The sequence below is a fragment of the Hypomesus transpacificus genome, chromosome 23 (genome assembly GCF_021917145.1).
Source record: "Hypomesus transpacificus isolate Combined female chromosome 23, fHypTra1, whole genome shotgun sequence".
Lineage (NCBI taxonomy): Eukaryota > Metazoa > Chordata > Actinopteri > Osmeriformes > Osmeridae > Hypomesus > Hypomesus transpacificus.
In genome coordinates this window covers 16,489,151-16,612,098 of record NC_061082.1, presented here as the reverse complement: position 1 = coordinate 16,612,098, position 122,948 = coordinate 16,489,151, and the positions used below count along the sequence as shown (strand labels likewise).

The 122,948-nt window shown below is 47.2% G+C and overlaps 8 protein-coding genes, 39 non-coding genes and 2 pseudogenes across 50 annotated transcripts; 21 read left to right on the top strand and 28 right to left on the bottom strand.

Annotated features, from left to right (window-relative positions):
* The first annotated feature begins 351 nt into the window (after positions 1-351).
* LOC124486157 lies at positions 352-515 on the top strand. The gene has a single exon (XR_006958271.1). It is a non-coding gene; the product is annotated as a U1 spliceosomal RNA (small nuclear RNA).
* A 129-nt stretch (positions 516-644) lies between these two features.
* LOC124486124 lies at positions 645-763 on the bottom strand. The gene has a single exon (XR_006958242.1). It is a non-coding gene; the product is annotated as a 5S ribosomal RNA (ribosomal RNA).
* Positions 764-1,207: 444 nt separating this feature from the next.
* Positions 1,208-1,371, top strand: LOC124486156. Its single transcript, XR_006958270.1, has one exon. It is a non-coding gene; the product is annotated as a U1 spliceosomal RNA (small nuclear RNA).
* A 129-nt stretch (positions 1,372-1,500) lies between these two features.
* LOC124486123 lies at positions 1,501-1,619 on the bottom strand. The gene has a single exon (XR_006958241.1). It is a non-coding gene; the product is annotated as a 5S ribosomal RNA (ribosomal RNA).
* Positions 1,620-2,060: 441 nt separating this feature from the next.
* Positions 2,061-2,224, top strand: LOC124486154. Its single transcript, XR_006958268.1, has one exon. It is a non-coding gene; the product is annotated as a U1 spliceosomal RNA (small nuclear RNA).
* Positions 2,225-2,353: 129 nt separating this feature from the next.
* Positions 2,354-2,472, bottom strand: LOC124486117. Its single transcript, XR_006958236.1, has one exon. It is a non-coding gene; the product is annotated as a 5S ribosomal RNA (ribosomal RNA).
* A 452-nt stretch (positions 2,473-2,924) lies between these two features.
* On the top strand, positions 2,925-3,088 carry LOC124486153. Its single transcript, XR_006958267.1, has one exon. It is a non-coding gene; the product is annotated as a U1 spliceosomal RNA (small nuclear RNA).
* Positions 3,089-3,217: 129 nt separating this feature from the next.
* LOC124486106 lies at positions 3,218-3,336 on the bottom strand. The gene has a single exon (XR_006958225.1). It is a non-coding gene; the product is annotated as a 5S ribosomal RNA (ribosomal RNA).
* A 443-nt stretch (positions 3,337-3,779) lies between these two features.
* On the top strand, positions 3,780-3,943 carry LOC124486152. The gene has a single exon (XR_006958266.1). It is a non-coding gene; the product is annotated as a U1 spliceosomal RNA (small nuclear RNA).
* Positions 3,944-4,072: 129 nt separating this feature from the next.
* Positions 4,073-4,191, bottom strand: LOC124486094. The gene has a single exon (XR_006958213.1). It is a non-coding gene; the product is annotated as a 5S ribosomal RNA (ribosomal RNA).
* A 448-nt stretch (positions 4,192-4,639) lies between these two features.
* LOC124486150 lies at positions 4,640-4,803 on the top strand. The gene has a single exon (XR_006958265.1). It is a non-coding gene; the product is annotated as a U1 spliceosomal RNA (small nuclear RNA).
* Positions 4,804-4,932: 129 nt separating this feature from the next.
* Positions 4,933-5,051, bottom strand: LOC124486083. Its single transcript, XR_006958201.1, has one exon. It is a non-coding gene; the product is annotated as a 5S ribosomal RNA (ribosomal RNA).
* A 441-nt stretch (positions 5,052-5,492) lies between these two features.
* LOC124486149 lies at positions 5,493-5,656 on the top strand. Its single transcript, XR_006958264.1, has one exon. It is a non-coding gene; the product is annotated as a U1 spliceosomal RNA (small nuclear RNA).
* Positions 5,657-5,785: 129 nt separating this feature from the next.
* LOC124486072 lies at positions 5,786-5,904 on the bottom strand. Its single transcript, XR_006958190.1, has one exon. It is a non-coding gene; the product is annotated as a 5S ribosomal RNA (ribosomal RNA).
* Positions 5,905-6,356: 452 nt separating this feature from the next.
* On the top strand, positions 6,357-6,520 carry LOC124486148. Its single transcript, XR_006958263.1, has one exon. It is a non-coding gene; the product is annotated as a U1 spliceosomal RNA (small nuclear RNA).
* A 129-nt stretch (positions 6,521-6,649) lies between these two features.
* Positions 6,650-6,768, bottom strand: LOC124486060. Its single transcript, XR_006958179.1, has one exon. It is a non-coding gene; the product is annotated as a 5S ribosomal RNA (ribosomal RNA).
* A 444-nt stretch (positions 6,769-7,212) lies between these two features.
* On the top strand, positions 7,213-7,376 carry LOC124486147. Its single transcript, XR_006958262.1, has one exon. It is a non-coding gene; the product is annotated as a U1 spliceosomal RNA (small nuclear RNA).
* Positions 7,377-7,505: 129 nt separating this feature from the next.
* Positions 7,506-7,624, bottom strand: LOC124486049. Its single transcript, XR_006958168.1, has one exon. It is a non-coding gene; the product is annotated as a 5S ribosomal RNA (ribosomal RNA).
* Positions 7,625-8,078: 454 nt separating this feature from the next.
* LOC124486146 lies at positions 8,079-8,242 on the top strand. Its single transcript, XR_006958261.1, has one exon. It is a non-coding gene; the product is annotated as a U1 spliceosomal RNA (small nuclear RNA).
* A 129-nt stretch (positions 8,243-8,371) lies between these two features.
* On the bottom strand, positions 8,372-8,490 carry LOC124486038. The gene has a single exon (XR_006958157.1). It is a non-coding gene; the product is annotated as a 5S ribosomal RNA (ribosomal RNA).
* Positions 8,491-8,934: 444 nt separating this feature from the next.
* On the top strand, positions 8,935-9,098 carry LOC124486145. The gene has a single exon (XR_006958260.1). It is a non-coding gene; the product is annotated as a U1 spliceosomal RNA (small nuclear RNA).
* A 129-nt stretch (positions 9,099-9,227) lies between these two features.
* Positions 9,228-9,346, bottom strand: LOC124486026. Its single transcript, XR_006958146.1, has one exon. It is a non-coding gene; the product is annotated as a 5S ribosomal RNA (ribosomal RNA).
* Positions 9,347-9,794: 448 nt separating this feature from the next.
* On the top strand, positions 9,795-9,958 carry LOC124486144. Its single transcript, XR_006958259.1, has one exon. It is a non-coding gene; the product is annotated as a U1 spliceosomal RNA (small nuclear RNA).
* Positions 9,959-10,087: 129 nt separating this feature from the next.
* LOC124486015 lies at positions 10,088-10,206 on the bottom strand. The gene has a single exon (XR_006958135.1). It is a non-coding gene; the product is annotated as a 5S ribosomal RNA (ribosomal RNA).
* Positions 10,207-10,658: 452 nt separating this feature from the next.
* On the top strand, positions 10,659-10,822 carry LOC124486142. The gene has a single exon (XR_006958257.1). It is a non-coding gene; the product is annotated as a U1 spliceosomal RNA (small nuclear RNA).
* A 129-nt stretch (positions 10,823-10,951) lies between these two features.
* LOC124486004 lies at positions 10,952-11,070 on the bottom strand. The gene has a single exon (XR_006958124.1). It is a non-coding gene; the product is annotated as a 5S ribosomal RNA (ribosomal RNA).
* A 435-nt stretch (positions 11,071-11,505) lies between these two features.
* LOC124486141 lies at positions 11,506-11,669 on the top strand. The gene has a single exon (XR_006958256.1). It is a non-coding gene; the product is annotated as a U1 spliceosomal RNA (small nuclear RNA).
* Positions 11,670-11,798: 129 nt separating this feature from the next.
* LOC124485993 lies at positions 11,799-11,917 on the bottom strand. Its single transcript, XR_006958113.1, has one exon. It is a non-coding gene; the product is annotated as a 5S ribosomal RNA (ribosomal RNA).
* A 446-nt stretch (positions 11,918-12,363) lies between these two features.
* Positions 12,364-12,527, top strand: LOC124486140. The gene has a single exon (XR_006958255.1). It is a non-coding gene; the product is annotated as a U1 spliceosomal RNA (small nuclear RNA).
* Positions 12,528-12,656: 129 nt separating this feature from the next.
* On the bottom strand, positions 12,657-12,775 carry LOC124486155. Its single transcript, XR_006958269.1, has one exon. It is a non-coding gene; the product is annotated as a 5S ribosomal RNA (ribosomal RNA).
* A 444-nt stretch (positions 12,776-13,219) lies between these two features.
* On the top strand, positions 13,220-13,383 carry LOC124486139. The gene has a single exon (XR_006958254.1). It is a non-coding gene; the product is annotated as a U1 spliceosomal RNA (small nuclear RNA).
* A 129-nt stretch (positions 13,384-13,512) lies between these two features.
* Positions 13,513-13,631, bottom strand: LOC124486143. The gene has a single exon (XR_006958258.1). It is a non-coding gene; the product is annotated as a 5S ribosomal RNA (ribosomal RNA).
* Positions 13,632-14,074: 443 nt separating this feature from the next.
* On the top strand, positions 14,075-14,238 carry LOC124486138. Its single transcript, XR_006958253.1, has one exon. It is a non-coding gene; the product is annotated as a U1 spliceosomal RNA (small nuclear RNA).
* A 129-nt stretch (positions 14,239-14,367) lies between these two features.
* LOC124486131 lies at positions 14,368-14,486 on the bottom strand. Its single transcript, XR_006958249.1, has one exon. It is a non-coding gene; the product is annotated as a 5S ribosomal RNA (ribosomal RNA).
* A 452-nt stretch (positions 14,487-14,938) lies between these two features.
* On the top strand, positions 14,939-15,102 carry LOC124486137. Its single transcript, XR_006958252.1, has one exon. It is a non-coding gene; the product is annotated as a U1 spliceosomal RNA (small nuclear RNA).
* Positions 15,103-15,231: 129 nt separating this feature from the next.
* On the bottom strand, positions 15,232-15,350 carry LOC124486100. The gene has a single exon (XR_006958219.1). It is a non-coding gene; the product is annotated as a 5S ribosomal RNA (ribosomal RNA).
* Positions 15,351-15,791: 441 nt separating this feature from the next.
* LOC124486136 lies at positions 15,792-15,955 on the top strand. The gene has a single exon (XR_006958251.1). It is a non-coding gene; the product is annotated as a U1 spliceosomal RNA (small nuclear RNA).
* Positions 15,956-16,084: 129 nt separating this feature from the next.
* Positions 16,085-16,203, bottom strand: LOC124485987. The gene has a single exon (XR_006958108.1). It is a non-coding gene; the product is annotated as a 5S ribosomal RNA (ribosomal RNA).
* A 450-nt stretch (positions 16,204-16,653) lies between these two features.
* LOC124486134 lies at positions 16,654-16,817 on the top strand. Its single transcript, XR_006958250.1, has one exon. It is a non-coding gene; the product is annotated as a U1 spliceosomal RNA (small nuclear RNA).
* A 3,457-nt stretch (positions 16,818-20,274) lies between these two features.
* LOC124485992 lies at positions 20,275-20,407 on the top strand (annotated as a pseudogene).
* A 129-nt stretch (positions 20,408-20,536) lies between these two features.
* LOC124486132 lies at positions 20,537-20,645 on the bottom strand (annotated as a pseudogene).
* Positions 20,646-23,591: 2,946 nt separating this feature from the next.
* Positions 23,592-28,267, bottom strand: atp6ap2 (ATPase H+ transporting accessory protein 2). The gene is made up of 9 exons (XM_047047676.1): positions 28,153-28,267; positions 27,156-27,286; positions 26,925-27,053; positions 26,436-26,531; positions 26,165-26,302; positions 26,022-26,075; positions 25,058-25,207; positions 24,744-24,863; positions 23,592-24,622 (listed from the first exon to the last, which is right to left on the bottom strand). The coding sequence occupies exons 1-9, from the start codon at positions 28,226-28,228 to the stop codon at positions 24,428-24,430; spliced, it is 1,089 nt and encodes a 362-aa protein (XP_046903632.1). The 5' UTR covers positions 28,229-28,267; the 3' UTR covers positions 23,592-24,427.
* A 1,246-nt stretch (positions 28,268-29,513) lies between these two features.
* LOC124485032 (BCL-6 corepressor-like) lies at positions 29,514-56,394 on the bottom strand. Its single transcript, XM_047046282.1, is given in 16 exon segments — positions 29,514-30,299; positions 30,377-30,521; positions 30,658-30,735; positions 31,814-31,959; positions 32,071-32,237; positions 36,563-36,823; positions 38,259-38,611; positions 39,637-39,909; positions 40,480-40,659; positions 40,661-40,804; positions 41,710-41,869; positions 42,824-42,880; positions 44,200-47,325; positions 48,500-48,574; positions 48,962-49,051; positions 55,657-56,394. Coding segments are annotated over 14 exon segments (5,640 nt in total). The 5' UTR covers positions 48,503-48,574; positions 48,962-49,051; positions 55,657-56,394; the 3' UTR covers positions 29,514-29,752.
* A 5,396-nt stretch (positions 56,395-61,790) lies between these two features.
* On the bottom strand, positions 61,791-93,051 carry si:dkey-100n23.5 (cyclic AMP receptor-like protein A). 2 transcript variants are annotated; one of them, XM_047046796.1, is made up of 13 exons: positions 92,872-93,051; positions 90,900-90,952; positions 90,720-90,774; positions 89,818-89,874; positions 89,657-89,717; positions 88,211-88,298; positions 85,340-85,429; positions 84,859-84,897; positions 81,108-81,186; positions 79,042-79,089; positions 76,402-76,484; positions 64,647-64,794; positions 61,791-63,116 (listed from the first exon to the last, which is right to left on the bottom strand). In XM_047046796.1, exons 1-13 carry the CDS (start codon positions 93,031-93,033, stop codon positions 62,946-62,948), a joined length of 1,134 nt encoding a protein of 377 aa, XP_046902752.1. In that variant the 5' UTR covers positions 93,034-93,051; the 3' UTR covers positions 61,791-62,945. The 2 variants fall into 2 exon arrangements, with proteins under 2 accessions (XP_046902752.1, XP_046902753.1); XM_047046797.1 differs by lacking the exon at positions 90,900-90,952 and having other exon boundaries at positions 92,872-93,049.
* A 4,057-nt stretch (positions 93,052-97,108) lies between these two features.
* Positions 97,109-98,719, bottom strand: mid1ip1b (MID1 interacting protein 1b). Its single transcript, XM_047047766.1, has one exon. The coding sequence runs from the start codon at positions 98,422-98,424 to the stop codon at positions 97,984-97,986; it is 441 nt and encodes a 146-aa protein (XP_046903722.1). The 5' UTR covers positions 98,425-98,719; the 3' UTR covers positions 97,109-97,983.
* A 5,575-nt stretch (positions 98,720-104,294) lies between these two features.
* On the bottom strand, positions 104,295-112,537 carry LOC124485924 (tetraspanin-7-like). Its single transcript, XM_047047822.1, has 8 exons — positions 112,395-112,537; positions 108,749-108,937; positions 108,507-108,581; positions 108,311-108,406; positions 107,859-108,014; positions 107,664-107,747; positions 107,422-107,503; positions 104,295-107,089 (listed from the first exon to the last, which is right to left on the bottom strand). The coding sequence occupies exons 1-7, from the start codon at positions 112,458-112,460 to the stop codon at positions 107,435-107,437; spliced, it is 735 nt and encodes a 244-aa protein (XP_046903778.1). The 5' UTR covers positions 112,461-112,537; the 3' UTR covers positions 104,295-107,089; positions 107,422-107,434.
* Positions 112,538-112,624: 87 nt separating this feature from the next.
* On the bottom strand, positions 112,625-114,912 carry zgc:101559 (Ras-related protein Rab-33B-like). Its single transcript, XM_047047863.1, has 2 exons — positions 114,622-114,912; positions 112,625-114,037 (listed from the first exon to the last, which is right to left on the bottom strand). Exons 1-2 carry the CDS (start codon positions 114,877-114,879, stop codon positions 113,591-113,593), a joined length of 705 nt encoding a protein of 234 aa, XP_046903819.1. The 5' UTR covers positions 114,880-114,912; the 3' UTR covers positions 112,625-113,590.
* A 119-nt stretch (positions 114,913-115,031) lies between these two features.
* On the bottom strand, positions 115,032-118,569 carry kbtbd7 (kelch repeat and BTB (POZ) domain containing 7). Its single transcript, XM_047047861.1, has one exon. The coding sequence runs from the start codon at positions 118,144-118,146 to the stop codon at positions 116,281-116,283; it is 1,866 nt and encodes a 621-aa protein (XP_046903817.1). The 5' UTR covers positions 118,147-118,569; the 3' UTR covers positions 115,032-116,280.
* Positions 118,570-119,659: 1,090 nt separating this feature from the next.
* wu:fc50b12 (uncharacterized protein LOC103911624 homolog) lies at positions 119,660-122,275 on the bottom strand. 3 transcript variants are annotated; one of them, XM_047047864.1, is made up of 4 exons: positions 122,146-122,275; positions 121,904-121,961; positions 121,518-121,681; positions 119,660-120,467 (listed from the first exon to the last, which is right to left on the bottom strand). In XM_047047864.1, the coding sequence occupies exons 2-4, from the start codon at positions 121,922-121,924 to the stop codon at positions 120,233-120,235; spliced, it is 420 nt and encodes a 139-aa protein (XP_046903820.1). In that variant the 5' UTR covers positions 121,925-121,961; positions 122,146-122,275; the 3' UTR covers positions 119,660-120,232. The 3 variants fall into 3 exon arrangements, with proteins under 3 accessions (XP_046903820.1, XP_046903821.1, XP_046903822.1); XM_047047865.1 differs by having other exon boundaries at positions 122,169-122,275; XM_047047866.1 differs by having other exon boundaries at positions 122,116-122,158.
* Between the last annotated feature and the right edge of the window lie 673 nt (positions 122,276-122,948).

Sequence of the window (122,948 nt, the reverse complement as noted above, 5' to 3'; positions counted from 1 at the left end):
GACTTCATTCTTAGTGTTGTTATCGTCTCTCTCTCTCTCTCTCTCTCTCTCTCTCTCTCTCTCGTGATCATTGAACGTATATGTGCTGCTTTCTCTTGGTGTCATTGGACTATTCTAATATCAGAGGTGGACTTTCAAGGGGCAGGGCAGAGGAGAGGAGGGGTGACCCACGGGGGTGGATGGGGGGATGGGGGGGATGGGGGGGATGGGGGGATGGGTGTGAGTGGGAGGTGGGGCTTGCTCCCTTCAGCCCGCCCCTTCCATTGGCAGCTTTTTCAGCCTGTCTGCGTACCGCGGGTGCCTGCGGCAGCCTTGGCACGAGGGTCAGAGGACCCGTCTCCCTTCCAACTCATACTTACCTGGCAGGGGAGACACCTTGATCACGAAGGAGGTTCACCCAGGGCGAGGCTCGGCCATTGCACTTCGGCTGTGCTGACCTTTGCGAATTCCCCAAATGCGGGAATCTCGACTGCATAATTTCTGGTAGTGGGGGACTGCGTACGCGCTCTCCCCCGAACATGTTTGTGAAAAATAATAATCTGGCAAACTTGAGACCGGTCAAGCCAAGCGGTTGAGGAGCGGTGTGGCACGAGATGGGGAAACAGTACCCCCTGCTGGTGAGAGAAGAGAAAAAAAAGAAAAAAAGCTTACAGCACCTGGTATTCCCAGGCGGTCTCCCATCCAAGTACTAACCAGGCCCGACCCTGCTTAGCTTCCGAGATCGGACGAGATCGGGCGTGTTCAGGGTGGTATGGCCGTAAGCGAAGGAAGGAGTGGGTCATAGGCTACTTATACATGACAGCGCTCTGCCCAGTAGCTCAGTTTGCCTTGGGATTCCTCCTTAGTTTTTTGTGGTCAGTTTGACTTCATTCTTAGTGTTGTTATCGTCTCTCTCTCTCTCTCTCTCTCTCTCTCTCTCTCTCTCTCGTGATCATTGAACGTATATGTGCTGCTTTCTCTTGGTGTCATTGGACTATTCTAATATCAGAGGTGGACTTTCAAGGGGCAGGGCAGAGGAGAGGAGGGGTGACCCACGGGGGTGGATGGGGGGATGGGGGGGATGGGGGGGATGGGTGTGAGTGGGAGGTGGGGCTTGCTCCCTTCAGCCCGCCCCTTCCATTGGCAGCTTTTTCAGCCTGTCTGCGTACCGCGGGTGCCTGCGGCAGCCTTGGCACGAGGGTCAGAGGACCCGTCTCCCTTCCAACTCATACTTACCTGGCAGGGGAGACACCTTGATCACGAAGGAGGTTCACCCAGGGCGAGGCTCGGCCATTGCACTTCGGCTGTGCTGACCTTTGCGAATTCCCCAAATGCGGGAATCTCGACTGCATAATTTCTGGTAGTGGGGGACTGCGTACGCGCTCTCCCCCGAACATGTTTGTGAAAAATAATAATCTGGCAAACTTGAGACCGGTCAAGCCAAGCGGTTGAGGAGCGGTGTGGCACGAGATGGGGAAACAGTACCCCCTGCTGGTGAGAGAAGAGAAAAAAAAGAAAAAAAGCTTACAGCACCTGGTATTCCCAGGCGGTCTCCCATCCAAGTACTAACCAGGCCCGACCCTGCTTAGCTTCCGAGATCGGACGAGATCGGGCGTGTTCAGGGTGGTATGGCCGTAAGCGAAGGAAGGAGTGGGTCATAGGCTACTTATACATGACAGCGCTCTGCCCAGTAGCTCAGTTTGCCTTGGGATTCCTCCTTAGTTTTTTGTGGTCAGTTTGACTTCATTCTTAGTGTTGTTATCGTCTCTCTCTCTCTCTCTCTCTCTCTCTCTCTCTCTCTCGTGATCATTGAACGTATATGTGCTGCTTTCTCTTGGTGTCATTGGACTATTCTAATATCAGAGGTGGACTTTCAAGGGGCAGGGCAGAGGAGAGGAGGGGTGACCCACGGGGGTGGATGGGGGGATGGGGGGGATGGGGGGATGGGTGTGAGTGGGAGGTGGGGCTTGCTCCCTTCAGCCCGCCCCTTCCATTGGCAGCTTTTTCAGCCTGTCTGCGTACCGCGGGTGCCTGCGGCAGCCTTGGCACGAGGGTCAGAGGACCCGTCTCCCTTCCAACTCATACTTACCTGGCAGGGGAGACACCTTGATCACGAAGGAGGTTCACCCAGGGCGAGGCTCGGCCATTGCACTTCGGCTGTGCTGACCTTTGCGAATTCCCCAAATGCGGGAATCTCGACTGCATAATTTCTGGTAGTGGGGGACTGCGTACGCGCTCTCCCCCGAACATGTTTGTGAAAAATAATAATCTGGCAAACTTGAGACCGGTCAAGCCAAGCGGTTGAGGAGCGGTGTGGCACGAGATGGGGAAACAGTACCCCCTGCTGGTGAGAGAAGAGAAAAAAAAGAAAAAAAGCTTACAGCACCTGGTATTCCCAGGCGGTCTCCCATCCAAGTACTAACCAGGCCCGACCCTGCTTAGCTTCCGAGATCGGACGAGATCGGGCGTGTTCAGGGTGGTATGGCCGTAAGCGAAGGAAGGAGTGGGTCATAGGCTACTTATACATGACAGCGCTCTGCCCAGTAGCTCAGTTTGCCTTGGGATTCCTCCTTAGTTTTTTGTGGTCAGTTTGACTTCATTCTTAGTGTTGTTATCGTCTCTCTCTCTCTCTCTCTCTCTCTCTCTCTCTCTCTCTCGTGATCATTGAACGTATATGTGCTGCTTTCTCTTGGTGTCATTGGACTATTCTAATATCAGAGGTGGACTTTCAAGGGGCAGGGCAGAGGAGAGGAGGGGTGACCCACGGGGGTGGATGGGGGGATGGGGGGGATGGGGGGGATGGGGGGATGGGTGTGAGTGGGAGGTGGGGCTTGCTCCCTTCAGCCCGCCCCTTCCATTGGCAGCTTTTTCAGCCTGTCTGCGTACCGCGGGTGCCTGCGGCAGCCTTGGCACGAGGGTCAGAGGACCCGTCTCCCTTCCAACTCATACTTACCTGGCAGGGGAGACACCTTGATCACGAAGGAGGTTCACCCAGGGCGAGGCTCGGCCATTGCACTTCGGCTGTGCTGACCTTTGCGAATTCCCCAAATGCGGGAATCTCGACTGCATAATTTCTGGTAGTGGGGGACTGCGTACGCGCTCTCCCCCGAACATGTTTGTGAAAAATAATAATCTGGCAAACTTGAGACCGGTCAAGCCAAGCGGTTGAGGAGCGGTGTGGCACGAGATGGGGAAACAGTACCCCCTGCTGGTGAGAGAAGAGAAAAAAAAGAAAAAAAGCTTACAGCACCTGGTATTCCCAGGCGGTCTCCCATCCAAGTACTAACCAGGCCCGACCCTGCTTAGCTTCCGAGATCGGACGAGATCGGGCGTGTTCAGGGTGGTATGGCCGTAAGCGAAGGAAGGAGTGGGTCATAGGCTACTTATACATGACAGCGCTCTGCCCAGTAGCTCAGTTTGCCTTGGGATTCCTCCTTAGTTTTTTGTGGTCAGTTTGACTTCATTCTTAGTGTTGTTATCGTCTCTCTCTCTCTCTCTCTCTCTCTCTCTCTCTCTCTCTCGTGATCATTGAACGTATATGTGCTGCTTTCTCTTGGTGTCATTGGACTATTCTAATATCAGAGGTGGACTTTCAAGGGGCAGGGCAGAGGAGAGGAGGGGTGACCCACGGGGGTGGATGGGGGGATGGGGGGGATGGGGGGATGGGTGTGAGTGGGAGGTGGGGCTTGCTCCCTTCAGCCCGCCCCTTCCATTGGCAGCTTTTTCAGCCTGTCTGCGTACCGCGGGTGCCTGCGGCAGCCTTGGCACGAGGGTCAGAGGACCCGTCTCCCTTCCAACTCATACTTACCTGGCAGGGGAGACACCTTGATCACGAAGGAGGTTCACCCAGGGCGAGGCTCGGCCATTGCACTTCGGCTGTGCTGACCTTTGCGAATTCCCCAAATGCGGGAATCTCGACTGCATAATTTCTGGTAGTGGGGGACTGCGTACGCGCTCTCCCCCGAACATGTTTGTGAAAAATAATAATCTGGCAAACTTGAGACCGGTCAAGCCAAGCGGTTGAGGAGCGGTGTGGCACGAGATGGGGAAACAGTACCCCCTGCTGGTGAGAGAAGAGAAAAAAAAGAAAAAAAGCTTACAGCACCTGGTATTCCCAGGCGGTCTCCCATCCAAGTACTAACCAGGCCCGACCCTGCTTAGCTTCCGAGATCGGACGAGATCGGGCGTGTTCAGGGTGGTATGGCCGTAAGCGAAGGAAGGAGTGGGTCATAGGCTACTTATACATGACAGCGCTCTGCCCAGTAGCTCAGTTTGCCTTGGGATTCCTCCTTAGTTTTTTGTGGTCAGTTTGACTTCATTCTTAGTGTTGTTATCGTCTCTCTCTCTCTCTCTCTCTCTCTCTCTCTCTCTCTCTCGTGATCATTGAACGTATATGTGCTGCTTTCTCTTGGTGTCATTGGACTATTCTAATATCAGAGGTGGACTTTCAAGGGGCAGGGCAGAGGAGAGGAGGGGTGACCCACGGGGGTGGATGGGGGGATGGGGGGGATGGGGGGGATGGGGGGATGTGAGTGGGAGGTGGGGCTTGCTCCCTTCAGCCCGCCCCTTCCATTGGCAGCTTTTTCAGCCTGTCTGCGTACCGCGGGTGCCTGCGGCAGCCTTGGCACGAGGGTCAGAGGACCCGTCTCCCTTCCAACTCATACTTACCTGGCAGGGGAGACACCTTGATCACGAAGGAGGTTCACCCAGGGCGAGGCTCGGCCATTGCACTTCGGCTGTGCTGACCTTTGCGAATTCCCCAAATGCGGGAATCTCGACTGCATAATTTCTGGTAGTGGGGGACTGCGTACGCGCTCTCCCCCGAACATGTTTGTGAAAAATAATAATCTGGCAAACTTGAGACCGGTCAAGCCAAGCGGTTGAGGAGCGGTGTGGCACGAGATGGGGAAACAGTACCCCCTGCTGGTGAGAGAAGAGAAAAAAAAGAAAAAAAGCTTACAGCACCTGGTATTCCCAGGCGGTCTCCCATCCAAGTACTAACCAGGCCCGACCCTGCTTAGCTTCCGAGATCGGACGAGATCGGGCGTGTTCAGGGTGGTATGGCCGTAAGCGAAGGAAGGAGTGGGTCATAGGCTACTTATACATGACAGCGCTCTGCCCAGTAGCTCAGTTTGCCTTGGGATTCCTCCTTAGTTTTTTGTGGTCAGTTTGACTTCATTCTTAGTGTTGTTATCGTCTCTCTCTCTCTCTCTCTCTCTCTCTCTCTCTCTCTCGTGATCATTGAACGTATATGTGCTGCTTTCTCTTGGTGTCATTGGACTATTCTAATATCAGAGGTGGACTTTCAAGGGGCAGGGCAGAGGAGAGGAGGGGTGACCCACGGGGGTGGATGGGGGGATGGGGGGGATGGGGGGATGGGTGTGAGTGGGAGGTGGGGCTTGCTCCCTTCAGCCCGCCCCTTCCATTGGCAGCTTTTTCAGCCTGTCTGCGTACCGCGGGTGCCTGCGGCAGCCTTGGCACGAGGGTCAGAGGACCCGTCTCCCTTCCAACTCATACTTACCTGGCAGGGGAGACACCTTGATCACGAAGGAGGTTCACCCAGGGCGAGGCTCGGCCATTGCACTTCGGCTGTGCTGACCTTTGCGAATTCCCCAAATGCGGGAATCTCGACTGCATAATTTCTGGTAGTGGGGGACTGCGTACGCGCTCTCCCCCGAACATGTTTGTGAAAAATAATAATCTGGCAAACTTGAGACCGGTCAAGCCAAGCGGTTGAGGAGCGGTGTGGCACGAGATGGGGAAACAGTACCCCCTGCTGGTGAGAGAAGAGAAAAAAAAGAAAAAAAGCTTACAGCACCTGGTATTCCCAGGCGGTCTCCCATCCAAGTACTAACCAGGCCCGACCCTGCTTAGCTTCCGAGATCGGACGAGATCGGGCGTGTTCAGGGTGGTATGGCCGTAAGCGAAGGAAGGAGTGGGTCATAGGCTACTTATACATGACAGCGCTCTGCCCAGTAGCTCAGTTTGCCTTGGGATTCCTCCTTAGTTTTTTGTGGTCAGTTTGACTTCATTCTTAGTGTTGTTATCGTCTCTCTCTCTCTCTCTCTCTCTCTCTCTCTCTCTCTCTCGTGATCATTGAACGTATATGTGCTGCTTTCTCTTGGTGTCATTGGACTATTCTAATATCAGAGGTGGACTTTCAAGGGGCAGGGCAGAGGAGAGGAGGGGTGACCCACGGGGGTGGATGGGGGGATGGGGGGGATGGGGGGGATGGGGGGATGGGTGTGAGTGGGAGGTGGGGCTTGCTCCCTTCAGCCCGCCCCTTCCATTGGCAGCTTTTTCAGCCTGTCTGCGTACCGCGGGTGCCTGCGGCAGCCTTGGCACGAGGGTCAGAGGACCCGTCTCCCTTCCAACTCATACTTACCTGGCAGGGGAGACACCTTGATCACGAAGGAGGTTCACCCAGGGCGAGGCTCGGCCATTGCACTTCGGCTGTGCTGACCTTTGCGAATTCCCCAAATGCGGGAATCTCGACTGCATAATTTCTGGTAGTGGGGGACTGCGTACGCGCTCTCCCCCGAACATGTTTGTGAAAAATAATAATCTGGCAAACTTGAGACCGGTCAAGCCAAGCGGTTGAGGAGCGGTGTGGCACGAGATGGGGAAACAGTACCCCCTGCTGGTGAGAGAAGAGAAAAAAAAGAAAAAAAGCTTACAGCACCTGGTATTCCCAGGCGGTCTCCCATCCAAGTACTAACCAGGCCCGACCCTGCTTAGCTTCCGAGATCGGACGAGATCGGGCGTGTTCAGGGTGGTATGGCCGTAAGCGAAGGAAGGAGTGGGTCATAGGCTACTTATACATGACAGCGCTCTGCCCAGTAGCTCAGTTTGCCTTGGGATTCCTCCTTAGTTTTTTGTGGTCAGTTTGACTTCATTCTTAGTGTTGTTATCGTCTCTCTCTCTCTCTCTCTCTCTCTCTCTCTCTCTCTCTCGTGATCATTGAACGTATATGTGCTGCTTTCTCTTGGTGTCATTGGACTATTCTAATATCAGAGGTGGACTTTCAAGGGGCAGGGCAGAGGAGAGGAGGGGTGACCCACGGGGGTGGATGGGGGGATGGGGGGGATGGGGGGGATGGGTGTGAGTGGGAGGTGGGGCTTGCTCCCTTCAGCCCGCCCCTTCCATTGGCAGCTTTTTCAGCCTGTCTGCGTACCGCGGGTGCCTGCGGCAGCCTTGGCACGAGGGTCAGAGGACCCGTCTCCCTTCCAACTCATACTTACCTGGCAGGGGAGACACCTTGATCACGAAGGAGGTTCACCCAGGGCGAGGCTCGGCCATTGCACTTCGGCTGTGCTGACCTTTGCGAATTCCCCAAATGCGGGAATCTCGACTGCATAATTTCTGGTAGTGGGGGACTGCGTACGCGCTCTCCCCCGAACATGTTTGTGAAAAATAATAATCTGGCAAACTTGAGACCGGTCAAGCCAAGCGGTTGAGGAGCGGTGTGGCACGAGATGGGGAAACAGTACCCCCTGCTGGTGAGAGAAGAGAAAAAAAAGAAAAAAAGCTTACAGCACCTGGTATTCCCAGGCGGTCTCCCATCCAAGTACTAACCAGGCCCGACCCTGCTTAGCTTCCGAGATCGGACGAGATCGGGCGTGTTCAGGGTGGTATGGCCGTAAGCGAAGGAAGGAGTGGGTCATAGGCTACTTATACATGACAGCGCTCTGCCCAGTAGCTCAGTTTGCCTTGGGATTCCTCCTTAGTTTTTTGTGGTCAGTTTGACTTCATTCTTAGTGTTGTTATCGTCTCTCTCTCTCTCTCTCTCTCTCTCTCTCTCTCTCTCTCTCGTGATCATTGAACGTATATGTGCTGCTTTCTCTTGGTGTCATTGGACTATTCTAATATCAGAGGTGGACTTTCAAGGGGCAGGGCAGAGGAGAGGAGGGGTGACCCACGGGGGTGGATGGGGGGATGGGGGGGATGGGGGGGATGGGGGGATGGGTGTGAGTGGGAGGTGGGGCTTGCTCCCTTCAGCCCGCCCCTTCCATTGGCAGCTTTTTCAGCCTGTCTGCGTACCGCGGGTGCCTGCGGCAGCCTTGGCACGAGGGTCAGAGGACCCGTCTCCCTTCCAACTCATACTTACCTGGCAGGGGAGACACCTTGATCACGAAGGAGGTTCACCCAGGGCGAGGCTCGGCCATTGCACTTCGGCTGTGCTGACCTTTGCGAATTCCCCAAATGCGGGAATCTCGACTGCATAATTTCTGGTAGTGGGGGACTGCGTACGCGCTCTCCCCCGAACATGTTTGTGAAAAATAATAATCTGGCAAACTTGAGACCGGTCAAGCCAAGCGGTTGAGGAGCGGTGTGGCACGAGATGGGGAAACAGTACCCCCTGCTGGTGAGAGAAGAGAAAAAAAAGAAAAAAAGCTTACAGCACCTGGTATTCCCAGGCGGTCTCCCATCCAAGTACTAACCAGGCCCGACCCTGCTTAGCTTCCGAGATCGGACGAGATCGGGCGTGTTCAGGGTGGTATGGCCGTAAGCGAAGGAAGGAGTGGGTCATAGGCTACTTATACATGACAGCGCTCTGCCCAGTAGCTCAGTTTGCCTTGGGATTCCTCCTTAGTTTTTTGTGGTCAGTTTGACTTCATTCTTAGTGTTGTTATCGTCTCTCTCTCTCTCTCTCTCTCTCTCTCTCTCTCTCTCTCGTGATCATTGAACGTATATGTGCTGCTTTCTCTTGGTGTCATTGGACTATTCTAATATCAGAGGTGGACTTTCAAGGGGCAGGGCAGAGGAGAGGAGGGGTGACCCACGGGGGTGGATGGGGGGATGGGGGGGATGGGGGGGATGGGTGTGAGTGGGAGGTGGGGCTTGCTCCCTTCAGCCCGCCCCTTCCATTGGCAGCTTTTTCAGCCTGTCTGCGTACCGCGGGTGCCTGCGGCAGCCTTGGCACGAGGGTCAGAGGACCCGTCTCCCTTCCAACTCATACTTACCTGGCAGGGGAGACACCTTGATCACGAAGGAGGTTCACCCAGGGCGAGGCTCGGCCATTGCACTTCGGCTGTGCTGACCTTTGCGAATTCCCCAAATGCGGGAATCTCGACTGCATAATTTCTGGTAGTGGGGGACTGCGTACGCGCTCTCCCCCGAACATGTTTGTGAAAAATAATAATCTGGCAAACTTGAGACCGGTCAAGCCAAGCGGTTGAGGAGCGGTGTGGCACGAGATGGGGAAACAGTACCCCCTGCTGGTGAGAGAAGAGAAAAAAAAGAAAAAAAGCTTACAGCACCTGGTATTCCCAGGCGGTCTCCCATCCAAGTACTAACCAGGCCCGACCCTGCTTAGCTTCCGAGATCGGACGAGATCGGGCGTGTTCAGGGTGGTATGGCCGTAAGCGAAGGAAGGAGTGGGTCATAGGCTACTTATACATGACAGCGCTCTGCCCAGTAGCTCAGTTTGCCTTGGGATTCCTCCTTAGTTTTTTGTGGTCAGTTTGACTTCATTCTTAGTGTTGTTATCGTCTCTCTCTCTCTCTCTCTCTCTCTCTCTCTCTCTCTCGTGATCATTGAACGTATATGTGCTGCTTTCTCTTGGTGTCATTGGACTATTCTAATATCAGAGGTGGACTTTCAAGGGGCAGGGCAGAGGAGAGGAGGGGTGACCCACGGGGGTGGATGGGGGGATGGGGGGGATGGGGGGGATGGGGGGATGTGTGAGTGGGAGGTGGGGCTTGCTCCCTTCAGCCCGCCCCTTCCATTGGCAGCTTTTTCAGCCTGTCTGCGTACCGCGGGTGCCTGCGGCAGCCTTGGCACGAGGGTCAGAGGACCCGTCTCCCTTCCAACTCATACTTACCTGGCAGGGGAGACACCTTGATCACGAAGGAGGTTCACCCAGGGCGAGGCTCGGCCATTGCACTTCGGCTGTGCTGACCTTTGCGAATTCCCCAAATGCGGGAATCTCGACTGCATAATTTCTGGTAGTGGGGGACTGCGTACGCGCTCTCCCCCGAACATGTTTGTGAAAAATAATAATCTGGCAAACTTGAGACCGGTCAAGCCAAGCGGTTGAGGAGCGGTGTGGCACGAGATGGGGAAACAGTACCCCCTGCTGGTGAGAGAAGAGAAAAAAAAGAAAAAAAGCTTACAGCACCTGGTATTCCCAGGCGGTCTCCCATCCAAGTACTAACCAGGCCCGACCCTGCTTAGCTTCCGAGATCGGACGAGATCGGGCGTGTTCAGGGTGGTATGGCCGTAAGCGAAGGAAGGAGTGGGTCATAGGCTACTTATACATGACAGCGCTCTGCCCAGTAGCTCAGTTTGCCTTGGGATTCCTCCTTAGTTTTTTGTGGTCAGTTTGACTTCATTCTTAGTGTTGTTATCGTCTCTCTCTCTCTCTCTCTCTCTCTCTCTCTCTCTCTCTCGTGATCATTGAACGTATATGTGCTGCTTTCTCTTGGTGTCATTGGACTATTCTAATATCAGAGGTGGACTTTCAAGGGGCAGGGCAGAGGAGAGGAGGGGTGACCCACGGGGGTGGATGGGGGGATGGGGGGGATGGGGGGGATGGGGGGATGGGTGTGAGTGGGAGGTGGGGCTTGCTCCCTTCAGCCCGCCCCTTCCATTGGCAGCTTTTTCAGCCTGTCTGCGTACCGCGGGTGCCTGCGGCAGCCTTGGCACGAGGGTCAGAGGACCCGTCTCCCTTCCAACTCATACTTACCTGGCAGGGGAGACACCTTGATCACGAAGGAGGTTCACCCAGGGCGAGGCTCGGCCATTGCACTTCGGCTGTGCTGACCTTTGCGAATTCCCCAAATGCGGGAATCTCGACTGCATAATTTCTGGTAGTGGGGGACTGCGTACGCGCTCTCCCCCGAACATGTTTGTGAAAAATAATAATCTGGCAAACTTGAGACCGGTCAAGCCAAGCGGTTGAGGAGCGGTGTGGCACGAGATGGGGAAACAGTACCCCCTGCTGGTGAGAGAAGAGAAAAAAAAGAAAAAAAGCTTACAGCACCTGGTATTCCCAGGCGGTCTCCCATCCAAGTACTAACCAGGCCCGACCCTGCTTAGCTTCCGAGATCGGACGAGATCGGGCGTGTTCAGGGTGGTATGGCCGTAAGCGAAGGAAGGAGTGGGTCATAGGCTACTTATACATGACAGCGCTCTGCCCAGTAGCTCAGTTTGCCTTGGGATTCCTCCTTAGTTTTTTGTGGTCAGTTTGACTTCATTCTTAGTGTTGTTATCGTCTCTCTCTCTCTCTCTCTCTCTCTCTCTCTCGTGATCATTGAACGTATATGTGCTGCTTTCTCTTGGTGTCATTGGACTATTCTAATATCAGAGGTGGACTTTCAAGGGGCAGGGCAGAGGAGAGGAGGGGTGACCCACGGGGGTGGATGGGGGGATGGGGGGGATGGGGGGATGGGTGTGAGTGGGAGGTGGGGCTTGCTCCCTTCAGCCCGCCCCTTCCATTGGCAGCTTTTTCAGCCTGTCTGCGTACCGCGGGTGCCTGCGGCAGCCTTGGCACGAGGGTCAGAGGACCCGTCTCCCTTCCAACTCATACTTACCTGGCAGGGGAGACACCTTGATCACGAAGGAGGTTCACCCAGGGCGAGGCTCGGCCATTGCACTTCGGCTGTGCTGACCTTTGCGAATTCCCCAAATGCGGGAATCTCGACTGCATAATTTCTGGTAGTGGGGGACTGCGTACGCGCTCTCCCCCGAACATGTTTGTGAAAAATAATAATCTGGCAAACTTGAGACCGGTCAAGCCAAGCGGTTGAGGAGCGGTGTGGCACGAGATGGGGAAACAGTACCCCCTGCTGGTGAGAGAAGAGAAAAAAAAGAAAAAAAGCTTACAGCACCTGGTATTCCCAGGCGGTCTCCCATCCAAGTACTAACCAGGCCCGACCCTGCTTAGCTTCCGAGATCGGACGAGATCGGGCGTGTTCAGGGTGGTATGGCCGTAAGCGAAGGAAGGAGTGGGTCATAGGCTACTTATACATGACAGCGCTCTGCCCAGTAGCTCAGTTTGCCTTGGGATTCCTCCTTAGTTTTTTGTGGTCAGTTTGACTTCATTCTTAGTGTTGTTATCGTCTCTCTCTCTCTCTCTCTCTCTCTCTCTCTCTCGTGATCATTGAACGTATATGTGCTGCTTTCTCTTGGTGTCATTGGACTATTCTAATATCAGAGGTGGACTTTCAAGGGGCAGGGCAGAGGAGAGGAGGGGTGACCCACGGGGGTGGATGGGGGGATGGGGGGGATGGGGGGGATGGGGGGATGGGTGTGAGTGGGAGGTGGGGCTTGCTCCCTTCAGCCCGCCCCTTCCATTGGCAGCTTTTTCAGCCTGTCTGCGTACCGCGGGTGCCTGCGGCAGCCTTGGCACGAGGGTCAGAGGACCCGTCTCCCTTCCAACTCATACTTACCTGGCAGGGGAGACACCTTGATCACGAAGGAGGTTCACCCAGGGCGAGGCTCGGCCATTGCACTTCGGCTGTGCTGACCTTTGCGAATTCCCCAAATGCGGGAATCTCGACTGCATAATTTCTGGTAGTGGGGGACTGCGTACGCGCTCTCCCCCGAACATGTTTGTGAAAAATAATAATCTGGCAAACTTGAGACCGGTCAAGCCAAGCGGTTGAGGAGCGGTGTGGCACGAGATGGGGAAACAGTACCCCCTGCTGGTGAGAGAAGAGAAAAAAAAGAAAAAAAGCTTACAGCACCTGGTATTCCCAGGCGGTCTCCCATCCAAGTACTAACCAGGCCCGACCCTGCTTAGCTTCCGAGATCGGACGAGATCGGGCGTGTTCAGGGTGGTATGGCCGTAAGCGAAGGAAGGAGTGGGTCATAGGCTACTTATACATGACAGCGCTCTGCCCAGTAGCTCAGTTTGCCTTGGGATTCCTCCTTAGTTTTTTGTGGTCAGTTTGACTTCATTCTTAGTGTTGTTATCGTCTCTCTCTCTCTCTCTCTCTCTCTCTCTCTCTCTCTCTCGTGATCATTGAACGTATATGTGCTGCTTTCTCTTGGTGTCATTGGACTATTCTAATATCAGAGGTGGACTTTCAAGGGGCAGGGCAGAGGAGAGGAGGGGTGACCCACGGGGGTGGATGGGGGGATGGGGGGGATGGGGGGGATGGGTGTGAGTGGGAGGTGGGGCTTGCTCCCTTCAGCCCGCCCCTTCCATTGGCAGCTTTTTCAGCCTGTCTGCGTACCGCGGGTGCCTGCGGCAGCCTTGGCACGAGGGTCAGAGGACCCGTCTCCCTTCCAACTCATACTTACCTGGCAGGGGAGACACCTTGATCACGAAGGAGGTTCACCCAGGGCGAGGCTCGGCCATTGCACTTCGGCTGTGCTGACCTTTGCGAATTCCCCAAATGCGGGAATCTCGACTGCATAATTTCTGGTAGTGGGGGACTGCGTACGCGCTCTCCCCCGAACATGTTTGTGAAAAATAATAATCTGGCAAACTTGAGACCGGTCAAGCCAAGCGGTTGAGGAGCGGTGTGGCACGAGATGGGGAAACAGTACCCCCTGCTGGTGAGAGAAGAGAAAAAAAAGAAAAAAAGCTTACAGCACCTGGTATTCCCAGGCGGTCTCCCATCCAAGTACTAACCAGGCCCGACCCTGCTTAGCTTCCGAGATCGGACGAGATCGGGCGTGTTCAGGGTGGTATGGCCGTAAGCGAAGGAAGGAGTGGGTCATAGGCTACTTATACATGACAGCGCTCTGCCCAGTAGCTCAGTTTGCCTTGGGATTCCTCCTTAGTTTTTTGTGGTCAGTTTGACTTCATTCTTAGTGTTGTTATCGTCTCTCTCTCTCTCTCTCTCTCTCTCTCTCTCTCTCTCTCGTGATCATTGAACGTATATGTGCTGCTTTCTCTTGGTGTCATTGGACTATTCTAATATCAGAGGTGGACTTTCAAGGGGCAGGGCAGAGGAGAGGAGGGGTGACCCACGGGGGTGGATGGGGGGATGGGGGGGATGGGGGGATGGGTGTGAGTGGGAGGTGGGGCTTGCTCCCTTCAGCCCGCCCCTTCCATTGGCAGCTTTTTCAGCCTGTCTGCGTACCGCGGGTGCCTGCGGCAGCCTTGGCACGAGGGTCAGAGGACCCGTCTCCCTTCCAACTCATACTTACCTGGCAGGGGAGACACCTTGATCACGAAGGAGGTTCACCCAGGGCGAGGCTCGGCCATTGCACTTCGGCTGTGCTGACCTTTGCGAATTCCCCAAATGCGGGAATCTCGACTGCATAATTTCTGGTAGTGGGGGACTGCGTACGCGCTCTCCCCCGAACATGTTTGTGAAAAATAATAATCTGGCAAACTTGAGACCGGTCAAGCCAAGCGGTTGAGGAGCGGTGTGGCACGAGATGGGGAAACAGTACCCCCTGCTGGTGAGAGAAGAGAAAAAAAAGAAAAAAAGCTTACAGCACCTGGTATTCCCAGGCGGTCTCCCATCCAAGTACTAACCAGGCCCGACCCTGCTTAGCTTCCGAGATCGGACGAGATCGGGCGTGTTCAGGGTGGTATGGCCGTAAGCGAAGGAAGGAGTGGGTCATAGGCTACTTATACATGACAGCGCTCTGCCCAGTAGCTCAGTTTGCCTTGGGATTCCTCCTTAGTTTTTTGTGGTCAGTTTGACTTCATTCTTAGTGTTGTTATCGTCTCTCTCTCTCTCTCTCTCTCTCTCTCTCTCTCTCTCTCGTGATCATTGAACGTATATGTGCTGCTTTCTCTTGGTGTCATTGGACTATTCTAATATCAGAGGTGGACTTTCAAGGGGCAGGGCAGAGGAGAGGAGGGGTGACCCACGGGGGTGGATGGGGGGATGGGGGGGATGGGGGGGATGGGGGGATGGGTGTGAGTGGGAGGTGGGGCTTGCTCCCTTCAGCCCGCCCCTTCCATTGGCAGCTTTTTCAGCCTGTCTGCGTACCGCGGGTGCCTGCGGCAGCCTTGGCACGAGGGTCAGAGGACCCGTCTCCCTTCCAACTCATACTTACCTGGCAGGGGAGACACCTTGATCACGAAGGAGGTTCACCCAGGGCGAGGCTCGGCCATTGCACTTCGGCTGTGCTGACCTTTGCGAATTCCCCAAATGCGGGAATCTCGACTGCATAATTTCTGGTAGTGGGGGACTGCGTACGCGCTCTCCCCCGAACATGTTTGTGAAAAATAATAATCTGGCAAATTTGAGACCGGTCAAGCCAAGCGGTTGAGGAGCGGTGTGGCACGAGATGGGGAAACAGTACCCCCTGCTGGTGAGAGAAGAGAAAAAAAAGAAAAAAAGCTTACAGCACCTGGTATTCCCAGGCGGTCTCCCATCCAAGTACTAACCAGGCCCGACCCTGCTTAGCTTCCGAGATCGGACGAGATCGGGCGTGTTCAGGGTGGTATGGCCGTAAGCGAAGGAAGGAGTGGGTCATAGGCTACTTATACATGACAGCGCTCTGCCCAGTAGCTCAGTTTGCCTTGGGATTCCTCCTTAGTTTTTTGTGGTCAGTTTGACTTCATTCTTAGTGTTGTTATCGTCTCTCTCTCTCTCTCTCTCTCTCTCTCTCTCTCTCTCGTGATCATTGAACGTATATGTGCTGCTTTCTCTTGGTGTCATTGGACTATTCTAATATCAGAGGTGGACTTTCAAGGGGCAGGGCAGAGGAGAGGAGGGGTGACCCACGGGGGTGGATGGGGGGATGGGGGGGATGGGGGGATGGGTGTGAGTGGGAGGTGGGGCTTGCTCCCTTCAGCCCGCCCCTTCCATTGGCAGCTTTTTCAGCCTGTCTGCGTACCGCGGGTGCCTGCGGCAGCCTTGGCACGAGGGTCAGAGGACCCGTCTCCCTTCCAACTCATACTTACCTGGCAGGGGAGACACCTTGATCACGAAGGAGGTTCACCCAGGGCGAGGCTCGGCCATTGCACTTCGGCTGTGCTGACCTTTGCGAATTCCCCAAATGCGGGAATCTCGACTGCATAATTTCTGGTAGTGGGGGACTGCGTACGCGCTCTCCCCCGAACATGTTTGTGAAAAATAATAATCTGGCAAATTTGAGACCGGTCAAGCCAAGCGGTTGAGGAGCGGTGTGGCACGAGATGGGGAAACAGTACCCCCTGCTGGTGAGAGAAGAGAAAAAAAAGAAAAAAAGCTTACAGCACCTGGTATTCCCAGGCGGTCTCCCATCCAAGTACTAACCAGGCCCGACCCTGCTTAGCTTCCGAGATCGGACGAGATCGGGCGTGTTCAGGGTGGTATGGCCGTAAGCGAAGGAAGGAGTGGGTCATAGGCTACTTATACATGACAGCGCTCTGCCCAGTAGCTCAGTTTGCCTTGGGATTCCTCCTTAGTTTTTTGTGGTCAGTTTGACTTCATTCTTAGTGTTGTTATCGTCTCTCTCTCTCTCTCTCTCTCTCTCTCTCTCTCTCTCGTGATCATTGAACGTATATGTGCTGCTTTCTCTTGGTGTCATTGGACTATTCTAATATCAGAGGTGGACTTTCAAGGGGCAGGGCAGAGGAGAGGAGGGGTGACCCACGGGGGTGGATGGGGGGATGGGGGGGATGGGGGGGATGGGGGGATGGGTGTGAGTGGGAGGTGGGGCTTGCTCCCTTCAGCCCGCCCCTTCCATTGGCAGCTTTTTCAGCCTGTCTGCGTACCGCGGGTGCCTGCGGCAGCCTTGGCACGAGGGTCAGAGGACCCGTCTCCCTTCCAACTCATACTTACCTGGCAGGGGAGACACCTTGATCACGAAGGAGGTTCACCCAGGGCGAGGCTCGGCCATTGCACTTCGGCTGTGCTGACCTTTGCGAATTCCCCAAATGCGGGAATCTCGACTGCATAATTTCTGGTAGTGGGGGACTGCGTACGCGCTCTCCCCCGAACATGTTTGTGAAAAATAATAATCTGGCAAACTTGAGACCGGTCAAGCCAAGCGGTTGAGGAGCGGGAGGTTCACCCAGGGCGATCCCCGATAGAGTGGTGGGAAATGGTAAAGTCCCGGGTCAAGGGGTTCTTCGGGGGGGTGGGGAGGAGGAAGGCTCGGGAACAGAGGACCCGCTTCCACCATCACAACGGGGCCCTGCAACGCCTGAGCCTCCTCCAACTCAGAGGATTCGATGTGACCCGGGAGCTGTCAGAGACCAAGGAACACCTGGCCACACTCTATCGGGAAGAACAGGAGAGGAAGACTTTCAGGGATGAACTCCAGGGCCTGGAGGAGGAGGAGAAATGTACCAAACACTTTTTCCGCAGGGCACGGTCTAAACAACAAGGCATCCTGTCCCTCTACAACACCAGCGGCCAGACCGTCACGGACAGCGACGACATCAGGAGGGTGACCGAGGAGTTCTACGGCCGGCTGTTTGACACCAAGCCGGCGGACGGGACGCTGGCGGAAACCTTCCTCGACGGTCTGGACCAAATCAAAGAGGGGGGCGAGGGCGAGGGCGAGGAACCAGAGCTGAGTCTGGAGGAGCTCACCCGGGCCGTGCACGCCATGAACACCCAGAAGGCCCCAGGACCGGACGGGATCCCGGCAGAATTCTATCAGGCCTTCTGGGAACTCATCAAGGACGATCTGGCTCAGGTCCTCCGAGCGGTCTACAGGGAAAGGAGGCTAGGAGAATCGATGCGACAGAGTACAGTAACACTAATACCCAAGAAGGGGGACCTCAAGGACCTCCGGAATTGGCGCCCCATCAACCTCCTCTGCTCCGATTATAAAATACTCACGAAGGCCCTCATGTGGCGCTTCCAAAAACACCTCCCCGCAATCATCAACCCGGATCAGACCTGCGGCGTCCCCGGAAGGTCCATTAATGACAACCTGCTCCTGGTGAGAGACCTCATCCTTCACTCCCAGGAGCGGAGGTCCCCCTTCGCGCTCCTCTGCCTCGACCAAGAGAAGGCCTTCGACCGGGTAAGCCATGGCTTCCTGCAGGAGGTGCTAGGGAGGATGAACTTCCCAAAACACCTCATCCACTGGACCAGGCTCTGCTATAACAACATCACGAGCAGAGTCCTGGTCAATTCACAGCTGACAGACCCCTTTCCCATCCGGTCTGGGGTCAGACAAGGATGCCCCCTAGCACCCCTGCTGTATGTCATTTACCTGGAGCCTTTCCTCCGTAAAATAAGAGCGACTCAGAACATCCAGGGTTATCACCTCCCGGGGGCCCAGGGAGAGAGGCTCCAGGTGGTGGCGTACATGGACGACATCACCATCGTCGGCACAGATAGTCGTTCCATCGCCGCGGCAACGAAGGTGGTGGACGACTACTGTGCAGCCACCGGCGCTCTGGTCAATCGAGGTAAGAGCGAACTGTACCTGTCGCAATACTGGAAAGAAGACATAGCCACCTCTTTCCCTGTAAAGACAGACAACATCAAGCTGCTCGGAGTCACCTACCAAAACAACGGGAAAGGGACCCTGACCTGGGCCAACACCATCAAACATGCCAAGCAAAAGATCGCCCAATGGAGTGCACGGTCCCTCACAATAACGGGTAAGATCTTGATCCTGAAGGCAATAATCCTCCCCATTCTCCTCTACGTCGGGAGGGTGTTTCCCCCGGACAGGGTGACGAGCAAAACCATCGAGCGCCTGATGTTCACCTTTGTCTGGGGGAGCACCATGGAGCGCTTGAAAAGGACCATCATGTTCAGCGCAGAGGAGAAGGGGGGGAAGGGGGTCCCAGACATCCTCAACATCATCAGGGCACAGGGCCTTTCCCAACTGGTCACAAACATCCATAAACCGGACAGGAAGGCAGGAACCTTTGAGAGGTACTTCGCCACACCCACACTCAGAGCACTCCGTTTCACCAACACTGCCATTAACCACACTGCGCCCTACTGCTGGGACCCCCCACAAGTATACAGGGAGTGGAAGAACTTTGCCTTCAGGACGGGTCTGCCCACAGCCGGCCTGGCCTCCTGGAAATACAAGGACATCATGGCACACATCAGAGGGAAGGACACCATCACACCACCCAAGGCCAGGCCGGCCCTGGACATCCAACAGGTCTGGAAAAACATCAACCATAAATGCATCAACAATAAACAAAAGGATCTGAATTGGTCAACTGCTCACGGCTGTCTCCCCACCAGAGAATTCATGTATAGACGGCGCATGGCCCGTACCGAGCTCTGCCCCCACGGTTGCACTGACACTGAAAACATTTACCACCTGTTCGTCAAGTGCACCGTGGCCAGGCGGGTCTGGGCCCTGTTTGTTCCCTCTGTCTCCCTCTACAGGAACAACACCTTGCCTCGCTTGACGGCGGACGACATCCTGTTCGGTCCTCCGGGGGGTTGTACGACCCCCCGCCTACAACATCAGTGGAGGATCGTCAGCACCGTCAAGCAGGTGATATGGGAGACAAGAAACAGCAGGGTCTATCATCAACAGGATCAACCCTTCATCGTCCAGAGGAGGAGAATCACGCTCCTCCTCAGGGACTACGCCATTCTGGACTTCAAAAATAATCCGGACACCGCCAGAGACACATGGGGGGTTGAGAGGTGGAAGGACGTATCCATCTAGCTCCTCCCCCCCATGCCATCATACCATCTCTGCACTCCATGCTCCGTCCCCGAACGCCGACGGCGTTTCCACCCAACACCCTCATCGCCCCTACCACCCTCAACACCACTGCCCTGGCAGCCACCACTCCACTCACTACACCACTTCACCCGTTCCGGCACCAAGCCCGAAGACCCGGGGACATCAACATCTGTCCCCAGTACGAGGGTCCGGAGAGGAGAAACCCACCAGGCCACAAGGGTTCCAGTTTGCCAAACACCATCCCAGCAGCAGCACCCTCCACTTGACCCCCCCCCCCCAAAGGACCAGTTATCACCCCTTCCCGGCACACCAGCTGCAGCACCAGGAACCCCTCTCCCTGGGCCCCCGAAAAGGACAATACACCCCCCCGACACATGAGACCCCCCCCCCCCCCACTCATCAAGACGTCTGGCCCCTCCAACCCCCCCCCCCCACCCACACACCCCACCCCACTTACCGGAACTCTCATCTCAGACACACATCTTTTGCAAGGCACTTGGACTCGGCCCGACCTACAGCACCCCCAACCATCCCTGGAGGAGGGGATACCCCCTCGAATGGCTCCTCCCGAGGTTTCTTCTTCATTTTCTCAAAGAGTTTTTTTGTGAGGAGTTTTTCCTCGCTTTCCTGGAGGGTTTTAGGTTGGCGCAGGGAGGGCCCACACTGTTGATTTTGTGTGTTTCGTTTTGAGGTAAGGGGTGATTGTGAATGACATATTGTCACTGGGTGAAATGTGGTGGAAGTTTTTACCAATACTGTAAATAACTGTTTTTAATTTTGGTAAAACCAATAAAAGCTTAAAGGTTCACCCAGGGCGAGGCTCGGCCATTGCGAATTCCCCAAATGCGGGAATCTCGACTGCATAATTTCTGGTAGTGGGGGACTGCGTACGCGCTCTCCCCCGAACATGTTTGTGAAAAATAATAATCTGGCAAACTTGAGACCGGTCAAGCCAAGCGGTTGAGGAGCGGTGTGGCACGAGATGGGGAAACAGTACCCCCTGCTGGTGAGAGAAGAGAAAAAAAAGAAAAAAAGCTTACAGCACCTGGTATTCCCAGGCGGTCTCCCATCCAAGTACTAACCAGGCCCGACCCTGCTTAGCTTCCGAGATCGGGCGTGTTCAGGGTGGTATGGCCGTAAGCGAAGGAAGGAGTGGGTCATAGGCTACTTATACATGACAGCGCTCTGCCCAGTAGCTCAGTTTGCCTTGGGATTCCTCCTTAGTTTTTTGTGGTCAGTTTGACTTCATTCTTAGTGTTGTTATCGTCTCTCTCTCTCTCTCTCTCTCTCTCTCTCTCTCTCTCTCTCTCTCTCTCTCTCTCTCTCTCTCTCGTGATCATTGAACGTATATGTGCTGCTTTCTCTTGGTGTCATTGGACTATTCTAATATCAGAGGTGGACTTTCAAGGGGCAGGGCAGAGGAGAGGAGGGGTGACCCACGGGGGTGGATGGGGGGATGGGGGGGATGGGGGGGATGGGTGTGAGTGGGAGGTGGGGCTTGCTCCCTTCAGCCCGCCCCTTCCATTGGCAGCCTTTTCAGCCTGTCTGCGTACCGCGGGTGCCTGCGGCAGCCTTGGCACGAGGGTCAGAGGACCCGTCTCCCTTCCAACTCATACTTACCTGGCAGGGGAGACACCTTGATCACGAAGGAGGTTGTTATCGTCTCTCTCTCTCTCTCTCTCTCGTGATCATTGAACGTATATGTGCTGCTTTCTCTTGGTGTCATTGGACTATTCTAATATCAGAGGTGGACTTTCAAGGGGCAGGGCCACCACCCCCGGTCCCGGGTGCACCCTTACCTCAGTTTTTTACCTCAGACGCCACCGGCCGACAGGGCTCCGCGCAAATTATTTTTTTTTTCACCCTAACCCTTTCTGGACCAACCTCACACCCAAAAACCCAAGCCCTAACCTATCCCCCCGCCCAAAACCTCTCCCACTCTTTCACTCCCTCCCTCCCTAGTGTTTCCCTTTGACACGCTTAGAAAGAGTGCACCGTTCCTGGAGGGCGCTGCAATACCGGGGTGATGCGCGGAGCGGACGGAGCGAGCCCATGTTCCGACTCCCTGTTTCAAAAATCCGTTTTTTTCTGCGGTAGAGGGGTCCCAGGTGGGGCAGTGGGTGTGGAGAGTGTTGTCTGGTGAGGCCGGTTGGGAACCGGTACTTGGGGGTGAAGGGCGCAGCTTGTGGGGCGTTGACCAACTGAAACCCTGTGAAGGTGATCAGGGAGAGGATGGAGAGGGGAGGAGGGGTGTACGTAGGGGTGGTGGGGGTGTGTGTGTATAGGTGTGGTGCAGGGCTGGCCCAAGCCTTTATGGGCCTTAAGCAGAGTTGATTTAGAGTTGTCCCCCCTGTGACGCAGATATTATTGATTATTTTTAATGCTTGATTATTCGCACACTATTAATCTAATACACTAATTAGCAATGTTATTAGTTGTGTTGCTTACATCATAATATTGATTTCACCCTTATACAGTTTTTAATTTTAGCAGAAGCAAACCCACAAGATTGGTCATGTGATGATTTGAACTTGTATTCAAAGTCTTACAGTACTAAGTGGTGTACTTAATGTGGTGTACTGAAAAGTAGCTAAATAAACTAGACAATGCATCTATTGTACACAAGTTAACCACTTTAATAGCTTATGGTTTAAACTAGCAATGTCGAATATTATATCAATGACCCCCAAAAGGATAGGGTCTATGCAAGATACTCTAGGCTAGCCTTGTTAGCGAGCTTACCTGTCAACTAGCCAGCTTATGTTAGCTCACAACGTAGCCTAGTTAGCAAACCTAGTACCTTACAGCAAAGTTCAATGGCAATCGAAATTTATTTTTAAATATATTTACCTAGTATGCATTCGCCTAGGTAAATCCACCTAGCTGAATGGATACTAGCTAAATAAATGCAAATTTTAAAGTAGGGGATCTAGCTATTGTAAAAATTTTAAGCTTCAGTAGCTAGTCTAAGTGTTACACTAAAATGATAGCTAGCTAGCTCTAGCTAACGTTGAAGGCTTGATTAATGCATCTATCTCTAAACTGTAAATGTTTAAGGTTAAAAACTGTAATGAATCATGCAAACATACCTTGATCTTGCTGTTTTGTCTCTTCTTCTGTTTTCTTTTCTCTGCACCAGAGGAATATGTCCTTTTTTGTGACATTGCTTTTAACCGTGTCAGATTGCGATTGCCGACTGATCTTTTCCGTTCTCGAACAATCGTCAACGTTGTTGCTGTACTATGAGTGCTGACAAAGGCAGGCCCCCAAGATAATATTTTAAACCAGTAGTAGTAGGCTATTATCTTCCTTGCCAGCCGGTCAATATAATATTGAGTTTATTGCAAATTTGTATAATTACCATGAACGTAATATAATTTTAAAATTAAGCTGCATCTTAATGTGCTCTTGGGGACAAACAGCCGTTAAGTTCGCTTATGCCTTGGGCCGGCCCTGGTGTGGTGTACTTTCTGTGAGGTAAGGTGGGTTTCTCCTCTCCGGAAGGTTACTTAATGGCGCTGTTCCTTGCTCCATTGATTTACAACTCTGTTCACATGCTCTGATGGCCACAGAACTCTATCCTCTACAGGTTCTCATTAGGCCTACTATATGTGATTTTCAGAATTTTTATCTAGTCAATTAGATTAAAATTGTTGTACATTCCCTCTTGGATATTACTTGAATATGAAGAGATATCAGATATTGATATTTATTGCCCAAACTCCGTGTCGCTGTTACATTGGCTGAGCTGCACATTTGGCCAGTTATCAGCTGTATTCTTTAGCCTATTTGGAAGGCTATTGAATGTTCGAATCCTTTGTGAACATACGAATATTTTCTGCACTTTTGAAAATCAGGTTTAGAATATACAAACCTATATTCCACGTTCATATTCAGTTTTACACTTGCAAATCTTTTTGACCCTCATACACAATAAAACTCTCAAAGCGGTTATAGGGGGTGCATAAACAGACACAAGGTGAAGAATAACTTAAATTGTATTTTATTGCACATTTAATTGTGAAATTAACATTAATCTCTCCTTATGATACCCAAAAACCATGAATTTCCAGTTCAACACAATGGGATTTCACGTCAACAGTTTTTTAATCCATGCTAGCACACAGGGGATAAAATTACACCTTCATCACAATACAGATAAAGCCAGTTTAATTTAAGATATTCTTATTTTATATCCATCTTAATATGTACACACCTACATTTCACCTAACTTACAACAGTTTCATATTGCAAAACAAACTACACACAAGTTATGTCGGTCAGGGCATCACAATAATAATCTGATTCAACCAAATGTTGGAACCACCAGAGAAAGTAAGGGAATTACGACCATTAAGGAAGGGACAACCTAAATGGATACATGTGAAAAGTGAGGGTTTGAAAGCTTCACAGTATCAATTTACAGTTGAACTGTCAAAGTTGAACTGTTATAGTTAGTACAGCTAACCAATACATGAAGATCAGCAGGCTACTTCAGCAGGCTACTTCCACAACTCTTAACTACCGGTCAAATTTTATTTGTAAATGTATGTGATAGATTATGTTTTAGTGGCCAAAAATAGCCATTACTTAACACTTTGATAAGACATTCATAACAAGCCAATATCTATTGTCTTTAGGCCCCAATGTAGATCTGAATGGATGTAAAATCCCATTTGGTACAATGTAGAATTGACCAATGAGCATTAGTGAAACAACATCCACAACATCAGGCAGGTCCCACAATATTTAAGTTTTCCAATAAAATCTTGACAGATGTATACAGAGACCAGGGGTTGGTTTGGTATTGGCCCAAGATACAGTATTTCTTCACACAATGTAGTTTCAGACAAACAAAAAATGAACACACTGACTAAAAGACTAAACATGGGAGAGTTTGGGAATGTAAACAAAAGGGTGGATCTCAGTCCATCCGGATCTTCTGATTGGTCATCCTGTAGATGATGCTGTCATAGCCGGGGTCCATGTTCCAGAGGTTGTAGGCGATGGCAATGACGGCAAGGGCCAGGATGATCATCAGCCACAGAATTATGTTAAAGATGACTGCATACTGAAAATTATACTTGTAAGCCAGATTATAGGGGCTGCCTGGATTGCTCTGCAGGGGCCACAGATGGGAGAAAGAAAAAAGAAATTAATACATGGAGACATGAATGTATATTGTAAAAGCAAGAACAGCAAAGTGTATGGTCCTGTCCGTTTTATAAAATGAGACTCACAATTTGTTTGGACTCAAGGATTGAACGTGACTTTCTGGTCAATGGTGCCTCAAAGTTCTTCACCGTGACTACCTGCACCACAGCATTGTTGCCATAGAGACCATACAGGTCCTCACCGAACTACAAAAGTAAAGATTCAGAGAGGAAGAGAGAAATGTCAGAGACAACTAAATAAATAAGTACAACTAAATTACTTCTGTGTAGGAAACAGTGCCATTTTCATAATATTATGACAAGGAAGAGACAGAACGGAGATGGGACAGTAGAGAACGAAGTATGCTCCTCTTCAAATAAACATGCTCCAGCCATCAGACCTTCTGCAAGACAGCAGTGAGGATGGCCGTGGCGTCCCGGTATTGGTTGGAGTCTTGTCCGTAGCGGCGTCCCAGCTCTTCCAGGCCAGAGAGCTCCAGCGAGTAGAGGTCAGGGGAGTGATCTTTGGCTAGGTGGCGGTGCCTCTGAAGCTAGGGAACAGAACAGAGGGGACTACATTTCTGAACACAGCCAGCAAGCGTGAAACCTTGGTGCATTCCCAAAAGCATGTCCTCAGAGCATCGCTTAAGACCGCACACCACTTGAACACAAAATAATGCTGAAGTAACCAAGATCATCTTTCCAATTGTAATCACTTATATTCAATCTTGAATCAAATCCAGCTCTAAATCAACCTTTTGATTCAGATGGAGAAAAATCCAGTCTCATTGAATGCTTGTAAAGTGTTTCCTCTCTGTTTATTTTGGTGTGGCGGCCCGCCATGGAACACAAACCGAGAAACCGAAAAACAAATAGTTTTAACAAATCGAGGCGACAAAGCGTTTGCTGACCTGTCGAAGAGTAAACACTTGGTTTCTTATATACTACAGCAATACGTGGGAAGATCACAAATCAAACACGGCGAATCTGGAGCAGACGCCATGTTGTCAGCTGCACTTGCACTGGTGACGTCACTACATCTCCAAGGCAACATATCAAACAACTCTGGAGTTTCAAAAACGTTTTTTTACCTCTGCGAACTTTTAAGGAGGTATACAAACGGATTTGTTAACTTTTGAGAACGTGTCTGGACCAATAAGAACAGCGTATTGGTCTAATTATAATACTAGTATATAAGAAACACAATGGTTTTATCTGTGTGGTTAAATTGCATGCACCTTTCTCAAAAAACTTTCCATACACATTTAACACATAATAAAAAGAGGACACTTGTGAGATAGTTGTGAGAATAAATCGTTGTAAGGTCCTACTTCGGAGACAGATTGAGGGAGGAGACAGTCTTACCAGAGCTGTGATGTCATGCAGAACCTGGACCTCCGACAAGAAGAGAAGATCAGCCTGAGAGGGAGAGAGAGCCAAGGGTTCAGACAAGCTCAGGTGAAGCAATTTCACGATAATACTCCTCCCTGACAGTGGTGTATCTTGACCTCTGCATTGCGGCTGAGTGAGTTGAGGGGCAGGGAGGTAACTACAGAGCCGTCCTGAGATAGACGTGCTCTCATCTGCTGGAGGGTGACAGGAAGGTCCTCAAACACGGCATTGGCCTTGCCCAGCATGTACAACCTCTGCAGGGGAGGAGAAAGACACATCTGCTTGGTACTGTACAAGGCCATTGTGGGCCTTAACATTCATATCCACATTCAATAAAAGAGATCCAACTCGATTCTCTATATAGAACTTAGTCCAGGAATACAGTACCTCATCGCTGGGAGCCAGCTGAAGTACAACAGGAGTGTCCTCAGAAAACAGAGAGTGGACCGTCTCAGCCACGCTGTCTAGCGTAAAGGGTACAGGCTGGATGAAGATATTGGAAACAGAACATAGAAGTTTATACAGTGACAAGTCTGAGTCATTACTGCAGTCCAGAGTTTTTGACTCCAGAGTCAGTGACATCGTAGAGTCAAAGACAATAAAACGGAACATTGAAATAATGTGGCTAAATGATTAGCATGGCAGTTACAGTTTGAACATGGCTCAGCTGCCAATGTCAGCCATAGGAGAGTCACATACAGTGATAACAAACACCCCACTAGCATTGTGTTTCAGAGCTTAAAATTTGAGTTTAGCCTTTGAACATGTTCTCAATTAAATTAGTTTGAAAGATTCTAGAAAGCTCAAAAATAAAAAAAAAAGGCCCTGGACTTTACTGTCAAGACGTGGCATGCCATATTACTTCGAGAGACATACATTCTCCAAGGGGTAAGAGGCCACACTCTGGGGCAGGTTTAGGCTGTCAACTCCACGCACAACCACCAGCATGTTGGCCCTGGGACGTTGGAACAATGGACCAGCCCGCAGACCTGGCCAAGAAAGATCCTACACACACATAAATTATAACTTTAGATGATGGGGTATTTGAGGGGCAGGGGCAGTGTAGATTAAACACATTTCCACCATTTTAATTTATATTTTCCAAACCTCCTGAATGGAAAAGCCCATGGTGAGAGCCACCAGGTCTGGGATCTTCTCTCCTGAGATCATCCAATCTCCCTTTTGAAAAGACACATACTCTGGTGCCTGCAGTACGGTCAGTCTGTCTCCACTGACTCCTATGTAAAAAAACAACAACAACATAAAAACATCTATAGGCCGATTCCTTATTGGAAGTTAAAGACACCAACGACAAACAGTATCATTCACTATGCATAGTCCAAGATGCCTGAAGGTTTCCATTTAGTTGGTTAAGCCTTACTCACCTTCACACCGTTTCTGACAAAGCTTATGCTTTGTTGGTTTGGAAAGACTGGACTGACAATGAGACCAAGACAGATGGCATATTTTAACTGTTTAGTGTGACTACGTAATTATTTTGACGAGGTATTGGCCTAGTGAATTGAACTAATAAAAAATGTAAAATAAACTAAGAACTCTATTACAATGAACGGATCCCGTGCCTCTCGAAGAGGAACTGAGGTGAGGAAGTAACATTGTCACATGATGAGCCACTCTGGAATGCTAGCAGGCCACTACATTTTACAATCAGCAAGGAAGGCCTGGCGTTCTTATTAATAACATAAAAGTTCATCTAGTTATGGAAGCCAATCAATAATGTATGAAGACGCTGACATTCATTACGTCTTGTCTTCTCCTCGTTTAGCTGGCTACTGTAGTTACAGTACACTGTAGTTACAGTAGCTAGCAACGACAAACTCTTCATGAAAAATATAGGCAAAATACACAAATAAATTGCTTGCCGCTTAGTGCAACTGATTATTGACTGATGATAGTAAATATCATGTTTTTCATATGTCGAATCGCATTAAATTTTGCTCATTGGTGGCAAGCTGGCCTATTCCATGGCTACTGACTGTTAAGTATGGCGCATTCATTTGGCGAGTGGAGACAAGCTTGGATACCGTACACATTGTGACTACTAGCGAAAATCTCTAATACACAGAAGTATATCTTGTCTTACCTGACGTTACGGCTGACAAGAACACAAACACTAGGACAAACAGGGAGTCCATCCTTCGGTGATTTTCCAGCGACATCTTTCTCCTTGCTAGAGAGCTTATGAGTGATCAGCTGACTCGGTGGATGTCATGGGGACATTACGGCAATGCATTGTGGGTAAAAAAGTGGTAAATAAAATGTTGTACAAAAATACACATTGTGATTGACTACACTGAATTAAGATAAATGCAAATTATACAAAGTAAAAAAGACACATTTTGAACATGTTATTTCAAGAAATGTGGCCTGCTGTACCCTACACATCCATAGGAGGACGATATATGACCATAAAACGACCATCAAGAAGCTCCATCGTGGTAATACTGCAGGGATGATGTGGTTTTCAAATACATCTTCAAAAGTAGAAAACTTAGCATGTCGCATGTAAGGTCAGGTGGGGAGCCATCGCTGAGGCAAACCTGCATCAAACCCAACTGCCACTGACCTTTGTTATCAGGTTCACTAGAGTTGCCTAGTTGTTTTTAGTTCAATGCTGAAGAGACCAAAACAAACCTTAGTAGCAGGGGCATGCTGGTTTGATGCCTCAGATCCTTACTGACTTAGCAGTTTCAGACCACTATCGTTGTGTAATTAGTCTGTCCATACATTTTCTGACAGCTAATAATACCAAATACTAGAAGCTGAGAAAATGGTGATCGGTCAGACAGATCATCAGGTTCTTCAATCTGGGTCCCATAAAATGGACGTGTGCAGTATGAGGGAATGTGCTGGTTTTATATTAAAGGTTTCCATAATATGTATGGGAAAACGACTCAGATTAAAGCCGAAAGCACTTAAACGCCTTGACGGGATACAATGAAATTAGAGTAGGCCTACAGAACAAAAGTAATACAAAATATATGTAACCTCACTGCCACAGAAGCGTTTTCTTAGTACAGACACAGACAACAGTATTTATTCAGCAGTTTTTATTTATTTATTTAAAAGCAACTTTTGTAAAATATAAATACAAATGAAGAGATATTTCATTACAAAGGGAGAACAAAAAAGACAGCCCAAAATGTATTTCACTCTCACCCTGTTATGTACAAGCAGTATGCAAGTTGCAAGTTGTTTTTCATTCATATTGTAATATTAAACAATTATGTCTTTATTAAATTAGAGGCTAAATTAAAAGCTGCATTTGAACACAGGTACAAAATAGCACCTGAGGGTCAAATCGAGCACAAAGTTTAGGTCAAAAAAACAACAAAGAAATCGTTGTATGCATCACAAACACACGTGTGTGGCACACACAAAATTGTGAGCAAAGAGATAATTCAAAAGAGAATGTTTCTTGTTAGATCTCTATATTTATACTTATATTAATACACATTTATAAAAAAATAAGACCATCTTTAAGTTACAAGAAATTTCTCACAGAACCCATTCTCTTCTCCAGCCAGCCAGCCAGCCAGCCAGCAAAGATGACCGGTCCAACTTGGGGCAGGGCTACCAGTCAACCACAGTTCAGAGTTGAGTTTTAGGTACTTGGGGATCAGCCCCAAGGGGATCAGCCCCAGTTGATCAGCCTATCATGTGCTGCATGTCAAGGTAAAGGGTCACGATCCCTGCTTAGCCTTAGCATTAGCATCGGCCTTAGCCATTACATTAGCCATAGCCTTAGCTTTAGCCTTAGCATCAGCATTAGCCATGGCCCTGGCCATGGCCTTTGCATTTGCCTTAGCCATAGCATTATTCTTAGCCATAGCCTTCATATTGGCATTGGCATTAGCCTTAGCCATAACCATTGCCTTAGCGTTAGAAATTGCCTTAGAGTTACATACTGCTTTAGAGTTAACCACAGTATTAGTCTTCTTGTTAGCCTCCCTAGGCTCATCCCAATGGTCATCCAGACACTCCAGGCTGGAGCCCAGCATAGTAGCCAGCTCGGAGCTTCCCTCCACAAGGTCCAGCAGCTCCTTGCTGTCTGGTTGGAATGCGTCCAGCTCGTCAGGGCAGGAGAAGAGCTGAGACAGGGAAGCCTGGCGGTAGAACTCTGCCTCGGCCACAGTCACCACCTCCAGGTGGGGGAAGGTGGAACGGAAAGACCGAGCAGATATTCTCAACCTCTGCAGCACATCTGAGAGAAGAAGCCAGTTTCTGGGTCTGAGCGGGAAGAGAAGGAGTTAGATCGTGTGTGTGTGTGTGTAATTGTTGTGTGTTTGCAGGGCATGGTTACTTACCCCTGGGAGAGTGAAACCTGGATGTTGTAGCAGGGAAGGAGAGGGCGGTCGGAGAACTCAAATTCAAACACCTCCCTCGGGTCTTCCTTCTCCGGTCCCGGGGGCTCTGCCAGGATGTCAAACACACACCCTTCATCGGCAGACTCTGAAATGCACACGCACACACACACACACACAAACTGTTAAATGACACAATAAAGACAAAATGTTGCTTGATTACATGGAAAACAAAAGGACACAAAACACAGCGGGAACCTCAAACATTGCTCAATTTAACTCACCACACACTGCACTGCCGTAGAATTCCCAGAAGACCCCCGGGTCATCATCTGTACGTCCCTGCAAGTCAGCAAAGTACTCTACCGAGGGAGACCACAGAGAAAAGACACAGAAACGAGAATGAGAAAACAGAAAAGAGAGACCCAATGTGTGAGGGAAAGAGAGGAGGGAAAGAGAGATAAAGGTTTAGCTGCTACATCACGGAGCCGGGCTGACTGCCAGTAAAGAGGCGTGAGGCAACTGGCGTGTGGTCAGAGGGATTAACAACCTCAATATGAGTGGCACCAGGTGGGGGGGAGGAGTCGAAACTCCGTTGTGTTGGGAGTTTCATGTTGGTCGGTCTCGCTCACCATTTCTCTCATTGACTCTCTCTCCCCTCTGCACCTCTTTTCTTGACATTACTGCTCCACACTCAACATTACACCCTATTGACCTATCCATCCACCCCTCCTTCCTCAACTCTGTCTAGCTCTAAATCTTTTTACCCTCTAAAAAATCACTGTCCATCTAATTATTTATTGGCTCTAGTTTCTCCCTTCCTATCCCTCTTTCTTTCCTACCCCCTCATCCTCCTCTTCACCAGTGGGCCTACTGTGCTGACTGTCCTGGACATAATTGGCTTTCACTTGTTAGGCCCTAATAGACGCCACTGGCTAATGTGTCTGTGTGTGTGCGTGTGTGTGTCTCGTCTCTGTGTAAACAAGACAAATCATTTTTGTGACTCAAAAGCAAGCGTTCACAGAAACACCTACTGTAGCACAATACCAATACATGCACTGCAGCACACACCAGACAGACGCTCTAAAACACATACAAGCACACAAACACCCACACTCGTACACACACACTGGTCAGTCCTCTAATTTTCCCGCATATACTAAGCAAACACATTTTCTGTTGCTAGGAAACTTGATAGATCAGTGTAGCGTGTGTGTGTGTGTGTGTCTGCAAAAGTGTCTATGAATGTGTATATGGGTGTGGGTGGGTGAACTAAATGGCATTGTTCGTCCAGATTACTCCAGTTTAGACAAGGTTACATTAAGGTATAGCAGTAAGATGAAGGTACCAGAGGGGAAAGCAGGAAGATGAAGGTACATTAGGGTATAACGGAAAGATTATAAAGGTATAGTAGGAAAAAGTATATTTGGAGGTAGCTACCAGTGAGGAAGCGCTCCATGCTGTGACTGTGGGTCATCTTCAGCAGGCCGCGGCCAGAATAGGTGGCCAGGGTTGGATCAGCACCATAGGACAGCAGCACACGCACCACATCCAAGTGGTTGTTCTCTACTGCATCATGAAGGGGCCTGGGGGAAATCACACATGGAGGGAGGGTTGAGAGTATGTGTGTGGGAGAGAGAAAGTATAAATGTGTGCCCGTGTGAGTGTTTAAAAAGTGTGTGTGTGTGTGTGTGTACCTGGTGCCGTCCTGCGCGCTGCAGTTAATGTCGGCACCATGCTCCAGCAGGTGTGTGACTATGTTGATCCAGCCACGTGCGCAGGCCTCGTGGAGAGCACAGTAGCCAGCGTAGTCACGATGGTTCACCTCACACACGCGGTTCTCCAGGCAGTACAACACCACTTCCTGGGGGTGAGAGAGCTGGGGGGTAAGTGTGTACAAAAGCAAGGCACAACAACCACTCACACTCACACACACACACACACACACACACACACGCACGCACGCACACAACAGAGCAAACACATCCCATTCACACAGACTCCAACACATCCCGTTCTCCCGACACAGTAACACACAAACACACCTCCAGTCACAGTAACAATACCGTAGACACACACACAATTCCCGCCTAACGTAGTACCCTGTAGAAGAGTGAGGAAGGAATGGAGAAGACAGTGTGTGTGTGTGTTTTCTTTAACATCTGTGTTTACACAACTAGTGTGACTCACACACACACAGATCAGCCTTTGCCCCTTACAAAGTGTAATCTGGACTATTCCAGGTCAGCACCAGAAGACAGAGCCTGTGGTTTATGTAGCAGGAAGAGACCTGCCATCCAGAAGCAGCACCATGGACAACAACCCTGGTACACGCCACCCAGGGCAATTACCAATTAGCTGCCAACAAACTCAACAGCTATACGGCTACTTGGTGATCAGGTAAGCAAGTCAATGGTAGGCCAGTAAGGAGCACTTAACAAGTCTGTAGTCTCTACCGACCAACACTGCCACGAGCACCAATGCAAATGAATCTTGGTTGATCCCTTGATCCCGAGAGCCTTGGTCCAGGGAGAGCCAACCTTAACCCTCTGCACACGCCCTCTATCCCTTTGCTCAAACTTTAAATAAATGCTCCTCTGGGGGGTGTTTAATTTAATTCTGTTGCCTTGTTTCTATCCATCGTATCTTTTCTGTTGCTAGTTAGCCAGCTAAATTAGTTAGCTATGTGTTGTAAAGTCAGTGTGCATTTAACTGCTGTTTCCAGCAAGCAGACAATACTCAACATGTAATGATGAATAAAGGCTACATATTGAAGATTTACATGAAAGAAAAAAAAATTGCAATCAAATATGTCAGTAATCATGTCTGCACATTTTATTTGATTATATATGGTTTACATGTACATTGCTTTAGTTGTGTTGCTTTAAAAAACCTTGATCTGTAACCCATGATGTGTCTACTTATGTTCATAGGTTATGTTCATTTTAGCCTGCACTAGGGAAACTTTAACCTCCCAGGTGCCAGCTTTAATGTTAATCTTCCAATTCCAATGTTTATGCACACAAAAAGTGCATAGTGCTACAAATCTTATATGTTGGTTTTCAATGTAAAACATTTCCAGCAGTACCGCAATAATGCTGATTACCGTGATCATTATGGTCACTGTAATCACAATATGAAATTCACATACCGTTTCATCCCTATGATTTGTCATATACATTTCGGAGTTGGTAAGAGATGAGGGAGGTTAGAGGAGAAAACTACTGTGAATTCTCTGACAGCGCTTTGCCTCCCTATTAGAGAGGGATTCATGCGCTCCCTGCTGAAGCTCCCCTCGAGGACTGCTCTCACTGCGCGCGCGTGTCTGACTGCGTGTCTGAGCGCACGTGTGGCTGTAGGAGGTGCAATGTTAAACCTCCGGAGCCGTGTTTAATTTCACTGAGAGAGCGAGGAGCTTAGCACGAGAGCTCCGGCTTCAAGACACACACACACACACACACACACACACACACGTAAAAATAAGATGCTTGCTTGCTCTCTAATTTCCCTCACTAGAATGCTTCCCTGCAGTTGGCTGCAATCAATGCATAATCCAAGACATTTAACCCCTGCTGCAGGTGTATTTGGGTCTGCCATGTCTGCATGTATTCAACAAGGCACGGAATAGAAAAATAACTAAACTGTTATTGGAGCGTTGTCTGGGGTGCCAAACGTGCTCATTTGACAGTGATCATGCAGACAACTTCCGGACATGTCATAATAATATGAAATAGTCATACTTATACAATTATTTCCCTAACACATTACATATAAAATTATACAAGTTAGTACATGAACAATGATAACTGTCACACATTAACCGTTTTACATGGTATTGGTAGTTACTACAGTATTAGTTTGAGCTGTTACAGAGTGAGAATAATGATCTAAGACAAGACTAAGATCTACAAAAATCAGAAGCACATCTCCATATACAGCTATGTGTGTGTCTGTGTGTGTCTGTGTGTGTGTATGCATTCGTTAACTATGTCTGCACAGACATAATGGAGTGACGTCAGCAATGTGTCAAGAAGGGAGCGTGCAGATGTTTGTGTGTGTGTGCGTGTGCACGTGTTCCTGTGTGTTTACGTCTCAAGCTCTTATCTTCCGGCGTGTATGAGATAAGCCCGGAGCTGGTGGCAGACAAGCTGTGTGAGACTGAGCGAGTTTGTGCGTGCCTGTCAATGTGTAGGCTAGGTTTAGTTTGTGTGTCAGTGCACGTCTGCACAGCTGTTTGCTTGCCCGTGTGAGTATGGGTATGTATGAGTGTGTGTGTGCATGTGCAATTCTTCTTGCGCGAAACCCCCAAGGGTCTGCCCCAGGCTTATCGCACACAGGCAGTGAGAGACGTGTTTCCTGCAACAGGCAGCAAAAAACAGAGAGAGAGAGAGAGAGAGAGAGAGAGAGAGAGAGAGAGAGAGAGAGAGAGAGAGAGAGAGAGAGAGAGAGAGAGATGAGAGTAAGATAGAGAGCTATAGATGGAGAAAGAGAGTCATAGAAAGAGGAGGGAGGAGACAACCTGAGACAACACAAACAACGCGCCAACCACTATGCAAACATCTCAACCCCTCTTTTCTCTGGTTCAAAGAAGGGAGGAAGGGGGGGGGGGGAAGCAGGGGAAAAAAGGGTGGAGAAGAAAAAATTATGCCGTGACAGACGCATAAATCAGGAGACAAGCACGGCTGACTGAACTCTGCTGCCGCGCTGCCTCTGTGTGCGTGTGTGCGTGTGGGCCGGAGAGAAAAACAGCCACCGCAACCACTAACCACAGTCACCACGACACATTAGAGGCCCATTAAAACACGATTATACTCCCAGCGCTTACCTCTCAGTCGCAAAAACAAACATGCACGTACGTGCCCTGCGCACGTTTGCAAACGTGCTCTTTGATACATAGTGCTGCCTTGACACATGCACGCGCGCACGCACACAGACACACACAGCCCCTGCACCAACATCTCATAGTTAAAGACACTCCAGATTCAATTAGCAATTGAACAGAAAGACACCTATCAATCAACCCAATAGACACCTCAGAGAGGGATCCATTATACCCCAAATCTAGCACAAAGATTGAAAAACACACACCTGTCTAGTGAACAACACTTTTTTTTTTTTTTTTTTTTTTACAGCAAGGGCAGATACTCAATGAGAGAGAGGGACAGAATATCAAAACACACACAGTTGAGGGACAAAGACGGTAGTATATTGCAGTTAAATCATTTGGAGCTCCCTAAATGAAGAGGGGGGGGGGGGGGGAGAGATTTCCTATTCCTGCCTGGCTGGCAAGTGTGTGTGTACATGGGCAAGCTCGTCTTTGGTTGCGAGAAATAGGGGGGCTAAGTAGGCCTCTTGGGAAGAATCAAAGAGAAAGGGTAGACATGGAAGAGAGAGAGGGAGGGGAAAAGAGAGAGAATGAGAGAGAGGAGAGAGAGAAAGCAAAGGAGAGAAAGAAAGGCCTGACCCTAGAGGGAGTGCAAGCACCAAAGACATGGTAAAAGTGATAGGGGGAAGTACAGGAGGAGGGGAGAGTGAGATTGAACCGACAAGAGACACAGACAGAAACCCACACATACGCAAGATACAAACTCAACAAGCTGTCAAAAACACACAGACACAGGGCAAAAACACTACTACAGCCTTCAACTATTTTAAAGGGGAAGTTGACTATAAAAAGAGATTCAGTTAAGTAACTGAGGTGGAAAAAAACACGCCAATATTTTAGGGATGTGGTAAAAGAAAGAAACATCTACAAATGTTTTAGGTTTCTAGGTTTTAATAAAACAACATTTCCATATTGGAGCATCCCTACATGTCACAAGTCCCAAGCATGGAAAATTAACAAGATGTGAGGTGGCAGAGTTAGTGAGTGATACTGAAGGGAGGAGGCATAGTGGATTGTGTGTTTCTGGGTGTGAGTTTTTGTGGTGGGTTAATGGCAAACTGAGTCACCAAGAGTGGAGACGACAAGATATTGATAGGCTAAGGTGAGATCCAAAAGATAAAAGGGGAATCTCTGTTGACAGTTAGTGAGAAGCGGGGAAAGAGAGAGAGAGAGAGAGAGAGAGAGAGAGAGAGAGAGAGAGAGAGAGAGAGAGAGAGAGAGAGAGAGAGAGAGAGAGCGAGAGCGACAGAGAGAGAGAGAGACAGAGAGAGAGAGAGAGAGACGCAGGGAGATGTTTTCAGTACCTCATAGCCTAGCCGTGCAGCTCTCTGTAGCAGTGTCTCTCCAGCATTCTTGTTCACTATAAGTCTCCGGGCCTCTGGCGGAATGGGTCGGACGACTGGGGACTCTGCAGGGGTCACAAGGGGCAATTCCCCTGGTCCCTCTGCAGGAACAGGCCCAGACCTGGAGGGGTGCATCTGGGGGAGGGGTGGAGAGCACGTGTAGTCAGCCGGATAAGAGGGGGTCTTTCTCTGGAGGTGGGGGTTGACACACTGCTCACTGACCTGGGGGTAGGGGAGAAAGGGTAGAAGGGGTAGGGGAGAAAGGGTAGAAGGGGTAGGGGAGAAAGGGTAGAAGGGGTAGGGGGAAAAGGGGTAGGGGGAGAAGGGGTAGAAGGGGTAGGGGGAAAAGGGGTAGGGGGAGAAAGGGTAGAAGGGGTAGAGGGAGAAGGGGTAGGGGAGAAAGGGTAGATGGGGTAGGGGAGAAAGGGTAGAAGGGGTAGGGGGAAAAGGGGTAGGGGGAGAAAGGGTAGAAGGGGTAGGGGGAAAAGGGGTAGGGGAGAAAGGGTAGAAGGGGTAGGGGAGAAAGGGTAGAAGGGGTAGGGGGAAAAGGGGTAGGGGGAGAAAGGGTAGAAGGGGTAGGGGAGAAAGGGTAGAAGGGGTAGGGGGAAAAGGGGTAGGGGGAGAAAGGTTGGAAGGGGTAGGGGAGAAGGGGTAGGTATGGGGGGAGGTATGGGAGAAGGGGTAGGGGGAGAAGGGGTAGGGGGAGAAGGGGTAGGGGAGAAGGGGTAGGGGTAGGGGAGAAGGGGTAGGGGAGAAGGGGTAGGGGTAGGGGAGAAGGGGTAGGGGAGAAGGGGTAGGGGGTTAGAGACAAACAGATACTTTCAACAATGCACACAAGGCATAGATCTGGGTACTGTATACACCATCTGGCCAAAAGTATGTGGACACCTAACCATCACACCTACCTACACGAGTTTGTAGGAAAAAATAATAATTAAACATCGATCATCAAGGGTGTGTGTGTGTGGCGTGTGCTCTTTCAGTGGAATTGTGTGTCAGAGCAGCTGTCAGGCTACAGGGAGAGAGAAGGGAATCGTGCAAGTGGAAAACAACTAGCCGTTTTGCCCTCATCTGCCCCCTCCACTTCCACCAATCCACCCTCCTCCCGCTCCATTCCCCCCCAGAACCACCCCACTCTTTTTGAACTCTGAAGCTGCACACACAACCTTGTCTGCCACATTCCTCCGTCTGCGTTTGTTTGCGTGTGCGTGTGTGTAATTGAGCGCTCACTGCCGAGTCTCCTGCTCAAAATCTCCAGGGTTTTCTTGTTACGTAACGAGCACACATACACACACGTTGCACTGACCTAGTCAAAATACGCACTCTGTGCCTGGACACCCACACAATCCCTCTCAAACACATATACACATGGGCGCACACACACACACACACACACACACAAACAGAGCCACAAGTAATTGATGTGTGAATGACACACAGGAAGACAGAGAGGTCAGAGCTACTGCAGCTCACTAAACATGACTCTCTCCTCATTTCTCTCCTCTTTGTTGTCACACGCATCTTTCTCGGACTTTCCCCATCGTCCACCCATTTTTCTCTTTACCATTTTATTTCCATGACATCTTTCATTCTTTGTCATGCCAATAAAACTAATTGAAATATAAAAGATACCCAGACATCTCAGGCCTCCGCTCACCTTGTCTTCCGGGACTGGTTTTGTATCCGCTAGGCTGCGGTGGTGGATGGTGCTTTTCACGCATGCCTCTCTCCTCCGGTCACCCTCTTTCTCCACTCTTGGGCCGGTATGCTTGGTTTTGCATGGCCGCTTGCCCTTCGGTTTGTCCCCTTCGCTGTGACGACGAGATTTGAAGGGAGGTGTGTCCGTGGCAGGGGGCTGGAGGGCCACTGGAGAAGGGGGGCACAGAGGCACTCCGGGCCCCCCAGACGGCCCCCTCCTGAGCTCCCCCCTGGGCCCTCGGTCCCTGTCCACAGAAATGGGTCCCTGCGTGGGTGGTCTTTCCTTTGGATGCCGAAGATTCAGAGTGGCTGCTGCAAGCAGTGGGGACGTCATTAAAGAATTCAATTCAATTTTTTAAATGTCCATCCCAATAGGGGTAGGACATTGTCTTTAGACAGAGGCTCAAACATTCAATACAAAACGAAGATAAACAAAAATAATATACGTAATAAAATAGGAGACCTATTAAATGACATTTATCTTAATGTAAAACAAATTGTGGGGGAACGTGTACACACACCCACAGATGACAGAATTTAGGACTCTAGGACAGTTACAATGTACAGGATGTGATGTGAGGGGGGAGGAAACTGTCAATTTAATTGATGATCTTCAACACGTAGAACCCAAGAACATTCCTTCATCACTCTTCCTACACCATAATTACATATCTGTCTATACATCTCACAAACCCTCTCTAACCCTAGTTATATTTCCCTCTGTTCTTTCTCAAACTATCTATTCATTTATCTCCCTCCCTCTGTCTCCATTCAGTCATCTCAATCTCAGAGTGAACACACATGGTTAAGGGAAAGCCCAGGTCTAACAATCTCTATCGCCCTCTTACTCTTGCTCTGACTAGCCTTGAGGGGAAGTAGTCATTGATCACACATGAGTCACAACGCCTGCTCCTTCACTCCAACGGGCTTGCTTTGCACATGCTGTCTCGCGCAAATGTTCACACAAACCCATGTTCTCACACATTCTCGTTCCCCTAAGGTGTCTGTTTCTTTTTCTTTGTTTCTTCTCTCACTTTCTTGTTATCCACAACCCCACCCCAACAAAACCACATACCCTTGCCTCTGCACTGCCACAGAAAGAACTTCTCTCCTACCTCACTTTCCCTCCCACTTGTAAGCCCCTGCTCAAAAACCTAGACAAGTTCTTCTGAGGAAAGGATTTGACATAACACCAGAGGAGATGAGTCTGGTTGGGGCAATAATGAGCACAGAAGACTATCAAATGATACAAGTATGGTTAAGTTCAATGCCTTTAATGGTTGAACACTTCATGTGCACTTTTGCTGTTTATATAGCTACCAGGAAGTCAACCCTACCTTGTTTGTTTTCGGTGTTTGCTATCCTTGCATTAGCCCAGCTTCGATTGATCTCTGCCCTCTGAGTCACTGCTTTCACATCCGGTTCACTGGGCCTTAGCTGATGAGGCCACGCCCTGTCCTCTTTGACCTCTGGTCTGTCCGGAGAGGTGGCGCTGGGCTTGCTGAGGCGAAGTCCCTTCAGCTCAATACACACCTTCAGCTTCTGCACCTCTTCATCGTCCTCTTCGCCAGGCACAGACAGTTTACCAGCATTGACGGCGAGGTCGTCATCTGAGGGGAAGAGTAGTGCTCAGAGGACATGGCCGGCTCTAACACACACACACTACTCAAGTAGTGTTCTAAAGACACATTGTAGAATCACGTGTTGATTATATGAAAAGCCCTGTGTTAGCGTCCCTTACCCTTGAGAAAGTGAGGGGGGGACACACACTAGTGAAATAATTAAGAAAAAATCCCCAGAAATTGGTGATAAGTAACAGAGAGGGGGGAAGGAGGAGAGGTAGAGACTCCGCAGTTCAATAAAAAGAGATGAAAGGGGAAGAAAAGAGCAACTTTGAAGAGGGTCAGTAAGCGCAGTGGCGAAAAAGCAGCACAAAAAGATGATAATAGTCCCTTGCTTTTCTCCCTCTCAGATTCAACACTTTCTCACTCTTTCTTTCCATGCAAAGCTGGATGGGACAGACAAAGAGATGGAGAGAGACAGTAACTAGGATCATGGGGAAATAGAAGAATGAGAGGGAGTTTACAGATGACGGTAAAGAATGAGAATGAGCGGAGGGTGGGTGCAGAGGGGATGAAGAAAGGAAAGGAGGGAGAGGGGGAAAGGACTTCATTTCTCACCACTGCTGGCTTTCAAGTTTGTCTCTGAATGGCTCCCTCTCACTCTCTTCTCCTCTTCTTCTCCTTCTCTCTGAGAGCTGTGTGCACGTTTCCTGGAGGGTAATAACTCCAGGCCAGGGTTCTCCTCAACCCAACGCTCCACTGGTAGTCCACTTTCCCCCCTCCCGCATTGCCTTCCGGGATCGGTCCCGTGCCCCACTCTGGCAGCCACCCTGTGCCCAGTCTGGGGCTCCCTGCTCAGGGAACAGGTTCTGGTGAGCCTTGCTCTGAGCTCCACACCTCTGGAGCACTGGTACTCTGTTACTGCCATAGGATGTCGGGCCACCTGGAGAAAGAGGAAGGAGGAGACAGATAAGATGAGGAAAAAGGGGGAGCAAGGGGTAAAGAAAGAGAGAGGGAAAGGGAGAGAAGCAAAAGCTAGAGAAAAAGGAAGGCCTTTTAACCAAAGGCCCATTTTTATTCTCCATTTAAAAGACAGGCAGTAAAAAGTTGATGGGGTAAAGAGTTTTTAATCAGGGCAAAGCCGAGCCAACAGTCCAACATAAGTGGATGCTCGGTCTCACAGCATAGAGCGTGGAGAGAGGGACACAGCGATAGAGACAGGAGTAGAAAATCCAGTTAGATGAAAACACGCCTCATCCCTCTCCGTCCCCGTCCCCCTCCAGCATGACCCGGCCACACCCTTCCCACACATCGCGTGACCCCCCCCCCCCTCCCCCCCCCCCCCTCCTCCTCCCCGTGCCATAATTGGACTCGCACGTCAGTTCAGTTCCAACATTGCTGGGCTCACAGCCAACATAAGTACCCCCCCTCCCACGCAACCCCTCTGTTTCCATTGCACTCCCTCTTTTACTCGCTAGCCCTCATCCGCTTTCACCTAGCAACTCCGCTTCAGCTTTCTGTCAAAGATCATGCTCACCCAACTCACCCCCCCCCCCCCCCCCCCCCCCCGTCTCATTTCCCTTGCTCCTCAATCTCTTCCCCTCCTTCCTCCTCTTTACACTCACTCACTCACAAAATTACACTCACTCTTGCTCTCGAGTTCTTGCGCTGCTGTGTGTGTGTGTGATGTGTGTGTGTGTTCTTGTATGCTAAACGACCCTGTCCTGCCTCAGCATTCACAACAGTCTGTGCATCATTGCAGCGTGTATTTCTGTTTGTGTGTGCGTGCAGTGTGCGTGTCTTTGTAAGAAGTGTGTCTGGCTTGTGTGTAAGTGCTGGGTTACTCACCCTCCCTCCCTGTATGCCTGGCGGTGTGTTGGCAGCTTTCCAGCTCTCTGTCTCTGCGCTGGCTGTCAGCCAAGTCCCGTCCTGCTGCCGGTGCAGACACACACTCCCCGCCGCCCTCCTTCTCCTTCAGCTCCAGCTCCGAGAACCGCATCATTGCCCGCTATGCATGCACACCCATGCAAACACACACACACACACAAACAGGGAGAAAACAACCATGAAACCCACTCCCGGTCTGCCCTCACCACACACACACACCTCTCTAAGCCTCAATCTGGTCTGAGTAGCTAATACAGAAAGTAAAAAAATACAAATAAATAAAAAGTAAAACGTATCAGAAATCATATTGTCAATGCAGACATATTATAAAATAATAGAAAATATCAAAGCAAAGACATAGACAGAGTAGTTAAATCCACAAGCATCCAGACAGGAGTTAGACTGCTGCAGCAGTGGTGAGGCCATGCGCTCTGGGGCCCTAGACCTGCCCTAGATCTCCCCTTCCTGAAACATGAGCTAGGAAAACACATATAGCTAGCCCTGAGACACAGCAACAGACAGAAAGGGGGGGGGGGTCGAGAGAGTAGAGAAAAAGCTGGAAATGATGGAGATACAGAGTGCAGAGTCAGGAAATTTTTCAAAAAACTGTTGGGAGGGATATAACGAGATAATTCGGGCCTCTTTACACTTGGGGACAACAGACCCTGGTGAACGGTATCTCATGTGAGCCTTTCAACAAAAGTTGAAAAAAATGACTTGCACGTAAAGTTTTTTGCCTAAGTTCTGATAGGTAAAAATGCGTCAAAGCCTCTAAGGACAAAGAACACCAGTCTAGCCAACGGACTAAAATTAAATCAATTTACTGCAAGTCGGATGAGCGGGTGAGGAGAACAGCTTCTTGTAATGAAGAACACACATTGTAATGAATGTAAAAGTGTGTGCAATCCAATGCCTATATGGAATATGAATAGGAAATAGATACAATCATGTAAGGAGGCCCGGGAAGAAATAAATAGTACTGCAGTGTGATGGAGAAGGGAAAGAAGAGGGAAGGAATGAGGCAAAGGAAGCCGGTCTGAGAGGTAGATGTGATAAGAAATGTAAAGAAACTGACCTCCCAGATAGCTGCAGGTTGGGTTATATTACTCGCCTCTCGTGATATGACTTCCATCTAAGCAATTAGAATGGGGGGGGAGGGCTCAATATATCTCTCCATCATATCAGGTACTATTCATGTATGTACGTTTCACTGTCTTTTTTTACATTCTAAATCAGCTGGCCACAATCCCACTAAGCAAAACACACATGGTCAACATAAAAACAGAGGAACAGTTAAATTAAGACAACAAAGTTACCAAACTCTTTAGTTCTGAATTTGAGTCTTTTCTGTTAATTGTGTCATGTCAATTGTGTTAAGTGAATTAGATAATGATTCAACTTTAACCATGATTTGAAAACTTCAAATTCAACTTTACGCAGAAACAGAGCACTTGATAGCTTTGTGTCCCAGCTCCGTACAGCCAGGCATGACAAACACACACCAGTTTTTCAGGGTAGCTTTTAAAACGTATCAGAAGACATATATGCAACTTGTTAACACACTTGAGTCTCATTCCCAAACATGCACATTTGACCAATGCTGACTATTAAGCAGCTGAGATAGTGACCTGAAATAAATATCCTATATGGCTAAGAGGAAGTGTTTGTGAGTGTGTACGTGTGTGTGGATGCATGTCTGTAGAAGTGGACTAAGCCTATCAGTGTACAGCCCTGTTTGGAATTGTGTTCATTATTTAGGCATGTGGACGAGCCAGGCACTGTAAGGGACAGGGGGGGGGGGGGGGGGGGGGGGGGGGGGGGAGTTGTGACTGTGGAGGGCACCGGTGTCAGGCCAGCATGTGGTTAGGAGGGTAGGGGACTGAGGGAGTTGGAGCAGGGGTGGGGGCTGGTTTAGAACCATGCGGTTGAGCATAGCCTGGGGCAGGGTGTACCGCGAAGCTACAAGCTTAGTTGTGCTCTCTGTTTTAGTGGATGTGCCCCTCCCTCCCCCCCCACACACGCACACACAGGGTTTAGCCTTAGCTACTCACACGCACGCACGGAAACAACCTTTACACTGCAGCCTAATCACAACTGAGACTGAGACGGTAGGCTGGGTTAACCTTTGAACTAACCCTCTAGCCAAACAGTTTCAGTTGCCATTTAACAAGCCCTCAGATGCTACAGTGAGCCCATATGCATGAGAGTCTTGGCCTTTGAAATACAGCTAGTGTGTGTGTATGGTTGAGGCCATAGAAGAAGAGTATGAAGAGTTAAACAACTGTTTCCCCCCCAAAATGGATTAAGTTCTCCATTATTTGGAGTTAGACAACATTTTAGGAATAAATAACAGCACTGGGTTGCTTTCGACACAAACTCTCAGGTAATATGTTTCACAGTTGTCATCCCATCTCCCCCTTCTACACCACAGGCATAGTTTTGTTATCTCACCTGTAGGGCGCGCTGTTCACGGCTCAACTTGCTGGAGTCAGCGTACAGCTCAGTGGTCACACATTTGATGCGGTCGCCAACGTAGCCCGAAGAATTAGCAATCCGTTTTGCCAGGCTGGACCTCCGTGAAGCTTTACACGATTCATGACCACCATCCTCCTCATCCCCCTCTCCATGGGACTCTTCCAGGTCAACCATGCTGTCTTCTCGCTCACTCCCTATCTCACTCTCTCGGTCCCTCTCCACATGAACCTCCCTTCCCAGGTCTGGGCTGCGCAGACTGTCATGGGGTGGCTCTCGTCTGTCCCTCTCCTCTCTGGAAGTCCTCTCTCCAGAGGTCCTGGCACAGCGCAGGGTGCTCTGGTCCTGCTCCACCATGTCTGCAGGGTCTGGGCTCGGGCCATGGTCCTCAGGGTTCTCTCCTGGCTTGCTCATCCTAACAGGGCTGCCCTTAGGTGGGGTAGAGACCATGCCAGGGCAGCCTGTGTCCTGGGGTGCCCTGGGTCTGCCACATGGGGTGGTCTCTTGATGCCTGTCTGGGGGGTTGGGTTTTTGGCTGATGCTGAGATGACGATTATCATGCTGATGATGCTGGTGTTTTGATTCACGATCTGCCTCCCTCCCGTTTTGGTTATCGTGACAACATTCCTTTTTGCTGCCCCTGCTCTGTTGGACGGGTGGTGGCAGAGGTGGTGTGTGTTTGTTGGAGGACGGGTGACATTCTCCATCTGTGTCAGAGTGAACCAGGTCAATACACACTATTCTTTCCGTGTAGGAGGGTTGCTTGGTCTGACTTCCACCCTGCTCGCTTGCCTCCCTCTCAGGCTTGGGCAGACTCCCATCTCCTGTCCGTTCTTGGGGATTGCCGTTTGGGTGAGGGTGCATCAGAGGGTGGACCATTTCCTGGGAGTTGTAGGTGAGATACTCTCCAGCTGCATGGCTAGCTGCCGGTGGTAGACTGTGATGGTAAGGTAGGGAATGTTTGGGGGGTGCTAGGTGGGCAGGATACAGGCTGTTGCCCCCCAGCAGTACAGGGTGGGGGTAAACTGGGCCCTTACCCGGCATTGTATGGGGTAGGGGGTGAAGGGACATGCCGTCTGGGACGGGGTAGGGCAGGTACCTGTTGGCGTACGCTAGGCTAGGGGGCAGATAGGCCTCACCCTGTGGCAAGTACAGGTGGCTAGGGGTGTGTCCATTCTCCATACATTGGCGTTTAAAGGACGATACCTCTTGAGACGGCGGCTCAGGTCTCTTTGCTGCTTTAGAAATCTTCTCCTGGATCTCTTTGTGATTAGTGAACACCGAAGAGCTCTCTGATTGGCCTGGGCTATGTTTCAGCCAATCACCATTAGGCTTGGGGGACAAGGGGATAGAGGTTGCCAGAGAGGGGTTGATGGACTCTCCTAACCTGGAATTAGGAGAACAGTGAGGCTGGGGCTGGACTTTCTCCAGGGCCTTATGTTTGATAACAGAGGAGGATGAGGAGGAGGAGGTCTGGGGTAGGGGCTGCGTCTGGTCTGGGCTGGGTCTGGGGGACTGGGGCAAAGCTAGGTGGTGTGCGTGGGTGGAGCTGGGGGTTGGGGTGGGCACCACCCATGAGGAGCGTAAAGTGCTGATCATCTCTGGTCTCTCAGAGGCCTTGGAGGAAGTGCTACTGACAGTGGGGTTGAAGTGGGTTTCCTTTTGATGCTCCCGGCTGGGAGGCAGGCTGTATCGCCCCCCTGCTCCCCCCCTAGCCATGGCTAGAGCATCGAGCTTTGCGGGGTAGCCATTGGGGTTCAGGCCATACTCCAACATTCTGCCAGACAAGTCCAGAGGCTTCTCGGGGGGGTCTTTGGTAGACGGAGTTGGATGGACCGGCCACTCTGTGGAGGGTTTGGGGGGGGAATGACTAGGTCTCTTCTCACAGCCCCCAACCCGCAGCTCCATGCCCCCATCTCTCTGCCTTGGTTTGTGGGAACTGGGACGGGCAGGAGAGGGGTTCTCTGGAGCCACACTGCTCATGTAGAAGGCGTGAGGCATGGACTGTGTGCTGGATGAGGAAGAGTTTAGTTTGCCTGTTCTGGGACCCAGCCTTTGTAAGTCTGAGGTGTCAATTAGAGGAGGAGGAGGCTGGGGGAGGCGTGAGGAGGCCCGGGGGGAGGAGTCTATGGGAAGACCACTGATACTACTGCTATTACAGCCGCTGGTGGTTGGGGGGGGTTTACTGGAGGGAGGTCTGCAGGTTTTACCACTCCTACTGGTGGGTCTCTCCCGTTCCCTCTCCCTCTCTCTGTCCCTGTCCCTCTCCATCTCTATGTCCCTATCTTTCTCTCTGTCCCTCTCTCTGTCTGTGGGAGTCTGGTGGTGTTTGGGGGGAGGAGGAACTTGAAGGAGCTGCTGACCATACGGTGAGCTCTCGTGGTGGATGCGAGGTCCCACACCCAGCCCTTTTTCCTGGCAATGCACCAAAGAACTGGGGGCCACAGACACAGCGGGGATCCTCACGGGAGGAGCCACCAGCGAGGAAGAGAGGGGTGACGGGGGGTACGGGGGCATGAAGTACAGTCTCTCGGCAGCGGAGGTGGCTACGGTGGGGTTGATGTTGCCTCCTTGGGCCGCACATAGGGACTGGTAGGCCATGTGCTGGGGAAAGTAAGTACTTGGCTGGGATAGCAGGGAGGCCTTGTACATATTGAGGGCAGCGTACTTGGAGTCCATGAAGGGGTACATCCCTGCTTCTGGGTAGGGGCTGAGCCAGGGCAGATGGATGAAGCTAGCCCCAGTGGCAGCACCCCCCAGCCCCAGCTCTGACGACTTCCCAACCCCCATTCTCCGGTCCAACCCCAGGCCCTCAGACCCAGGCAGCAGGAGGGGCTTGTGGAGGCCTGGAGGAGGGCTCTTATACAGGCCCAGATACCCATTGGAAGCCTTGCGGTTGTCAAGGCCGAGATCGGACTTGTAGAGATCCGTGAAGCCGTCACGCCCGTAGCCTAACGGGAGGACAACGGGGTTGTCGCGGCTTTTCTCCGCCGACACAGCCCGAATCCCTGGGTAGACCACGCCGCCGTGGAGGCGGAGCCCATCACGCATAAGAGCACTGCGGTCCAGCCCCATGGCGGCCAGGGGCGTCAGTCTGGCGTCCACCTACAGAGTGGATGAATAAAGTCTTAGAAGCCTCATTGCAAATGTCATCAACCATGAATACCTGCAGACAGGAGGACAAAACTAACACTTGTACACAGGGCTGCAAGTGGAGAAAACCCCTTTGACAACGGCATGTCAAATTTATCCTCCAACCCGACATAAAAAAGACAGTGGTCACAATGAAGCACGAGTCGCCAATGGCTAGTAATTATTTTTTATTTTTTTACCCTGCAGATTTTTACATGGAATGCATGAACAATGCAACTAGAGGGGGGGGGGGGGTACTTTATATTTCTAAATTATTATTTATGGTTGCATATAGGTTTAATCTGCCATTTATTATCAAATGGCTTTCTCTTGCCACCTGACTTCAGCCACCTCTCTAGTGCTGACAATGGTTCATAGGCCTGAAGCTCTGGGCTTTCTGTGGAAACAAGGATCAGGTCTGAAGGGCGCGAGGATGGGAGACTGCTGCGGACATCTGATTTTATTCTCTTACGGACACTGAAGCCTCTTTCGCAGTTGGCAGAGATGATTAATAGAACAAAACGAATCTGAACAAGGAACATGACTCTAGTTTTCCGTAATAACAAAAACAATTATCAAAAGTTTTCTGCCCAGACTGGAATTGACTGCTTTTTGACAGTGCATCATAGAATTAAACCTATTATTTGCCTCTAACTCAATTACGGGCAAGGGAAATTAGACAATTTACTATCCATTGGCTAACTAAAGATAAATTGTTGTCGCCTTTGGTCACATATACGAGTGATTTACTCTCATTAGTGCAATTTCATTATCCCCACTGTTACCCGTTATCCTTCTTCCTACAAAAACATCTTCACACGACACTTTCTATTAATGTATTCTCAGCTTGAGATTCCTTCAATCTACCAATTGGAAAGACAAGTATGATTATAATCTCTCGAACTCCTGAATCATCACATGCTAAATATCATCATAAAAAAAAACACTTGAACCCCATTATACCAGAAGAACAATATCTGAACAGCCCGTAATAAACCTTCAATGCATCAACCGACAACCATTTTGTATGAGGGATTATCAGCATCACTCCCATTGTAAATCCCTTCGAGAATCACAGACCACCTGCACTACATTCCACTGCTTACTTATAGATCCTGTAGTAGACCCTGGGAGAAGGAGGACGTACCATGCTCTGAGTGATGTCGTTCCTCTCAAATACAGGTTCCTCTCAGTCTCGGCATTAACATCACGAACAGGTACCCTGATGACAAAGATTTCATTATGAGGGGGAAAAACTGATCTCTAAAAATTAAATAAAGAACCCTGAAGTTACAACCACTGTTTGAATAGTGTACGAGGACTTGGGAGATCCCCAGGGTGGGTGGTTGTTGAGGTGGTGGGTAACACTAAACCTCTAAGACACCTGATACGTTTTTTTTTCTTCAAGCTCCATAAAAGCACATTTAAATCAACTCATCTAATTTAATATCCTTTCAAATACATCCCTATTTAGCATTTCATGACCCACAAGCAACTCAGGATTTACAAGTGATTCATGTGTGCAATACACTCACACCTATACAGACTCATACACACAATCAGAAATGGCATAACAGGGTGTTGGCTTAGTGCTAGTTGTGTTCCATACTTGGGTTAATTAGAGCCCTAGAGGAGTGGGACTTTAAAAACACCAGCAGGCCTTCATCTGCACACGACACAGCCTCCTCCGCCCTTCAGCCTGGGGAGAATGAAGAGACAAAAAATAAGACAAATGAGAAGAGGGAGAGCACCATAGCAAGGCACACAGTACAAAGAGAGACAGGAGAGGAGGCAACTACTCTGCCAGACATTTATTATTGCCCTCCTTCCACACTCATCCTCACAAAAACAGCTGGTCCATCTCAAATACTCTCATTAAGTCATGGGTGAGCCATTGGCCACTGACCGGGTAAGCAATATAGGTTGAGGAATGGGTGGAACCCTGACTGTAACAGCTTTCAAACTCAAACTGGGAATATTCACAGGTCTCAATTGGCCACTGCATGAAGCAAGTGAAAATGAACAACAGAGTATCACAAAATAGCTTCCTTAATTTCATATGGTTTCACACCTTAATTCTATCATTTAGTTACATCCAAGCAGCCCTATACTTTGTGCTAAGACTACAACGTGGTAGGCCTACATGGGCCCCCCTCTCAAGCTCTCCCCCTTCCACAGGTCCCACTCCCGCCCACCCACACGTGAGGGGAGACGCTGCACTCATATTCTCCTACACTTGTCCATCATCCTGACACCCATACTTAACCCATGTAGAAAAGCTAACGCGGATATTCACACTGGGGAAGGAAATTAGTGGAGGGTATTGGGGAGTAGAGGTGGTAAATTCGGAGATTAGTGAGTCAGTCAAGGCTTTGCAAAGGTGGTTCTATTACATCACTTTGTTAAGTCAGACGGCCTCACACTGCAGCCACTGGCATGTCCCTTTTATTAGCGTAACCTCAAGCCTATTAATCACTCTCACGCAGCCTCCCTATTTCCCAGGGGCTTGGCCTGCCTGAACATCATACGTACATATGCAATAGAACTGAACACCGTGTCTGTAAGTGCTTCTTTTTGGGACATTTGAATGTTGTGTAAAAGCCTGAAAATGTCGACATGGCGCACCATCCAAGGCCACACAATAAAAACAAAAGGCGCCAGTGTGTGTGTGTGTGTGTGTGTGTGTGTGTGTGTGTGTGTGTGTGTGTGTCTGTGTGTGTGTGGGGGGGGGGGGGGGGTTAGTATGCTAGCGCAACGGGAGGAAAAGGCAGAGCATGTTGACGCCCATCTCCGCTGCTAAGAATAGTTTGTGCAACAAACAACTCCTGACGGCCATCCAATCCATCACACAGGCCACGCAGGCTGGCGGGGTGTCCAGAGAAGTGGCCGGTCAGGTTTTTAAAAACAGAGCACTGAAGCAGAGCCCGCTTTGCACCATTAAACTCAAAACCACCGGATGTTTTTAGGAAGCCTCGTAACCCAAAGTCCAGTAATTGCGTGGGGGTTAAGTGTGTGTGAAGAGAGGGGGAGGGCATTCAAAAAGAAGGAGAAGAAAATGCGTCCCCTTCCAGATGGACTCTGCTTCCTTCCTAACCTACTATCACAATTTGAACTCCTGACCCGTCAGATCTGGGGGAACAAACAGCGGCCTCTGATCATAACCTCCATAGCCCATTTCAGATTTTTGCTCTGTTCCATCTGGAATGCTGTGAGTGTGTGTATGTGTGTGAGAGTGTGTGAGAGAAAGTGTGTGACAGGGGATGAAAAGCACAAGATCTAGTGAAAGTGAGAGAAGGATATGACTGGTCATGGTCAAATAATATGTAGCCTATAGTCTAAGTTACAACACTAAACAGAACACAAAGATGTAACTACTCTCACTGCAGTTCGGCCTTGTGCATACCAGTAAGAGAAGACGGTGATAACCAGGCTCAGGGTTCCACAAGCTACAGCCGGACGCCCTTTGTCTCTGGCCCTCTGCCAGCTCACTCTGGAGCGCAGAAATTCAAGCCACGGCAACAACAAAAAATCTGTGTGACGCAGGATAATCTCTGCAGCAATGGGGGTGGGGGATGTACAAGGATTAATGCACACACTACGCAACAATGTGTGTGTACATGTACCTAAACCTCGTCTGACTGAAGTCTGCAAATTTGGCCTTGACACGGGTATGGACTACAACTGTGACATCTTCCTTTGTCTTTAGACTACCAAACTGAGTGGATTTGATAGACATGCCCCCAGGGCGTAGAATGGGTGATTGCTCTGGTGAACTGTAGCAATTTGCTTTGCTCCAGTGGCACCGTAAATGCTGCGATCCCTGACACAGTGAAGCCCCTCTATGTGTGGATCACCTAGCGACCACTTCCGCCTCATACTTTCTACAATATGATAGCTAAGCTCAAGTCAACTTTATGCAAATGAGCATGGCGTGAAACCGCACGTAACACACATGCAAGACAAGATCTGGTCCAATCAGCACACTGGTGGGTGCAACTCGGGAGAGCTATGGGCGTGGCCTTGCTTTTAAATCTTTTTGATCCAAATCTAACAATGAGGCCAAGTGTGATCTCGTAGAATTGAAAGGCACACACATGCAGATCTATTCTGTGCTTTTCAAATTTGGGTTTCGAAGATACAAATCTGTATTTCTCGCTTAGAAGTTTTGCACTTGCAAATCTTTTCTAATCTAATTTACTTTGATACAGAAAGACAAATGTGCTGTACGTTTAATAATTGGAACCAGAAATGTGATGCTTCAATTATACATACGAGGCAGTAGTTATCTAACTATAGCTAGCTATGTAGCATTGATATTTAGGAACATTTGACAAAATAAAGGAATGAAATTTAAGGCTGTCCGTGGATTGGCCCGTTAAGCAATGGTTCTCAGGAGCCCCTAAAGCGCACTGCTACCTTAGCATTTGCAGCCAAATACAGGCACTACACTAGTTTTGCTAATTTGTAAAAATGTCAATGCAGGCGTCCTTAGTGATAACAACACTATTAATATATTTTATAAAAAAGATTTTACTTTGCCTGCAATCTTCAACTCAAGAGCCATTTTAGGCTGAATGTAAAAACACCCCTTAAAACTGTGATCATTGTAGTAAACAATCAATCTGAACTTCCTTATTAAAAGTGATGAGCTGAAACTGTGACTAATGTGTAGGCCTAGGCTAAATGTCTATATTGCGGACACTGTATCCATTGTCATGGGGCAGAAGGAGAAAGTCCCAGTGGAGAAGGGGTGGCTGTTGGTTGAGAAAGCCATGACCTGACGACGAGAAAAAGAAACAAATGGACAGTGGTTTGCAGCTGTCACATTATTTGCAATCAGTGAAACAGGGCCTTACGCCTTGCCTGCCCGCCACACAGCCGTATGCAAGTGTGTGTATGTGAAACAATCCCTCAGACAGCAGGAGGCCAACAACAGAGATGTTATGTGGTCTGTGATGTCTCTAGAGCCTGGCGACGGCTGCTGAACTGGGCCTGTTCATCGCGTGCCAAATCAGGACTAAATGGCCCTTTATGTACCATTAGCTGGTTGTAGAGATGGAGATGAGCATAAAAGCCCCCATGTAACAAACATCAAATTCCATTTAAAATAGGCCATATCAACTCCATGACCGAATATAGACTGGTGGCAGGCTATTTGACTCTGCCTTGCTAAATAGAGGGCAGCGTAGAGGGCTAACCCTAAACCTAACCCCTACCATTGTTTTAGAGGGGTGGCCCGCCAGGTCTCTCTAACTGCCTTGCGGGGCCAGTCACGTGACTTTCATTGAAAATAAATGGAATTAATTTAGGTGTACCGCCCCCCCCTGGAAAAAAAAACGTAGGAGCAATACTGCAGGGCATTGCATTGGCACTGGATGGTTCATATTATAACCCTGGTAACTAATGCATCGTCTTGGGCCTGTCAAATTTCAAAGACCCACTTGTGTCCAGTGCTGAGTGACAGGTTGAAGGAGCATACGACTGTCTAAGATTCCATTTGTTGCATTATGTTAATTGTTTTGAGAGAATATATCTGGACTTTTCGGTTACAGGAGACTGCACCCCACCCCTCCGCTACAACCACAAACCGCTCAGGTGATGTATGAAGCAGTGTCAGTAAGGTTTTGTCTGCTGTCTAGGGTGGTAGAACAGTAAAACAAATGAGGCTGCTTGATCAAGACTGGGCCTGCAAAGACAAGAGAGAACGAAGTAGCGATGTCATTCTCACTCTGATCAAATTCTAATCTGAAGTAACATGATTGACATGCATGGGCCTGTATGCTATTGTGATTCCTGGGTGAAAATAGCCCCTCTCCTATCGGTCTGAAGCACCATGCGCAATCTTATTTGAAAGACTGAAATAAATGAACCAACTTTATTCAATAATGGATACAGCTCTTGTGAACTGAGAACAGTCAAAGAGTCTCAGTGGTTTCCTCTCTGTGCGAGACTCATCTTCTGGCGGGGGGCCATGACACGTCTCTCTGCAAGGAAGTGATCCGTGTGCTCCAACCTCAGCGGAACAAAAAGCTTTGTGAGGCGGAGAGGGAAAAAAAAGGCTCTCCCGTTTCAGCGTAAGGTCTCGGGAGACCCGAACGAAGCGCAGCTTCAATCAAGCTGTGACGTCTCCTCCGGGAGCTGTGCAGCACGTCGAAACCCAATCTCTCCAGGCTCTGTAGGGCGCTCGCTTTTGTTCACACACGCACCTCGCATGGGCAGCCAAGAACTCCACAGTGTTGAGATTGTGGTTTTACTCACCCGACGACAACAGAGAAACGCCGCCGCCACCACCACCACCAAGGAATTGTTTCCTAAACCCAATGGGAGCAATTAGCAAATGACCAAAAGTCTACTGCAATTGTAGCCTGTAGTTATGCAGATTAAAATTAAATTTAAAGCAGTATTGTCCGTGCATCCATTTGTAGTATACCTCGTTTCAAACACGTTGGAGGATCTCAAAACGTGGTTACATTTATGCTTGGTCAAAGCAGATTATGACAACATCTTTAGGTATAGGCCCATTGATCTCAGAAGATTACAACGCAACCAAACTCTGGTTAATGGGTTGAAAATGGAGGTGGTGGGATTGCCCCTTCAGCGCAGCAGATTATCATGTCTCAATCACCCCACAGAGAGCCACACAGAGTTTGTCACACTGGCAAGACCCATTAAAGACAGGATAATACCCCAGGCAGCAGACTGACATTGCCATGGACACAATTCAAGGAGGGGTTTTCTCCCCCACTGCTCAAGTTTTTTTTATGTGACAGATCCAGAATCAGCAGCCCTATATTTAAACTTTAAACCAAGAAATGTGTCAACACTGGTGCACTTTCTTGCCTTTTAATAGATAAGCAAAATCGAGACCAGAATCGAATGCATCCGTTTATGACTTGAGGTATATTGTATGGCAAAGTGTAGTCATGAACTCATGTAGTAGGCCTAATGCATATCCTAATTAACAAGGCAATGTCTACATACATCTAGTTAATGGCATGCATGAATATGTGGCTATAGATTTTCCCCAATATAGCCTACAGTTACAGATTTATCGATCAAAACTGGCCGTTAAATATTTGCCTTTTACAGCCTGTTGGTAAGTTCTTATCTTACATGGCAAATATTTGGCTTTAAATAGTTAGGCTTGGACCAAATTGCCGATGATATAAACATCGATTGCGTGCGTTTCCCAATTAGCGCTTTATCAGTGGCTCGCAGATTCTCTAACCTTTATTTAACCAGGATACAGCACTGGTCCAGAAAAGAAAGCTTGTTCTGTATCTGCGTGGGCAATTTCAACATAGGACACAAACCCTCCAAAAAGGGGAAATATGACGGGAGTATCTATAGCCAACCAGGATACACATTACGTATGCAGTCCGTGAGATGTAGGATATCCTATGCTAGATTTTATCAGACAAAACCCGGACTGAAAGACATGGTGAAGGATGGAACTGTTTTAGTACATACTCTGTACGAACAGTGATGCGACATTCAGATTAAATTTCACATTTGGGCCCTCAGAGACAGATCCACCTCCCACTGACGCTCTACAGACATGAGGTAAACAAATCAGCCAACGCATGCGGGGCTCACATAAACCCTAAACGCACAAAAACGCGCACGCACACACGCGCACACAAAAACAAACAAACGGGGGCGCGGGGGTTCCTCGAACTGTGTTGAGCCGTGTGCGAACAGAATCAGTTCAGGGCGAGGCTGGTTCCGTAACCTTGTTTAGCGCAGACACGAAATTCGCACGCCTACAATATGTTAATGTAAACCATATTGCCCATCTCTGTAAAACAAACATGACCGCATTTCCCAAAAATATTGTAGAGAAATTAGGACTTCAACCATAACTAATTTGATCGCTTTTCATCCATTTACTGACCAGGTGGCATGTCGTCACTTCTAACTCGTCCACTTGACAGGGCGGCCTTGGTCACCAAGCTCAGAGCCGAATAATTAAAGCCATGTTATTTATCAACCGCATGCCACTGCCCCGCCGAAACGCACAAAGACCACCCTATGAGCTATTCTGGACCCTGCCCGATTCTTTTCGCTTGTCTTGCACACTTTAAGCGGACCCCACCAAACGCGTGGTGGAATTTGAAATGACTATTTCCACGATCGGAATGGAAACTATTTCGTTTAGAAGAAAAGTCAATAGGTTGCAGTTGTGATACCAACAATAGGCATAATGTCCTCTTAACTGATGGGACTGGGCTACGGGGTGAGCCATAGCTTATGATAGTATAACAAAACTAAAGGAAAACTGCTTTATGCACCCATTTGTCTTACCTGGATATTTGAGTCTATTTCCAACCGTCGGCTGAAAGCTGTTCACGCCTGGTTCCTGTTTTTCCAAGTTCTTAACTGTTCCAAGCAACAATCCGTGTTTAGGCTACGCGATATCCGTAGGCAGTGGGCTACAGACTTCTCCTTAAATAAAAAACATTCCAAATAAAATGAGTCTCGTTCCCGGTATAATGACTTGCCATGACACACATCAGATATCTTCAGTTATTATTCCTTCAATCTCCCTTGACGGTGCAGTTTCAAATGAGCACAAATGTCACCAGGTCGGCATGGCAAAAGAAAATCCCTTTAGATACAAACCTTTATTGGGTAAAACCGTCAAATGAACCATAATAACTACAATTCCCATGGGTTGGTATCTTCGTTGTCAGATTGAGCTTAAAGATACAGGTGGTGAGGTCCGCGTATACTCAAAAAAAATATTCAGGTCTCCCGTACTTCGCAGCAGCGCCATGTTGGGTTTCATCGGAGCACGCCGTTACAAAAGGCTTTATCTAGGCTCGTATTTCCATGTCCATTTTCTCGAGACAATTCTTGTGTTGAGAGAATGTTCAGTAATGTTTTGTTTTCCGTGTTATATCCGCCGAAAACTAGACAGCTCTGTTTTGAGACGAGGACGCCGGGAGCTTGAGGGAGTGCGAAACGGGATGATGAGTGTGAAAGCTTGCCGTGAACCGATCGACTGTCTACTCCAACTCGCGCAGTCTCTACCCAGAAGGCCAGTCGGGGAACCGCAATTACCGTCACACGCGCGCGCGAACGTAGTCCACACACAGACACATAGCTGCTGCTGCTGCACGCACGCACACGCACGCACACACACACACACACACACACACACACACACACACACATTCAGCGGGAATAAAAATATATTTCGATCTGAAAATTTAAGGTAGATCGGAGTTTGATGACAAGAGTGAATATGGTGCTGAATGGTTGTGCTAAAAATCATGAGGCTTTAGTCGTCAACTCAGAACTGACCGGTATTCATTTGCTCAGATTATTCAATTAGTGTTGATATAGCTTAGCCTACATGGAAAGTAATAATGACGTTACTATTAATTAAAGAGAGAGAGAGAGAGAGAGAGAGAGAGAGAGAGAGAGAGAGAGAGAGAGAGAGAGAGAGAGAGAGAGAGAGAGACTGGTGGGCTGGGGATTCCATTGGTCTGACGTCTGGGACACATCTTCTAGACTGCCATGTCAATTGTAGAAGAAGCAGGCGAGGGACATCCACAGGTGTGAGGGTGAGACAGTGGGAGTGAGAGTGGGGAACAGTAAATGAAAGGAAGTAGCGGGCAGAGGAAGGTCTGCCATGTGCAGCTGTTGGGAATACGAGTTAAAGAAGCTGCGCCAGGCGCATATTGCACATCCTCCTCCTCGGAGATCACACCGTGATTCACACGCCAACACACGCACACTACATACAATATTCAAAGGCAAACTCTTTATTTGGGGTGAGTGTGACTGCCCTCAACTTAGGTGCCAGGTTTTGAACAGTTCATATAAAAGACACGTGCGAGGACGGCTAAAAAGAAGTGAAAAGGGAGGAGGTGTCCAGATTAGGCTTCTGAAAGAAAACGATTTTAGTGATTTACCAAATGAGTCAGAATTCATACTGCCATGGAGATGTCTGCAAGATCTGCTAAAACAAAACAAGAGAAGTCTATAGTTTAATAACTTTGCCCTTCATTGTTTCTGTAGTCCCTGCAAGTGTAATTTTTGCAGTATAATTGTATTCTGCTGTGTCTACCTGTAATGTCTGTTTAAATAGTGTGTGTGTGTGTTCTAGTGTCTACAGTATGTAGTGTCTATGGGCCTAAAGCTGTAGTGTAATTATTTAAGTCAGTAGTCTGAACCTGTATGAAGAGGAGCTGATAGTGACATCATTGTGGTTGGGTCTCAAGGTTAAAGGTCACATACATGAACACTTCCCCAGATGGATACAAGAGGCCCTTTAAGACAATCCCCATGGATTTTCTCTCTGTCCATCTTTCTGTCTCTTTCACTCTGTTTCTCTTTGGCCCCCTCCAGGTCAGTGGCCTATGCAGTTACTGACTAACCGACCAAGACAAGAGTCTGAATTGGACACAAAGTTGCACCCAACAGTTTACTGTCTTGGACTGAACAAAGGGTGGCATCTGGTTCACACACATGTAAGCACACAAATATGCATACACGCATCTTTAAGATTTTGTGTGAACTTTGTGACACATAACACAGTCTGTCTTTGAGAAAGCTTACCATGAATGTTATCAAACTGTGTGTGTAACAGCAAAGTATGAGTGTTGATGAAAGTAAAGGTTTTCCTTGTCTATTTGCTATTGTGGTTCTTGGTGTGTGATGCACGTGTGAGAGTATACGTTTGTTCGTGCACAAGAGTTTGTTTGCGTGTGTGTGAAAACCAAAACAACCAGAACACACACACATACACCGGAGTAGGAACAGCGCTTTGGGAGGTCACAGTTCTCCTGCCATCTGCTCTAGCAATCAGACACTGTAACGAGGACTGATACTCACACACATACATGCAAACACACACTACTGGAACACACTCAGACAGTAACAATACACACTAAGCAAACATTCCCCCCCAACATACACTTTGCTCGCAATAATTCATTGCCAAAAAACAAACAAGCAGTGTCCCACACATACCCACACTGTCTCATTCTCAAGCCACACACACACACACACACACACACACACACACACACACACGCTCCTCAGACTCGGGTTGCAGGAAGCTCTTTGCACGCAGCTCAGTCTGCAGCAGCCGGTACTAATCAGCGCAATCCACCTGCAGATCGTTATGAATCGCTTACCGTCACACGCAGACAAGCCGCACGCACGCACGCACGCACACATACGAGATTGATCATATAACACGGGGTAAGAACTATTTTTCTTCAGGGTGTAAAACTACACATCGTCAGAAAAATCCAGCAAATCTAGAAGATGCGCATAGACCTACAACAAAAGCACAACAGTCCACGATCACGCATGTTTCACCCCACCACCACCCCTTTGAGGGCTAAGCGGTTCCCCACGGCGCGCCACGCTGCGCTAGCTCGGCCTCAACGGGGATAATTACAGACCAGCGCGGCAGGGCGGGCCTGGCTTGGTGCCAAGACTGCTCAGTGATACAGGAGAGTGGGAAGAGAAAGCCAGGGCCGGACGGTTGGCTTTACAATAAAACGATATCCTAAATTCTGTCAAATTAATACCAATAATTCCTCTATCCACTACTACATTTTATCAGACCAATTGGCACCTGCACCAGGCCACCACGCAAACAGAATCTCGGGGAATCCAAAAAAAAAGGGATAAAAAAAATCTTAAAATAAACCTATAAAACCACAGAAGCCTGTGTACCGGCGAAAGCAGTCTGTAATCCTCATTCTCTTCCCCTCCTCTCTCTCTCCTCTTCCCCTCCTCTCTCTCTCCTCTTCCCCTCCCTCTCGGCGCTGTCGAGTTCCGCTCATAAGCTCGCCACCCACCCACACACCCTCCCTTCCACTTCCCCTCCCCTTCCCCCACTGGCGTAGCTCTTGAGCCCCGTAGGGCTGACTGCAGACACACACACGGGTTTACGCACACACATAGATCATAAACACATCGGCGTACTGAATGACCGTCGGTGTTCCACGTCTGCTTCTCGCATGCCACTGCGATTTGCTGCGACAGGCTGGATATTGAAAAAATATATAAAGAGCAAGAGAGATGAACGCGTTAGGGTGGTGAAAGCACACACACACACACACACACAACTAGTTAGCCTATAAACTTGGCCCATACACTGCCACTGATAAACATTAGGTAGGCTTACACCACACAGACCTGTCACCTGACTGCATGGTCTCATTCAACTATTTATCCACACTTCATTTGGGCCGGAGACGTGAGATTGGTGAACAATCCACCCGTTGTCAATTTTTCAGATTGACTAGTTTTCATGCAGTCACTCGGATTTCAGGGTTTAAAATGGTAAAGAGGCGGAAGGGACTTTGCGTTGTGAGGGACTAAACCGAAAAACCTGCCTGGGTTGCACCCGTACGTAGTAGGCTACACAAAGGGTTGTCGGACACTGTTGAGACATATATCGGAAAGGGAGTGGGGGAGTCTAGCAGTGGCATAGGCCTACGTCTTCAAAATGCTACATATCCTAAGCCTACCATATGGGTTTAACTCCATGAGACATGCTTATGCTTCAAATCTAAACAACTGGAAACTAAGAAATGTTGTAATCTATGGTAAATTTGAAACAATTCATAAATTGATGAATTGGGCTATTTTGCCACTTTTTGTAACGTAGATCTTGTAGGCCTGACGCTACTCACGCTTTTAAGCAACTGTCGAAATTACCATAAAGTTGAGGCAGAGGAGCAGATTTTATCAAGCATGGGCTGCCTTGTGATGTTGGTTTCTTTCTAGGCTACTTCAGTCATATGTTTTTCTGTCGCCCTACCCCCTCTCTATTTCTCTCTCTCCCTCGTTGAGTCTTTGTGCGTCACCGCTAGGTCATGGCCGAAGTCCAACATCGGCTCCGGTTTCTCCCCGAATCCCTGTGTAGCAAACGACGCCTATGCTCTCGCTCTCTCTCCCTATAGCCTACTTTCTCTTTTTTTTCTCCGCTCTTCCGCTGACACGTTCTCTATTCCACCCCCTTGTTCTCCCTCATGAGATCTGCAAAATTATTTGGTGGTGGAGCGAGCCGGGCTAATAATGGGCAGTGCGCGTGTCGACATACCAGTGGCTGCAAGTGTAAATTGTATCCAATTACAGCGGAAGGTAGGGAAATCCATTCTCACGGTGCAAAATGCGTAACACTTTACCATTTGAAATAAATCATGGGCAGAGCTGGGGGGGGGGGGGGGGGGGGGGGGGGGGGGGGGGGGGGGGGGGGGGGGGGGGGGGGGGTTCCGTGGTTGGTGTAGATTTCTGAAGCATGCAGGTAGCGTTTTAAAATCATCACACCAAAATGCCAGAAGTTTGATCGTGTGTCTGTTGCTCGATTATCTCATGAGCCAGGCACTGTATAAAGTTGAAATATTGTAGGTGTATATCTCAGGACCCAAGAACGTGCAGTGAAGCATGTGAAATAGTTTGGACACGTCCAAAGTCTTTTGCAACCATTGTGTATGATTAATTTGTTGTTTTTATTGTAATATGTTTTGAACACTGGATGGTGTATGAGTGTAGGAGAGCTTCCTAGGTGACCTCACCTGGGCATAGTGGAGGTGATTGGGGACCGGAAGGAGCACATCATTTTTTTGACCGTGTTGCCAAGCACACAGTTTTTTGTATTTTGTTATTAGTAGAATGAACCACCACAAAGTCAATTTGAGGTGATATAAAAGGCGTAGCTTTTGAAAGGGCAAGGCAGGCCACTGTGTATTCTGTTCCATTTAAACATTACAAGTTTGACAAACTTTCAATTCAAACTTCAAGAATGTTTCAACTCCATTGAAAGTCAATTAAGTATAATGAAGAGGATTTTATAAGATTATAATTGTGGTTAACTGCTTTGCCATAGTCAGCAAGGAGTAAGCTTGTTTTGAGAGAAACAAAAGGGTAAGGGTAGGCTGTCGATGGGATCAGATGGAGGCCTTTAGAGCCTCCAGCCCCACGAACAGGTATTGCCTTGGCGCTTTCTGAGGGGGTTTTAACCTGAACATGGCAGCCAGGAAGCGTTTAACCAACAAGTGGCTGAACAGATAAGCGAAACCTTAATGAGAAACCGAGACCTATCCCACGCACAGAGAGAAAACCATAGATGGCATTGCACGTTGTCCCGGGACACAAACAGGTCCACCACTCCCAGGTCCAAGTGTAAGCGTGGAGCAAGTTTTAAGTAACCAAACAAAGTTCCAATCCTTGATTGGTAGTCTCCTAGCCAGCGTTGAAATTCTGTCAAAGATCTTGGGGGCAGGAAACACCAATGGCACAGGACTCCAAAAGTTCTCTGCTATCCAAGTCTTATAAAGAAGTGTGTTCAAACAACACCTTAAAAAGTGGTTTACAATGTGAGTTGTGTGGCTGTATTTGACAAGAACTTGGTTTCAAATGAGTGCATTGGTCAGAAACTATGCACAGTATTATTTCAAAAGGGCTGATTGGTTTGTGTAATGTCTTCCTTTTGCAGGTACTTTAATCCAAAGTGTTAATACAATATGTATGTGTGTTCCAAACAGCAGGAACTATACCCATAGGGTTCTAAAAATGATCATTCCAGTCACAAAGTCAGCATACAAAATAAATATAGGATATACACACAAATATATATACAATATTCATGTCATAAATAGTCAAACAAACAAACACAATTCTGTGAAATGGAAGCAATACCTGTATAAAAAATGGTATGAAAACAATAGAGAAAGTTAGAAAAGTTGTAGCAAAAACAGTTATACTTTATAACGGGACAAAAGTCCAGACTTCAAAGATCCAAAGCAATCCTGGAACTTTCTCACTAGTAGCTCTCAGTCTTCTGGTTTCCTCCATCTTCCTACTCTAATTTCCCCTCTTTAAAACCCTCAACCACTACTGGCTACACCTCTGCTCAGATACCTGGTTGGCTTCTTGACAGAGACACATGTCTGAAGTTGCCTTGCCACCTCCACTCCTCCTCTCTTCCCCCTCCTCCACTCTTTCCTCCTCAACTCAAAGGGGTCGGTGTAAACTGTCTCCCCTTGCTTTCCTTACTCAGCACACATGCTGTGTACAGAACATCAGTTCAGGATGTCTCTTCTAGGCAGTGATGCTTCACACTCAGTCATATACTGGGCTGCATTTTCAGAGCTACGGTTCAGTTAACCCCCATTTTACATCCCAATGTTTTTTCAGAGCACAATTCAGCAGGGAAGGGAAGGAAGGGGGAAAAGGAGAGAGCCGGCTTCTTGAAAGTTTTGAGATGCAGCCGGTACATGTGGGAAGCTTTTGAAATATCTTTACATTATCAACCACTGCTTTCTTGACCTTCCTCTTTAACACTGAGAGATAGACTGCCAAGCAGGAAAGCAGTATTTCAGGTAGCTGCAGTTTTTGGGGGAGGGTTGGGTGTAGGGGCGTGCCAATGTGTAGCTTTACAATATCAGATAAATAGAACCATAATAAAAGCTGGCAGCTCATGTCCTGCTTGTCTTGGCCCGAAACCCATGCTTCTGTTTAACACACGCCCTGGATCTCTATTTTTTACACTTGGTCTGCTCCCCCACACCCCTCTCTCTCTCTTGACCCCATTTCCTCTCTTTCCTCCCCTCCCTCGGTGCTCAGGGTCCTCTGTCTTTAAGAGTCATATCGGGAGAAAAGAAGAGCACGTTGGCGTCTTCATCATCGCCGTCTTCGCTGAAGTCTTCCAGCTCTGTCTGGGTGTACCGGACCATCCCCGGGTGGTACTCCCCAATACTCGTCCTGTCACACAGACGAGACTGGAGCGCCAGCTGTAAACACACACACACACACAAGCATAGTAACTCAAGGAGGTACAACCAAAATAATACCATGAAGCTCGAAGAATCAGAAGTGTAAACACATGGAAAGCATAGCTAAACTGCACACTGACTGCGGTACCACAGGCTACAGTGCCAAAAATGCTGATCAATATCAGAGATTGATAGAGGGCATCAAAAACAATGCATGACTGAAGGACAGAGTTCAAATGAAAGTAGGCGTAGACTTAAGATCTCTCAGTATGACGGCTTAGTTTGTTTACACTGAACCTAAAGAAGGCGGAATGATGCCTCCCCGTGTGTGATTTTAGATAGCATGCCGGCGTTTAGGAATCCGAGGCATGACGTCAGCATTGCAGTCTAATGAGTGTAGTCCCCACCATGCCGGCTGTCCCTTTTAAACAGACGTTGGCTCTGTGACTACCTCCGCTGCCAGCTTAATGCCGGTACAACAACGACCCCCCCCATTCCGTGTTCATACCTTTTATACAGAACTGTGAGGCGGCATAAAGGGACAACACTGCTGCCGTGAACAGGTCGTAAAAGACAGACAGGCTACAGACAGAGGAAGAGACTAAAATATAGGAGCAAATAGAGAGAACGGAGTTAGGTACAAAAGGGAGGAGAGAAAGAAACAGAGAAAAGAACGAAAAGAATTGCAAAGAATGTGCCAGCTATTAATGATAAAGAAGAACAGACAGAGAATGAGGTAGACAGCAAAGGAGTCAAGGCACCTCTTAGAGAAGACCGAGAGAATAACAGAAGGAAAAAGCCTGGAAAAGGAAAAGAGCGCTGTGAAAGACAGAGAGCGGAGGAGATTTCATAACAGAGGGGGAGGGAATAAAACAGAGAGAGAGAGAGAGAGAGAGAGAGAGAGAGAGAGAGAGAGAGAGAGAGAGAGAGAGAGAGAGAGAGAGAGAGAGAGAGAGAGAGAGAAAGAGAGAGAGAGAAGAGAGGGACGAGTGTGAAAATACAGATTCACTGCGGAGAGGGGAGAATGTTTTGACGCCGTTACCCCCACCCCCGCTCTCGTCTCCCCCTGCCAATCTCGCACCTGATGTGTGTGGGCTGCTGGGATTCGCATGCCATGATGAATAACAACCGCCTGTTAGTCTTGATAGAACACGCACGCTTGCCTACAAGCACGCATGCACCCACATACACACACACACACACCACTAACTCCCTCTCAGACAGTCACATAAATATATTTTTATATCTCCCTCTCACTAAAATATGTGCACAAACACACAAACCGAAAGTGTGGTCATGTACTTCCGAACTCAGTTCTCAGCGCTCCCTTCCCATTACCCGTGACATTAGTCTGTTTTCCTTTCTTCATCAGTAACTCGTAAGCTAAAAATCCCTACAGGAGCGGAGAGGACGTGTGTAGAAGAGGTGTGTACAAGAGAAAGTGGAAGGGGAGAAGTGTGTATAGGAGAGTAGGGTAAGGGAGATGAGCAGAGGAGAGAATGGAAGGGAGAGGTGTGTAGAGGAACGAGAGAAGAGTGGTGTCTTTACCTGAATTCCTGTGGGGGTGAGCAGGCTCCAGGTGTCTCTGTCCAGACCGAAGACAAAGGCATTGGCCAGGCCGTGGAGGGGGGCAAAGAGTACGTGAAGCAGAGTGAGAGGGAAGAGCGGCTCCTGGGGATACACCGCATTGTGGAGCCTGAAGAGGGAGGCAGTGAGAGATGAGATGTAAGAGAGAGGGAGGGGATGATGGGGGGTGACACATGGACAAATATAGATACATTTTCACATTGAGAGTGCGGGGGATGAAACAAACAGAAACAAAAACAAGAACACAAACATGTGCAAACATTATGTTATACAAAACAAGGCTTGGTGGTATGGCCTTAAACGTATATCACGGTATCATTCGAAGGAATCTTAAAATTTCCATTCCATTTGTTTCAATAGAATGCAATGCGCACCGCTGCGCCTAATTGTTGTACGAGTTTCATTTGTCAAATTTTTGCCGAATTGCCTTTGAAAAAGAGCTAAGACCAACCAATTCTTATATGTTTACTGTATGGGTTAGGGTTAGACAGGTCAGTTACAACTTCACATTCTCTCTGTAGAGCGAACACCATAGGAAACCTACTCGAACCTGACTTTTGTGGTCATCGTGTGATGGCAAAGTCTGTATCACTGCTCTTTGTAGCATTGGTGTCACTATGGCGGGCTGAATTTTGTTGTTCCACAACATCCGCAGCCTCTTGGAGGACCAGCGATACAGATTGTGATTGCCGGCCTTTACGGACTCGGTCTGCAAAGGCGTAAAATTCTGCAAACCAATAATGAAAAAAACCACGTCAGATGTCCCACCCTCAACAGGCGCAACTGCAACAAAACCTCAACTCAAAGATTATCAGGGCTCTCAATTCGCATTTCAACAAGTTCACACGCGACACCTTGTATTTCTTACTATGAGAAGGGATAACTTTAGCCTGGCTCTGCCCTCCTACGTACTTCCGCTCAATTTGGATTTTGCTTCTATACTAGGTCTGGTAGTTTGACTATGAAGTCGGTTTTCAGAAAAAAAAAATGTGTAGGTCCAATCAGCGAACAGAGGGAGTGGCTGAGAACGATGACGTTAATGTTGTGCGCTAGTTTGAGTAGTTCAGTATTGGCAGCGGAGAAAGATGCGAGCGAAGCTATTCTGCGGTTGTGGCAATGCTGCCGAATATCCATAAGTTAAAGCCGGAGCAAGAACATTCCTTGCAGAGTTTTGTTGGTGGCCATGATGTTGTGGCCCTCCTCCCCACGGAGTTCGGGAAAAGTTTGATTTTCCAGCTACGACAGTTAGCTCCGTTACAGTGGTGGTGAAGGAGTTGGCTAAGGCGAACGCTTGCGATTGGTTATGGCAGATCAGAGTGGTTCTGGGGAGATCCAATAGCTTTAAACTTCAACAGAGGACCCCCCTTCAAGGAAGTTAACGCTTGTCAATGGAGTGATCCCAGACTCTCTATACAAATGAAATGTACGAGGGTCTGGTTAGGACCAGGCTAGGATAACTTGTCCGGCTATATACAATTAATGGATGAGGCGCAGGCATACGGAGGGAAGTTTTCTGCCAAGTTGATATCTGTCATGAGTTATACAGACTCGAGACAGCTCAAGACCACCCCCCCTCCACCCAGACAGTAAATTATTTTGAAGCTCACCATTTAGTGACCATTTGAATTGAATTATTTTCAGATGGCAAACGGCTCAAACATAATATTGTAGGGCTGGACTGAGCAAATTTCTTTGCGCCATTGCTGTGCATGACTGTTGCTATGAGAGATGTCGAGATGTCAATCAAAACTTTATCAGCCACGCCTACACAGTCACCATTCATTATTTTAATCCAAGTTTCTTGGGGCTTTTAAAAGGTTGTGTGAAACGTACGTTGATACATTTCTGGCTGCCATGCCAACAGCACACGGCACTTCACAAGGACAAGAGGAAGACAGAGCTCGACTCCTTCTTCTCTTCTACCCTTTCCAACCGTCACTTAGCTGTCAGATGTGTGGCCTTTCTGTCTCTACTTCCTTCACAATTTCTCTTACGTTTTCACTTAATCTCTCTCACACCTCTCACTCTGCATCCCCTTTTTATATTTCTCTAACATTTTAGTATAAAAAATATTTTTAAGGACATTTTTACTCAAACTATGGGGCCAGGGTTTCAAAGTCTAAAATTAGAAGTTCGTATTGGATATTTGGCTCACTTTAGGCATACATAAATCACATTTGTGGTGCACTTCACGTGTGGCCGTGAAACCTTTTTGATGTAATTGATGAAGATGTATAGCTCAGTGGATCAACAAGTTGAGCCACTGGGGTGCTAACCTGACTTACCAGATGGTTTGTTACACATAACCAACTGGGAAATTGTCCTTGGAAACAGTTTGGAAAGGGCATGTTCAAAAATATATGTCAGGGGATTGGATGACCCAACTATCACTGTCTATCACCCGCTAACTTGAACCACATTCGTAGCTACCAGTAATTCCTGTTCGGATGCTGATTGGTCCGGTCTGGCCATGAGCCATGAGTATCACAGTTTTTCAAACACCATGAATAACTTCGATGCACAATAAACCAAGGGCCTCATTTATAAAACTCTGCAGAGGATTTATAAAAAATTGGCATGCAGACAAAATACAGAAAGTGCTTACACATGGTGCTTCAGACACGAGTTGTCTATAGCACCATGGTCCTGAAGGAATGTTGTTCCAGGACAGAGATTCCTTCCTTTATTAGCTATAGTTTTGTAGAGTGTTCATAGATTTGTTTAACTGCAGTGTGATCGATTACCAGCTTAATGGAAGCTACGTGGGTAGCTACATTACACGCTAACACTGATCTCATGTTTGATGTTATCAAGAATCAAAATAGGCTGTTATGTTATTAGAAAATTATTCTTGATTTTAATTTGGAATGTAACGCGACTTCCTCCATTGTTGATGTTGTGCTTGCTTCAGGGAAAGATGAGATGTACATTGTGTCGTATGACCTGGCTCCTTGCTGGCTTTCTAGCCCGAGGAAAATCGAACCGTTTCTAAGAAGGCTCGGCAGTTGAGCCAACTCCGAACAGGCCCTAGCACCAGGTCTGAACTAGCACCCGGTTCACGCTGGTGGAAAACATGCATATATATGCACATGCACGTGCATATATTCATTTCACTTCCCATCGAAGGTGAAATAAATCAGGAGTCCCCCCAGCAACACACACACGCTTGACACACACACACAGCTTGCCTGATCTGCAGAGCTCTTTTACATGCAGTTTGGCGACTCCCTTGACACACACGTATGCACAAAAGCATCTCTACACCCATACACACCACACTCACGTAAACCTAACATACAATGACAAATTCACACCGTCAACAGCTTTGCCCAAGGCATTCAGAGACATAGGCACAGCAAGGAAAAGAAGAAACCAAGAGAAGAATGTGTGCGTGCCTGTGTGGGGTCATCAATAAGTCAGGAAATGTGGCGTAGGTGATGAGGAGGGTGCACGACGCGGTAAATGTTGTAGAGAACTGGTCACTGACATGGGGATTTTCAAATGTCAAGGTCAATACATGTTTCATGGTAATTACAAGGAGGAATGTGTAGGGGGTACAGCTAAAGAGGTAAGTGCAGGAGATAGGGATGTTGTATGAGTTTAGGTACTTGGGGCTATAGATAGATGCCAGGCTTACATGGAGGAAGCATATAGAGTGGCTGGAGGTTAAGTGCTCCACTGGTGTTGAACCTCTTTCAAGCAGTGGTGGGATGTGAACGGGAAGCAGAATACACATGACCCATTAGGTCAGCAATCGACTATGGATGCTTTGTGTATGGGTCGGCAGCTAAGATGGTGCTGCAGCGACTGGATAGAATACGGGCGAGAGCACTTAGGCTGTGCGCTGGGGCAATAAGGACTACACAGTTGAAACATTGCCAGAGGATGCAATGGAGATACTGCTGGACCCAGGGAGGAAGCAGACGGTGCTGGTCTAATGGGCCAGGCTGAAGGAGAGTGGTGGGGAGGGGACCTTGCAGTGGTAGTTATTGAGGATCGTTTGGGTTTGAGGAGAGAAACAGAGTTGGGGTGAGGGCTTTTGGATGGGTGATTGGGGGAGGTGGTGGAGTTAGGGCTGGAGAATAGGTTGGTAGGGCAGGTGGCTACACGGCAGTTTCCTCTGCTGATGGTGGACTTAGGAATGATTGACAGGAGGAGGGAGTGGGAAGGAGAGGAGGAGCTAAGGCGAGGTGTGGGTGAGTATGTTGAGGGGATGTTTTACTTAATGTGGAATTTGGTGTATGCATTACAGTGAGGCTGAATGATGACGTTGCAGTTTACGCCACAGAGATGGCGGCCATAATTGTGGGGCTGAGGTGGGTTGAAGAGGTGCAAGGATTTCAGATTTGGCTACTGCGCGTAGAATTAAGACAGGTAGGCCAAACTGGGGAGATCTGTTGTTCGAGTTGATAGCAATGTTGATGGCCTTGAAGAGAGTAGAGGAGGTTTAGCAGTTAAGCTGGGTTCCCACTCACACAGGTGTGGAGGGGAATGGCAGGTGAAAGAGGACAGGGCAATGGAGAGGGTGGATGTGAAGATGGCGTTTGCAAAGGGGTGGGGTCAAGTTATTGAAGTGTTACGCTTTCGGATAATGAATAGATAATAAGGAAAAGACAGAAGCAGCCGAATTAATTCCAAAGTGGATATATTGTCTGCACATATTCTGCCAAATTCAGCAAAGTTGATTGGACGGCGCTTCACTACAGATGGACAGCAATGACCCAAAACATACTGCAAAAGATTTTAAGACAAAGAAGTGGAATATTCTGCAATGGCCGAGTCAATCACCTCATCTCAACCTGATCGAGTATGCATCAAGTCAAAACTTAAGGCAGAAAGACCAACGACTTAAGACAGCTGCAGTAAAGGCTTGGCAAAGCATCACAAAGGAAGAAACCCAATGTTTGGTGATGTCCATGGGTTCCAGACTTAAAGCAATCATTGCTTGCAAAGTATTACAAAATAACATTTTATTTATTATTATGTAAATGCAATAACATTTAAGGCCCTTGAATTAGGGGACTGTGCATACAAATGGTTGCAATTCCAAAATGTTTCATAAATTTAAGGGGTTGAACAAAAATGTAAGCTGAACATCTGCATTTCAATTGCATCTCGGTTTTTCATTTAAAATCCAGTGTGGTAGCTAGCGTACTGAGACAAAATTATGAAAATGGTGTCACTGTCCAAATATTTCTAGACTGTATATATAACTGTATGTGCGACTGAGTGAGTGACTGATCGAGTGAGTGTTTGTGGTGGGGGTTATTTCTGGTTACTTCTTTTTTTCTTGCCACCGCCAGAAACACAATCGGCATCCAGGAAATGAGAGCTGGCAGCCAGCAATCAACTACTTGCCACTCTCTCATACACACACACACACATTACACTGCCGCACCTCGTACTGCCAAGCAACACGAACCATGGCAACGGAACAGCTGCAATTAGAGGCAAAGAGCTTTTCCTCTCACCTGGGGGAGAGAAATGAAAAGGAGGATCTATAAAAAATGGAGACAGAGAATGGGATAAGAGAGCAGAGTGTGGTGGCATAGAGAAAGATAAAGGTGTGTATAATGAAGGAAAAAAGGGATAGCAAGACAGGGAAGTGGATAGAAAAATCAATTAGTGTCAAAGAAACAGGTAGAGAGAAAAAAGAACAAGCCTGGAAAACAAAGAGGGAAAACATGATAAAGACATGAGACTGCGTTAGAGAGAAGCTACTGGTGGAGAGACCAAAGTGTCAGCCAGGGAGAAAGCGTGAGAGAGAGCCGGAGAAAGAATGAATGAGAGATGGAGGGAAATGGTTTGAATAACAGTGACAAAGCAGAGGAAAGCCAATCGGAAGAAGCAGAGGGAAGCAAAGAGTTAGAATAACAGACACAGAGAGAGGTCTCAGGACTGAGAAAGAAAACTGCATCACAGAAATGAAAGGCAAGGATGAACAATAAAATAAGAACATTTTATGAAACCTTTTTCACACCTAGTATTACTCTAAAAAGGAAGTTTCGGAATCTGTGGGGAAAATATGGCAGTTTATCTGCTAATGCAAGCAGAGTTTTTGAGGCATTCTCTCCCCCTCTGTGGCTCGTGGTTTGGGGATACGAGAGAAACAGTTCAACCTGACTATTCACCTGTGCCGTTTGGTCTGTGTGTATAAGCGGGTACTGTATGAGAGAGGGAGAAAGCGATACAGAAGATAGAAGGTAGATAGAAGGTAGAGAAAGAAAGTGGATGATGTCTGTGTGTGCAGGGTTCTGATACATTAGTGTGGCTAATGAAAGATGAATGAGTTGAGAGAGTGTAGCTGCAGGCAGCGCCTGGTTGGTGTGTGTGTGGGCAGTAGAGCACAGCGACACATTACCACACACATACCCACACATGCATGCACACACACACAAGCACACAGTGGCAAAGGTTTGCTCCCCAGAAATGTTTGTGAGCCTGTCTTGTATGATAAGCACTCAGGCAACCTTATGCATCACTCTCTCATTCACCTGAATGACACCATTTCTCACTATCCACTTCTAAGTATCCAATCCCCAACCGTTCTCCTTCCACCCCCTACCTCTCCCTTTTGAATCCCTCCCTTTTTCATTGTCTCGCTGGTGCAGTCTTTTGCCAGACAGTAACCAACCGGATCTCAGATACACAGAAGGAGCAAATGTGCAGTTATCACTAGAAGTAATGAACTGCCGAGTTCTGCTTTTGGTGCCTTTAGGTCAAGCAAAAGAGAAGTCGGTCAAGGTGAAGCTTGAAGAGGAGCGTGTTGGGAGCACGGCTCAAAGACTGTGGGGATGGAGAGGTGCATGGTTGAACAGGGAGGTCAGTCCATCTCTGGGGAGCGTGGAAGGAGAACAAGGAGTGGGAGTGCGAGGTCCCTTCTTGCTCTGCCCAGGAATTGCGAGATGACCCGATGTTGCAGCGCAAAGCCCCCGAGTCGGTACATCCAACTGGGTAAGGTGCTGGAGGTATGTGGGGCATGTCCTGTTGGCCGCGGCATAAGCAAGTGTCAGGGATTTGTGCCTGATCCCTGTAGCGATCAGCAGCCAGTGGAGCGATCGCGGCATGGGAGCTGTGTGTGAGCACTTGGCTAGCTTAAAGATTAGGTGGGCAACAGCTTTCTGGATGATCCGCAGAGTGCGTATGGCACGCCGGTAGGCCAGCGAGAAGGGAGTAACTAAGACGAAGAGTACTGTGGCCTGGTAGAAGAGCTGTGTGGAGGACGCCGAAACAGACAGATCCTCTTTCTGAGAGACTACCGGTAGGTCTGCATCCTGCGAGCCCATGTGTTTCTTGAAATCCAGTCTGACATCGAGGATGATGCCTGGGTTTCTTGCCAAGCAAGAGACTGCCACAGAGATGCCGTCAATAGTGATGGAGGGCTCTTGTGCCAGACAGAATCTGCCAGGGATGAAGAGTAGCTCCCTCATCGGGATTCAGTTCCAGCTGATGTAAGGACATCCAAAAGGGGATGTCAGCCAGACGAGCCAAAATTGTTTCGTTGACTCGGGGAGGGTGGACAGGAGCGTCGTCAGTGTAGAAGTGGTAAGAGAAGTAATGTGATCTAACGACCAAAGCAAGAGTTTCGGTATAGATGGACATGAGTTCCAGCACAGATCCCTGTGGGCCCAACCCATAGCAAGGTTCCTTTAAGATTGAAAGGACCTGAACCAGGAGAGAGTCATTCCAGCAATGCCCATTTCACCCAGCGTGGAGATGAGAAGGTGGTGCCTGACCGCGTCATCCACAAAACAGGCTGCAGAGCGTTGGAGGAGGACCCGCGCAGATGAGAGGTCTGAGGGTCTAGAGCCTCCGACTGAGAGCCCCCGACACCACCTGTAAAGGAATGTCTGTCGATTGTCTGGTTTTGAAGCCAGACTGGTGAGAGTCTAGCAGGTTGTTCCTGGTTAGGAAGGGTAGCTGGTATACTTCACCTGGGTCACATCAGTTCGCACTCTTCTCCCTGCTCTCTCCCTGCTCTCTCTCTCTCTCTCTAACCCTAACATACTTACAGAGAAGCACAGCTCGCTCACAAACACACACACACACACACAGAGTTGTACACACAGGGGATTATTAACAGCTACAATTACTAGTGGAATATAACCCAAACAAAGACACATGCTGTTTCCTGGAACACAACACCAATCAAGCCTCTGAGCCAGAACAGCGCATACACACACACAGGCTACACACACACACACACAGGCTACACACAAACAACACAATGTGAGCGTGTGGAGGTAATCTTTTATTGATTGACTGCACGGGACCGACTTCGCATGTTGGGTGTGTGTATGCATGTGTCCTTGCATGTGTGAGCTTCATTATGCCTTCGTAAGGCTGCTTGTGTATGTGTGTCCATGTGCTTTAGTGTGAGTGATTGTGTCCGTGCGTGCATGTGTGTGTGTGTGTGTGCAGATGATAGAACAGCCTTGAGTGATTCCCTGGAGTGTGAGGCAGCATTTACGGCCCTCTCGGCGCAGCCAGAGTGGTGAATATTTAAAGATGTGCCGGGGAGAGCTGTAAGAGACGTGTGTACGCGTGTCAGGTCTGTGTGTGTTCTGCCTTTGTATGTGTGAAACATGTCACGCAGCCTATGTGGCAGGTGTGTTTCTACACCGCGTGCGTGTCTGGCTGCTGTGTGTTTTTATGCGTGTCGTGCATCCAGTGTTTGTGTGTTTAGCCTCTACGCGCGTGTGTGTGTGTACTGTATATAGGCCAGGCTTGTAAATGAGGATGAATAGCAGAGAGCAGTCGTGCTCAGCGAGGGATGGTGACTGGAAGGCCTCTCCATTTCTAGTTACAAAGACAACACTGTCCCCAGCAACAATCAGTAGGACTCACATGCAGACACAAACAAGAACCGCACACAGGATATAACAACTCATACAGGCACACACATTAATAGCTTTGTGTGCGCGTCCTACACAGTATCTAGTCACACACGTGCACACATTTACTGTCAATGATGCACTTTTTAGAAACAGTGAGGTAAATCACTGTGCTAAAGTAAACTCCAAATTTTATTTAACAAGACACACACACACAGTTGCAAATACTTTGCAGGAGACTGGATAACTGCAGTGGGGGGAAAGAGAAAAAGCAGCTGCCAATGTGATAAAGAGAGGGAGAGTAAGAGAGAGGAGAGAAAGAAAGAATTGTGGAAAGAGAAGGAAAGAGAGATTGTGTGAGAGGTGGGGTGCGGATGTGGAGAGAGAAAGAAAGAGAGAGGGATATAGAATGCAGAGCACGAGAAAGAAGAGTTAATGTATCCCCCCTCCCTCATGCTGTCTCTCGTCCTCCCTCCCCCCTCCCTACTTCGTTTTCTTTGAGGGATGAATAATAACTGCAGCTCGGAGATTTCCTCCCTCGTTTTTCCGAGTGAAGAAAGGAGATGGGGAAGGTCTGCGTGCCCAAGGCACACTTGCCCACACACACACACACACACACACCTGTGCACGCAGCCACATTTATATGCGTATGCAGACACACACACTGTAGGCTAGCCTGAAGCAGGAAATGTAGACCTACCTGGAAAATGGTGTGTGTGTGAGGGGGGGAGGGGGGGTTGGTTGGGGGGGAGGGGGGGGGGGGGGTTAATCACACGATTAATCAAAGACTAAGCAAAGCTTGCTGATATGAGACACACACACAACACATGACAAAACTGAGTGCGAAATACACACTGACGCCCACAATATAAAACACAAATGACATGGAAAAAGGTGTGGTATCGCTAAAATATATTTTGACAAACATGTATATAACATAGGAAATGGGAGGGGGAGACAGGGTTGGATGGAAAGAGGGGAGACGTATTACAGATTAGTAGAGGGTGAAAGATTACAAGGAAGGGGGGGATAAACTACAATGATAGGATGAAAAACAGAGAGGGAGAGAGAGACAAAGACAGAGAGAAAGAGAGAGAGAGAGAGGGATGGGGGAGAGAGAGAGAGATGGGGGAGAGAGAGAGAGAGAGAGGGTTGGATGGAAAGAGGGGAGACGTATTACAGATTAGTAGAGGGTGAAAGATTACAAGGGAGGGGGGGGGATAAACTACAATGATAGGATGAAAAACAGAGAGGGAGAGAGAGACAAAGACAGAGAGAAAGAGAGAGAGAGAGAGAGAGAGGGATGGGGGAGAGAGAGAGAGAGATGGGGGAGAGAGAGAGAGAGAGAGAGAGAGAGAGAGAGAGAGAGAGAGAGAGAGAGAGAGAGAGAGAGAGAGAGAGAGAGAGAGAGAGAGAGAGAGAGAGAGGGGTGGGAGGGAGGGAGGACAGGAGAGATGGAAAGAGTCAGAGAGAGTCAGAGTGTAAGACAGTGCCGTCACCATCAGCACAACATGTATTCCACTTCAACACCCATGCAGAAGAATCAACCAAAAGGACGCTTGTTAAAGCTAATAACAGATGTAGAAATACATCTGTTACAGCGCCTTCCATCTTTGCACTCATCACCTCACTAACAATCTCTCAAAAGAGAGAGAGAGAGGCTTTAGCCGCTGCCCCGGGCCGTCTCTCTAAACCCTGTTTAGGAGGCTTTGGAGCTCAGAGAAAAATAATCTCCCACTCAGACACACACACACGTAAACACTCCATAGACACACATGGCCTAGACGCACACATGCTAACACATAACTGTGCGCACACACACCCATGCCTTATACAAACCCCACACTATCTTGACACCCACAGGCATAGCGTACTAGGCGAACAAACACACACACCAGATCAGCGGAGCTCCGGTATAGTAGTATACAGCTGCATCGCAATTACACACTCTGGCACTCCGGAGGGCGCAAGGGAGGATAGGAGGAGAGAGAGGGGTGGGGGGGGAGGGGCGGAGCTTTCCCCTTCCCTCCTAAGTGGAGCAGAAAGAGAGGTACGGAGCCAACGCATTAATAGCTGGGGAAATACATCCAGCCAGCGCAGTGAATGAGGGAGAAGGAGGAGAATCAGTAGGTGTAGGACCGTTTTTTTGCTTCCTTTCTGAAGGAAAATCAGAGGGTGTGTAACAGTGTGAGAGAAAGAGAGAGCATGCGAGTGAGAGCCTTTATCCACGGAAGAAGTGGAGGGAGAGGAAAAATTGACAGGAAGGCAAGGGAATGGAGGACAAGAGAAAGGACAGCAAAGACAAAGACACACAGGAGCAAGAGAGAGAGAGGGGGAGAAAAAAAAAGAGGAGATCAGAAGGAAGAAAGAGGGGAGACATGCAGCGCAGGATGCATTTTGTCATCTTCATCGGCTGACAGCAGGAGAGCAGGGGGAAGGAGGGAGGGAGAGAGGCAGAGGGGAGGGCAGGAAGGGGGGGATGGGCGGTGTTCAGCCAAGCCTTTGAGAGACGGTGACCCCGTAATTGACCCGCGTCTCCGCGTACATCTCCGTGGCGACAAGCAGAGCCGCCGCAGCTAATCACTTAGTAACCCTGACCTGTCAATCATAGTCTCCAGGGAGCGTTTGGGGGGAAGGGGGGTGTATAGAGAAAGCAATAGAAGGAGGGACAGTATAGGAGGAAGGGAGAGAGGGGTGGGAAGTAGGGAGGGATAGTAAAAATGTTCAGGTGTTATCATTTATCTGCCTCCATGCCCCCTTTCCTTCCCTACCCAGACGGGTTTTAAAGACCTAGTAAACCTTACACACGAGGCACAACAAACACACACACACAAACTGTACAAACACACAGAGACACACTAAGATGCAAACAGAAGTGTTACCTGTTGATGAGGGGGAACAGAGATACCAGAAGATACACGGAAGGGTACCACTTCAAATGCTTTGTCTCCTTAGCCAAGGACACCTGAATGGAAAAAGAGGCGGGAATAATCACTTACTAATAATGGGAGTTAGTGCGCACGCACGCACACAAGCAGGCAGGCACACGTACAGCGTTGTCGCACATGGGAGAGGACCGTTATCCATTTCCCGCAAGTGGAATAGACAGAGCGCGGGCCGGAATTGATTTCCTCTCTGTTCAAGTGTTTTTTCCCCCTCCTTTCCCTGAAAAGGGTTGCGGAGCCAGCGCCTGTGATTTCACAGCGCGGAAACACATACACGCATACCCGCATGCTCTAAAAACCTTAACCACGACTCCCCCCCCCCCCCCCCCCCCAGCCACAATATGGAAATTAATTAGTCACAAGGAAAGCATGGGGGTTGCTTGCCACGGCACCGGAGTTTAAACAATTCAAATGAAAACCACAAGAGTGAGTCCACATGGGGTTTTATCTTGGCGCACGTGTAGTTTTGTGCTGTGGATAACCTATAGTTTACATAATCTTTTAATTAATTATGCAATTATGAAGATCCATATTTTTATTTTTATTTTATTATATCGGCCAATTGTTCAAAACCTGTCTGAAGAATGAGTTTGACCACTGCTTCTCTGGTCGTTGGGAAGACACAGTGGAGAGGGGGGGGATGCAAAAGTGGGGAGAATAGAGATGAAAGGGGAGGGTTGAAGAAATGAGGCTCAAGGTTTTCATCACGGTCCTCTCGTGTCAGAGGCCTCGTGCTCCTTGGCAGCGGGGGGTAATGAAACGGCAATTATGCACGGCAGGTTCCGCGTCCTTTTGTTAATGACGCACATTAGCGACGGTAATCAGCGTTACTGCTTTCTAGCCGAGAGCCCGGTTTGTGAGCGACTCATCGGGGCTTGAATGCACACAGACTAACGCAGTGGTATGTGGCCATGATACTTGTGCCTGTGGTCTAACGGTCGATGCCTTCCAGACAAAGACTAAAATAACGTCTGTCTGTTCAAGATAACGACATCATTAATGAATAGCATATCCTATGTGCACACCCACACACACACAGCAAAGCTTCTGCTGAAAGGCAACCAAACATGCATGTGAACATTCAGAACGAGCCCCATACTGTTTACTGACGTCAGACAGCACTCTAACCAACAAAGACTATGCCAAAGTGTGTGTGTGTGTTCGGCCTTCCAGCCTCACTTTCAAGAACCCTGTGCCTGACCTGTGCACGGGGTTTGTTTGATGAGGATTGTGTGCCAAACGTGCGTGTTTCTACGTGTGTGTGTGTGTGAGTAAAAGAGTGTAGAGTAAAAGTGTTTGTGTGTGCCCCTTGTCACACAGTGTGTCACAGCAGGGCGACCGATAACCTCCATGACAGTCAGTGAACACTGGCAATATACGTACGTATGGTGTGTGTGTGTGTGAGTCCAACAATGGAACAGAAACCTCACAGAAAACGTGAGTGCGGGTGAGGGAGACAACGTTGAACAGCGTACCTGAGGGATGAGGGCGGCTGTGGTGAGGCGAGGGAAATCGCCAACGGGAACAGTGGTCACACAACCGGCGAGGATAGTATTTGTGTGGTTTGCACATGCTGGTGCACACACACACACACACGTACAAACACACGCAGTGCATAGAAAGCATCAACGGGCAGGAGAGGAGGGGGAATGTTGTTTTAAAGCATCCCGGCGCGTGCATAAACACACAAATATTCATGTCCATGAACCTAGCTTGCTGCTTTATTCATACTGTGTGTTTGTGTTTTTATCTGTGCGTTTGGGCCCGTGTGGGTGGAAGTGGTAGAGAGAAAGAGACAGACTTAGAGAAAAATAGAAAACGTGAGGGGGCTTGGGTCAGAGAGGGGAGATGGGAAAGATGGACAAATGGTAAATGAGGTTTGCTGATTTATTCACACAAAGACACACAGAGCAATTAGCACACGAGCAGGAGGGGAGTGCTGCCGCACACACACACACACACACACACACACACACACACACACACACACACACACACACACACACACACACACACACACACACACACACACACACACAGTGGAGGATGGGTTACCTCAGATCAACCTGCAGTTAATACAACTGCCACAAGAAGGCAGCATCTACCTTGCCCTCCCTCCGTATTCCCTCAGGCCCAACCATGACCCAGCACCCCCACACACAACTGTCACATTAAAACACCAACCGTGACTAAATCAAGCCAGAGCCATCATGTTTTCTTAACCCACCCCCGTCCCCCCTTGTCTTTTTCTCCCTCCTCACCCCCATCTTTCTCTCTAAAAAGAAGGAGCCAGGGGAGGAAGAAGGGATGGAAACTAGCAACACAAACACAGATCCCTGACTGAGGTGGGGTATTGTGGGGTCTCCCTACAGGGAGATAGGACTGCCCAGCATGGCCCCAGCAGCTAATCCTACACATGCTCTGATCCACGGGTCGCAGTATGTGTGTCAGAGTGTGTGCGTTTAAGTGTGTGTGTGTGTACTTGTGTTTGTGTAGATAGAACTATATTCTTATAACAACCTTGGTGGACCTGAATAGCTGTTTAGGGTTTGGATATAAACTCAGGAGCATCCTTACCTTTCTCCTCTCCCTTTCTGGGTTGAACGTTCCAAACCAGGACTGCATCTATGAAGACACACACAGACTTAGGTTAGACTCTGGTCACTGACAAATGTTGACACAAACAGGAAAATGGTTTTCGTTCAAAACGAAACGTTCAACAATTTGTCGACTAGACGTTGCTGTGGTTCCTTTTGCACTTGTTATTGTCAGTCTGTGACTGTGGTTTTGTCTGTGTCTTTGAACGTGTGTCTGTGAACGTGTGCGTTTGTGCTACTACCAAGTCAAGTCTTCTGAATACTATTAAAAATACAGCTTTCATTGAAAGATTTATCCACAAAACTTTAAATGAATTAAATGAATTGTAATAAATGAGCCGCATGAGTTGCACTGTTTTCTGCATCCCCTCCGAAGCCAATATTTCTCACCCCCAGTTTGACTCCCTGCCCTCCCCCGCACCCCCAGTTTGACTCCCTGCCCTCCCCCCTCACCCCCAGTTTGACTCCCTGCCCTCCCCCGCACCCCCAGTTTGACTCCCTGCCCTCCCCCCTCACCCCCAGTTTGACTCCCTGCCCTCCCCCCTCACCCCCAGTTTGACTCCCTCCCCCGCACCCCCAGTTTGACTCCCTGCCCTCCCCTCTCACCCCCAGTTTGACTCCCTGCCCTCCCCCGCACCCCCAGTTTGACTCCCTGCCCTCCCCCCTCACCCCCAGTTTGACTCCCTCCCCCGCACCCCCAGTTTGACTCCCTGCCCTCCCCCCTCACCCCCAGTTTGACTCCCTGCCCTCCCCCGCACCCCCAGTTTGACTCCCTGCCCTCCCCCCTCACCCCCAGTTTGACTCCCTGCCCTCCCCCCTCACCCCCAGTTTGACTCCCTGCCCTCCCCCCTCACCCCCAGTTTGACTCCCTCCCCTCCCCCGCACCCCAGCCTCTTTGCTCGGCCCCCCACCCTACTCCCTTTCTTCTACCCATCACCATCTCCTCTCAAAGATTTTTGAAATGTCTTTTAAGGAAGACAGCCTGCAGCTGTGAGGAGATAAGACTTGAGCTCTTCATAAATATGATAGAGGGAGAGGGGGGGGGGGGCAGAGAGAGAGAGAGGGGAGAACAAGGAAGGAAAGCTAAAGAGCGACAGTGGGAGAGAAAAACACCAGTGAGCAGAATGAGTCAAGCAGGTTTGCCAAGCGACCATATTCATGTATTCTCTATCACACATATGATGAAAGGGAAGTGAGTTATTGTCCCTCTATATCCGTCTGCCTCTCTCTGTCCCTTTCTTTATGAGTCTGTGTCTCTGTGAGCCTTTCAAATCAAGGTCCAACTTTTATGTAAAGGCCTCACACACCCGCCAACACACACCCCATCCTGCCAGTGACTGGGGTGTTACTCAATGTGTTCTCAAAGCCGGAAGTATGACAACTATGTGAATTCTCTGGAATGCATCTCTTGGCTCTGGGTGATAACACACACCTTCTGGAATGCTGCCTGTGGCAACACACACCTACACGCCCAGAGAGAGAGGAGGAGATTGAGAACAAGAGGAGACAGAGAGTGTATGAGAAAGAGAGAGAGAAAGAAAAAAGGGAGAAAGAAAGAGAGGCACAGAGAGAGAAAAGAGGGGGGGGGGGGGCAAGAGGTAATTTATGACTTGAACTACAGTTTCGTTCTGTGGGTCATTTATATTCTCTTCCAGCAAATTCCAGTTTGAAGTTACCTGATTGGTAAATAAAAGTTCCTGTCTGTTGTCAAGCAGAGAACAAGTTTACCCGTTATCACAGTGGTTACGCCCTGGTCCTCTGTCAAGCCTGGCAGGTTCTAGAAGATTTTATATTAACAGGTCATTCCGTTCAGGATCAGGCAGGACTGATTCCATTAGCAATGACTCAGGAGTCCAATCAACTATATGTAGGCTTCAAACAAATTGTAATAATAAGCAAGTAAGGGTGAAGTGTAATGCTTGAACCCAAGGAAATTGCTTAGCAACACCTTGTTCTACTAGCACTTCTGTGTGTTCTCTGGGATTCGGACAGAGGGTAAACTCTGATGTTGATTGGTTGTCAATGAGAAGGAAAGGCTGAGCTCACCCTCTCATTGGCCACGTAGATGATCCTGGTGTAGCAGCAGATCATGAGAAGGATGAGGGTGAAGAGTGGCACGTACCATCTGTATGGAGGACAGGGAGCAAAAAAGGAGAGAGAAGGAGAAGAAGGGATGGAGAGAGGGGGAAAGTAAAGCAGAGTGTTTAACTTCTCAGTAATAATCCTCAGATTGCTCAACTGGTCATTTAAAAAAAGTCCTAAAACACGATGCAAGTTGCTACAAATATTGTCTGTAGAAATGTCTGCCTTCTCAAATGTAACAGAACTAGATTGGGTTAGACTTGTGGCCCTGTTGTCCATGATAACAAGCACACTTGAGGCTCGGGTCTGTGCAAGTGATACGATGTAGCGATTTCAACGCACTGAAAGTGAATCAGCAAAAATATATAATGGGAAGAAGAAAACTCCAAGAGACCTCCACTCCAAAACACCTCAATACCTCCCTGCCTGACTCAACTCACTAGAGCCCTGTGAGGGGGTTCTTAACTTTGCTGCTTCTGGATATCTGACCATTACTGCCCACTCCCACAATGTGTGTCGACTCCCACAATGTGTCTGTCCACTCCCACAATGTGTGTTGACTCCCACAATGTGTGTCCACTCCCACAATGTGTCTGTCCACTCCCACAATGTGTGTCCACTCCCACAATGTGTGTGTCCACTCCCACAATGTGTGTCCACTCCCACAATGTGTCTGTCCACTCCCAAAATGTGTCTGTCCACTCCCAAAATGTGTCTGTCCACTCCCACAATGTGTCTGTCCACTCCCACATATGCATTTCCACTCCCACAATGTGTCTGTCCACTCCCACAATGTGTCTGTCCACCCCCACAGTGTGTCTGTCCACTCCCATAGTGTGTGTGTCCACTCCCACAGTGTGTGTGTCCACTCTCACAATGTGTCTGTCCACTCCCACAATGTGTCTGTCCACTCCCACATATGCATTTCCACTGCCACAATGTGTCTGTCCACCCCCACAGTGTGTGTGTCTACTCCCACAATGTGTCTGTCCACTCCCACAATGTGTCTGTCCACCCCCACAGTGTGTGTGTCCACTCCCACAATGTGTCTGTCCACTCCCACAATGTGTCTGTCCACTCCCACAGTGTGTGTGTCCACTCCCACAATGTGTCTGTCCACTCCCACATATGCATTTCCACTCCCACAATGTGTCTGTCCACCCCCACAGTGTGTGTGTCCACTCCCACAATGTGTCTGTCCACTCCCACAATGTGTCTGTCTACTCCCACAATGTGTCTGTCCACTCCCACAGTGTCTGTGGCCACTCCCACAATGTGTGTGTCCACTCCCACAATGTGTCTGTCCACTCCCACAATGTGTGTGTCCACTCCCACAGTGTGTGTGTCCACTCCCGCCCACACCCACAAACATTCTGATCATCCACGCCTTCAAGTTCCATTGATTTTGTGCCTTCTCCTGTTCCACAGGGAAAACATGTTATTTGACTGTGTCGTATTAACAAAGAAATGCATACCTGTCAGTAATAAAGTTGCCAACTGTTCTAGTGTAGCCTCTCTCTATCCTGGTCCTCGTTACCCCCTGCCCTGCATGTTGCAGACGTTCCCCTCTTCCAACACACCCGTTTTACATGAATGGGTCGTTATGAAGCTCAGCAGAAGGGGGATAACAATTCATTTGAATTAGGTGTGCTGGAAGAGGGAAACATCTAAAACATGCAGGGAAAGGGTTGCCCTGCCCTGCAAGGAGGGGTTGAGAAAGGTTGTTCTCGTGCATAATAACATTTTCCCCAACTACATAAGTTGACTCCATCCTTCTGGGAAGCTAAATCTCGGGACCCGCATAAAAAATTTTGCCCACCCGCGCAAAGTTAAAACTGGCTGCTCCCACGACATTTGCAGTGGGTCCCGTGGGACCCCAATCCCAATACAGTTCTCTAGCACTCACCCTGTGTGATAACCACATGCTGATCAGAATAGAGGGCTTCCAATTACACCCCCACGACTCCCAAAAATGATGGGGGGAGGAGGGGGAGGGATGAAAGGACGGAGGAAAATGAGGGAGAGTTGTGAGGAAGAAGAAGGATGACTGGGAGGAGGAAGGAGCGAGACAAGTGAGTAGAGGGAGAAAGAGGAGGAGGGAGAAGTGGAAGGCACGAGGAGTAGAAGGTGCACAAAGGGTAGAGCGAAAGAAGAGAGGCAGGAGGGAGAAACAGAGACGTGGGGGCGTGGGGGCAGAGGGATACCAGGCGGCAGCTACAAAGTGATGTAATTAGCATGATAATGATCAGCCATTACAGTTTGCTCTGCTCTGAAACTGAGCACTGAGAGAGACCGAGAGAGAGACAGAGAGAGAGGGAGAAAAGGTGCAGAGGGATGAAAGGAGGAATAAGGAAAGAAGAAAGAAGGAGGGAAGAAAGACGTGGAGACGGAGGGGCAGGAAGCGGTGTGATAAAAAGGGGTGAGAGGGTGAGGAGAGAAAGACTGATGAGATGGGAGAAATAGAAGGAGAGACAGGAATCATAGTGAAAAACAGACATACTATGTTGATGAGCAAAAGAAACACAAAAAGAGAAAAGGAGTGAGGGAGAGAGACTGACACAAAGAGGAACGTTGATGCACACACACACTTCTGGTGCTGCTCTGTATGAAAAGCATCGAATATGAATGAAATCCTCTGAATTAACGTTCTGAGAGGAAGGGAGATAGGAGTGAGAGATGGAAACAGAGAAAAGAGAAAAAGAGTGAAAGAGGAGTGGCTGATGGCTAATTCATCGCCATAGAGACTCCATCCCTGCTCTCGTATCGTCTGAACCCTCTTTACCTAGACTGTTGGTGGGGCAGGACAGAGATTATGACCAACCTGTTCAACCACTCTAGCCGGGCCACACATTAAAGAAATAAAAATGAAAGGAGGGATCGCTAAAATATATTTTGACAAACATGTATATAACATAGGAAAGGGGGAGACAGGGTTGGATGGAAAGAGGGGAGACGTATTACAGATTAGTAGAGGGGTGAAAGATTACAAGGGAGGGGGGGGATAAACTACAATGATAGGATGAAAAACAGAGAGGGAGGGAGGGAGGGTCAAACAGCAGGGCAGTGAGGGTGTCTTGGACACACATATTTTGAACATGTTTGAGAAGCGCACAGATCCTGTTCCTCTCAGTGCGGACAAACAGGTTTGGACTCACACAGAATAGAAAAATAAATTAGGTGATGAGTCATTTCTTTCCTTTATGCCTTCCCTCCTTGCTGCTCTTGCTCCTTACTGCTCTCTTTTGCTCTGGTTCTCCTTCGTGCTTTCACCTCTGAAATGACAAATCTCCCTCGTCCCCTTCTCCCTCATATTTTCTCTTTCTCTTTCCGCCTCTGCGCTTGGCAGAGCGCTGATAAAGACAGAAACTGAGTCTGGGAACAGAAGACGAAACCGCATCTCATCGCTCGTGCACTCCCCCTCTTATCTTTCATACGATATGCAACTATAGCCCCCCGAGACCGTCCATCCCCAACATAGGATGATTGAGCCCCGATTAATACATTCACAGGGTTTTTAAGCAGCCTCTAAACAGGCTGTTCGCTCTGCTACATACAGAGAGGTGTGTGGGTGAGAAACAGAGAGCGAGCGAAGTGCCTGCATTTGCTTGTTTAGCTGTACTGATAGACTGGAAGTGCTGCAAGCACGGATCGCCCTTCCTCCGTCCCCACACTCCTCTCTCTCATCTTTCTATCCGTTCTGTGAGGTTGCACTCACATTCCAAATCTCCACGCGACGTGACTGTCTGTGATCCAGCTGGAGGGAGACAGAAGAGAGAGAGAGTTCAGAAGGCAGACAGAAATCAAACCCAGCTAACTCAGAAACAAAAATTTGGGGTGGGGGGGGGTCCTGAGATCAAGTCTCTGTTTCATTTCTGATGTACAACATAACTTCCTTTCCTTTAATCCTCTCCTTTCCTCAACTAATTTAAAACAAGGGATGGGCAAATTACACGGGTTCTTCACCCAAAACTGGATATTAAGGATCAGGGCTGACCATTTGAATAAAACAAAAGGTTGAAATATATATTTAAAATTCTATTAAGACTATATAAAAACAATAAACTCACAAATTCTGATCCATCTTTCTCACATTGGACGAGCCAGCATCTCAAAACACACTGTTGCTATAAAATGACAGTTGTTCAGTGATCCTGGCGATAGTTGGTTGACCCTGACCAAGGTGATTGGCTACTTACCACCAGGCTCCAGCAGGACCATAGTACCCCCTGAGGAGGGGCAGGGTGGCCATGACCAGTGGCACCCCCCATGCCATTGCGTGGTACAGTCTGGAAAAGGGGGGACAGGGAGAGAGATGGTTATAGGCAAGGCACAATGGGGAGAGAGATGGTTAGGAGAGGTGAAATGGAGGGAGAGAGAGAGACCACATAGACCTACAGACAGCCTCTGCTCAAGTGAGGGGCTGCTGGTCAATACTTTATGGACCACGCGATTTCATGGTCAATACACTCTAAGACCTACTGTCACCTGACCTAAGTGCGGTCAATAGACACGGACTCCCTGCCAATACATGATCTAATACCTGAGGCAAACACATTGACATTCACAAGCACACACTAGCCCTCATTCATGAAACGACAGGAAACAGGGCATTAGGTCATTTCCACACAAAACTGGGAGTTTATCAATCTGGGCGAGAGCGGAGGCTACGCTCAAATGTCACGTCAAGCCTCAAGTTGTGTACGTTATTTCTTGAATTGGCGTGGACTTGCAGAGCAGCACAGTAAATCTGGCTGAGTTGGACAATTGTTATTTGACCAAATATTCTGAATAGCATCTAAGCATATGAAGCCATCACTTACTTACTGTACTTATTTAGCTTATCTCATGATAAGCTATGTCGCATGATATTTAAATTACAGTAATTTTCAGCCACCTATCAATTAACGCCTACAGATCAAACTTACATTGGCTGCATTTCCCAGATTCGTTAAGAAACTCTTAACGCTAAGAGCTTCTTACGAGCGTTCTAAGAGCGTTCTAGAGCTATCTTAGAACGCTCCTAAGAAGCTTAACAATTTTTTTACGAATCTGGGAAACGCGGCCATTGTTAGTATCGAGATACAAATGATTCATGAGTCCCGTCGTTAGACAATTTCTGCACATGGATCTGCGCTCGTTTCTGAGTTAGATTCATGAACGAGGGTCACTCTCGGTTGCATCACTACAGTTTTGGCGGATATCCATCTCGTCTGTCTTTCTGTGCCACTCTGGTTGGAGAGTAGGCTAGAGTAGTTAAGTGTTTACTGAATGGAAGTGTGCTTTCTCTGGGTTTGGTTTGAAGGGCTTCGAGTTGAGGACACTTTAATTCAACCTGGGTCCTACAGTATTTCAGAATAAAATGACATACTTTACATTTCTTAAATACATGTTCTTTATTGTTCTTCTCAATAAGGAGCATCAAAATACATATGTATATATGTCTGCCTTTCTCTAACACTATCATCGCCTCTCTGTTTCTCCTCTGGTACTGTCTCACTTCTCGTCTCTTCCCTTTCCTTTCCTCTGTCTCTCTCAGCACGCTTCCTGTCCTTCTGTGATGAACAGTAGAAGAGTGAAGGACGGGAGAGCGAGACGGCGCATACAAGAGAGTGAGCGAGAGGGAGAGAGAGATGGGCAGGGAGAGAGTGATTGTCTGTCAGGAGGTGTCTAAACAGAAAACGATAGCTAGGGGGTCACTGAGCTGTGAACAGCGAGTAAGCGAGAGATTGAGAAGCGCAAAAAGAGAAGAGGGAGGGAATAAGGGGAGGAGAGAGATACAGATCTAGAGGGGAGTAGAAAGGGGGGAAAGGGGAAGAGGACACAAACAGTGAAATCGACACTGCCACTCCACACAGCATGTGGACGGTGTGTGTGTGTGGGGGGGGGGGGGGGGTGGAGCTTGTCAGGAAATCGATGCATCACACACACGTCGCACGTAGCGCTCGGCAAGGGCGATGACGTGGTGTGCAGCACAATATGGACTTAATGAGGCACAGCAGGCCTGCTACGCTCTAGCGTGCACACACACACACACACACACACACAATTCTTCATTCCTGCTCTTTTATCATTATTTGCCCAGGCTCCATCGTCCTATCACTTTCACTCATCCTCTACCACCCCTCTGCTTCACCTTTCCAGAGTCATATTTCCAAACGCCTATTTCAATTTATCCCTCCTTCCTTCCTGCCTGCATCCCTTTTTTCTTATTCTCTGACCTCAACGTCTGTCTTCCATTTCCTGTTCTATTCAGACCCTGCTTTTCATCCAGAGTGGTGGAGAGTGAGTCAAACGATGTAGAGATGTATTTGTGTGTCTACACACACACACACACACACAAATATGCAGAGCCACAGCCAATGAAAAACGAGTTCTAGCGTGACCCCCACACCCCCCCTCCTTTTTTATCCTCTGCCTCTTTCTCCTTCCAAGCTATTTGGCACCAATTAGAGGTGGTTCAGATTTGAAGCAATGGGGAAGAAAGGGAGGAGTGACAAAGCAAAGGGAGAGAGCGGAAGGACAAAGTGAGGGCAGAGAAAAGAAGGAAGGAGAGAGAAAAGGGAGAGAGACAGACAGAATGGAGAAAGAGAAGGAAGGAGAGAAGAAAAAGAGAGCTATGGAGGGCGGGATGGAGGCACAGGCGGGAAAATGATTCTAAGCTGGGCTTCAATAAAACTGTCCCCTCAGAGTTATACAGTTAGTATGGCTCAGGTTATTGCTAATCAATAAAGGAAACACCCACAGGACACCCCACTGGCACTTTACCACGGCTACCTAGACACACAGACACTCACACAGACAGGCGCAGTATGTAGATGGATCTATTATATAGTCATGAATACTGAGCGGAAGAAAAAAAGAATACGAAAACACAGACACGCAACAAACACACAACCATTCTACCTTCTCAATGACAGTGTTGGGTGACCTGAAACAACACAAGACGGACACACCCAGATCATAGAATTTCCAAAGCCTCGAGAGTCTAAATGACCCGACCTTTAACCTGGTAACAGATTAATTGAGTAATATAATTGATGGTGGCCAGAGGTCAGCGTTGGACTCACATCTCAAATCTGTTGGTGCTCATCTCCCTGACCAGGTTGAGGTAGAGGTTAAAGGTGATGAGGCAGACCCAGGCCAAGGCACTCCAGTCTAAGGAGAAAACAGGAGGGGGGATGGAGGGACGGAGCGGGAGGAGAGGAGGGTTACAAGGAGAGGAGAACGAAGGAGGAGGAATGAAGAGAGGGGAGGCATGGATGGAGAGACCGACAAGAGGAAAGGAGGGAGAGCGAAGGGATGTAGGAAGGCAGAGACAAGAACGGAGGGAGGAGGGATGGGGAGGGATATCAAGGTTAGCTTACACATCTCTGGTTACATTTGTGTATAGTTAACATGTGTGTGTAACCTCTATGATAAATGAGGCCCCATTCAGCAGTAATATAAAGGAAACCTGTGGCTGATGGTGATGAATGAGAGGGGGAGCAGAGAGAGAGATAATAATGAACTTTGGGGAAACAGGGGAGGGGGTGCAAGGAGAGACCAAAGATGACAATGGAGAAAACAGAGGAAAAGAAGACAACAAGAGGAGAGTGAGAGAGATGGAGAGAAAAAGAGTGAAGTAGAGAGACAGTAAGACAACAATGTACAATATAATTCCCATGGGTAGTGCCACACTCCAAAGCGTCTTATGTCCCGGACTCCTCCATTGTGGTTGTGTGTGTGTGTGTGTGTGTGTTATTATATGTGACAGGGCTGGCAGTGCTGACTGTCAGAGTGATGGATTCCCCAAGCTACACACAGTGAACCCATCCTGTCTCTAAGGAGATGGACACACTGACACACACACACAATTCAACACACCCAGCGAAGCAATAACACTCCTATTGTCTGTCTGTGTACTGAGCGGTGGCAGAAACTGAAGTTATCTTCTGCTGCGCCTCCCGATGACAGCTGGTGTGATAACAGAAACACGTTACATAATCCTCCTGCCTCGAACTCCTCCTGGAGCCAGGTCTGACATCAGCACAAACCGACACGAACACCCCTGCTCCATGTTCATCTGAAACTCACTCCATAGACTCCCTCCCTGTCTCATCCAGCATCTCCTTTTCTCTCCTTTTGTCATACACCAACAGAACTGGAATGCGGGCCCCGTAAGAACAGTTCTGAAAGTGTTTTGGGGGGTCACTGCCCTGCTGGAATACCTATGACCTTTGGCTGAGACCCAGCTTTCCAGTATTGGGTTCAACATTACTCTTCTCTTCACGCACACAATAAAGGCTTCCAGTGCCAGAGGCAGACAAGAAACCTCCTCCAGTTTTAACTGTGGGGAACATGTTCTTTTCATAAAAAATGTAATTTTGTTTCCTGTAATAAAAGTCCTTGAATATGGTGTGTAAGACAGATAATGTTTGTAAATCTTATTTGCAGTTCATCTGGTGTCATTCGGTTCTTTCAGAAGTATTTGGGTTTGAGTGTGTGTGTAATAATGAATGTTACAGGAGTCTTACCAAAGTAAGTGAGCCACCAAGCCTGGAAGTTGCATAAACTGCCTTCAGGGTGGGACTCACTCTGGGGAAGGAAGAAGAGAAAACACATCATGCATGCTTGCATGTGTGTGTGTGTGTTTGTGTGTGTGTGTGTGTGTGTGTGTTGAAAATAAATGACTCACCATGACATATGCTATGCTGTCAAAGAAGGCCGCTATTGTCAGACTGAGAATCATTTTCTGCAGAAACAGGTTGAAGAGACAGAATAGAGATAAAAAGAGAAAGAGAGACAGAGAGACACAGTGTCTCAAGGAGTATGACAAAACATGAAGAACAGTGAGGTGACAGTATCCACGTTTGTTATTTTTTCTTTTACATATTTGGTTGACCTTTAGAGTTATGCTTGCTGTGATTTTGTCATAATTGCATGTCCCTTCACTGTGGACAGCCATTGGCAACATTGTTTCATGTAAACAAATACAGTATATTAATTTGAGATTATATGAATTAAAACAGAGAAGAGAAGAAAAAAATAGAGAGGAAAGTAGTGACACTTGCAACATGTCATGATCTGGTCTAAACTGGTCCAGAGATAACAGGATCCAGGCAGGGTTTCACTGTAATCTGTCATGTACTTCAGATTAGATGATAGCCGGCACCACTAGACCTGACTGGCTGGCAGGACAGGTATTTCTCTTTCTGTTTCACACACACACACGCTTGAAAAACAAGTGCACAGGCACACACACACACACACACAGAAACAGATACAAGCACGTAGCCTACACACCCGCAACTGCACTGAAGCATGTACACAGTCATGTAGGCTAAGCTTACACAACACACTTCATTTGAAGCATTCAATTGCATGATTGAGTGCAGACAGAGACTGAGTAACAGGAACCAGTTCACTATCGTTACACAAAACCAGCCATAAGTCAATAGCAACCATAATTTATTTCATTGGAACACCTTAATAAAAAGTTTGAATGAATGTCAGATGTGTTCAGCTCAATTTAACTTTCTTCAGTCACAAAGGTAAATGTTCCAATACTCAAACTGCTTCGAAAAACATGATAATTACCTGGGCCAAAGAGTGATAACGCCGTAGCAGCCAGATGACAAATAACATGAAGAAGCTGAGAGAGAGGAGAGAGGAGAGAGAGAGGAGAGAGAGAGAAATAAATGGAGAGGAAGTTAGTGGGACACAAAATTATTTATGTCCTCTTAGCTAATAAAATTGGTCACATTTGCTGAGGCTCACCATCCTATCAGAGAGAAGGTGCCCGTAGCTCGTTTTACTGCAAGGATCACCACCTGAGGAGACACATCCCTCACAGGGCATCAGTCCATTTACTAACCACTCATGATGAAGATGTCGTTCCATATAGGCCTTGAAACGACAACCGTTTTGATAGCACACACTCCCCAAATTGTGTCTGTGCGACCTCAAAATATATTTGGGAGCATTTGCGCAAAAAATCGTTATGGTCCAACCGGTTTTTATTTATTTACAAAACTCAAAGCTCACTACTTAGTATGTGTCTGCTGTGAGTTGATACAGTGAGTGACCGGTCCAAAACAGTGCGTACGCACACCTGGAAGCAATGTTCCCTTTATAAATCACAGATTACCCACAAGTTTGCATAGGCAAATCAGCATTTTACCACACCCTGAACACGCCCCTTTTTAACCATAAATGGTCAATGCAAAGCACCTCATGAATGATAATTCAGTATATTAATACTTCCCACGCAAAGGTTGTGATTTATAAAAAACAAACTTGACGGGAGAGTGTGCGGTCCTCCAAGTAAACTCTGACCCATCCATAGGCCTACGCACATTTTGGAGACAGTGGGAATTGGCTACGCAGATGACTGTAGGCTACTGTAGTCAGACTGCAGAAAGTAAATGTGGGAAGAACGATTACTTGTAAAATTACTAAAAAGTAGAAATGCAGGCTTTTGAACTGAGCACTGATAACAAGCCAGATGGTCCATCTCCTCATCAAAATGCATTGTGAGAGATGTAGTTTATGGTCAATGAAAAAGCAATACAGCACTGTAAAGCAGCGTACACTTATTTCAATTCACCATTTAAGCTTCCACAGGCCACATAAAATGACGTGGCGGGCCACATCTGCCCCGCAGGCCTTGAGTTTGACACATGTGCTCTAGCACCAGCTTCTTGGAAATTACATTGGAAATGATCAGACAAACCAAACTGTTTGACAGATTCAGGCTTTTCTGTAAATGGATGAATCTTGATCTAGGTTGACTGTTCAAGCTTAAAAGTAGGTTAGGTGAGTGGCTGGTAATTAGGTGGAGTGATGCAAGCTTCTTACAGCTTCTCAGACACAGTAGTTCGTGGGCCATGGGCTGGACAGCATTGCTGCAGCATTCCTGGGTAAACTAGGCCGTTGCTGTAAGCTAACAACAACTTTGACCCACCCAAAAACAAAAACCTCACTTTGGGACTCACTGACATAAACATTGTGGCTTCCGATTTACTGTAGCCTTATAACTGGTGATATTTAATATTTCAGCTATAATTAATTCAGCTTTACCCATACGGTCATAGTTGTGTGTGTGTTTTGGTGTTAAACAGTGCTCCCGTGATGAAGACGGGAGCATAGAGAAAAACACAATCATGGTTAGCTCTATGATATGCTTGGATGATAAAGGCGTGTCATTGTATCCTGCACCTTACACAATCCCACACTGGAATCAACCACTGAACTACTCCAAGTTAGGATGTTTCTACTTATGTTGATAAACTAGGTTCTATTAACCGTAAAGAAAAGTTTGTTAACTACTGAGTACCTTGCTAAGCAATGGCAACAGATGGCCATGGCGAACAGCTAGTCATTTTAAAGCAACAACAACGCTAAACGGCTGTTTTTTAAAGAAAATCCAGCTAGATACAATGGTTCGGATCACTAGAAGACAATGTTTTCCAATAGATGTATTCTCAAGGTCTATATCTTAGCTGCAAATTATATCAATATCTGAGTAAGTAGTAACACACGTTACTTGCATACTGGCTGAGTGTTATCGTGGACTGTTGTGTTGATGAACAGAAAGCTAGTACCAACCATAGATATCTATGGTACCAGCTAGTTCGAAACTGTACTGTCTGTAGCAATGACGACAAACCAGCTACCACAAGGCTAATACCAGTTTTAAAAGCCCGATAGAAAATAGCAACTAGTGCAGTATAGCTACAAAGCTACTTACACATCGATAGTCTTCAGAGTCTGTATTGAAGAATACACAGGGTGTACTGTTGTTTGTTAAAGGTACGTCTTTACTGCCCATTTCTGTTGTGCTAGCTAGCTTGCAAGCTAATTGGCCATCAATATTTGACCATCTAGTCCAGATGAGCACGTGAGCTGACATCAGTATTCTACGGTGCGCATCGAGGGGCAATATTAGCCCACATGCGATGCGATTCCTGAAAACACGAAAATGTCATTTCAAAGTTTTGAAATTGTTATTTTATCATTGTTATATGTTTTGTCCCTTCAAAAAGGGCAGCATCGGTAGCTTACAGTTATCGCTTATAATAGTGGAACGGCATTTTCATAAACTTGTTTTTTTTTATGAGGTGGATGGTTATTTTGCAGCATAGCATATAGGCCTACGATTTTTTAGGCCTAGACAGTTGAAAATGTTAGCCATAGGATATTCTGTCTCTCTTTACAATTTGATTAAACTTAAACATGTTTTTTCTCTAAACATGGAGAGATGTTTTTTTGTTTTGTTTTTGTTTTTACTACAGTAGTTAAGGTTATCCAACACTGCAAGAAACGAGCACAGACATCGTCACACTAATAAGCCCTAAACGTGTGAACGATATTATGGTATCATTAAATGTTGTCTCAAATTTCCTTGTAGGTTAGACCATAGCCAAATTACTGAGAAACGTGAGAGTGCCCCTCCTTGAGTCACCACCTTACCGCGGTGGAGGGGTTTGCGTGTCCTAGTGATCCTGGAAGCTATGTTGTCGGGGGCTTCATGCCCCTGGTAGGGTCACCCAAGGCAAACAGGTTCCAGGTGAAAGACCAGACAAAGAGTGGCTCAAAAAACCAACCATGAAGAAATACAACAATGGTTCTCAGTTGCCCCTGCCCGGAAGCGGGTCACCGGGGCCCCCCCCTGGAGCCAGGCCCGGGGGTGGGGCTCGATGGCGAGCGCCTGGTGGCCGGGCCTTTTCCCATGGGGCCCGGTCGGGCACAGCCCGAAGAGACAACGTGGGACCCTCTTCCAGTGGGCTCACCATCCGCAGGAGGGGTCATGGGGGTCGGGTGCAGTGTGAGACGGGCGGCGGCCGAAGGCGGGGGCCTTGGCGGTCCGATCCTCGGCTGCAAAAGTTAGCTTTAGGGACGTGGAACGTCACCTCGCTGGCGGGAAAGGAGCCTGAGCTGGTGCGCGAGGTAGAGAGTTTCCGGCTAGATATAGTCGGCCTCGCCTCGACGCACAGCTTGGGCTCCGGAACCAGTCTCCTTGAGAGGGGCTGGACTCTCTTCCACTCTGGAGTTGCCCTTGGTGAGAGGCGTCGAGCTGGGGTGGGAATACTGGTTTCCCCTCGGTTCGGCGCCTGTACATTGGGGTTCACCCCGGTGGACGAGAGGGTAGCCTCCCTCCGCCTTCGGGTGGGGGGACGGGTCCTCACTGTCGTTTGTGCTTATGCACCAAACGGCAGCTCAGAGTACCCACCCTTTTTGGAGTCTCTGGGGGGGGTGCTGGAAAGCGCTCCTCCTGGGGATTCCCTCGTCCTCCTGGGGGACTTCAATGCTCATGTGGGCAATGACAGTGAGACCTGGAGGGGCGTGATTGGGAGGAACGGCCCCCCCGATCTGAACCCGAGTGGTGTTTTGTTGTTGGACTTCTGTGCTAGACACGGTTTGTCCATAACGAACACCATGTTCAAGCATAAGGGTGTCCATATGTGCACCTGGCACCAGGACACCCGAGGTCTCAGTTCGATGATCGACTTTGTAGTCGTGTCATCGGACTTGGGGCCGCATGTCTTGGACACTCGGGTGAGGAGAGGGGCGGAGCTGTCAACTGATCACCACCTGGTGGTGAGTTGGCTTCGATGGTGGGGGAGGACGCCGGTCAGGCCTGGCAGGCCCAAACGTAATGTGAGGGTCTGCTGGGAACGTCTGGCGGAACCCTCTGTCAGAAGGAGCTTCAACTCCCACCTCCGGGAGAGCTTCGATCATGTCTCGGGGGGGGCCGGGGACATTGAGTCCGAATGGGCCATGTTCCGGGCCTCCATTGTTGAAGCGGCTGACCGGAGCTGCGGCCGCAGGGCGGTCGGTGCATGTCGCGGCGGTAACCCTCGGACCCGGTGGTGGACTCCGGAGGTGAGGGATGCCGTCAAGCTGAAGAAGGAGGCCTATCGGACTTTATTGGCTGGTAGGACTCCAGAGGCAGCTGATGTGTACCGGCAGGCCAAGCGGAACGCGGCTTTGGCGGTCGCGGAGGCAAAAACCCGGGCATGGGAGGAGTTCGGCGAGGCCATGGAGAATGACTTCCGAACGGCTTCAAAAAGGTTCTGGACCACCATCCGGCGGCTCAGGAGGGGGAAGCAGTGCTCTGTCAACACTGTATACGGTGGGGATGGTGCGCTGCTGACCTCGACGGGGGACGTCCTGGATCGGTGGAAGGAATACTTCGAAGACCTCCTTAATTCCACCAACACGCTTTCCGACGTGGAGGCAGAGTCTGGGGACATCGGGGGGGGCCCTTCTATCTCTGGGGCTGAGGTCGCCGAGGTGGTTGAAGGGCTCCGCGGTGGCAGGGCCCCTGGGGTGGATGAGGTCCGCCCGGAGTTCCTTGAGGCTCTGGATGTTGTAGGGCTGTCTTGGTTGACACGACTCTGCAACATCGCGTGGACATCGGGGACAGTGCCTCTGGACTGGCAGACCGGGGTGGTGGTTCCCCTCTTTAAAAAGGGGGACCGGAGGGTGTGCTCCAACTTTAGGGGGATCACACTCCTCAGCCTCCCTGGGAAAGTCTATTCAGGGGTCCTGGAGAGGAGGGTCCGTCGGATTGTCGAACCTCGGATTCAGGAGGAGCAATGTGGTTTTCGTCCTGGCCGTGGAACAGTGGACCAGCTTTATACCCTCCGCGGAGTCCTGGAGGGTACATGGGAGTTCGCCCAACCAGTCTACACATGTTTTGTGGATTTGGAAAAGGCGTTCGACCGTGTCCCTCGGGGGCTCATGTGGGGGGTGCTCCGAGAGTACGGGGTACCGGATTTCCTGATCGGGGCTGTCCGGTCCCTGTACGACCGGTGCCAGAGTTTGGTCCGCATTGCCGGTAGTAAGTCGAACTTGTTTCCGGTGAGGGTTGGACTCCGCCAGGGCTGCCCTATGTCACCGATTCTGTTCATTACCTATATGGACAGAATTTCTAGGCGCAGCCAGGGTGTTGAGGGGGTCCGGTTTGGTGACCTCAGGATCGGGTCGCTGCTTTTTGCGGATGATGTGGTCCTGTTGGCTTCATCGGGCCGTGACCTTCAGCTCTCACTGGAGCGGTTCGCAACCGAATGTGAAGCGGCTGGGATGCGAATCAGCACCTCCAAATCTGAGGCCATGGTAATCGACCGGAAAAGGGTGGAGTGCCATCTCCGGGTCGGGGAGGAGATCCTGAACCAAGCGGAGGAGTTCAAGTATCTCGGGGTCTTGTTCACGAGTGAGGGAAGAATGGAGCGCGAGGTCGACAGGCGGATCGGTGCGGCGTCCGCAGTGATGCGGGCTCTGCATCGGTCCGTCGTGGTGAAGAAGGAGCTGAGTCGAAAGGCGAAGCTCTCTATTTACCAGTCGATCTACGTTCCTACCCTCACCTATGGTCACGAACTATGGGTAGTGACCGAAAGAACGAGATCGCGAATACAAGCGGCCGAAATGAGCTTTCTCCGTAGGGTGTCCGGGCTCTCCCTTAGAGATAGGGTGAGAAGCTCGGTCATCCGGGAGGGGCTCAGAGTAGAACCGCTGCTCCTCCGCGTCGAGAGGAGCCAGCTGAGGTGGCTCGGGCATCTGATTAGGATGCCTCCTGGACGCCTCCCTGGTGAGGTGTTCCGGGCACGTCCCACTGGGAAGAGGCCCCGGGGAAGACCCAGGACACGCTGGAGGGACTATGTCTCTCAGCTGGCCTGGGAACGCCTTGGGGTCCCCCAGGAAGAGCTGGCGGAAGTGGCCGGGGGGAGGGAAGTCTGGGCCTCCCTGCTTAGGTCGCTGCCCCCGCGACCCGATCCCCGGACAAGCGGCAGATGATGACGATGATGATGATGACGTGAGAATGCTTATACCCTACAGCTTAGGTTTTGTCTACCTGTTTTGGAAAATCAATAGGCTATGTAAAATATAAGATACTTCTGATTCATTATAAAGCACTTGTGTTGAATACAAATGGAAGAAGTTACTCACTTAGTGTTTTTGAGTAAAAAGTAAGACAAATTAGGTTGTATTCATAAAAAAGTTTATTTCTTCATACATGTCATAAATACAAAAGAGGGCAGTAAATGAAAAATAAATCTTAGGCAGATATGGACATCTGCATTAATACCATGGTAATGAAACAACAACATTAACACTTACAACAGAACATGATCTCTTGGAAACACTTCATTTCTCTATAACAGTATATCAGTTGTTTCCATGTCATTGAGCATGTGGAGCATGTGGGATCATAGGCTTGGTGGCGTCTACCAAGCCTCCTTCAATTCATGCACAAAAAGACACATTCATTTTCACTTACAATAGGAAGCAGTATAGCTATGCTGGCCATACATAGACAATAATAGCCTACATTGCACACAATGGCATCATTAGCCAGGCTAAGTCCCCTGCCATGTTGTCAGTCGCTGAGTGGACTGTCCCAATACAAGTCTGTAGGCTTTAGCCTGAAATTTCGACTTAAATAAACAGTTTTCTCGAATATTTATCTCGAGATTAAATGTAATACATCATTAAATAAACATATGAGATGAAGGTATGGTGCACCGCTGGACACGGGACATCAAAAATCATCGAGTGCAAAACGACTGAGGAAATGGAACCCGAATATAGGCCTACCACAATACAGGTCATCCAGATATTGGCGTTAACACACCAATAGGCCTGTACCATATACAACAAAGTAGGCCAATACATTGAGAAAGACAGCTTTCTGTGTTCTCTTAATTTTTAAAATGCCTCCATCAAACGAATTTCATCAGTGGCAAATCATTTTGTTCAGGTCCAATCGTTCCCATTTATCGAGTGGAAGCAACACACCACCAGAAAATTAAGACTAAATAGGCTACAGTTCGAATAGTTAAAAATATTGACCACAGCCTCAAATGCCGATCTCCTGCTTGTAGCGTTTGGTGAGGGTGTCAGCCTGTTGGGTCAACTTGGAGAGGACGCCCTGGAGCCCCGTCAAATGGAACTGAAACTGCTTCTCCAGGTCTGCCTCTTCCTCCTCGACCTCTTCTCCCTCGGAGTCCATTCGTGAGAGTTCCTGCTTGCGCCTCTCCCCAGCGCACCGGACCCCCCATTCCATGTCGCGGCGGATAGACTTGAGGAGCTGGTAGTAGCTGTACATGTCTGCGTCATCCAGGTCGTTGTTGGTCTGAGATTTTAGAGCTGCCATCTCCCTCTCCTCGTCCAGCGGAACGTCCCGGAGTAGGCTGGGTACCATGACCGTCTGGTCCATGTTGTTGACGGCGCCGAGGAAGCGGTTCATGGCGTTGAACAAGGAGTTCTTCGGGTTGATGGCTTCTGAAATCTGCATCATCTTGTCGAGTTTGTTCTGCTCCTCTTTTTGCAGTCAATATATAGACAAATATGTCTGTCAAATGCGGCTGTAGCGTGCTCTGAATGGCTTGCTGCCTTCCTCAGACTGTTTTAAATCCTGCTTAATCGGCTTTGAGATCAACCGACTTTTCACGTTCAGTGCTGGAGCAGAGATTGGTCGCTGGATAAATCGTGTCAGAGTTTACTTGGTTCCAGACGAATTAAGAGACTTAAATGTAGTTGTCTCTGTGTTGTCTTCTGTCTTCTTTTGTTTATTTCTGCCAAGTCGAGGTTCTTATAGCAAAGTGGGTTTCGTGTTCAAGGGCGTTCCCTAAACCTGTTCGTCAAGGTAATCGTCTGTGTAACCCGAAACCCGGTACCTCAAATAGTACCCAGCCGCAAATGCTTAATTTGCTACGAGTTATTCTTGCATGTAAAACAAGTGCAATAGTCTATGAGATGCAGAATGATTAGCCTACAGATTAACATGGAACGGTAAATAAACACTGACAATTAAAAAATTAAATGTTTAGAAAATAGTTTCTGAGTCTACAGAAGCCTAAGTCGTAGCCTATGTTGAGCAATCATTCACAAACATGAGTACATTTACATAGCAACCAAACGGTTTGGCATATGTTGTTAAAAAGTCACTTTAGTAGGCTATCACTTACAACATAGGCTTACACATTTTACATTAAGCAGAAACTTTTGCACAAAGCGAAATCTGACAAAACCGAATTTTGGATTATTCATGAGGAAGCAAGTCAGCCCATTGAGCCCTGCCTTCACATCAAGCCAATCAAATGCTACCTTGAAAAGGGCTTGTCCGACACAATGTTTTTACAGGTGAATGAATATCTCTATTGTAGCCTTGATGTGGCTTTGACCTAACATGAATGTAAGAGGTGATTGCAGTTGTAAAAAAAACAATTGCACTACCTGTTATTCACTTAAAAAGGTGAAAGAGGTCAACAGCTGAACCCCCCCCCCCCCTCTCAGTTAATGCTGTATGCAAGATTCCAGATCTGCCTGTGAACACACACATCTAGAGAGACAGATGGAAGAAACCCAAGAATCGGCATACTGTGATGATAAATGTGAGAATGAACAGATAAAGAACTGTCCAGGGCGGCGGTTGCTTTCGTGTGATACAGACCCACACCTGGTTGCAACCAACACTGATGCTATGTAAAGACTGTATGTATATACACACATGTACACACACATAGACTATCTCTCTTCCTTTTATTCTCATTAATTACCTCTCTATGTATATGTAAAAGTTAGGGCAAAACAAATACAAATCTGATTTGTTTCCATTGGTGGTAAAGAGAGGAGATACTGGCACAGAGTGTTCTGGAATGCACCAATGATTCAGAGCCCTGGACTGGAGAACTGACTGTAGCATAAATGAGGAATGTAAACAGGAATGACAGAACCTGCTTGGTCGGTCACTCCTCTTTCTTTTATCTCTCTCCCCATCAGCCTCTTTGCTGCCCCACCTTCTTTCAGAGTGTAAAAAAATGTTGGTTCTCCCATCAGAAAATTCATGCAACGCCCCTTGCCCCCTTTCGATCTGTGATACCTCACATTTCTCTCATGTAAGTTTCTCTCTCTTTCCTTAGCCTTCCTGAATAACTTTCACTCCATTGTATTCTGTCTCTCTCACATACACACACACACTCTACCTCTGTTTCCCTCTCTTTAGGCCTCTCCCTCATACCCCTCCATGTCAAGCTCCCAGGCTCCCACAACTCCCCCAGTGTACAAATGCTCAAACCAGTCAAACTGAACCAGGATCAGATTAGACAAGATGTAGGTCAGCAGTTTTCACAACAGCACAGGCCTGGACTGATTCCACATCTGATTGGAAGCAAAACTTAACGTGTTTGGCCAATATATGTCAAGCATTTCAATTTAAGCAATATCTTGAGTCACGTCCTTTTGGACTGTAGCTTTGAAAAGAACAAAACCCTCTGGACATATTAAAGCTGACTGGAGTAAAATCACAGTTAAAAAAAACGTACACAAACACACCCACACAAATATATGAATACCCAGAGAAGCATATCATTGTTCTACACTGTCCACAAGGATATGTTTTCTTACATAAATAGGCTATACATTCATTAGATGTAGGCCTGTGTGTTTGTAGGCTGGGCATTTGACATATAACGACAACAAATATTCAATTAAGCTTTCCATGGTCACTATAGTTACACTTTTACAAATGGTTTCATCAGGGAAAGAGACGAAATAGAGGGGGAGGGGGGGTGTCTCTCAGTATGACTAGCCTATCTTATGAGGTCTAGGCTTATAATAAGGAAGTCAGAGGGTTTGCCGTTTAAAGGGAAGGTGACGTAAAGGAAAACTTCCATAGTAGGTTATCCCTTACTTTACAAATAGGTTAGCCTTAAATAGGTTAGGTTGTTGATCAAATCAGTTTGCGCACATGTTATGGTTGTATTAGGCTCAGGGGCTGACGGCATGTACTGTCCATTAGTAGACGTGCTGCCGTGCAGATCTGCTGGTAATTTCAGTAATAAGATGAGAGCGGACGGTCTCCCCGGGTAACGGCCCACCTGTGATCTTATCGCCACCAGCTTCCGGTGCGCTGCACTCACAAGCGGAGCAGAGCACTTTTCTACTTGTTCGTTTTTCATCAATACTAAGTCGCCATCGTGTGGTGAAGAGGATCTGACCTTCACGCTTTATGCTGAACAGTTGATTCTCGAACATCTTCCAAAGCGCAGTTTTGGTGTCCGTGTTTTCCAAGAAGGTTAATTAGCCTTGCTCATTAAACAGAACAAGCCACCTCAAGTAATAGCTTTATACTTTTTTAATTCGGGTCCAAATTAACTTCTATAGTGTAGGCCTATAGCCCATATCATGATGAGTGCATGCACGTGATTGTGAAATGACATGTCGCGCAGCCTGCAGTTACTGCCTCTCTGGAGAGTAATTACAAAAATGTTCTGTTCTGATTTCCTCTTACCTGCTGAGCCTGAATGGGTAACACACAATCCCACACTTTTGTGATATTTACACACATTTATACAGCCCATCAGTATTACCTCTCTCTCTCTCTCTCTCTCTCTCTCTCTCTCTCTCTCTCTCTCTCTCTCTCTCTCTCTCTCTCTCTCTCTCTCACACACACACACACACATACTCTGTTATAATGTGTACATGTAATATGAAAGAAATTTCGAACAAATGACACACATCATGGTCAATTATCATAATTTTTTATTAATACAGAGATCACTGATGGTTACAATATCTACAACAGACTGTATTGGCATGCTTTTGCTGGTGCTGGATATTATGTAAAAAGGTTGGCTCTGTGGAATGCAACTGTGGTGCCCTGCAGTGTAAGCTGCACGTCACTGCAACTTCATAGTATCACCATTACCGCGATTAGTTCAAATTTAAGAGGAAACACATTGTTTAGTGCGTCAGAGGTTCAGTAACTTGGATTTTCATTGAGTTTAACAGTTTTAACAGAACCTATTGTGGGCAGTTCAGCACACACAGCTGTTGTCTAACACAGGACTAAGATAATATGGGTAATCCGGTCCTGTATAAAAGCTCTGAGCCTTTCCATCTAAAAGCAAGGGTAAATAAATCATAGCTTTCAATATCATTTGTTTGAGAGGTTCACCCAAACCCAGACACACATCCCACCCTCTTCCCCAGTTGTAAGCCAAGCATCTCTCTAACAATGCCAAGAATCTGGGTGTGTACAAATTAGAATGGGTTTATTTTCCCACGATCAGTGCAAGACCCGGGCACTCTGCAAAGTTCATATTCTGCAGGTGTCCTTTTTATAATCCAACGGAGTGCAGTACCGTAATTGAACTTTTGCAATTAACAAAGCGTATTAGTAAGGAAAATAGAGGAATTCTGGTTTGTTATTTAGAAGTGAATTCTCTTTTACAACCAATAATAGTTGCTTTCAAAGGGGCTGGCTTGCTAACAAAATTACAATATAGTGGACATACTTTTAGTATAGATCAGTGAATTTTGTTACATGAATTAATGTGTTTACTGATGTCAAAACTGACGGCACATTGCAAATGTAGAAGCGCTGTATGGTGAATTAGGCCTACAACTATGACAGCCTGGCTCAACCATTGTGCATGTAATGACTTATGTTATGAACTAAATGTTTAGATGTTTGTGGTGGTAAGACAATTTAACAGAGAACCAATATAGTACATTTTGATCAACATTACATAAGCAATTTTTAGCCTTAGGAAACAGCAGACAAATGAAGGCTACATAATAATTTGTATTAATGTAGGCTACCACAGGATTGGCAATTTGACTAGAATAGATGTGGGGGTTGAACAAGTACTTCAGAGATGACAGAGAATTTCAATTGTGATCTGAGAAATATAGGTACCAAAACCACTGAGAACTGTCATCACCAGATGCATCACAGGCACTGCAATATCTATCTATAGGAAATCTGTGTGTGTAACTAACATCACTGCTGGCACTGTATTGTATCTATAATTCCAGGAATCTGTATTTGTGTGTTTCACTGACATCTTAATCACCGACTGCATCACGGGCACTGTGCACCAGTGAAGTATAGCATGAGAGTTACACATAGGCCTACTGTAGCTAGGGAAAAAACCCGGTGCTAGTATGGCACCGGTACCTATATGACCGGTATGTACTGGACCGAATCGAAACACAGATTTTTATGCCTCATTCATGCCTGAGTTGTCGATTTAAATATTTGCCTGAAATGTCCATAAGAAGCATCATCACCATGCATGATCACTAGTTTAATTATAGCCTACTGCATTCATGTGGTGTCAGAATAATTCGAAAAATAATTTCCAGACTGAGAAAATTAATGTGAATGCAAGTCGTGAAGAACAGGGCAGACAACAGGGATTTATTTTTTTAATAATAAAAAAGCTGTTTTTTAATGTCCATCCACCGTCGGTTTGTGGCTCTTTTTTTTAGGTATCACTTCAGGCACCGTTTAGGCACCGGAACCGTTTTAAAAGTAAATTTTTGGCACCGGTATTGTAAAGATTCAAACGATACCCAACCTTAACTGTAGCAGACTGGTGGGAGCTTCCTGTAAGCGTTGCTTGCAAACCCAGTCTTCACATATCTACACATTTATTTTTATCTGGGCCTTTGGGTGTGCTATTGGAATCAGCCAACGACCACACAGAGATATATAATCAAACTGAGATTCACATTTGCACAGACATTTCTTTCTCCATCTGTGACAGAGCCCTGTCAGAATAGACACACTGTCAAGCGAACACAGACAGACACACACACACACACACACTATTGATATTGTTGTGGGTACTCACGATTTTGTCCCATTCAAACATTTTATTTCTCAATTTCTAACCTTAAACCTTAACTTTAACCCAAAAACCTAACCTGAACCCTACTCCAAAACCTAACCCTCGCCTCAACCCCTAACCTTAAAACGATCCCTAACCCAGATTAGAAAAATCACTTAAACTTGACAGGTCCTGAACCCTATACTACAAAGCAAATTCAACATACCCAGAATATATTTTTGTTAACTGTCTTAACAAAGCCTAACATTTGTAATCCTGCATAAGCGGTGTCAACAATGCTCATCAAATCAAAGCCTAATTTGACCATCACGTTGCAGAGACATGACGCGTAATGCGCGATTTGTTTTTTCTACTGATTAAAAAAAGTATTTTTTTGTTTATTTACATGAGGTCAGGGCTGAGCGGTTAGGGAGGAGTTGGGCTATTAATCAGAAGGTTGCCGGTATGATTCCCGGCTGTGCCAACTGACATTGTGTCCTTGGGCAAAGCACTTCACCCTGTTTGCCTCCGGGAGAATGTCCCTGTACTCACTGTAAGTTGCTCTGGATAAGAGCATCTGCTTAGTTACTAAATGTAAACATTACCAAAATGGGGTGGGAGCAGGGACCCAAATTGCAATCTCTTCATGGGGCCCAACATTTTTAGCGGCACCCCTGTGTGTGTCTATCGTAACAGCTACACTGGTTCTTTAGGTGCGCTGATTTGAGTGACAGTTTGGAGCAATATTAATTCCAGCTCAAATAAAATCTGAATGTAGGCAATTAATTGTTAATGTTAATTTTAAACTGATTTGTATGCAAAATTTGAAATGATTTAACAGATTGAAATCTAATAGTTTGAAATAGAATGCGAACCCAACCATTCTGATGTCACAAATCACTTGGTGGCTAACCACACTCCCATATTCCAGAGCGCTCTGTCTAAACATAGATGGGCTATTCTTCAATGTAGTCTAACACACGTTTTTCACAACCATACTATCGCTAGCTAGCAAGACATTGTATTGGTAATTGGGTTTGACTGATGGAAAATGTAAATTTATCCCAGAAATAAGAATTAGAAACATGTTTTTTATTATCTAGCTTCATTAAGTATAATTTTGCCCAGCAACAGTTGTCTACCCCTTTCTACAGAGGTTTGATATTGAACACTGGTATAAAAACACATAAGATACCGATAACAGTTTCCAATACTACAACCACAAATAAAGTTTTGTATTGATTAAATTCAGGTATAAATAATGAATAATACATTTTTATTATGTTAATACAAGAAATCATCTTTTCCAGTGTAAACACATTTACATATAACTTAGTTGTAGTGAAAGATCAAATACTTTATAATTCTATTTGTATTTCTTACCATAAGTGAACATTCGAAAAGTGCAATGTCCGGAAGTAATTTGCATTGTGTTGTGTTATTGACTACCACCCTCACCTAGAGAATTATAAGCACAACAGCTCAAATCTAATTTGATGAACGTATTCCATAACAAAAAAATATAATGTTCTAGACATTGTAATAATATAATATATTATCATAATATTGTAATATACATATTAACTTTTTTCTTCTTGTTTTAAGCTTGAAGGAACGTCAGGTTGTGTGAGTTCATGAATCAGAATCATAAACATATTTTTCATTTAATAACATTGCGAGGATACAGAATTCATTGATGAGTCTATGTGAATGCGGTCTTAAAAAAAACAACTTTTCAGATTTTTTTAGATAGCTATAAGGGATTGTTTTAATTTAGCAACTATGGGATTACAAGGTTAACATTTGCAATTGCATGCACACGTTTTAACACGAACATGGCATAGAAAAAGATGGAGTAACATTTGGAAAGAATGAGTGATATGGAAGGAGTGAGGGATGTATTTTGTTCTAATACATAAAAAAAAAAAATGACTAAATGTAAATGTACATTGTCAAATAAACATTATTAGGATTCATGACCGAACCACTTGATGATAAGCAGTTAGTACATGATAAGATATTGATAAGTAATGTCACTGTTTTTTGCACTCCTCTCTTGTTTTAACCGATGTCACCTTTATTTCTCTTTAATGAAAGATTTACATTATTTTACTACTCCACACTCCAACATAATTTCGTAATATAAATTAAATTCCACTATCCATTTTTCAATTCAATGTTAAATGATCATGAATAGCCTGACATAAAGCAAACTAACAGATTCAATCTTCCAATCTTTTGGTATGAAGTTTTGCAAAAAGGTGAACCATTGCTTTGACACCGAAAACCCAGGGTTAAACCTTAAGTTACCTTGCTAACCCCTAAAACCTTGCTCTGTAGTATATATTTCAGGAAAATGTCCCCACATTTGACAGTATTTCTTATTTTCCTTTTCTTCCCCACAAGAATAGCAAAACAAGTCCAGAAACACACACATACATGCACATACACACTCACACACAGATAGACAAGCTGACACACTCTCACATCCTCATACACACAAACACACACTTACAGATTATCACATGACCCACACACTCAAACACAATGCACGCACACGCTCATGCACAGAATTGCGCTGACAAACACATAGGTAATAAAACCAAAACGAAAAAATACAAAACAGCAAAAACCCAACATTAAGTATTATGTTCATATAACATCTCAATATTTGACACCATTTCAACTCAAATAAAAGTAAAGTTACTATGTTTCACATTCAGACAAAATGAATGTAAAATGTAGATTTTAAACATACTGTATGGAGTGAGACACGTTAATACATCTAGACTTCATCAGTTTAATTGAACTACAAGCATCCTTCTGAAATGAGAAGTGAAAACAGTAAGGTAAATATATTTTAATATTTTGTCTAGTTTTTTTCTACCTGTTTCTGTACAAATGTATTTTTCAGTGATGAGAGGCATGGAAGGAGCTGCATGCCTGATTGAGAGGTGCTATGTGCAGAAGCAAGTATGAAGTTAATTAGGAGCTTTAACACTGACCTACTATCAATGTTCATATGTTACCTCTTATAGTTCAGGTTAGGATTTCAAGAGAACAAACGGGTCCACACCAGAACAAAGGCAACTTCAATGCCAGACAGCGGGGGGCAGAGGGATGGAGATAGAAAGCTTTTCATGGCACAGCAGTGAATTAAGGAATGGCTTTTTTACAATTAGTTACATTATTAAAATGTGAAATAGCACGTCTGGACAGGGAGATGGAGACAGAGAGAGCTCAGTGTGAGAAAAGATGCAATGTGCTGTACTGGGGAAATGGGTGTCCGTCCTCATTCCCCAGGCTTCAAAGGTGTCACCCTGTCATCCTCTCCTCTTCATCTCCCTGAAATAATAAATGATACATGCTCATTTACAGTGTTTCTGTTTGTGGGTGTATTTGTGAGTAAAATGTTTCTTGTTTAAGTTAACTTGTGAGGAAACTTTCTTGGGCCCCACAACGTTGAGTGCTATTTCTTGGGTTTTTTAGGGTTTTTAGGTTTAGGGTTGGAATTTCAAGAATAGTTAAGTTCAGGGATAACACCATTTTGAATAGGAGTTAATTGTCCGTCCTCACTAGGATATCAAAACAAATCTGCTTGTGTGACAGAGAAAAGAAGTGTCTGTGTGCATAGAAGAATGTGTGTGAGTGAGTGTGTGTATGTGCGTCCACTCAACTGCTCCATCACTGTTACACCATCTCGTATTGATTAGCCGTGATGACCCTTGAAAGACAGCATGCCAGTAACATGCCAATCAACTGATTGGAGGGAGGGACAGACAGTAAAAAGGGAAGGGAAGACACAAAAAAGAGAGGCCAATTGAGTCAGGCTTAAGAAGATAGTGGAGAAATGAACAATCCAAATTAATCATGTACTGAACTCTTTGTAAAAAATGAAGGCATTGTGGTCCTTTCTGACCTGTGAGAAGGCGATGCCAAACGTCACTCCTGCGAAGATGGCCATGTTGGTTTCTAAGAAGGAGGTGACTAGCTCGTAGCAGCCCTGAATACAGAAAACCTCAGGTGTGTGGTGGACAAACAGGCTGGGACATTAAAGGGGGTAAAGCTTTGGGACATATCATGCTGTAACATGGGATCTAAGATGTGTTCTGACCTTCTGGTTGACCTTGGTGGGGCCCACAGTGGCATTACGGCGGTCCTGGAGGCTGCAGTCGGAGGCATTGGAGCAACAGCTGGATGGGAGGCCATTGGAAGGGTAGTACACACTGGCCAGCCAGCTGGTGTAGTTATACACCCCACAGCACTGCAGCTATAGGGGGAAGTGGGGGGAGAGGGAAGTGGGGCAGAGGGTGGGGAGTTTTTACTTTTCCAAAGCAAGACAGTAAGTTTGAAGGATTTTGAATACACAATCTCTCATGGATGTACCATTCTATAGTCTGGTCAGTTTGCTGATATGGGGGATTCTAGGCATAGACGTTCCAGAGAGCCAGTTTCTTGTTAAAGATCATTTCGGAAAATTGTCAATGGAGGCGCTTGTGTGTACAGATGGCCTTTCTCATAGGTAGGGTCTGGACTAACTTTTCAGCTATTGTTCTGTTGACTTACATTGTGCTGCATCATGTCCACGGCCAGACTGGTCTCATCTTGAGCGTTGTAGTTCAACACGGCATCCGTGTACGTCCTCAAGAATGTCCCCTTTATCTACACATGCACACATATTCACTGATAAAACAGAAACTTTCCAACCAATGGAATAAAAGGTTAAGTATGATGTTGTGTCGGAGGGCTTGGAGAGACTGACCTCATGGCGAAAAACAAAACCGGAGATTCCAGCGACTAACTCAGCCAAGAAGACCAGGGACAGGAACATTGCATACTGCAGACAGACAGAAGGGGTGGAAAGGAATCAAGAGAGAGAGAAAATTTGTCATAGAAAGAAAACTGATGGAGAGTAATGTGACTTAACAGTAAGCAAAGCAAACCCTCCCTCCCTCTCCTCTCCTCAGTTTAAATTCTCCACCTCGCCCTCTCCCCTACTCTCACCAGCTTCAGCATCCATGGGCTCCCCCTACAGGTGGCAAAGCAGCCAAAAAGTCCGAAAATGATGATGACAGTGCCGGTGCTGATGAGTACGAAAGGTGCGTTGGTGGAATTGTCCGCAATCACAGAGATGTACGGACCCAGCATTAGCTTCCCCCATACTCCCACTGCCAGCAGGATCGCCCCTGTGATCTGGATAAAAGAAGGAAAGAAGAAAGGAGAGGGGGCGGGGAGATTAGTATAGTGAAACAGGCTATTTCTAAACTTTATACACATAAAAGAAATACAAAGAATAGAGGGGAAAAGAGAATATAGAGAAAAAGAGAAGAAAGATTGTAGGGGGATGATTACAGAATAAAAAAGAGAGCAGAGGGGAGGTAGAAAGCAGGAGCAGGAATAGTGAGTGGAATAAGGGGGGCCATTCAACCATTGTTCAATTGCTGAGCTTCACAAAGCAGTGAGGCCCCTTCAGCTGCAGTGCCGGTCTTACACTGTATGCTGTGAGTTGGTCTGAGAGGAAAAGCGCTACCCTGTGGCTCCATTTGATATACGGTATAGCCAAAACAAAAACAAATCTAATTGATCAACATTTAGATACAATAGGCAACATCATAAGGGGGTGGTGTCAGAAAGACAACATGGAGCATTCAACTGGTTTTGTTCATTGTTCTATATCCCCTGTGTGCAAAAGTTGGAGCGGTATTTTGATAACTACAAGTGAGAAACCAAGATCACCTTTCAGCTTGTCCTTGACTGTGGCCTGGGGGAGGGGGCACAGCAGGTGCTTTAAGATATACACAAGCTGTAGAGCAGTAGAGAGAGGGCTGGAAGGACAAAACAGGGAAGGGACACTGGAGATGGAGTGAGAGAGTCTGAGGGTGACAACAGGGTGTGATGTTTTGGATTACCGATATCTATCTCGCCCCCCCTGCACACAGACATATTGACACAGACGCTCACACACACACCAACTAAGAGAGTGCAAATCAAAAGAGCTCTTTGATGCTCAGCTAGGCACATCCTCCGGTTGCTCTCCTCTTAGCATTTCAAATGAACACAGCCCATGAAGACACGTGTTGTGAGAGGAACCGCCTGTGTCTCTGCCGGGGTGCGGCTTTCTGGGACAGAGCAGAAGGAAGAAGGGGCTCAGATTAGTTTGACACCCCCCTCCAGCGAAGCCTGATGCCAAGTCATTCCCACCTTTCTCCAAAATGGCTGCTCTATGTCTCACTGCAAGCCAGGCAAATGATGCTGTAGGGTAGAATTGCAGACAGAAAATGTGCATCTGTGTTTGCATGTTAGTTTGCAATCACACACATTCTCTAAACACCCTGCAGCTCTCCGGTCACCTCACCCTGAGCCTTTACTAAATGGCCTCAACTCACCATTTCATCAAATCACCTACTCCTGACCAGACAGAAAAAACAAACACCCAAACAGCCCAGTGACAAACGTTCCTTCCGTTGGTTCCACATGATTCTACATGGTTCCACATGGTTCCACTTTGTTGAATCAATTTAGTCTTTGTCTGATTCTACTTAGTTCTTAACCATACATGAGATGAAGCCAATTCTACACAGAGGATTTGGTCTTCAGAGTATCTACAACAACATGAGTCAGCTGATATTTCTCTTTACTCTATAGTGTAGTTAGTCGGCAGAACACATACACCTGCACACCCTATTAGCATAAGCCCACACGCACACTATTAACACAAATACACAAAATTGTTAACACAAACACAATAACCTTCCTACATTCACTGCTAGTTCTGTGCTGAGTAGAGAGAGCTAAGGAGACAGTAGAAAGTCAATGAGGTTCAGTGGGTTTCATTGAGCAGACTGGAATCCCCAACTACCTTACAGCCAACCTCCAGACCAATCTCATACAGTACCCTCCCCAGCCATGGCAGGTGGGAAATGACAATGTCCTATGGGTCCTAGGGAAACTAGCTTCCACATATTTTTTACATATATTATTTGGAGGCATTTCTGCCTTTTATTATTTATTTCTGATAGAGATAGTGTTTTTTGAGAGGACAGGAAATTTGGGGGGAGAGAGAAAGATGGGATGACATGCAGTAAAGAGCCCAGGCCAGCCTACATGGTGCGAGCATTAGTCCGGTGAGCCACTTGGGCGCCTCCACTACAAGCATTTGAGTGAAGAGATATGATAGCTTCTGGATGTACATTTTATCTAGATAAACTAGAAACAAGTCTACTGCAAAATTCAGGACAGAACTGATATTCTGGGGGAAAACACTAAATAAACCATGACAGCCAATGACCAAATGTTGATAGAAACCCCCAAAATACAGTAGGCCTGCAGTGGCAGGCTATGTGGAGTGTTGTAAGCAATGCCAACTCTGTGGCGACTCGACGGTTCGGACACCTCCTGTTGTATTCCTGGCCCTTACAACCTCCCCTCCCCCTGGGTTTGGAACAGGCCTTTGCTTCTGTCCCCTGGCACCAAAACAGGTGGCAGATCGTTTTAATATAGCATGGTAAACATACCCCGAGTCTGCTGGTGGTGCTACTTTTAACCTGGCATTGGTGTGCGTGAGACATACGGAGACGGACCATTCTGACCGGAAGACATTATCTGCCCTGACAAGCTGACTACAGCAAAACACAGGCATGAACTATGTCTGGGGAATCCTACCCCCTCCCCAACCTCTGAATAGAAGTAGAGCCGAAGGACAGACCCAACTAACTTCTAAGTACGCCCACCCCGCTTACATCCTCTGGTGATCTCTCTCTCTCTCTCTCTGTCTCTCTCTCTGGGGTGACACTTAATAATCATAGCTTGGGACCCAGGCCAGGGCTGTGGGAGTACCAAGGCTGCCATGTCCGGTCTAATTTTAAACGTTCGTATGGATGATACCCACACATGCTACCTTGGAAGGACGGCTTGTGATTAGGACTTGCTAGTTAATAACCCAGGTATATAGCCAACGTCTGTGTGTAGTCCCAAATACTATGCCTTTAGTCTTTCACCTATAGCCACATTGGTTTTGCAAATAGCCTACAGTCAAATAATTTAAAAGGCTAACTAAGAAGAAGCTGCTGGTGATGGTCCCATGCTTCCTTGAGCTTGAAGACTGGAGTTTAAATGAACAAGGAGACCAGTGTCAAACCATACGTTAAGTTGCTCATTTTACCATAATTTCACTGTACCCCCATATTCATAAATAATTTTCTGGTGTTTACTAGTTCACTGAAATAAAACACGGTGCTGAAGGTCTGGCCCAACGATGACAAGGAATCTTCATCGCTCTGGAGACTACCGACATTCACTGTTCATATGCGTCAGCAGCCATAAGGCATTATCTGTGTCATAAAAGGATGCTACTCCCAATCAGAGTATTTTTTTTATTATTTCAAAGCCGTATTGGGGTCATTAATATGCAGTCTACGCTACGGTACAGCGCAGCAATATATGCATGTACCACGATAAAAGGCCAATAAAATGAATTTAGGCAACAATGCAAAAGCCTGCGCAGTCGAATTTATCAGGGGAAAACAACGGAATCGCCGTTACAAAGGGTAGGCTATGTTGACGTAGAACGTAGTCCCAACATCTGATAAACAAGAGCCAACATAACGCTTTCACATTTAACACAAGGTCACATCCTTAAAACATATCTTACCCAGAACACGAAGGAATAGACGATTAGGAGGGTCTTGAGGCAGGTTATCACTGGTTTGGTCTTCATTATGCCAAACGGAATAGTCGGCCGAAACGTCCCTCTCTGTTAATAAACCGTTGCTTTTCTACCTTTCTCCGCTACGAGGCACTAGCGAAGAGGATTGTTGTGCACTTGCTCGAGCAGGAGATGCGTATAGGCTACGCTAAAGTGTCTGTCATATTATATTGCAATTAAAAGCATAGCTCAGGCGTAAACCTTTATTTCCAAACATGTCAATTCACGATCAGTGAAATATTCCTATTGCAATATTTTGTTGAAGCTTTTTAGCGTATGATAGGCCTCATATAGGCGCCTAACGCAAACGTGCTCATTCAAAATTATTGCTTTCTAATGTAACCGATGTGACTCTTGATGAGCCAAATACATTTCCCTATTAATAACTTTGTCATGCCGTAAATATCTGGTCATTAAAACAAGTTAGCATGGTTGTAAACAAAATACATAGGCCTGTGGAAAGAAAGTGCACGCAACCACTATAATGAGTGCAATAATTCAGTTGTAGCTGTTGTCACTCATGCATCGTTGGTCTCTATTATACAGTTGTCAGATCCACTGAGATGCAGTAGCCTACAGCAATTAAAATAAATCCTACAGTTTATGTGCATCCACACTTCCATAATAATGTGATACAGTCATGTGAGTGCTGTGACATGGGCCTGTACAGTACATATTTGATAATTTCAGATGTTTTTAATGTTACCATGCATTCAGTTTGAAGTAGCATCCTGTCATATGGTCTTTTCCTTCCTTTGATGGTTAGAACATCATTAAACTAGAGAAAGTAAACCTCATGGGCACAGTCTAAAAATAGTTTAGACAAGCTTTAGATTACTTCTTCCTTCTTAGATTTCTGTTCTTACATAATTCCAGTTGGAAAAAGCTCAAGGTATAGGAAGGAAGGAAAGAACTAGTAATTAATTGTCCAGTATGATACTGTCACTACACCAGAAAACATAGATACACATATTTGTCTATGACTAAATTCTATGCTTTTTTTTCTAAAGTATTTACTGTATCGTATTGTTGTTCAGTTCACACAATGCCCTGATCAACTTAGTCACCACTGAGACAATGGATAAATCTGACATTCACTGTAGCCATAACTTCGAACGAAGACCCTCAATGGCTCCAGTGAGTCAGCATAAGCACATGGTCGCCCCCTGGTCCTTCTGTTCCCCCAGTTGTCTCAGACTGCTCATACTGGGTTGCTTCAGCCTTAGCGGCTTGTGGCTCTTCAGTCTGTAAGCCAGTGTCAAAAAGATGGCATCCACATGCTCCTTCTCCCCAGGGTCCTTAGCAGAGGTTTCAAACAGGGGTAAGTTGTAGCTGTCAGCCAAACGCTGCGCCAGGGCTGTGGGCACCTCCAGGTGACTCCGCAGGTCACACTTGTTTCCTACCAGGATGCGGGGCACCATGGGGCAGACAGAGTGGCGGCTGCACTCCTCAATCCAGTCTGGCAGGCTCTGGAAGGAGGCCATGCTGGTCACATCATAGACAAAAATGACAGCGTGGACGCTGCGGTAGTAGTGCTCCACCATGCTCTTCCTGAAGCGCTCCTGGCCCGCTGTGTCCCAGATCTGCAACTGAGGGAATAAAGCAATGGAGTTGGAACAGGTGGGATTGAAACTGACAACTTTTTGCATGGAAGCCTAAACAACTACTGGCCTACTATGTGAAGAAAGAGATATACGAGTGGAAAGTCATCTAGGGGCTTTTCAAAAATAGGACTTCTCTGCCATGAAGGTAATTATGTTTATTACTAAGGGAATACTTTTAGTAAAGTAGGCACAGGTTACTATTAAATAGAAAATAAATAAATACAAAGGTTGTTTCACTTCCAAAAATCAACTGTAAAAGACGAAACTAAAAATGTTGTATTGTCCTCTCACAATGTATCTGTTTCGTAAACGGTAGGCCTAAACATCTTTTCCCCCAACAGTAAAGACGGACATTTGTTATTTGTTGTTGCAAACGCAATATTATAGAAGTAACTTAATTCTCTTCACAACTTCGATAGACACAGGATAGAGGCTGAATCAGCAGGCTAGGTAATGATTACAGTATATGTTGTGTTCCGTAGCCTCCGTATAAACCGCTTTACCCAGACGGACCACTACTATGATATAGGTTTACTGATTCATGGATCATATAAACGTCACAGTCTTACCTTGATACACTCTCCATCGAGTTCCAATGATCTCTCCCTGAAATCAACACCGATTGTTGCTTCGGGGTTTTCAAGAAACCTACCCCCACAAAACATGTAGGTTAGACATGTTTTACCCACATTAGAGTCTCCGATGACAATTATTTTGAAAATTCTAGTTTGCGATGTCTCGTGTTCATGATTGCATGACGATTCAAATGACTTATCTCTGTTGAAAACAGTATCAAAGCCATTTTCAGTGATGAATTCAATTGCCATCGCTCATTTTCATGAGATCGTCAGAATTGTCGCGAGAACACCTTTTAACACTGTACAATTTCGAGAACAGGCTCAGCCAACCACCATTGAGCACTTCTGCTGGCCATTAGATGTCGTTATGCCTCAATAAAAAAACAACTAATAATGTTTAAAGGATCAACAGTTTATTTATCCAGATAGACTTGTATGTAAACGAACGTATCATCCACGGTATTGTATCATCAGACACAAAGCCGTCCGTGCAGCTGATCAATGTCAAACCATCCCAACACTTTTAAGGTCCTGAATATAAATTAAAGATATTGAATAATTACCTCCTAAATTAATGTGGAATACATTGGCCAACTACTAAATAAAACTGGGGAGGAAAGGAGAATCTATTCATTGTTATTCCTAGCATGACTAGATCTAGAATATCAGCCAAATAAAACACTGTGTGGTCATGTGTGAATGTTATAAGTGCAAATGGTTTCATAGTAGGCCTACTTCAACAACCACAACCCTTCCTGACAATAGTTAACTCTCAAACAACAGTGAATTACATTGAATACTCTTACTGTACAAGACAAGGTCTTCCTTTTCAGTAATTCTTTTCAAATACACTCCAGTATTTAACTTAAAATACAAACAATAAAACGTAATCAAATCAATATTACTAGAATGATATTCACAATGTAAAAAATATTAAAATATTTCCTTGAAACTTTATTTGTTGTCATGGCTATTACTTAACCTTAACCTGAGGCAGTATAGTGCACGGTTTTATTGCGTTGACGCTGTCAGTTTCACCTCTGCAACTGTAGACCACAAGTAAAAATACTTATAGTGGCCTGCACAGAATACATTTTTTTTTTTTTTTTTTTTTTTTTTTTTAAGTTGAATAACTAAACAAACAAAAAGAGTCACAGCAACAAAAAATGCATCTGTAAATTGGGAAAGTTTCAATGTGAAATCATTGTGGTTTCTGGGGTCTGCTTTCGCAAGAATTTTTATGTCATGACAGTTGAGCCTGGCCTGTTTTGTTTCCAACTGAGCACTGCTCTCAAGTTTGTTTTAGTAAAACAGAATGTGAGCTCACAACATCAAGCTAGTCTTCCTGGTTTCCTAAGTTTTTTACAATTGAAAATACCCACTGGTATGATTGTTCATCCAACCAGGCTGTGTATGGAAAATGGCCTTCAGTGTAGAGTAGTCATAAAAAGGGACTTCTGGTCAATTCTTCTTCCTTAATCTCCCCTGATTTATCTGTATACATATACATAAGACTATACCAGTTTCCTCACACCTGGGATAATACAACTGTTCGATGTGTTTCCATTTGTATAGAAATCCAGAATTTAGGTGAGGTTAAATGTTGAAAGGTTTCCCTTTCATGCAATTGCATCTCCCAGGCCACAGAGACTACCAGTTCTCATCAGAAAAGGAACTTGAGCTACCGGAGTCTGAGTCTGCATCCGTCAGCCCGTCAAAATCCCAGTCAGCACTAGATCCGCTGTCGTCATCCTCCTCTGTGGCAAAGCTCTGGGCTGAACCCAAACACACCGAGTACAAGCGTGTCGAAACGCACACGGGACCCAGCGAGGAGACGTACACGGCCATGACGTTCTTCCAGCTTTCCTTAGCAGAATCATACTCGTGTATGAGGACCCTGTTTTTGTTGTGCTGCAGTAGTGTCTGAGTTAGAAGCAGAAGTTTCCCTTTGTGCTGTATCACCTGGTAATTCAGGGCCCGGCTGTCAATAGGGATATCCCCCAGCCTCTTCCACTCTCCTCTGGCAGGACTATAGGTCTTTACCACTGGGATGTCACACACACAGACTATCTGGTCTTCAAACACACAGGCCTTGTGCAACTTGTCTCTCCGAAGGGGGCCACAGTGTCGCCAGCGGTTTTTCTTGGGGTCGTAACAGAGCATCCTCCGTTTGTTGACCACGTACAGGTGGTCGTTTACCGCCACAACCTGCATCTTGCCCAGGGAGTGGGGCAAGGGGGCTACCAGGGTCCACTGGTTTCTCTGGATACTGTAACACTCCACCTCCTTCAGTCTGGTATCCGTGGCAGAGTTCCTGCCCCCCAGGATGTAAATGTGGCCACTGAGGTAGCCCATCCCTGAATGTACCCTCCCCACGAGCCTCTCGGCCAGGCCCTGCCAACTGTTCAGGAGAGGGTTATAGACCCAGAAGTGTTTGGAAAGGTGGGAGGCCAGGTATAGTGTATTATCAGGCGTGGCGCAGGCCATCAGAGACTCCATGGTAAATCGTTTGTAGTCCTGGCTGCTCAGATTCACCAGAGGGGGAGCCATGAAGTAGAGCTCCTCTGAGAAAGGGTCGCAGCACATTATGTTGTCATTCGGCAAACCAAAGAAGAGAATCATCTCTTTGGCACTCGTGCCTATCCTGGGTTTGAGGCCGTCAATGCCGGCTTTCATGGGGACTCCATCCTCTTCTGCGGCCCCACCCATTAAGTGCCCAATGTATTTCTCCAGGCTGGGGGATACCTTGATGCTGTTGAAGTAAGCTTGATCCTTTTCTGTGAACAAGCTCCAGCGCACACACATGAGCACCTGCAAGGCATCCTCTGTCTCTTGAGGTGCATTTGCATCAATCCACTGTAGGGCAGCTGAGCACACCTTCCTTTCACAGTCCACATCAAGTGTGTCTAATGACAGCATTTCCTTCATCTGTCTCAGGTCCAGCTCACACAATTCCTTACCACTAGTGCTGAGCTGGAAAAAGTTTCTAGCTATGAAAGCCTGTGATTTAGCCTTTAAATCTTTATTGTCATAAGTGTCAGCAAATTTTAAGATCCCGACGCAGTTCGAAAGGTCCAATCTCCGGGTCATGAAACTAGTGCATGCCTTGCTGATGTAGTCAAGCTGAAGCATATTGGCGGCTGCGTAGAGCTTCTGAACATTCCCCTCAGAGATGGTCACTTTGCCTGTGTAGCAGTAATCTATTATCAGTGACATCGACTCAGCATCCACGCCACGAATCAACACTTTATCCTGCATACTCTCATTGAGCCCGCCGGTAAACATGCTTTTGAAGTACGGGCTGGCAGCAGCAAGGATATTACGGTTGCAAAAAAAAACTTTTATTTGGTCACTTTTGTCAACCTCTAGGGTCGCGTAGTCGCATTCCACTTCGATTGCAATGTCCGCGAGGAGCTGAGAATCGTAGAATAGTTTCAGCTCTTTAATCAAGCCCCTAGCGTGATTTACATCTTCCAGTTCCTCTGGACCACTGAAAAAGCCGACCATTGAAGCCATTTAAGCAGTGGCTTGAGGGGCTATGTTCAATGTCAATATTTGTCCTGCTCGTCGAAATATTGTAGTCATACGGTCGAAGACTCCGAACCAGCGCAAAAGCCTAGTTAATAGCTGTCAATCGGATGTAAAGGTGTCCATGAATGAAACAATATTACAATAGCTTCGAATGGTAAACAAATAGGCTACCCTGCATTTATCCTCAGTGCAAATACCCTACTTGCAATGCAGCGTTTCTTCGATGCCGACTGACAACTCAATATCATGAATGAAAATATTGTCTTTCAAGTCCGATACAAGCATTATACAAGCAGACTGAAAATAACATGCACTTTCAGTAGTCAAATATACTCGCTTTTAGGGTTATCTTTCAGCCATTGATAATTCCATCTTGTTCTCAAGACATAGCAGCCACTGTATAGCTTTGCGTGGTCACACAATCTTGCTACCAATGGATTGGTCGCATATGGCCTCGATAGGTTGCTTGTAACGGAGACTGAATTAAGTTTGGTTGACCAATTTCAGATTCTCAGAACCATATTATGTCTATGCACAGAACGACGATCTCACACAAGCGACGGCTGTGCACGTTTAGATTTTAATACACTTAACAATTAGGCTTCATGTTTACATTAGTGTAGGCCTATAAGCACCATATTGGCTTTTAATTCTTCCAGTCGGACAAAATATATGATTATTCCCGCCATCAAGAGGCTATTGCTGTGTGAGATTTAACAGATTTTTGTAGGATTAAGGTCAAAATGAAAGCAGCCAGGAACTCTTATTGTCGACCCCGATAGTCTGATAGGCTACATCGTTTTTATCACTTTTGTAGCGTCAGCTGAAATGCTTGATGCAGCGCCAAAATGAAGATGAGCCAAGAACTGTTTTATGGACCGAGTAATGTCTCGGTCCATAAAGGAAGTTTTAACATTTGGTTTTCCTGGTTGCTTTCATTTAAAGAACTCTAACAAATCTAGATATCTTTACTTAAAAACCTCTAACAAAATACATAAAATCTGAGACATTTTTTAATCAATGGTGGACTGATCAACATGGGCTCGTGTCGCGGACACCCTGCAATGCCGCCGCTGACCACCAGGGGGGGGGGGGGCACGGACCCCCGGTTGAAAACCCTTGTTATATGGAAAGAGTTTAGGTTGTATTAGCTACTTGCATGTGTGTTTCACGCATGTAGCGTATATGTTCCTTCAGGCAACGCAATGATGTCACCTCTTACCAGGGGCGGCGCCAGTGAATTTTTTATGCAGGTGCTAAGGGGGTGTTAGATCATTGACAGGGGGAGATGCGCAATTCTATATATTACATAGCCTAGGCTTAAACTTTTGTTTGTAACCACAGATAAAAAGTCAAGTGTCCAGACATCCCAACCTGCAGAGACTCATTTCCTCCCGCACGCATGATGTACCCCCTCAACCAGACACGCATCAGATGTAAGATATATGTTGTACTTACTTTAATGTCTCCGATAACACTTAGGAAAAGTCCCCCGAGCGCACTGCATTCCTTCTCCATAACAGCCTCCATTTTCAGGACCAACTGATGGTCAGTTAGTGGTCACTTCAGTGCTGCACCCCGTTTATCCTCCAGCTCTAACCAATTCCTTTTTTGTTTTTTTAAATGTATAGGCTTCACTTCTCTGACAGTAAATGACAATCAAATTGGCATATTACAACATGATGATAATAATAGCGGATTATATTTGATTCAATGAAATACCATCAACAAGGACATAATAGCCTATACGGTTCCTCAAATATTGATCGAATAATTTAACCAGAGATAAGTGTGTGAGACACAAATGTCCAAAGTGAACTGACAAAAAAGCATAATTGACATAACTGCACCATGATAGATTTAAAGGGAAGACTATATTCTGGCCCCAAAGTTATAAAAAATGAATTTGAAAGTGCACCATCCACAGCAGTTTGTTATTTTAAGAACTCCTTTTGAGACAAATTAAGCCAGGACGTTCAGATTTTTTTTGTATTTGACTTTTTTTTATGCTTCATGGAGACCAACAAACTTTGGGACAGTAGCAAAAATAGCTACCCCCTCCACCCGTCTCTCAAGTGTGCCTGTGGTTCAGCTCATTGAGTCGACACAGGCGGTTCTGGTAGCATAGGGTCTTGTGGACGGTGATGAGGAAAGGGAAGGCTGAGGGGAGCTCCACCCTGCGGCTGAGTTTCTGGTGCCCCCAGTGGAGGCACCTCAGCCTCTCTGCCAGGTCCCTCCTGCCGGCACGCTCCAGCCCATCCTGCAGCAACCTGGTCTTATTGGACATGTCCCAGGACCTCTCATACCTAGAGACATATGGGATGAAAGAGAAACGACAGGAGTGTGAGGGAAGGGAGAGAGGAAGAAGAGAGTGAGAAGGAAGGGGCAGAGGGGGGGTCTTCAACGAGAGTTTGTTACTTTTCCAAAGACAATCCTTATTCTAATTCATAGTCTACATTTCGAGCTGTGCCTGTGATCTACTGCCTGTGTAGCCTGTACAGTGTGACGCATGCACATCTGGTTCAGGGGTGTAGCCACGGGTAGGCCTGGGTAGGCACAGGCCTACCCAATGTGTTCTAAAGCCTACCCAAAAACGAAAATATCATCGAAAAATTATGCACCGGGTGCACATTGCAAAGTAAATGAGTAAAAAAAAAACTGAAAAGATGCCTATCCACATTTTTCTAGGCCTACCCCCCCCAAAAATTCTGGCTACACCCCTGATCTGGTTTATAGACAGAATCTAATTAAGTTGCATCAGGGGTGCCGCCAGGAATTTTGGGCCCCATGGAAAAAAAATTAAACAAAAATGTATATAATTTCTATTAGTTTTCTATTTTTTGGAATTGTCCTAACATTTCCCCCCGATATGGCACCCCTGAGTTGCATAACGATACAGAAATTATTTGATAATCCTCTTAGTCCCTCACGTTGACCCACACAAATACACACGTTCACAAAAAGTAGCTAAAATTGTGTGAAACTGGGTGAAATGACTGGCCAGTTAGGCATTACATATTTTTTGAATAATATCACGTTGGTTCGATTTCACTCTATGGTCTTAGTCATTTTGCCTAGAATGGCATCAACATGTCTCATTTGTTATTGCTTTCTTGTTCTTTCCCTCTGCCCACCTAGTTTTGTTTCCTGCCCTGCCCTGCCCTCCCACCTCTTTCTGTCTCTCCCGGCCCTCCTACCTCTTTTTCTCTCTTTCTTTTTCTTTCTTTCTTTCTTTCTTTCTTTCTTTCTTTCTTTCTTTCTTTCTTTCTTTCTTTCCTTCTTTCTCTATTTCTTTCTTTCTCTTTCTCTTTCAAACACAGACATTTGTATTTATACTGTATATGTACAGTACACACCAGCACTCCAGCATGCTCCTGGCCTGAGCTTTCTTCTCCGTGGAGGTGGTGTGAAACTTGCGTACTTCCGTCCTACTGAAGCCAAGCTCGTAAGCTAGAACCGGCCATTCAAACCCCAGCTGACGTGAAAGCTCTTGGACCGACTTCAGATTGATCACAGCATCCTGCAAGAATACCCCATTTGTGCAATTATGACTTTATCTCTGCACCCAAAAAGCAAAAGCTAGTGGCAAAGTCCATAGTTGTGAAAATTGCCTGAAGATACTCTCTATTTAGAGTTTTGTTTCCTATAACCCACCACATATCATTCCTACAGAGATTGGGACACATCACAGTTACTGTGAGAGCAGCTACCTAAGAACATCTAGCACTACATTTTGACATACCTCTTGTGCTTTACTGGGCATTTTTTTCTGCTCCACACAGTGACTGTTCAGGAGTTGTCTGTAGAAAGTATGTAAATACTGTTTAAGTCCACAATCAACACATACAGTCATAACCCTATAGTCAATCTATAGGCTACACTATTTCTGTGAAAGTCTCTCTATGCTGTGAAATATTCAACTCAATAAAATAGTACATTTCTGTTAGAACACACCTAGGAGATGACAGATAATGAGAAACTCACCGTACTCTGACACTGCAACTCACCTTATTTTGAAACAATGCTAGTTACTCTTTTCTGTTTGAAACTGTTACCTTAGAAACCAAATGCTAGCCTGTTAAATATTAAGCCCTCTGTACTGCTTTAATTATTTCAAAATATCGCCCCCCCCCCCCCCACCAAGGACCACATGGTTTAGCAGTTAAACATTCTGGTAGATCTACTCAACATGAAACATGTACACTCAGATTCAGTCTCTCTTTCTTTCTTTATGTTGCAACAGTGCTCCCTGCTGTTTATTGTGAGTAAAACTAATTATTTTAGAGTTGGCACCAAACATCTTTATTAGTGCAGTGACTGTGCCTGTGATGCAGCCGATGATTAAGATGGTGGTTACTGTAGATGATTTGGTGTTACTTTAATGGTAGTTTGTACATACACAGTTAAACCTGTTTTCACAGTTTGATCACAGATATCACTGTGCATCCACATGGATTATCAGTAAACACGTTAATTCACTAACAAAACAAAATTCTCTATTATCTACAGATAATAAAGTGTCCTCTTTTTTTGTCTTTCTGTTAGTTAGAAAGACAACATTTCATCCATGAAATGTGCAGTGCATACTAACAACGCTGGCACAATACTGTTTGAAAGCTTCTTTCAAAGGTTTTTCTTTATGGATGACATCAGGTGAACGGGAAGGAGAGACTGGATGCCCAATGAGACAGTAATATCTACTGTGATGAATACTATACTAAAGTGTAAACAAATCTAGATTATGTTTCCTTATTTTACATTTTCCACAACACTATGTACACTGTCCA

Excerpts from the sequence above, each read along its gene's own strand:
- atp6ap2 (XM_047047676.1), bottom strand. The coding sequence starts at position 28,228 with ATGTCGCTGGAAAATCACCGAAGGATGGACTCCCTGTTTGTCCTAGTG. Across the intron at positions 27,287-28,152 it reads CTTGTCAGCCGTAACGTCAG|GAGTCAGTGGAGACAGACTG; the intron begins GTAAGACAAGAT and ends TTTTTTACATAG. Across the intron at positions 24,623-24,743 it reads TCCTTGAGTCCAAACAAATT|AGCAATCCAGGCAGCCCCTA; the intron begins GTGAGTCTCATT and ends TGGCCCCTGCAG.
- si:dkey-100n23.5 (XM_047046796.1), bottom strand. The coding sequence starts at position 93,033 with ATGTCAGCTCACGTGCTCATCTGGACTAGATGGTCAAATATTGATGGC. Across the intron at positions 89,875-90,719 it reads GTTATCACTCTTTGGCCCAG|AAAATGATTCTCAGTCTGAC; the intron begins GTAATTATCATG and ends CTGTTTCTGCAG. Across the intron at positions 89,718-89,817 it reads ACAGCATAGCATATGTCATG|AGTGAGTCCCACCCTGAAGG; the intron begins GTGAGTCATTTA and ends TTCCTTCCCCAG.
- mid1ip1b (XM_047047766.1), bottom strand. The coding sequence starts at position 98,424 with ATGATGCAGATTTCAGAAGCCATCAACCCGAAGAACTCCTTGTTCAAC.
- LOC124485924 (XM_047047822.1), bottom strand. The coding sequence starts at position 112,460 with ATGAAGACCAAACCAGTGATAACCTGCCTCAAGACCCTCCTAATCGTC. Across the intron at positions 108,015-108,310 it reads TGGACATGATGCAGCACAAT|CTGCAGTGCTGTGGGGTGTA; the intron begins GTAAGTCAACAG and ends TTCCCCCTATAG. Across the intron at positions 107,748-107,858 it reads CCACCAAGGTCAACCAGAAG|GGCTGCTACGAGCTAGTCAC; the intron begins GTCAGAACACAT and ends TTCTGTATTCAG.
- zgc:101559 (XM_047047863.1), bottom strand. The coding sequence starts at position 114,879 with ATGGCAATTGAATTCATCACTGAAAATGGCTTTGATACTGTTTTCAAC. Across the intron at positions 114,038-114,621 it reads TCGATGGAGAGTGTATCAAG|TTGCAGATCTGGGACACAGC; the intron begins GTAAGACTGTGA and ends TTATTCCCTCAG.
- kbtbd7 (XM_047047861.1), bottom strand. The coding sequence starts at position 118,146 with ATGGCTTCAATGGTCGGCTTTTTCAGTGGTCCAGAGGAACTGGAAGAT.
- wu:fc50b12 (XM_047047864.1), bottom strand. The coding sequence starts at position 121,924 with ATGCCCAGTAAAGCACAAGAG. Across the intron at positions 121,682-121,903 it reads TGCCCAGTAAAGCACAAGAG|GATGCTGTGATCAATCTGAA; the intron begins GTATGTCAAAAT and ends GTATTCTTGCAG. Across the intron at positions 120,468-121,517 it reads AGGAGCATGCTGGAGTGCTG|GTATGAGAGGTCCTGGGACA; the intron begins GTGTGTACTGTA and ends ATATGTCTCTAG.